Below are 144179 nucleotides of genomic sequence, written 5' to 3'. Positions count from 1 at the left end.
TGGCAGGGGGGCGCCTACCGTCCTGGGCAGGAAGGAATGGGGCCCGTTTTGGGTCTGATCTGTATAGCAGACCGCTTACCAGTCCAAAGCGGAAGGTGTGTTAGACACAGCTGCATGGAGAACTCTCTCTGAGGACCAGGCCACCCTCAGTGGAGCACTGAGGAAGCACCAGGTGTGACCAGGAATCAGGTCTCTGCCCTAGTCTAGATGGAGTAAGTTAATTGAGGCTCGGTTGTGTAAGTGGCTTTGCCTGTTACCTCCAGCTGGTCGGCCGTGGGGCCTTGAACTTGGACACTGCCTGCTCTCTCCAAGTCCAGGGCTGTCTTGGGGACCTCAGAGAAGTCAGTCAATCTCTGCTACTCCTCGCTTCCTGGGTTCTCAAGACAAGGCCTGTTGGGCCCTTTGAGGACTCACAGGAGGCCCTGCTCAGAGCTTGGTGAGGTCTGCGCCCCCCATGCCTTTTAGGGGGCTGCCCTCAGCTCCCCCCACCTCCAGCCTGCAGCCTCTGGGCCTGCCACTCTCTTCCTCTATTTACAGACGCTAATCATTTCCCATGCAATTGAACAACTTAAGCTGTGAAAATTTGATAAGACAATTTAATTGTTGGCTTTTATGTATCTGCTCAATATAGCTGGGTTTCTTGGGAAGGGGAGCTGGCAGTGTGAGCAGAGCCATTTAATTAGAGAACTAAAACAATGGAGCTAGATTAGGGAGCCCCAGCAGCTGCCGACCCTGGACAGATTTCTCTGCTCCCCCCCCCCCTTATAAATGGGGCCCTTTTTGTAAACTTTACCAGTACTGTCCTCTGGGTGGTAACAAAATAAAGATGCAGGTCACAGACACTTGGTGTGCGGTAGGGTAGTTGGCTTTGCATGGGGCAGCTCTGAACTCTTATGAGGGAGCTTGTTTTTCAGGGGAGAAGTGTGTGGGTTTGACGAGAAGACATAATTCGGCTTGTGTGGCCACGGCTAAGGCAGTTTTACCAGCCTCCTCGTTGGTGGGGAAGGCTGGGGGCTGGTGCTGAGGAGAGTATGTGCGAGTCTTTGTGAGTTACTCATAGCTGTTCAGTGGACTTCTGTCTTTTCCTGTGTCTACATGAGTATTTTTATCGCCATTTGCACAGTGCCACATCATGGGGGATTGGTGCTGATTTTAGACCATGCACCGTCATTTTATTGAATCAAATCCTTGTGATAACTTTGTGAGGGAGGGGTAGGAATCTTTATTCTTATTGCAGATGCAGATCCTAAGACTCAGAGAGGTTAGGCAACTTGTCTGAGGCAACACAGCTAGAGAGAAGGATCAGGATTCAAATATTGGGTTGGCCAAAATGTTTGTTCGGGTTTTTCTGTGAGATGTTACGGAAAAACCTGAACGAACCTTTTGGCCAACCCAATAGGTTGTAGTGGACACTGTCAGGGCTCTGCACGTTCCTGTTTCTGACTCTCCTAGGAGGTCTTCCCTTGGTCTACGGGCAGTCCCACTGCCTCCTGGGCATCCTGCAGCCAATGAGAATCCATTGCTGGAGTATAAAAGGCCAGGTCCCTGCCGGGAGGCAGGACAGACCCCAGGTGTAATTTATGCTCCAGAGTCCCCCATGGGATCAGGCGGAAGCTGGGAGCTGGCCTTGAATCACACCCTTGCTTGACTTCTTCCCTTTCTCATCAAGTCCTCCTCTCCCCTGTTTCTTTTCCTTCTTCCTTAATAAATCTCTTGCACACAAATTCTCCTCTCCAGGTCTGCTTCTGGGCCACCTGACCTAAGTCACGGATGTGTGTTTGACCCCTGCCTGCCCTTCCTGGAGGCCCTGCAGCCTCGTCCCTTGTTCCATGTGGTCAGCATATCCCCTAACTGGACTGTGAGTGTGGGAAACATCCAGCTTGGAATTTCTGCGTGGACCCTATTCCCAGTGACATAGAAGATGAGCCAGAAGGATCTCCTTGGGGTGAAATTCCTTAGCCTCACTAATGCACAGATTCCTCATCTGTAAAGTGGGAGTAATTAATAGTGTTGACAGTAAAGGAGTCATGAGGCGTGAATGAGTTTGCATGTGGAAAACACTTGGCATTGAGGCCATCCTGAGTGCTCAGCACGTGTTAGTAATTATTATTGGAACTCAAGCCTCTGTCATCCTAGTTGGGGTTCAGAACTAGTTCTCCCTAGTGCTGGGAGTTCTTGTAGGGAAGGAACCAAGCCAAGTGTTCAACATATTCTAAGCACTTACTAAAATTTTTTTTGGGGGAGGGTAGGGAATTTTTAAAAGGCTGTGGTTGGATAGATAATTTGCCTGCCACTGTCAGGAAAAGTGTTTTATAATTTTGCTGTGATGTGTCATGTTAACTGTTCCGTTCTCTCTCAATCTCCTTTCACTTGTGGGACAAGTTTGCCAAGCATTTCACCAGCACCTTGAGGGGAAGAGAGAGGAAGGCAGGAGATGGGCCAAGTGTGGTGAACAGGAGGAGCCGCCGTTGCTACGGCATTCCCCAGATGCCTGAATTTAGGGCCTGGTTAACTTAAAATATTTCCCAGCTTCTGAAGAAGAGGAACTCTTACAAGGGCTAATTTGAGGCTCAGAAAACTTGAATATGTCTAAATCTCACATGGTCGGGTATGGAGTGCTGGTGGTTGTCAGGTCTGTGGGGAGAGCATTTTAACATTCGGGAGCGGATGGTGGTACCCGCTGCCAGGCTCCCTGGTCCCATACTCCCTCTTTGCGGCTGCCTGGATTCGGGAACTTGCATTCTCTTTTCTTCCCCTTGTGAGGGCTTAGACGATTTTCCCTTTTGAAGGCATAGAAATAGATGGCTTTGGATTCAGAACACAGCCTCTGTTGCCTTCTTCCTCCCCGAGATGCCTGCAGAAATCAAAGTGGGGCCTTTGCGATGCCATTCCCCTGGCGTCCTCTTGATGTGTTAATGGGTCACACTCGCCGCACTGCCTTCCCTGCTCCCAGGGACGCTATTAGATGGGCAGATAGCTCTCCCTTTCCCCTCAGATCAGGTGGCACAGGGCCAGGTGGGGAGCAGTTGGTTTTCCTGTCATGAACCACGCTGTGCTAACTTTTGATCTTTGACGGGGAGTTTCCTGCAAAGATGCAGACAGAGTGGAGGCTCTAATCCTGGCTGCCCTGCTTAGCACAGTGAGACCTGTGGCAGGAGGGGCATTTTGTTACCATTGGATGGTGTATTCATTGTCTATGGCTTTGTAGCAGCTTAAAACAACACCCATTTATTAGCTCATGGTTCTGTAGCTCAGAAGTCTGGCACGATGTGGCTGGTTCTCTGCTTAGGATCTCACAAGGCTGATTCCAAGGGGATGGCTTGGCTGAACCATATTCTGGGAGCTCTGGGGAGGAATCTGCTTCCAAGCACATTCAGGGTATTGGCAGAATTTGGTTCCTTGTGGGTGGAGGACTGGGGTCCCGTTTCCTTGCTGGCCATCACTTGGGGTTTCTCTGAGCAATTTAGGGCTGTAGGCATTCCTTCTCATGTGGTCGCCTCCAACATCAAACCAGCAAAGGCACATCAAATCCCCCTCATGCTTTGACACTCTCTGACTTCCTCTGCTGATGCCAGCCAGAGAAAACTCTCTGCTTTTAAATGCTCAGTTGTTTGGGTCAGGCCCACCTGGATAACCTCTGTTTTTTAAGGTCAGTTGACGTGGGGATTTAATTGCATCTGCAAAGTCCCTCACAGAAATATACCTAGGTTAGTGTTTGATTGAATAACTAGAGGATGGGAATCTTGGGGGACAGGGGGAGATTCTGCTTATGACTGTGATGTGGTTATGGTCAGAGACCCAGGATAGCCTTGAATAGCCTCCTCTATCCCTGTAAATTCCCCAAGGGAGGGAGGAATTCTCCCAGGGAAGCTTGAAAAATGGGAACAAAGCTACCAGCTTCTTATTCTCAGCAGGGCCTCTGTGGTAGCCCCCAGGAAGACCTCTGGGGAACCAGGCAAGGGGGCGAATTTTGAGATCATAGGCTAAGGAATCTCTCCCAAGCTCCTTAGCAACCTGTTCCTGCTTTCTTTCTTCCATGTCTTCTCAACAGTACATACAGAGAAAATTGTGGCTACTTCTTGTAAAACTTAATATTGCAAGATGTCAGTATTTTATATTTCTGATATTTATTTACTGAAACAAATAATTGGTGACTTCTGATCCCAAGTGGCATCTTGCAAGCAGTTCTCACTCAGCATCCTCCAAGGTCCTTCAAAAATGCATCTGAAGTAACAGAGTGAGCAAAATGGTACACCTCCATCAGAAACCAAGACTGGCAGCCCACTAGCTCAGGCATCTGGGGGCAGTTTCCACAAAGGGCAGAGTGAAGATTGTTGTTGGAGACCAAGTATTCCATTCTAATCAGAATGAATTGATCAGCTTAATGGAAAGAAGGTAGGCCTGGGATCTCTCCCTCTCTACAGCATTCTTGAGGCATAGGGCCAGCGTCCCATCTAACCTGAGACCTGGACGTCTATCTCCCTAAACAGTAGTTCTGTATTTGAGGCCTCAGAGCACATTTCTACTTGCTTCCCTCTCTCAGCCATGACCCCAGCACTTCCCCGGGCACTGTCTGGGGCCTGATGGAGGGACTCGCTGTCCAGGCAAGTGTGGCCCAGGATCAAAGGTCACAGTGCAGTGGATGGTGGAGGAGCCAGACAGAACCCTGGAGTAGTGCCTTTTGGGAACTGTAGTTTTTAATGAGCTCCTTCATTTCAGGGAACTAGGCAGTCAGGGTCCAAGGTATTTTCCCAGCTCTTCCATGTCAGCCTAGGTAGTACACTTAGTATGGGATGAATTCTTATACAAACACAACAGTCAACATGTATGGCCTTCCTGCTGTTCAAGTGAGGTGACTTTCTATTCTGGTTCAGAATTAGAGTATTCTGAAAAAGGAAGAACAACAAGGGGATCCTTATCTTCTGGTTATTGAAATGCATTATGAAACTAGTAATTAAAATAGTTTGTCACTGTTGTAAGAATCAACTGACAGATCAATGGAATAGAATAGATGGTCCTATGTAAACTAGAACTTGGTATAGATTAAAAAGGCTTCAGAAAGAAAATAATAAGGGCAAATGGTTCAACAAATTATATTGAGAAAATTGGCCATTTGCAAGGAATATCAAGTTAGATAGATCTTCATCTTTTACCAAACCCTCAGTTATTAAAAAAATTCAACCCTCTCCCATTCAATATACTCTATACAATTAAAAAAGCTGACAACAAGCTAGGTAAACTTCAGCAAATGTTTGGCAGACAAAGGGTCAGAATCTCTACCAGACAAAGAGGTCTTGCACAACAGGGGGAAAACTAGCAAAGGACATGAACCCATGGGTGAAGTCAAAGAAGCCATCTTTAAGAAATAATCAGGAGAACAAATACCTATTTACAAGTGTGTTCACTGCAGTACCGCTTAGAACGAAACATTGCAAAAAAATCCCTGAAATGTTTAACAATTGAAGAGTGGTTGAATAAATGATAGTATATTTATGTGATGTAATTTTGGGCAGTCATTATAATTGTGCTTGAGAGAATATCTACTATCATGGCACCAAATGTGAAGTTTCATTTTTAAACAATGGAAAACTCAGTATGCATATGGGAATGCCCCCGTCCCCACGTGCCTGCTGCACACACAAGAGCCCGTTAACAATGGATCTCTGTGTGTGATGCATTTATATGGGATTTTTATTTGCTTCTGTATTTTCTTTTATATTTTATGTTTCTGTTTTCCAAAATTTCTATAATGAGCTTTTTGCAAGCAAGTTATATGTTATTTTAATATATCAATACCTGTTAAGTTGGTGCATGAAAAAACTGAACACACTGTGGGAACAAGTAGATATAGGTCGTGCTTATTAGTAGAAAATCATAATATTGTAAAGGTGTAACTTCTCTTTAATCTATTTATTAATAGATTAATCTATAAACCCAATGAATCCCAATTAAGACACTAAGAGGATTTCACTTTCAAAATTTGTCAAAAGGATTCAAAAGTCACCTGGGGGAAAATGTGCAAAAATAGGACAATTCTGTAAAAAATAGTAATAAAAGGAGGGATGGTACCAACAGATCTCAAAATGTATCATGAAGCTGTTGTACAATAATCAATATGTTTGGTTTCAGGAAACAAATGAACAGAAGGGACCACCCTCTCCCCCATCCCCATATATACTAAATACCCAAGGGAATTTTAGTCTATGTTAAAAAGCACTTCCACTTAAATCTAGGGGAGGGAAGTATGGATTATTTAATAAATGGGACAACTGACCAGTCATTTGGAGAAAAAAAATTATAAAGCTAGGTTTCCAGTTCCTTGTTTCTTTCACTAGATGGATCAGAGGGTGATTTTTTTCTAAACACCTAAGTCGGATGCCACTCCCTGGTTTGGAGCCCCGCAGTGGCTGCCCGTTACCTTTAGAAGAGCGCCCCCATGATGTACGGCGGAGGCCCCTCCCACCTCTGTGAGCGATGCCCCACCTCCCTAGCCCTGCTCTCTGCTCTGAGGATGCGCGGCTCTCTCCTCTCTGTTCTCCGGACTCAGCGAGCTCCTTCGGGCGCCGAAGCTGCACCTGCCGCTATCCCGCGTGCACGCTCCTCCTCGGATCGTTCCATGGCTTCCTTCTTCTCACGAGACCCGGCCACCTCCATCCTCTTTCATATTCTCCTGCATTATTTTCTCCATAGCTCTTGGCATCCTCTAAAATTATTTCTTCCTCCAGTCGCAATTTGTGGTTGGTCTGTCATCCCTGTACTGGGATTCGAGCCCTTGGAGGGCAGCTGTGTTGCCTCGTCTTGTTCACCCCAGTAACCCAGTGCATATAAACAATACCTGTAACAGAATAAATCTGAGTCTCAATGAATGATTTTAAGCCTGAAAACGAAAGGAGAGATAAGTACCTTTCCAAGCTGCCCAGAAAAAGTGAAAAGCTATAAAGGAAGGGAATGAGAAATCTTACTAGACATTAATTAATGCATTAAATAAATAGGTGGCGAGGACCCACATTGTTTCAGGCACTGATGAAGGCGCTGGGGATGCAATGGTGAACAAGACCCCATAAGGCCCTGTCCTCATGGAGCTTATATTCTGGAGAGGAAAGCAGAAGGAAGCAAACAAATAAGTATCTATATGTTGTGATAAATGCAACCAGAGAGGCAAACAAGGAGCTGAGGTAGAAAATAGCAGAGGAAGGCATGCCTTTAATTGGGGGGATCATGTAAGTCTGCATGAGAGGGGACATTTAAGCTGTGACCTTGAAGAATGGGAGGAGGAAAGAACATTCCAGAAGGAGAGAAAGCAAGGTATAAAGAACCGACATGGGAAGGAGCGCAAATATGCTTGGAATGAGGAGGACGGTGTAGTGAGGCTGGAGATACAGGCAGCGTCTATACCAGGAGGGGCCTCCTAGGTCAAGGCAGAACTGTGGAATTTATTCTAAGAATAATGGAGAAGAACAGGAGGGTTCTAAGCAAAGAAGCAACGTGATCTGTCTTCAGTTTTAAAATGATCACAGTTGTGGCAAGTGTGGAAGTGGGAGGATCAGTTAGAAGGTTATTTTATACATTAAAAAAAATCCATGGCAAGAACATGATAAAGAAATAAAAGTAACAATATATCAGGAAAGAAACAGTTTATGCCTTTTCACCCAAGGCTGCTCTTCTGAATTATAAGAGGGTTATATAAAGTGATATGAAAACTAAAAGTTTAAAAAGGGCAAGGGCTCTATAAACAGGCAGTTAATACGGGAACTCCCACCTCATCTCTCTCTCTCTCTGACACACACACACACACACACACAAACACATACACACACACTTCTTCTAGAGAAAACAACACTGCACAGTAATTGCCAATCAACATATGAAAAGACATTCACTGTTAGTCATGATAAAAGAGAATACAGATCAAAATAGTAACAAGATGCCATTTTTCACTTCTCAGACTGGCAAATATTAGGAAGTTTTGTCTTTTCCAGGGTTGACTAGAGATTCAGAAAAGGGACATTTCCACATACAGTTAAAATGGGAGAAAGGTGTGTGGGGGGTTGCTAGTGTGACCTCTCTGAACTACAGTTTAACTACAGCTTTCAAGACTTTAAATGCGCATGGTGTCTGGCCAGCAATTTCAGGTCTAAGAACATATGCTCAGGTGTGTGCTCTGATCCTGGCCATGCTCTTAATGCGTGTATGGCGTGCTCATGGCACCTCTATTGTAATAGGAAAAAAATCCCCAACTAGACCACAAGTGACCATCAACAGGGGTCTGGTTAAATGATTTCTGGTTTATCCATTAATGGCACGCTCTTTCCTGCTTAAAAAAAGCAGCCCAAGGTGTATTGTTACATGAACACCTGTCCAAGGTGTATTGTTACATGAACACCTGTCCAAGGTGTATTGTTACATGAAAAAAAAAAAAAAAAAAGCAATGTGCGGAACAATGGAAAGCACACACACACATGCATAGTGTTATATGCAGAAATCATTTTCTGGAAGGGTCTATCAGAAACATATCAACAGGGGTTGCTATGAGGGGAACTTTTACTTTTCATTTTAAACTCTCTGTGGTGTTTGAATTTTTCAAATATACTTTATGAAGTATAACAAAAATTTGTTAAACGTTCTTAAGTTGAACAAAAATACCTTAAAAACAGGAATCAAGTTAGCTGTCATCATTCCAGGTACAACAAACAATAATAACCCCTAATCAGGAATAGTAAAGATTATGACCAACCCCTTGCATTTGCAGGACTATGTACCATTTCACCTAATGTCTTCTGACATGACCTCATTTAGTTCCCGGGACGGTCACAGTGATTCCCATGTAACTGATCAGACATGGAGGCTGTTGGGGAGCTCAGAGTCCACGTCAGGGTCTCTGATTCCCTGCGCAGGGCTTTTCTCTCTTGCACTCTGATGATAGTGATGGAGAGCATCTGTTGCAAAGGCAAGTGCTTTGTTTCCCAACACATGCCAATTTGGGCAACGTTATGGGTTAGGAATCTATCTCAGTTGATCCTACAGTTTGCATTGCGACCTTGGGCGAGTTGCTTCCCCTCTGTGCACGAGCTCTAATGCATCTCCACGCTGTAGATACCTTTGATTTATGCTGAATGTCTTGCTGAGGTAATTGAATTTTCAAGGTGGTGTGTCATAACTCATTCCTAAAAGTTTGAAACACAAGTTAATGGGCAACATTTAAAGAATTGGGGTCCTCAGCAACTCTGTAAATCCCATTCTGCAAAGCGCATTTGTCATCCCCTTGGAATGACTGTTTGGGGGAGATGTGCAGGCGCTGGCCTGGCTTGCTCTCTTTCCAGCTCAGACTGTGTACTTCCATGTGGGAGGCCACTTCCTTCCCTCCAAAAGCCACGTGGCCCTCCTCTGGCCTCCAGCACCAGCTCTAGCACTGCTCTGACTCCATCTCTTTATATGTGTTGGTATTAATCCATCTTCTCAGGGCAGTATTCCTCACCATGTAGCCTTTGAGCCCAGTGCAGAATCTGGAACATCGTGTATACTAGAGAAGTGCCTGTGAAACAGATCAATGAATACCCAACCTTGGCTAATTGGCTTGGCTTGTCCTGCTGTTTAAGACTTTGTGTCTTTGAGTTGTAGATTTTGTAGTTGAAGACTTCTAGAATCTTAGCATAGGACTTCGTAATTCAGGGAAATGATAGAGTCTTAGAAATTGAGTGGAGGCAGTATGTGGGCTACATACACGAGCTACAGAGACAGACACCCTGGGTTTGAATCCCGACTGGATCCCAGTTCTCCTGGTCAGGGCAGTATGCGCTGTCAGGGCCCCCCGTCATGGCCCACCAAGACTGTTCAGTGCGTTCCCATCCCACTGGCAGTATCTGCATCGCCACGCCTAAGGGATTCCCCCTAGAACTTCGAAAGCTCTTCTGTGGTGGAGGGTAGGGTGGAAGTGCCATGTAATTAACACTTCCCTTCCCCTGCCCAGCAGTTCTCAACACTTGGAATTAACATTATGTTGAACCACATGAAATTGCCATTTCTGTAGGTCAAACATGATCGGATAATGGCAATTTTGTTGGTTCAGTCTAATATAAGTACTGCAGCTCCCTTATCCCTTGGGTGGGATTGTTGGTAGAAGCAGCAGGCTTACTCCACAGAGCTTCCCCATTGGATTGATCCAGTCACCACCGTGTAGCTGGCTTAATAGCGCACTGTTTATTGCCTGGGTGCCTTTCTTGTGTTACTTCCCCACTTCCCTACTGATATTTCCTAGGATCACCTCTCAAATCAGCTACGTGCTTTTCAGTTTTGTCTCAGGGTCTGCTTTTGGGCAACACCGACCCAGCCGACTCAGGGCTTCCCTTTTGGAGGATGGCTTCGTTGTTGAGATCAAATGAGATAATGCACGTGAAGCACAGAGCACACAGCAAGTGTGAATCAGTAGCAGCTGTTACGCCTTCCACGTCTAACGTGTTCCTTTGAGAGGCATGGTAACTGAAGGCCGGCGAGGAGAGGGGGCTTTTTCAGTGCCACTTCATGGGTTAGCATGGGTTCCTCACCTTTGGCTGAGCCCAGGGTAGGTGATGCCAAAGGCAGACAGACCACCGGCTGGCTCCCTTCTCGCTTTCCTCAAGCTGTTGCACGATAAGATGTGATGGGGTCACTAGTCAGGCCTCCCCTTTGTTCACACGTGCAGGGATTCATCCAGGTGCTCACGTGCTTGTGCACAAATCTTGACTGTCCAATGGGGGCGTTGGCACATGGGAGGGTGGGGCTGCCCAGAGTAGACAAGAGAGAGGACAGGGCAGGGAGTCAGGAGTAAGGTCCCCAATGCCATATTTGCTGCCAAGACTCTACCCTGGCTGCGCTGCTTTGTCCAAATGGCAGGATTCTTGGGGGGAAGGCTTGCCAAAATGTCAGCTCCAAACAGACTGGGGGATAAGACGGGTGAGCATTTTGGAGCGACTTCTCATTCAGCCAAAAGTTGGACTGGCGTCTATAATGGAAAAACATCTCATTGCTGGACCACTCCGTGGCTCTGATGTAGATGTGAAGTTCTCCTGAAGATACATACTTCTCTCTCTCCCCTCCTATCCAGGTCTGGTTTAGGTGGGCCAGGTGGGAAAAGGGACATGATGACAGATGGTGACCTCCTGAGAAACTCCTTGTAAAGGAGTCTGCCTTGCTGTGCTGGACACAATTCTGGATTTGGATTTTGGCCCTGGCTGTGTCCCTAAGTCAGTGGCAAAGCCCTAACATGTTAAGCCAGTTTCCTCCTCTGTCAGGTGGGAATTCTAATGTGTCCCTGAGACAATCCTGCAACTATCTTTCAGGAAAGATGGCTCAGGCTGGTAGGAACCAAATTCATCCTGTCAACCCATCTCCCACCTCTTCCTTATTGCTGGGCAAGGGCCAGAGCCATAATTCAAGTTCTAGGGGATATTACAAGCTATCGAGTGTGTGATCTGCACCAGGGCTATTGTCTAAGAGGCAACATTTCCCAAAGTTTGTTCTAGAGAGCAACATTTTTTGTGAACCATATTCCTCACTAAAAGGCGTCTGTGGTGATTAGGTTAGCATGCCAGTTACAAAAGAAATGTTAACTCACTTTTAGGTCAGTTGAATTAAAACCAACATCAATTTATTAAGCATTTATCATGTCAAAGCCCAGCTTGAGGCACATGGATGCAGAAGGGAATGATACATGAGCCTGGCCAGAAGGGGCTCAGCATCATCTGGAGAGACAGACTGGTGAGCTCATTAGCACCATAAATGTGCTAAGGGTTAGAGCAAAGGTGTATACAGGGCATGGGGCTAGCACGGGGAAGAAGTGATTCAGTCTGGATGGGAGTGGTCAGAAGGTCTCACCCATGTCTGTTTTTTTTAAGGTTGGGTAAATTTGCCTGGTGGCCAGATGACTCACACGACTTTCCCCAAAAGCACAATACCATATATAAGGCACAGAGGCTTGAAGCAGCAGGGGGTGTTTGGGGAGCTGTATGACTTTTGACAAGTTTAAATGGATAGTTCCTGAGAGAAGGGACATATCACCTGATACGGCTCCACAGCCACGTCCTCTCTGTATATTATTATGAAAAATAGAAACTGAGTGTGTGGCTCTGTTGACCCTTTGGAAACACCATAATCAAACGTAGACAGCTACTCAGATTGTCTGAGTCACCAAGGAAAGGATGCTACAGAAATGTGGCAGCTAGGAGACAGCCAGGCTGATAGAGGTGACAGGCATGGGAGATGCTGACAGAGACGGGAACTCTCCACTTCAGTGCTGTGATGCTGGCAGGGCTGGATTCACAAAGTATACCCTCTGGAGCAGTGCCTCGCAAGCTTGACTGTGCATACATATCATCTGGGGATCTTGCTGAGGCCTGAGGTTCTGCATTTCTAACAAGCTCCCAGGTACTGTCCATGGTGCGGGTCCTCAGACCTCACTTTAACAAATCCCTAGAGAAGGTGTTGGCAAACTATGGCCTGCTACTTACTTTTGTGAGTAAAGTTTTGTTGGAGCACAGCCATGCCCATCTGTTTATATATTGTCTGTGGCACATTTACACTATGAGGGCAGAGTTGTGTAGTTGTGACAGAGACCATATGACCTGAACAGCCTAAAAAAATCACTATCTGGCCCTTTACAGAAAAGTTCGCTTACTTCTGCTCTAGAGTGATGGTTCTTGCACTTGGCCATACAGTAGAAATACCTGGGGAAGCTTTAAACGTCTCAATGCCCAGGATGCACCAAAACCAATTAAATCATAATCTCTGGAGGTTGGCTTCAGGCATCAGTATTTTTTAAATCCTCAGGTGATTCTGACATGCAACCAAGATTAAGAAGCAGTGCTAGAGAGGCTGCCATGGTTCTGATTCATATTATGCCTGCAATTAAAAAACACACCACTAGGAGGCAGTGGCACTAGTTAGGGTATGCACAAGAGGCAGAACTATTAGGAATGGCTATCTGGATAACTCCAACTGGCTCTGGCCACCAAGATCTAGTATAATTAGAACTTGCAGTAAAACTGAGAAGTCACTCATAGGTGATCATCTAATATCAGCCACCTGTCTTACTCAGCTAAGGCAAGCCTGTGGATCTGTGGGCCTCAGAACTTGGCACAAGATTAACGGCTTGAGACTTTAACAAATGACTCTAATGGAAATTGCTTTTTGCCTGGACCTTATCTTTTCCAGTCTTGGCTGTTCTCATCTGAATTTTGCCCTGGGCTCTTTGTCAGGATTTCCATTCCATGGGTGGTATATCCTGTGACTTAAATTAAACCAATCATAAGTATAACTAGAATCTGCTTGGCTCTCAATAGCTTATAAAGGACTTTCACATCTATTATTTCATTTGGATCTTCACAAAACCCTGTGTGTGGAGTTTATTTCCAATTTACAGGTAAGGACACTGAGGTTCATAGAATGGAAGTGACATTTTATAGAACTAGTGAGTGGTGGAGGTGGGACTCTTACTCAGATCTGTCCATGAACCAGTGATGGCAAGGGTGAATGTCCTCCCAACTGGAGAAAATGCTCATTTTGGCCAACGTTACAACGTTGTCCCCCACCCCCACACCTCTCCCCCCAGCTGCTGCAGCAGTGTCTCTCCTGCCTCACTTCCTGTGTCTCTCTTCCAACTCCTTTCAAACGAATAAAAGATTTTACAGCTTCTTTATAAATACTCTGCAGGTTTCAATCCAGCCTTTTTGTAGATTCAAACAAAATCCCTGAAGGGGTTTGGTTCCCTCTTCTTCTTCCTTTCTGTTCAATACGTTTAAACCATTTTAAATCTAATGCATCAGAACTGTTTTTGAACGCAGGTACCCAGTAATTGACTCACAGATGTGAGTTTGACCACTGGCACTTGTGCTGACACTTGAGACCACCGTAGGTCATGGGGAAGACAAATAACCTCCAACTTGAATTCAATTTCATTTCCTCTGCCCCAGTGAAACTTTTTCACCTGTCAGCCTCATGGTCCTTGAGAACAAAGAACCAGCTTCCCTGACTCTGACCTGGGTGGGCTGTAGTGTTTGGAACATACTGAGAGATGGATGTTGGGCCCCTTTGGACTGGCCTTTTGCCCTGGGACACGGTTGTTGGTTCGATTCCAGCATCCAAATTGGTTTTCTGTCTTAAAATCCTTACCTTTCACTTTGGTGAATGAAGTGTCCAAACCACAAAGGTGAAAGGAGGGGAGAAGTCTAAATGCTTGTTGTTGAATTTGTGCTTCATCTTCTACCTCATTCTATCAGGGAATCAATTTCTGATGTGCTCCTCTGAACAGAGAAAATGCTTAACTAAGCAATCCATGATTAAATGTCCAATGGGGAATGTCAGTTTTGGAATGGACAATAAATATAAGTGAAGAATACTCGATGATTATCAACCTTTGGAGATTTACTACACTCAAGTGGGCTGGTCAACTGGGATGATGGAGGTTCTGACAAATAACCTGGATATCCTGGGACAGAACTAATTTTGTCACTTTAGTCTTTAATAGAGTTGGTTCATTAAGTGTACTACAATGAAATTTGATTTCATTTTTATATGTTTTGTCTTTAGAGACTAATGTACTTCAAATCATAAGGAAACAAAATATTTGTTAGAGGTGGTTTGGGGAAATATGGGTAATTACAGAGGTCTAATGGGATGTGCTGAAGCTAAGATCAGTCAATGGCCACATTAAATCAGAGGGTTTGGTAACAAATCATGGACACCAAACTTGAACTAGTTTAAGCAAAAAATAGTATTTACTAGAAGGCTTTTAGAACAGCTCATAGAATTAAAGGACAAAATGAGAAATCAGGCTATGGAAAACCAGGGCAAGTCCATACAGAGAAATAGGTCTTCAGATGCCACGAAGACTGTCCCTCTATGTCTCATCTCTGTCTTCAGCTTTACTCTCTCCTTATAAATTCCTTCCATACCTGCAGGGTCACCTGCAGCTTCCAGACTCACATCTCAAAAGTTCGCCAGTGAGAGGAAAAATGATATTCTCTCCAGTATCAGTTAATGCTCTTTGAGGAAAAGAGTCTGCTTGGTCAGACTAGGGGTCACATGTCCAAGCTCTGGGCCAATCACTGTGGCTGAGAGGTAGGGCTGGGAAGATAACAGCTCCTACTCAGAACAGAAGGCAGGGCTGTAGGGAGGAGAGTGGCTCCTAGAAGTGTGGATGACACAGGCTTGGCCTTGGGGGCAGTCATTGAGAAGCAGCCGCTCTAATTTCTCTCTGTACATTTATGACTTAGGAAGAGAACACAGAAAACTATAAGGACCATTTATGGAGATATATATATGTGGCAGGTCTTTAGATAGATTATCCCACTTAGGTCAAGCCACTGAGATAGGTATAGTTGATATGCTCATTTTACTTACGAGAAGCAAAGGTCCAGAGAGGTTAAATAACTTGCCCAGAGTGACGCCACTGATAAGAGGAAGAGCTAGAGTCGGATGCACACTGGGTGTGACCTCAAAGCCAGTGTTCTTTGAGGCTAGGTAACCATTAGGCTATGTTGCCCCCTCAGGCTCCACATTGCAAGCTTTCCAAAACACAAGTTTGCTCATGGTATTCCCTTGGTTAAACGGTCATGTACCACCTTTGCTTACAGGGTGAAGTTCAAACTCTTAGTCCTGGCTGACAGAGCCCTTCCACCCTCTCTCCTGGTCCTTTTCCCTGAGAAAACCAACATCGAATTAACCAACAGTAATTGAATCCTTGAGGCTGGGTCCTGCCTCTCATCTATGGGATGTACGGCTCACCATCCCGTACCACCCACTGCAGAGAGTCACTGAAGCTCACTGTCTTCTACCTCCTACACACCGCAAGGCATCAAGTCTGGGGCAAAATAACCCCCGAACTGTTCAAAGTTTCCAATCCCCTGGTTAGTGTCAAAGGGAGAAAGCTATAATTGGTGCATAGCATTTAAATTCCAAAAATATCCTTAAAAATCTTTTTATCATTATGAGTTAAAAAAATCAATAGAGCAAAACTCCCTTTCGTTCTCTTCCTTTCCCTCCCTGCCTCACCATGCCCTTCCTTTCCCATTAACCCGCCCCCATCAACCGGGTGTTCAAGTTTGTTCTTATTTTAAGAGAACCTCTATTGAGCTTGGGTGGTTTCTTATTCCAGAGGGCATGGGAGCCTGCCTGTTATGGACCTGCCTTGTTCAAAAGGCCCAAGTACATTCCAAAGTTGTCACAGCAAAGTCCTAGAAAATGGCATGTCTCCCGAGCGGCTTCTTGTGGATGAGTTACCCTCCATCAGTCTCTCATAAGTCTGGGATTTATTTGCTCCCTAAAGTGAGATTGTTGGCCAGGCTGCTCAGAGGGTCTGTATGTGATTGATGGGCATGAGTTACCCTGGTCATCACAGAACAGGATGAGACCCACCCACGAGCCGAATCAAGGGACAGGCCGGGGAGGGGAGTGGGGCTGCCTGGGAGGCCTGGAGAAGAGAGGGCATCTGTGGGTCCGACGGGGAGAGGGGAGGTGAGTCTGAGGGATGAGTCAGAGCAGCACATCTGGAAGGAGACGTGACGAGGCAGCTGTCAAGATCTCCCCAAGGTGGCTCATCTCCTGGTCCCAGAAAGAGCACTGGACTGGGCGTCAGCAGGCCTGAGTTTCCTTCTTTTTTTTTTTTTAAATTTATTTATGGCTGTGTTGCATCCTCCTTTCTGTGCGAGGGCTTTCCCTAGTTGCGGCAAGTGGGGGCCACTCTTCATCGCAGTGCGCAGGCCTCTCACTATTGCGGCCTCTCCCGTTGCGGAGCACAAGCTCCAGATGCGCAGGCTCAGCAATTGTGGCTCATGGGCTTAGTCGCTCCGCAGCATGTGGGATACTCCCAGACCAGGGCTCGAACCTGTGTCCCCTGCATTGGCAGGCAGACTCTCAACCACTGCACCACCAGGGAAGCCCCTGAGTTTCCTTCTTGACTCTGTCATTGACTCAATGTGAAGCACAGGCAAGTCACATCCACTCAGTGCCTTGCAGTTTCCTCATCTATCAGATATGAGGATTGATCGACCTCAGTACTTCCTAAATTTTAAGTACTCTGCTGTGGCCATCATCCAAAATGCAAAGGCAGACACATGAACAGTAATGGCAGCCCTGTGTGATTTCTGCTTTAATGCTCAATGACCATCTGGAGCTAAGTTCAATTCCTGTCCCATAGGAACACTGGGAGTTTTATAATTTCTTTATGATTCCCCCACTGCTGACCTCCTCAAAGGGGGGACCTGCACCGAAGAGATGCTCCATAGAGATTTCTGAATGAAGGAATGAAGAAGGCAGGCAGTGCTAACGTTAGAACAGTTCCTTCTTAATGAGGAATGTGGTGTGTTGTCAAGAGGGCAGGCTTCGACTCACACAGGTCTGGGTTCGTATCATGGCTCCACCAGTAGCTGATGAGCCACAGTTTGTAAAACAGCAGACAGCATTTTCTTCTTTCCAGGGCTATCGTGAGGGCTTGTGACAATGCTTGAAGCATCCGGCACATGATGGGTGTGTAGTGGTTGGAGGAAGAGGTTGGGAGGAGCCAGGTGAGTCATGGGCTTGATATCAGATGGATCGTGAGCCACCCCAGGAAGACTAGACTCTGCTTCAACCCCCTGGGCATCGAAAAGCTTGATATTGTGACATTTGTCATTACTTTAGGTTTGTGGAACTTGTAACAGAGTTTATTTCTTTTCCACCTGCAATTCAGTGTGTGTGTGTGTGTGTGTGTGTGTGTGTGTGTGAAAGGAAAGAATCTTCCTGTGGTTGCAACCAACTCAGAAAAACACATGTTTGATAGTATCCCATCCAATTGAAGTTTCCTAGTTAAAAACATGGATATTAACCACCATGTTGGGTAAGACCTTGGTGGAGTCACTTACCGGCTCTCACTTTCCATTCCTGTGTTTATTGTATGATACCGATGACACTCTTGAGCCTGATTCTTTGCCTCAGGGTCTGCTTCTGCTTCATTTGGACTCAAACTAAGGCCCTTCGGGAAGAGGACAAGACACATTCTGGCCAGCTTGGCCTTCTCTGATGAATGGAGGGAGGCACTGGGGAGCCGTGTGAATGACTTTTCATTTTCCATGATGAGTGACAAACATCATCAGATGAGGTAATAAGAAAGGGAAACTACTTCCAGTAATCGATGCTGTTGGGTTAAAGATTGATGACTTTGAATATGAGTCCTAAGCCCGAGGGGCCTGAGGAAGATGGGGCAGCCTCTGGATTTGCTCCGTCCCTTGTTTGGTGCAATCCAGAGGTTTTGCTCCTCCTCAGTGGGGTAAACAGAACCTGCCTTGTTCATCTTTCAAGGGCAAGAACTATATCTTCCGCTTCTTTTTTATCCCCTTATTGGAAAATCACGTCTTTTTACGTTTGTAATTGTTCTTAAGATTCTGGAGAGAAAAATGGCCTGATTCTTTTAAGAACAAAGCAAACCCTTCAGTGAGGAACATTTCCTCACTGGTTGGACAAGTACACTGGGAAATCAGAAGGTGTGTGATTAAGAATCTTTTGTCTTCAGTTTGTGACTTTGGGAGGAAGGGAAGCAGAAAGCTTCTGGGACTCAGGGAAGGGGTTTAACACTTTTCTTGAGGTTCCCGGGGAGTGAGTGCTGAGAGATCTTCTGTAGGTAATCAGCGCTGATTCCATCATGGAATCGGAATGAGAATTCTTCTGCTCCGCATGCCACCGGGAAGCTGCCCGTGAGCCCTGTTCATCCCCTCCAGCCGCACTGCGCTCACCCGGGCTTCCCCGCCTCCTGCCTCTTACCCTCCCAGCCACACCTGACACTGATGCCGGGCTGCCCTCTCATCTCCCCATTCCTCCTCCCGCCTGGGCCAAGTTCAACTCCAAACCTGGGCACAAGGCCCTTCATGACCTTTTCCAGCCTTCCCGCCATGGCACTTCTTGTCTGTCCAGCCACCCTGCCATTGTTCATGCTGTTCTCTGTGCCTGGAATGCCCTTCCTCACTTTGCCTCCTTGGCTAAGTCCTACTTACTCAGCACGCCAAAATTCAAATGTTTTTCGGACACAGCCGGGTGTAAATTATTAACTCACTTCTCTGTGCTTGGACAGGCTCTTGATACACCTCTCTTACTCCCTGTCACTCTGCATAATGATTTGTTTAATTGCCCAGCTCTGCTGTTGGGCTGTGGCTCGCTGCAGGAGTCACTATGTCAGACTCATTCTGATTCTCCAAAGGGGGCGCAGTGCCTGGCCCATGACGGACACCTAGTGTAGGTTTGTGAAAAATAATTGGATGTCCTTGAACTTTACTTTTTCATGTTCACATGTTCCTTCTTTTCACCTAAGCCTTAAACACCTAGAGAGTAGGTGTGATTTATTTCAGATTCTTTTTTTTTTTTAAGCAAGAAACTGTTTTATTAAAGATGCTTTTCTGGCTGCAGAGTTACAATGATAAAAAGACATGGTCTCCTGCCCTCAAGTTGCTCAGAGTGTGTGCTTGATAGGGGTGGGGTGAGGGGAGGTAAACACATGAATAAATAATAAAAATGAGACTGATACTCTATAGACAGACATTAGATTCTTTTTCTCATCATTATTGCTCTCCCATGGCCCCTTTGCCAGCCTGGGCAGGTTCTTGTGCATGATAAGTGGCCATTGGATAAGAGAAGGGATGACATTCACTCTTGTAGCTTTGGAGCTCAGCTCGGAGTCTTCTATCTCACACGGAGATGCTGTCAGAGAATATTTTTATCATCCTGTCACATTTAGAAAGCTGGGTGCTTGATCCTGGTCGTTTCTAAGTCAAAAGTGAAATAGTCTCCAGATCCCTGTGCTCAGAGAAAATCCCTGGCAGAGCCTCCTGCTTCAGGAGATGTGACATGTGCTTCTGCAGCACATCTCACATACCGTGGGGTGACGAAAGGTAATTTAACACCTGTCCAGGCCTCCATAGAGGCTCTCCAAGCGGGCTAATGGGATGTCAGTCACCACGCTAAGAGGGGCTGGAGCCCACCAGTATTACAGAGTCTAAGCTCCTCCAGCAACGGGCCCTGCTCCCTCCTTGGTTTCTATTCACAGGGCAGCCCTGGCTGGTCTGCACTCCGAAGCCAGATTCCTTTGGTAATAACACACCTCCTCTGTGGTTCCCTGTGGGCTGCACGGTGTAGGGCAGTGCTCGAGGGCATGGCAGTGGGCAGCTGCTTCCTGGGTCTGTCCACAGTGAGCACTGGATCCGAGATGCAATTGTCAGCATGGTCTCCCAGGTCTAGGCGTCTATCGTGCAAGGGTACCCGAGATTGTGTAGAGCTTGCAAAATGACTCACTGAGAAAGACAACCCAAAATATGAAGTATGGTGGATTTACCCAACAGTACTGCAACGGCTATTCTATTTTCAAGCAAAGTAATATGCAGTTTGGTATAATGTTAACCTCTTATCTCTTTCCTTCTGGGAACTGGGAAGAGTCCCCTGAGTCAGACCAGACAAAGCTTTCAGTGTTTCAGCACTGGGGATGGAGGCCTGGAAATACAGTACAGTGAAGTTGTATCTTATGCTTCGTTAACTAATGCAAATTCAATGAGAGAGAGAAAGAAAAATAGAAAGATCCAGATAGAGATAGAGACAGAGGGAGGGAGAGGGAGAGAGGCAGAGAGGGGAAGAGAGAGAGAGAGAGAGAGAGAGAGGGAGAGAGAGAGAGCGAGTGATTAGCAGTTTGCCTGGTCTGGTGGTTATACCTGCCATTCTCAATGAGCCCATTTCCAGACAGGAGTGGGACATGACCATGAAGCTAGTCTGCCCTTGGTCTCGGTACCCGTGAGCCTCTTCCAGGTTGAGCCCCTGGTTGTGATCTCACTGTCTACAGAGGTGTGCTTCTTACATCCAGCCATCTTTATTACCTGCTGCCCATTACTGAATCCATTATACATAGAAGCATCTTTTACTGGGCAGGGCTGTATGTACCAAATGAGGCAAACTGTAGTTTATGGACAATTTAAGGGTTTCTCAGGGGACGATTTTAACAGAAGAGACTTATGTGCTGAACTTTAGACCCCAATTTCTGGGTCAGATGTGACTCCACTAAAAGGATACCACTAATGATGAGTACAACGTAAACAATCATCATAACCATTCTTCACTGTACTTACTCAGTCCGGCCAACAGGATAGGTACTTTCCATGGACTATCTTCATTTTATCTTCACAACAATTCTGTGCATCAGATATGATGGTATTTTGATGTAACTTTTTTAATTGAGGCATACATTTCACAGAGTATATTTTGGTGACTTTTTCACATGTATACACTCATGTTACCACCACCCTGATTAAGATAGAGCATTCCCATCCCACAGCAAGTTCTCCCATGCCCCATGTCCCCCGTCGAAATGATCATTGTTCTAAGACTATAGTTTCTTTCTTGCAAAATAATGTTTTTGACATTCATATTAGTTATATACATATATATGTGTGCATGTTTATATATACATTTATGGAGTTACATCGTGATAAACCCATCGTAAGTTGAAAATATTGTAAGTTGAAAAGGCATTGAATACACCTAACCTACAAACATCATAGCCTAGCCTAGCCTACCTTAAATGTACTCAGAACACTTATATAAACCTACAGTTGGGCAAAATCATCTAACACAAAGCCTATTTTATAATAAAGTTTTGAATAGCTCATGTAATTTATTGAATGTGGTACTTAAAGTGAAAAACAGAATGGCTGCCTGGGTACAGAATGGTTATACGTGTATGGGTTATCTACCCTTGTGATCGCGTGGCTGAGGGGGGGTTTTAAGCTCGCTGCCGCTGCCCAGCATCTTGAGAGAGTATCGTACCACATATATCTAGCCCGAGAAGAGAGCAAAATTCAAAATTCCAAGTACGGTTTCCACTGATTGCATGTTGCTTTTGCATTGTTGTAAAGTTGAAAAACCTTAAGTGGAACCATCTAAGTTGGGGACCATCTGTATATAGACATGGTGGTCTGGAAGTCAAGGTAAGTTACATAAGGTCACACAGCTGGCAAGTGGTACAGCGTGGTTTTGAGCCGAGCTCCATGCTGCTCCAAAGGCTTTTAGCCACTGCCTCTGTGTGGGGAGGGTCATGGCAGCTCCAGTTTTCTAGTCCCAGGAGAGAAGCCTACACAGGAGCAGGTGAACATATACAGACTGAATACAAGCACGTAGACTACAGGATGCAGTAAATGCACTCGTACCGCCAAGTGCCCCTTCCCGGCCAGTTGTCTGCAAATGGATTAAACCTTGGAAATTTAGGCATTTTCCAGCATAGAAGGCTAGGCTATCACTAAAGCCAGAGTCTCCATCCTTTTATTCTGAGTCTTTTGATTCCTGAATTTAACAGAAGAGGTGTTACTTTGATGTTCCAATCGTGCCTTTGATCAAAAGCTTGCTAGCTCCCTAGTGTCTCTTAGAACAAGACAGTAGTTCTATTGTGCTGGCGTGTGTTGTAACATTTTGGACAGCAGAAATGACATTTACATGAAACAGCCATCCTTGGAATGCATGAGAAAAGACACTTTCAACAGCTCCTCGAAGAAAAGTCTCCAGCGTTGACTTTAAATCAAACAGAAGTAATAGCGTGTCATCCTGCTTCCCCTTCTCTACCTGGTGTTAATTACAATCCTGATAACAGGACTCAGTCAACATCCAGATGAGGAAGACAAAAACACGGCTTAAAAATGTTCAGATGAAAGTACAGTTAAGCAGAATTAAAACAAACACCCCCTCCTCCCCACATACACAGTCTTCATTCTTATTTGGCTTTTACTGGATGAGGTGATTAATAAACAGGTAATTGCTAAGGCTCCCCTGCTCCCCACCCCCCTGGAGTTTCCCTTTGAAAAAATTGAACAGTTACTTTGTGCAATGTTATCAAAGTTTATTAAATTGTTCGCATCAACTTTGTCCAGTTACCAAATTTAGCTGATTTGCATATTGCACAGCAGAGTGGTGAAGGTGTTCCCATAGTGGAACCTCATTACTTTTGAGCAGAGAGAGGTTGTAAATTAAAGCTGGTTCAAATCCTTTCCTCTTACAGATTAGGAAACTGAGGCTCGGAGAGGTGAACTGACCTGGCTAAGGTTCACACAAGCTAAAGATAGGGCAGGCTGTGCCCCCTGCTTCCCAGAACCCGCATCTGTCTGCAGGACTCTAAATGGGCAAACCCCGTGTTGTCCCCATAGAGGCCAGAGCACGCTTCCACATTCCTGCATGTCTCAATTAGTTCCAATTTAGACATTACATCAAGCATGCACTTAAAATGCAAATCCATCCTGACAGGACCAGAAATAATAAAGGCGGATTATTCTAGTGCAATTCAATAGCTCTAGGATCTTGGAATTTTGAAGCGACAGGCTAAATGGTCCTAAATGAAACGTTGTTCTTTCTTGGAGGGTGAAAAACTAACTTCCAACACTTTGCATCTCTATCCCTGTCTCAGAATCCTCTTCCTAGACCTCTTTTTTTTTTTTTGTAACAAAGACAGTAATTAGCTCCTAAGAAATTTTTTTTTTTTTAAACCCCACATTTGTTTATTTATTTATTTATTTATGGCTGTGTTGGGTCTTCGTTTCTCTGCGCAGGCTTTCTCCAGTTGTGGCAAGCGGGGGCCACTCTTCATCGCGGTGCACGGGCCTCTCACTGTCGCGGCCTCGTGTTGCGGAGCACAGGCTCCAGACGCGCAGGCTCAGCAGTTGTGGCTCACGGGCCTAGTTGCTCCGTGGCATGTGGGATCTTCCCGGACCAGGGCTCGAACCCGTGTCCCCTGCATTAGCAGGCAGATTCTCATCCACTGCGCCACCAGGGAAGCCCTCCTAAGAAATTTTGAAGAGAAAATAATTTAAAATTAATACAGAAGATGGAAAAAAGGGGGAGGAGTCAAGATGGCGGTGTGGGAAGATGCGGAGTTAGCGTCTCCCCACAACTAGGGCGCCTTCCAGCTGCTGGTGGGGAACTCTAACCCCCAAGGAGAGGGGAGGAACCCCAGAGTGAACCGGTAGGACGTAGGGGGATGGAGGGGGGGAGGAGAAGTGGAGGCCAGACAAGACTGGCGCCCCTGAGGCAGGGAGATCAGGAGAGGCAGGTGGGAGGGGCTCTCCGGGAAGAGTGGGAGAGGAGCGGAGGGCGATCGCCTGGCCCACTGGGGCTGGGGAGCCTGCTGAGCTCCCAGGCTGATCCCCTGCCCTCCAAAGCCCCATCCAGGCTGCATGGGTCCTTGGGGGCATAGGAGGGAGGCCGGGGAGATCAGGAGAAGCAGGCGGGAGGAGGCCTCTGGGAGGACCGGGAGAGGAGCAGAGGGCGATTGCCCTGCCCACGTGGACACGGGGAGTCCGCTGAGCTCCCAGGCTGGTCCCCTGCCCTCCAAGGGTCCCCCTTCCCCCACCCCCCATGCACATTGGTCCTGGGGGCATAGGAGGGAGGCCCAGGAGATCAGGAGAGGCAGGTGAGAGGGGCCCTCCCAGACCCCAGGAAGAGCGGGAGAGGAGAGGAGGGCGTTTACCCCGCCAACTCGAGCCCAGGAAGCCTGCTGGGCTCCCAGGTGAGGTCCCCTGCCCTCTGAGACCAGGGGTGGAGGGCACACCTGGGCCCCTTCTGTTCCTTGAGCCTAAGCCCCACCCCTCACAGCCCCCAGGGCCTTTTCCAACCCTGTGGGTACTGAGCATTGGTCCTGCCCACTGCCCAAACCTCACCCTTGCTTAGGCCCCACCCTCCACAGCCAAGGCCCCCCCCGCCCCGCCCTTTTTTTTTTTTCTTTTTCTTTTTCCTCCTCCTCTTTTTTAATATTGTGGTACTGATGTATCTTCCAGTTGTTGATTCATCTATATTTTTATTTTTACTTTCTTTCTAACATATCTGTTAGTTTCCTAGTCTAATTTCATTTTTTACTTCGTTATTGTTCTCTCTCTTTTTTTTTTCCGTTGCCCCACGCAGCTTGTGGGATCTTGATTCGCAAGCCCAGGGTCAGGCAGAAGCTCCTGCAGTGGAAGCTCCAAGTCCGAACCACTGGACTAACAGAGAACCTCAGACCCCAGGGACTCTTCATCGGAGTGAGGTCTCACAGAGTTCCTCATCTCAGCACCAAGACCCAGCTCTACCCAATAGCCTACAAACTCCAGTGTTGGAAGCCTCAGGCCAAACAACCAGTAAAACAGGAATGCAATCCCAATCATTAAAAAAAAAAAAGAGAAGGCAAAAAAATATGTCACAGATAAAGGAGCAAGGTAAAAAGCCTACAAGATCAAATAAATGAAGAGGAAATAGGCAATTTACCTGAAAAAGAATTCAGAGTAATGATACTAAAGATGATCCAGAATCTTGGAAATAGAGTGGAAGCACGGATTGAGAAAATACAAAAAATCTTTAACAAAGATCTAGAAGAACTAAAGAACAAACAGAGATGAACAACACAAAAACTGAAATGAAAAATATACTAGAAGGAATCAATAACAGAATAACTGAGGCAGAAGAACGAATAAGTGAGCTGGAAGACAAAATGGTGGAAATAACTGCTGAAGAGCAGAATAAAGAAAAAAGAATGAAAAGAATTGAAGACAATCTCAGAGACCTCTGGGACAACATTATATGCACCAACATTCGAAATATAGGGGTCCCAGAAGAAGAAGAGAAAAAGAAAGAGTCTGAGAAAATATTTGAAGAGATTATAGGGGAAAACTTCCCTAACATGGGAAAGGAAATAGTCACCCAAGTCCAGGAAGCACAGAGTCCATACAGGATAAACCCTAGGAAATACACACCAAGACACATATTAAGCAAACTAACAAAAATTAAATTCAAAGAAAAAACATTAAAAGCAGCAAGGGAAAAACAAAAAATAACATACAAAGGAATCCTCATAAGGTTATCAGCTGATTTTTCAGTGGAAATTCTGCAGGCCAGAAGGGAGTCACAGGATATACTTAAAGTGATGAAGGAGAAAAACCTACAACCAAGATTACTCTACCCAGCAAGGAGCTCATTCAGATTCAATAGAGAAGTCAAAAGCTTTTCAGACAAGGAAAAGCTAAGAGAATTCAGCACCACCAAACCAGCTTTACAACAAATGCTAAAGAAACTTCTCTGAGCAGGAGACACAAGAGAAGAAAAAGACCCACAAAAACAAACCCAAAACAATTAAGAAAATGGTAATAGGAACATACATATTGATAATAACCTTGAATGTAAAGGGATTAAATGCCCCAACCAAAAGACACAGACTGGCTGAATGGATACAAATACAAGACCCATATATATGCTGTCTACAAGAGACCCATTTCAGACCTAGGGACACATACAGACTGAAAGTGAAGGGATGGGAAAAGATATTCCATGCAAATGGAAATCAAAAGAAAGCTGGAGTTTTCTTTTGATCATAAGAAAGTTCATAGCAATTCAATCTCACCTCAAGAAACAAGAAAAATCTCAAATAAACAGTCTAACCCTACACTTAAAACAACTAGAGAAAGAAGAACAAAGAAAACCCAAAGTCAGCAGAAGGAAAGAAATCATAAAGATCAGAGCAGAAGTAAATGAAATAGAAATGAAGAAAACAATAGCAAAGATCAATAAAACTAAAAGCTGGTTCTTTGAGAAGATAAACAAAATTGATAAACCCTTAGCCAGACTCATCAAGAAAAAAAGGGAGAGGATGCAAATCAATAAAATTGGAAATAAAAAAGGAGAAATCACAACTGACACTGCAGAAATACAAAGGATTATAAGAGACTATTAAAAACAACTCTATGCCAATAAAATGGACAACCACGAAGAAATGGACAAATTCTTGGAAAGGTACAATTTTCCAAGATTGAACCAGGAAGAATTAGAAAATATAAACAGACCTATCACAAGTAATGAAATTGAAACCATAATTAAAAATCTTCCAGCAAACAAAAGTCCAGGATCAGATGGCTTCACAGGTGCATTTTCTTAAACATTTAGAGAAGAGCTAACACCGATCCTTCTCAAACTCTTCCAAAAAATTGCAGAGGGAGAAACACTCCCAAATTCATTCTACGAAGCCACCATCACCCTGATACCGAAACCAGAAAAAGATCTCACAAAAAAAGAAAATTATAGACCAATATCACTGATGAACATAGATGCAAAAATCCTGAACAAAATACTAGCAAACAGAATCCAACAGCACATTAAAAGGATCATACACCGTGATCAAGTGGGATTTATCCCAGGGATGCAAGGATTCTTCAGTATACGCAAATCAGTCAATGTGATACACCACATTAACTAAGGAATAAAAACCATATGATCACTGCAATAGATGCAGAAAAAGCTTTTGACAAAATTCAACACCTATTTATGATAAAAACTCTCCAGAAAATTGGCATAGAGGGAACCTCCCTCAACATAATAAAGGCCATATATGACAAACCCACAGCAAGCGTCATACTCAATGGTGAAAAACTGAAAGCATTTCCACTAGTATCAGGAACAAGACAAGGATGTCCACTCTTGCCACTCTTATTCAACATAGTTTTGGAAGTCCTAGCCATGGCAATCAGAGAAGAAAAAGAAATAAAAGGAATACAAATTGGAAAAGAAGAAGTAAAACTGTCACTATTTGCCAATGACATGATACTATACATAGAAAATCCTAAAGATGCCACGAGAAGACTACTAGAACTAATCAATGAATTTGGTAAGGTTGCAGGATACAAAATTAATGCACAGAAATCTCTGGCATTCCTATACACCAACAACAAAAAATCAGAAAGAGAAATTAAGGAAACACTCCCATTTAACATTGCAACAAAAAGAAGAAAATACTTCAGAATAAACCTCCCTAAGGAGGCGAAAGACTTGTACTCAGAAAACTATAAAACACTGATGAAAGAAATCAAAGATGACGTAAACAGATGGAGAAATATACCATGTTCTTGGATTGGAAGAATCAATACTGTGAAAATGACTATACTGCCCAAGGCAATCTACAGATTCAGTGCAATCCCTATCAAAGTACCAATGGCATTCTTCACAGAATTAGAACAAAAAATCTTACAATTCATGTGGAAACACAAAAGACCCTGAATAGCCAAAGCGATCTTGAGAAAGAAAAATGGAGGTGGAGGAATCAGGCTCCCTGACTTCAAGCTCTACCACAAAGCTACAGTAATCAAGACAGTATGGTACTGGCACAAAAACAGATATATAGATCAATGGTACAGGATAGAATGACCAGAGATAAACCTACACACATATGGGCACCTAATTTACGACAAAGGAGGCAGGAACATACAATGGAGAAAAGATAGCCTCTTCAATAAGTGGTGCTTTGAAAACTGGACAGCTACATGTAAAAGAATGAAATTAGAACACTACCTGACACCATACACAAAAATAAACTCCAAATGGATTAAAGACTTAAATGTAAGACCAGACACTCTAAAACTTTTAGAGGAAAACATAGGAAAAACACTCTTTGACATAAACCACAGCAAGATCTTTTTTGACCCATCTCCTAGAGTAACAGAAATAAAAACTAAAATAAACAAATGGGACTTAAAAGCTTTTGCATAGCAAAAGAAACCATAAACAAGACAAAAAGACAACCCTCAGAATGGGAGAAAATATTTGCAAATGAAACAACAGACTAAGGATTAATCTCCAAAATATACAAACAGCTCATGGAGCTCAATATCAAAAAAACAAACAGTCAGTTAACCTACCAAGGAAGACATACAGATGGCCAAGAGGCACATGAAAAGATGCTCCACATCACTAATTATTAGAGAAATGCAAATCAAAACTACAAAGAGGTATCACCTCATGCTGGTCAGAATGGCCATTATCAAAAGAGCTAGAAACAATAAATGCTGGAAAGGGTGTGGTGAAAAGGGAACCCTCCTACACTGTTGGTGGGAATGTAAATTGATATAATCACTATGGAAAACAGTATGGAGTTTCCTTAAAAAACTAAAAATAGAACTACCATATGACCCTGCAATCCCACTACTGGGCATATACCCTGAGAAAACCATAATTCAAAAAGAGACATGCACCACAATGTTCATTGCAGCACTATTTACAATAGCCAAGACATGGAAGCAACCTAAATGTCCATCGACAGATGAATGGATAAGGAAGATGTGACACATATATACAATGGAATATTACTCAGTCATAAAAAGAAATGAAATTGAGTTATTTGTAGTGAGATGGATGGACCTAGAGTCTGTCATACAGAGTGAAGTAAGTCAGAAAGAGAAAAACAAATACCGTATGCTAACGCATATATATGGAATCTAAAAAAAACCCCAAAATGGTACTGATGAACCTAGTGGCAGGGCAGGAATAAAGAGGTAGACATAGAGAATGGACTTGATGACATGGGGTGGGAGGGCGAAGCTGGGGCGAAGTGAGAGTAGCATCGACATATATACACTACCGAATGTAAAATAGTTGGCTGGTGGGAAGCAGCAGCATAGCACAGGGAGATAAGCTTGGTGCTTTGCAATGACCTAGAGGGGTGGGATAGGGAGGATGGGAGGGAGGCTCAAGAGGGAGGGGATATGGGGACATGTGTATGCATATGGGTGATTCGCTTTGTTGTGCGACAGAAACTAACACGGTATTGTGAAACAATTATACTCCAATAAAGATGTATTAAAAAAATTAATACAAATAATCTAGATAAATTTGAGTTTTAAATCTTAGTGACCAGAAAAAATCATGGAAGTTATGTACTTTTTAAAAAACTTTTATTTTATATTGGAGTATAGCCGATTAACAATGTTGTGATAGTTTCATGTGCACAGCATAGTGACTCGGCCATACATATGCATGTATCCATTCTCCCCCAGACTCCCCTCCCATCCAGGCTGCCACATAACGTTGAGCAGAGTTCCCTGTGCTATACAGTAGGTTCTTGTTTTTTATGCTTTTAAAATATAACAGCATGCACATGTTCCTAGACCTCATTTGGACCTTGCTTTTATTTTAAAACTTTTATTATGGAAAGTTACCAACACATGTAAAAGTGAGAGGGTTGTGTAATGCAGGCCAGTCTAACAATGACCTACATATGGCTCATCCTGATCTGGCTCTGTTGTCTCCTGCTTCCCCACTCACTGGATGATTTTAAAGCAAATCATAGGCATTGTAACATTTTGTCTGTACATTCTTCATTTGGTCATTCAGTATGGACCTTGTTTCCTATTTTTTAAGGTCACTATATTTTACATCAGTGAAACGTGTGCTCTATGAAAATTTAAAATAATGAAATGTTATGTAACCATTAAAATGATATTTTTGACATGGGAAATTATCCTTCATAGTTTAAGATAATTAAAATCCCAATGGAATGAATGTTCCATCCTGTAACACATACAGAGTCAGAAAGGGTGTGTATCAGGTCACAGTTTCTTCTTCTTTTTGCTCATTTTTCCTCTGTTTTTTTCAATAAACATGCATCATTTGTGTAACAAAAAAAAAAGAGCCCAAGGGTTTAAAGTCATTCATAAAGACAGTGTGATAGATTGGAAAAGGGATGTTGAATTCTACTAGTTAGGTTGTGGGATGATGTGCCAAAGAAGACGAAATGGCCACTGACGTGTGTGTGTGTGGGTGTGTGTGTGTGTGTGTGGGTGTGTGTGTGTGTTGGGAGGACGGTGATCTCCTTAATCAAACTCGGTGGTAACAGGAGTAAAAGTGATTAAGATTTTTCAATTTAACACATGTTGTATGAAGCACCCGCTTTGGACCAGGCATTGTGCTACTTGTTGGGATTACAACTATGAAACTAGAAAGGGAACAAACACATTAGACTCTTATTACTCCAAGCATGGTCCAGTGATCAGCATCACCTGGGAGCTTGTTAGAAATTCAGATTCGCAGGCCCCACCCCAGACTTACTGAATCAGAATCTGTTTGTAATAAACTCCGTGGGGGGTGGATTCAGATGCACATTAAAAGTCTAAGAAGTGCTGGGCTAGAGCAGGGCATCCTTGACTGCTGGGACTGTGTCTCATTGGTTTCTGCCTTCAGCCTCACTCAGAGCCTGTTCAGAGGAGGGAATGGTGGAGAGAGAGGTCAGGGGTATAAACTGGCACTTGAAGTGGGTTCCTGATGGACCCATGTTGACCAGGTGAATGGATGATCGTCCTTACACACTGTTTCCACTCCTGCCCCACAGCCTTTCTGACTCACCATTGCCAAGGAAGCATCTTCAGACACCTTGGCCAGGCATTCGAGGCCCAGGACAGAATAGGCCTATTCTACTGGTCTCTTTATTCTTGAACTTCCATCCATCCTCTCAACACTGTGCTTTGTCCCCACCATCAGCAACTCAAAACATTGTTTCACATCTTCCATGTTCTTTAAAGCTCAGATGCCATGCCATCTCCTTCAGGAAGCCTTCCAGGGATACATAGCCAGCAGGATCTCTTCCTTCTCCATACTTTGGCAGGGCCTACTGTCGATGCCATTCACTGGTCCCTCATGCATGTGCTGCTGCAAATAACCTTAAGCTCCCACAGCCTCAGTCTCCTCACCTGTAAAATGGAAATCACAGTTTCTTCCTTACAGGGAGTCTTGAGGATAAGTTGAGAAGTGGATATATAGCACTTAAGATGATGTCTGTCCTAGTATATTCTAGGAACTGTTCTAAGCTTATTAATATCAGAAAAACATTGAACTTCATGATAATTCTGTGAGGTAAGTACTATTATTCTCCTTATTTTCCAGATGAGGAGACAGAGACACAGAGCGATTGATGGACTTGCCCAAGGTCACCACAGCAAGTGAAGGGGAAAACAGAGGTAAGCCCAGGTGTCTAGGTGTCTACCTAACTCGGATGTACGTACTCTGGTTTTTTGTGCATATGATAAGAACACAACATGAGATCTACTCTCTTAAAGTTTGAAGTGTACAATATGGTATTGTTAATTATGGGCACGATGTCGTATGGCAGAGCTCTAGAAGTTATTTGTCTTGCTTAACTGAATCCTTATACCTGTTGAATGGCAACTCCCCATTTCCCTCTCCCCCAGCCTCTGGAAACCACCATTCTGCTCTCTGCTTCTCTGAGTTTGACTATTTTAGATGCCTCGTATAAGTGGAATTATACAGTATTTGTCTTTCTGTGGCTGGCTTATTTCACTTAGCACAACCTCAAGTTGTGTTCATTTTGTCTCACATGGCAGGATTTCCTTATTTTTCAAGGCCAAATAATATTCCTTTGTATGCATTTAGAAATTGGAACCCTTGTGGTTGGGAATGTAAAATGGTGCAGCTGCTATGAAAAATAGTATGGAGGTTCTTCAAAAAATTAAAAAGAGAGCTACATATGATCCAGCAAGTCCACTTCTGGGTATTTGTCCCAAAGAATGGAAGTCAGGATCTCAAAGATATATCTGTGCTCCTAAGTGTTCATTACAGCATTATTTACAATAGCCAAGATGTAGAAACAATCTAAGTGTCCATCAATGGATGAATGGATGAACACACTCTTAAATGCCTGCTTTTGGTGGTTACTCAGCAACGGGGCAGCAAAGATGGTTATTTCTGTCCCTCTGTCCCTGCCTCCCATTGCCTAGCCCTGACATATAGTTGCATAAATTGATGCATGTTGGTTACATGCTTTTCCTATCAGCAAGCTCATCTTTAGCAGCTGTGGTTTGGCTGGAAAAGGCACCCTCTCCATCCCCACTGGCCGGCTCAGATGTCTTGGGACAAAGACACATCCAGGTGTTCTTGTGAGGAGTTGTGGCCTTCTTCATGGCCTTTTCCGGCAGCAGACAGATGGTCCCAATATCTCACTGCCCACCACTGCATTAGTGGTTCTTCCTGGTCCTCAGACCTGGCTAGATGATGGAAATCAGGAAAGAGTCCTGGATGTGGAGTTAGGAGACCTAGGTTAGAACTCCTTGATTTAGATGTTGCGTGCCTGTCATTTAAGCCTCTCTGAGCCTCATTACCTTATCTATAAGATGGGAGCACAATATCAGAGTCACAGGGTTGTTCTGAGAGTTCAATGGGAGCATGGAGAGAAGGACCCTTCAGACTACTGGTGTTCAAAGCGAAACCCAGTAGAAGGTGAGGACATTGAGTGCAGAATCCACAGGCAGGTTTTTTTTTTTCACACTTTTTGGCCACACCCCACGGCATGTGGAATCTTAGTGCCCTGACCAGGGATCAAACCCGTGCCCCCTGCATTGGAAGTGCAGAGTCTTAACCACTGAACCACCAGAGAAGTCCCCACAGGCAGTTATTGAAGGTAACTTTGTGTGTTCTTTCTTTTGCTTGAAATTAGATCCCAGAGTTCTAATGACTAGTCTCCATAATTAATTTAAATAACTACATACTATATCCTTGAGCTGATGTGTCTCAATTACCATTTCTATTAGAAAACAATATATTGAACATCCTTAAGTATCTTTTTTTTTGACTTGTAATTTAGGATAAATTCCTAGGAGTGTGATTATGGGGGTGAGGTGGGGGGAATGTTATGCTCGCTTTTCTGATTCTTTGAGTGTATTTTCTCATTGCTCTCTTATAAATCTTACCATAACTTCACTAGCATCGGGTTTTTACTGTATTTTTTAAAATTAAAAAAAATGCCCACCTTTGTGTTTTTTAACAAAAAACACAGAGCAGGTATCACCAAGTCAGCTGAATACCTTTCCCATACTCATAATATTGCACTTATCACATCAAATGGTAAACAATTTATTGTTCAATCTTCCTCCCAGCCCCCACCCAGATGTGAGCCACAGGAAGTCAATCTATGCTCATCTTAAACAGCTGGAACATTGTAGGTTTACAGTCATTGTTTGTTGAAATCATCTCTTCCGTCTTGCTGCACACCGTGGTCATCTTACAGTGTGTTGAAATAAAACTTAAAATTAGCTTTGCCCTGGGATGGTGAGTGTTGGATTGGAACCAAGGCTCTGTTGGACTCTGAAGTTCTAGGAAGTGGAATCTCAGGTTTATCAAAGCCTAGCTGCATTCCTAGGAGGAGGGGTGAGCGAAGCCTCCCAGCCTGATGTTTTGCAGAGGAAATTTGGGTCCATAACCCAGTAAACTGATTACAGATAAGATAGTTCCCATCAAAGGCTGATGCAGGCTGGGAGGGGTCGGCAGTACACGTACCACGTGATTTAATCAAATGCAGTCCCTGGTCTAAAGAGACAATGGCTGAAAATACAACCTGGATATTATTGCAAAGAGGGGGGCTGTTTGTAGATGAGGGTTTTTAGAAACTTATTTTAAGCTGAAAACCAGATGGAGATAAGGGCTCCGTTGATGAGGAGGCTGTGTGTGAAGAGTGCTTGTGCCGTGGTTTCTGGAGGGACGACGGAGGAGCTCCGGAGGCTGGTGGGAGGATGAGGGATGCCAGTCTGAGCTCTGTTGGATGGTACTTTGAAATAACAAAGAAGAGATGCTAGATACATTACAGGAAAAGAAAAAAAATAAAGCTAGGGAAGACTGGCTGCCAGGTACCAGGAAGCGTGAGGGGAGAGGGTGATGAGGGAAGGAGGGCACTTGTGGGGCATCTCCTGCTGGCTTGGGGAGTGGGGCACAGCCCTCCGCTTGAGACATCACCTCTGAGGTCACAGTGAGGGGGCAGAGGGGACAGGCAGCCTGCGGGAGGCCCCATCCATCTGCCTCAGCCATTCACCCTCCACCCTGGCCTTCTAAGCCCTGGACTCTTTGTATACCAGCTGGGCTTTTGCCAAAACTCTCTTCAGTGGTTGCTTCACCTCCTTCTCTCTTTCCAACCCTTCATCTTTCTAGCTGCTGCCCCGAGTGAGTGACCTTTTAAAGAAATTCATCATTTCTCCCCTGAAACACATCACATCCTTCCCCATCACTTCCATGAAGTCTCTTGGGTGTGGCATTCCAGACCTCCCACAGCTATTCCACAGGGACCTTTCTTTTTCTTATCTCAGCCAAGTCACCCCACCCCAGGTTTCCTCCCCTTCAGGCTCCTGTGAGGGTTTCCTTTTCTCGGATCTATATGCTTTTGTATAAGTGATTCTATCATCCTGGAATTCTCTCCCCCGCTTGTCTACCTAGAAAATTCCCACTCATCCTTCAAGGCCCGGTTCAAATGCCCCCTGACTTACAGACACTTCTTTGTTCCCATTTTAACACGAACAGAAATAGTTACGTTAAAGGAATGAAGATCTCACTACCCAATGGGATAAAAGGTGGAGAGCAAAAGGCATAGGAAAAAAGGACACGGACACAGAGTGCCTATTCTGTGCTTGGCAATTCACAGAGCTGGTCATATTTTGACATTTCTAAGACACTTAAGAACTCGAGGAAACTGTGGGCCCAGGTGGTGAAGTGACTCACTTGAGGTCACCCAGCTGGCATGGAGCAGAGCTGGGACTGGAATCCACATCTTCCAGACTCCAAGGCCCATGGACATTAGGGAGTGTCCTCAGCAGCCCTGAAAGTATGGTCTGGAGGCCCTGCTTATTCCCCCAGTGAGGATGGCAGTGGGGAAAGGAAGTCTAGACCTAGGCTCCAGACTTTGACACTCACCTGGTCCTTTCAACCTCAGTCTCCTCATCTGGAAAATGGGCATTTGGGCAAAATGACACTTAAGGTTTTTTCTTCCCACATCTGTAGTTGCTGTTCAAGTTGGTAAGATGAGATTAAAAATGGCCTAAACTGAGGACAGGGGCTGGAGGTCTGTCCCTAACTCTTTTAACTCCCTTCCTGTGTGACTTTCTGAACTCCTATTTGCCCATCTTACGATAGGGCACTTGGGTGAGATGTCCTCCAGGGCACCTTCTATGTCAAATATATGGTGCTTTAAGGCAAACCAGAGGCCCCAGAAATCTGTGATCTAACCCACCTGGTTTCTTCTAGTCTACATACAAGCTGAGTTGGGATGCTCAGTTATTTCCTTCCTCACAGTTAAATTCTTCAACTCTGGAAGGTAGGTGGATAGGTTAGGGTGGAAGCATATACTCTACCATGGGGATTAGAAGGCTTTGGTTTCTGTCCTGATTCTACTGCGATCTGTGTGAACATGGGTTAACTACTTTCCCTCTCTGAGCCTTCGGAGTTCCTTTTCCAGTGAAGAGGAAGTAGATAGTCTGGATGGGCTTTTTCAGCAAAACCATTATTGGATTTTGAATGGCATGTAGAGATTCTCCCATAGCACAGCCAAACACAAATAAGCCTTGTAAAGAAGAGGGACCCAGGAGGGTCTGGACTCCAGAAGTCATGTGGGATCTACCCAAACATGGTTCTGTCACAGCATCTGAGGGAGATCTTCTCCTCAGACTTAGCGAAGGCTTTGACATGATATGTTGAGGGTGCCTGAGTCCACAGGGGCATGAGAACTGGATACCAACTTGGGTACAAAGCACCCCTTCCTCCTCACCAAGGATTCAAAAGACCATAAATATGCAGCAGGGGTAGAGAGAGAAGCGATCACTCAGACAACATTCCTCATCTTTCACGTTCTGCAGATTCTCTTCCTTACGCTCAACACGGTTCTTGTCACACTCACTTTTCCCGCAAATATTTATTAAGCACCTACTCTGTATCCCGAGCACTCTTTTAGGTTGTGGGACTGCAGCAGAGAACAGAACAGACCGAGATCCCTGCCTTGTGGAGCTTACTTACTGGTGGGGGAGACAGAAGATAAACCAGTAGACGGATCTAGAAGGTGGTGGGTGGTGATAAGTGCTGTGGAGGACAGTCTGTCAGGAAAGGGCAGCAGAGGTGCCTGCAGAAGCTCTTCTGAGGGGTGGCCAGGCAGGTGAGGTGAGGAGAACGAAATGAGGGAGAGAAGTGGGCAGGTGTCTGGTAGGAACATCTGTCTGCCTCTGCTTCTGAGCAGCTGGTCTTTATGTCTCAAGTGTTCAAGAAGATTTTAGGTTTGGAGGCTGCATCTTTTGTGTCTCTCCAGTATCCTCTCTAATAGCCAAATGCAACGTGGTGGCTCTCTTGTATCTCTCTCCAGTCTGATCCCTCAGTTTCTGTTTCTTTGAGGACTGTGGTCTGCCTGAGAGATAGGTATTCTCACTTTGCCTGAGGCAGTGGCCATGTCTCGTTTGCAGTCTGGGCTGAAGCAGATTCTCCTTTGGACGCCATGACACGCTCTGAGAGACACCATTTTACTCCCCCTGGAAACGGTGTTGCAGGACTTGATGCTTGATCCCTTCATGCCCCATGTCATGAGGATTTCAAAGTGAACCTTGCAGAAGTAACTCATTAATGATCATTAAATATCTGGGGTGAGTCAGTGCCTGACAAATGGCTGGGGCGGAATGACTGAAGCAGGAGACTTCGGCACATGAACGAGGACTCTTCTCATCTGCACGCCTGGTTGCTGGGAGGGGGGACACCCCACGTCATGACAGGAATGCTCATCAGGAGAGATCGCAATCCAAGTGCCAGGTATTTGGCTCTCGTGTTTGTCAGTGATTCATGAAGTGATTATCAACATTCAAAACCACTTCATGAATCAACTAGGAGCTGGAAAAAGATTTAACCATAATGAGCTCACTTCCCTAGAAAAAAGGACCCAACCCACTGGTGGGTCAAATAGTTGCCGTGGCTTAGACTTCACGGCCTCCCTTCCTGCCACCTCCTCACTTCTGACGGGCTCATTTCAGGCCTCATTATGCTTTGTCGCTTTGCGGTCTAACCAAGAGCTGTCACATCCAGGAACCTCACAGGTGGTGGATTCAGAGTCCTTCTTTGTTCAGCTGGGAAGTGGGCATCTCTTGGGTCTGTTATGAGCTGAATTGTGTCCCCTCTCGTACACAGTCCATGAGTTGAAGTCCTAACCCTAGTACATCAGAATGTGAGTGTTTGTATGGGTTGGCCAAAAAGTGCCTTCGGTTTTTAAGTAAAAATAAAAGACACGTTTTTCATTTTCACCAAGAACTTTATTGAACAACGTATTCACCCTTTTGTTCCATTACCTTCTGCCATTTTTCAGGCAACTTCATAATTCCATCTTTCCAAAACTTTTAATCTTTTTGAGCAAAGAACTGTTCTAGGTGCCTTTTACAGTCTTCCAGGGAATTGAAATTTTTTCCATTAAGAGAATTTTGTAAAGACTGAAATAAATGGAAATCCGAAGGTGCAATATCTGGTGAATATGACAGATGAATCAGAACTTCCCAGCCAAGCTGTAACCGTTTTTGCCTGGTCATAAAAGAAACATTCAGTCTTGCCTTATCCTGATGGAAGATTATGCATTCTCTGTTGACTAATTCTGGACGCTTTTCGTCGAGTGCTGCTTTCAGTTGGTCTAATTGGGAGCAGTACTTGTTGGAATTAATCGTTTGGTTTTCTGGAAGGAGCTCATAATAGAGGACTCCTTTCCAATCCCACCATATACACAACATCACCTTCTTTGGATGAAGACCGGCCTCTGGTGTGGTTGCTGGTGGATCATTTCGCTTGCCCCACGATCTCTTCCGTTCCACATTACCATACAGTATCCACTTTTCATTGCCCGTCACAATTTGTTTTGAAAACGGAATGTTTTCGTTACATGTAAGTAGAGAATCACATGCGGAAATACAGTCAAGAAGGTTTTTTTTGCTTAACTTATGTGGAACCCAAACATCAAAGCGATTCACATAACCAAGCTGGTGCAAATGATTTTCAACTCTTGATTTGGATATTTTGAGTATGTTGGCTATCTTCCGCGTGGTGTAACGTTGATTGTTTTCAGTGAATGTCTCGATTTAATCGCTGTCAACTTCAACTGGTCTACCCGACCGTGGAGTGTCGCCCAGTGAGAAATCTCCAGCACGAAACTTCACAAACCACTTTTTACACGTTTGATCAGTCACAGCACCTTCTCCATACACTGCACAAATCTTTTTTTTGTGTTTTGATTGGTTTTTACCTTTCTTGAAATAATAAAGCATAATATGCCAAAAAAGTTGCTTTTTTTCTTCCATCTTCAATATTAAAATGGCTACACAGGGGACTTCCCTGGTGACGCAGTGATTAAGAATCCGCCCGCCAACACAGGAGACACGGTTTCAAGCCCTGGTCCAGGAAGATCCCACATGCCGCGGAGCAACTAAGCCCGTGTGCCACAACTACTGAGCCTGAGCTCTAGAGCCTGTAAGCCACAACTACTGAGCCCGTGTGCCACAACTACTGAAGCCCATGCGCCTAGAGCCTGTGCTCTGCAACAAGAGAAGCCACCGCAATGAGAAGCCCATGTGCCGCAACTAGAGAAAACCCGCGTGCAGCAACAAAGACCCAACACAGCCAAAAATAAATAAAATTAAAAAAATTTTTTTTAAAAATTGCTACACAAATTTCAACAATTTTGATAAGTCTTTTTAAAAATGCATGCTGATATGACAGCTGTCACATACAATCTAACAAAATTGTTTTGAATGAAGTTAAAGACAATTAAGTGCCACCAGAGTCATCTTATGGAAAAAACCGAAGGAATATTTTGGCCAGCCCAATAGATAAGGCCTTTAAAGAGGGGATTAAGGTAAAACATATGGGTGGGCCCTAATCCAATAGGACTGGTGTCTTCATCAGAAGAGGAGATTAGGCCACAGACACACACAGAGGAAAGACCATATGAAGAAACGGGGAGAAGATGGCCATCTTCAAGCGAAAGAGAGAGGTCTCAGAAGAATTCGACTCTACCAATACTTTGCTTTCAGATTTCTAGCCTCCAGAGGCGGCCCTAGCTTACTAATACAGGGTTCTTGAGTGCATATGTCTCTTGGGAAGCTTTGGGGCACCCAAACTTTATTGACAGGGTTACATTGGCAAGGCACCTTCTCTGGAGGCTATTTAATTCCTTCTCATAGAGGCTCATTACCTTTCTCCCCACAGCCCTGGAATTGGCTGTCCTTTGACACTGATACCTGCCAGAAGGAAGCCCATTTGGACACCTCAGGCTGCTGGGGGCTTTCTTACTACTGGACTGGTTTCCCCATTGTCTTAGCTTGGTTCTTCCTAAAAGTAGATCCTAAGACAGAGATGGGTACATGAGGTTTATCTGTGATGCGATCCCAAAATGCACTGTGAGGGAGTGGGGAGGCCAGACAGGGAAGAGAGCAACGCTAATAATTGGGTCCATTCTCACTGGGGACCCTCTGGAGAGTGTGTGGAACACACCTAGGATTGTCTCACCGAGGGGCAAGGGAACTGAGGCATTTATCCACCAGCTCTTACCCCTCATTGGTTGAGGGTCTCATTGGTAACTCCCCTGCACTCTGGCTTATTTTTTACGCGGGCCAAGCATGCTCCTGCAGCCTCAGGCAGAGAGATGCAGGGAGATGCTGCCGTGTGTAGGAATGTTGGCAGTGACCCCTAGGGTGGGCCGAGGGCCTCTGTAGCAGCACCCGAGGGCCAGTTGCACCAAGCCCTTTCCTCTCCAGACCTCCCCTTCTGTGGGCTCCAGCATGTTCTGCCCTCGCCCACCCAAATGCAAAGTACTCTCTCTGGCTGAGCTTTCACCTCCTTTCCAAGAGGCATTTGCTCCATTAATACCCAGCATCCATTTCAGAGGCGTCACTTCAGTAGAGCCACTTCTCTTCCTTCGGACTCACCACTCACCTAGATGAAAGGCAGCGTCTCGCAGAAACCACAATGAAAGGATTCCTCGGGCAGCTTTCCTTTCTGTTGAAAGGACGGCTCCATCTCCCAGATCTCTGCATCCCATTGCTTCAGAGAATCCCGGGTGAGCTGGCGGCACAGCAGCAGGGTGGAGAAGTATTTCTGGAGCAATCGCTATCATTTCTCAAATGGCCCCATTTGGAAATGGCACTTTTCTGGGTTCTTTTCTGCTGGCCCCTTTAAAGGAGATTGTACTATAAATTCAAGAAGGCTGTGCTCTCAGAATGGTTCAATAAGTGTTTTGACATAGCCTCTAGACTTCCAGGGTTGAGGGCTGGGGGAGGTGTCCCAAATGTCATTTGTGGAGGCCTGGAGAGTGTGACAGGAGGAGCATGGAGGGAACAGGGGTGGCAGGGGTGTGGTGAGGAGCTTGATGAGCCAGCCACACTTGGATGACCAGGCAGATGTTGGGTACCTTTTATGGAGCTGGAGAAGTCAGGGAGAGGGGCTGGCTCTGGGGCAAGGACGAGGAGCCCAGCTTTGACCTGCTGAGTGTTGGGTGTCAGGGAGAGGCAGGCCAGATGGATGGGGTCCAGCACAACTGCCCATCTTCCTTGTGCCCTGCCTGCCAGCCCTGCCTGAATTTCCTTTCTTTGTATTATGGCATCACCTCCTTCAGATCCTGGCATCATCTCCAACTTCTTGCCTTGCCCTGATGATTCTCTGTCTGCTTCCCAGTGAGGCTGGATGATGCTGTGGAAGGAGTATCCAATCTGGAATCAGGCGAAGCTGCACCCGAAGCTCCGCGCTATCGCTCCGGAGTTCTGGGGTCTGGAGCAGCCGTGGGCCTCCAGTTTCCTCTTCTCTCCAGGGTCTCTGCTCCGTAGTCACCTCCGCGGAAGGGCAGCCCCTGGCACCCTAGCTAACACAGGAGCCGCCCCATCATACTCTATCCCTCACCTTGCTTATTTTTCTCCAGGGCTGTTACTGGCACCTGGCATTTAAATGTTTGTGTTTACTTGTCTATTGTGTGTATGTGTCTCACCAGGTTGTAGGCCGTGTGATGACAGAAACATCTGTAAATATTGTAAAATACTGTTCACTGCTGTACCGCTCAGTGTACAAAGCTGCCTGGCACGTAGTAGGTTCCCCGTCAATTTTTATTGAATGAGTGAGTGAAATAAATAAACCTCTCAAGATTGTAGATGTGAAGAGGCCAAGTGTGTGCCCTCAAATACAGAAGACAACTTTTGGGATCAAGGATCCATCTTACCAGGAAAAAATAAGACTGATCCCCTTCTAGCTCTTGTTTGCAATAGAAAAGGCCTACACGAAGCACACACCGAGCATTCATTTGATCAGCTGGACTTACTGCACCAGCGTGTCGAAGGTAATATTTCATTGGATTTCACCCTGTATTTGAAAGCAAAACAATTCGCATTTGAAAGTCTCATTACTAGCATCTTCCCTCCAAATCCATTAACGGCGTGAGTGTTTCTGGCAACCGAGATCACCTCGGATTATAGTATGAAATGCAACTCTGGGGAAAACTGTATATTTCAGTATGTTCGTACCATTTAATTGTCAAATATTCACACGGTTATGATTCTCAAAGAAAGCATACAATGTAGGGAAATTGGTAACAAAATAAAAGCTCTGGGATGTATTGAGAGAAGGCGGCCAAAGGATTCCTCCCTGACATAGCTAATCCCAGGGACGGGAAATTAAAAACCACGCCAGAATATCAATGCCTTACACAGAGGATGGCTTGCTTTTCTTGAGTGAGATTCCAAGTCTCAGCCCGCATGGAAATCAAGGACTTCTTCACTGGACCTTCAGGTCTCCTGCAACCACCCTTTCCCCATCCCACAGACAAGAGATTCCTCTCCTCCTACCTAGACTCACTGCATCAGCTAAATGTGGCTGTTCACTAATCCCCAAATCCACATGGCCATCCCTGTCTTGGTGAACTTGGATGACATCATTAGATGACATCATTGGATGACGCCATTAGGGCTGGAGAGGTTCTGTAAGATTGAAAATGAAAAACAAAAAATGAAGGTTGGGGTTCTGTAGTCAAAAGAATTGGGAACCACAGCATATGTTATCTTCCTCTCGGGGCTTCCCAATTCACCCAGGCATGTTCAAGGCTCTGAGATGTCCCATGGTCAAGAGACTTGTTTATATTTATTTAACTTAGCATTGTCGCAAATTAGCTGGCTCTGCAGGCTTTAATTTGACCATATGAAATAGTCAAGTTCTATGGAAAACTAGGGTACAAATTGAAATCCCCTGTACCTCCCACAGATGAGGCAACAAACAACAGGGAAGCTATCAAAGTGCCTGATGACTTCGCTAGTCAGTGGCAGAGCCAGGAAAGACTGGACACCAGGGACCATGACAACCAGTTAAGGGCTCCTCTACTGCTCTCCCTTAATTCGCTTCAATTCAGTAAAATTCCACCCCATCCCATCCCATCCCATTCACTCCACGAATATTTCTTGAGCACCTGTCATGGCCAGGTACTGTCCTGGGTGCTGGAATACACAAAACACATGAAACTGGGCCATACAGAATCCAACTTTGCCCCCACAGAGTTAAGAGTCTAATTTGGAGCTTCTCATCATTTTCTTCCCATCTTCTCTCCCTCTTCTCTCCCTCCCCCTCCCCTTCCTCCTCTCAGATCATGCTTCACTCTGAACAAGATAAATGGCCCTCAGGCTCCACTTAAATTACATCACTGCCTGGGTGAGGACCTTGATTGACTCCTTTTTCTTCTCTCAGAACAGGTTTAGCCTGTGGGACCCTGAGCTCTGTGACAGCAGGGCCTGTGCTGGTCTCTCTCACTCTGCTGGGCAGAACCCCTGGCTCATAGTAGGTGCTCAGTTCATACCCGTCCCATGGCTGATGGCTGAGTGTTTGTCAGTCCTGCAAGACATCCTCGGACCTTACATTCTTAGCTTTGCCACTCGGCCTGAAACCCTGCGTCCGTGGAGGATAGTAGTCCCGATGTGCTCTCCACACGGCACCACATTCCTTCCCTTGTGATTTTCCTTGAACCTGTCCTCCAGCAACATTCAGTCCCTCCCAGGTTGATTCGAATCTATATCCAGCTCAGTTGCTCACCTCTTCTAGAAAGACTTCACTGAATTCCTTCCTTCCTTCCACTCTCCCTTCCTTTCCTATTCTTCGTCAGGCATTATGCTAGGCCCTAGGAAAAGAAATAGGGATCTTGAGTAATCCCTGTCTTTGAGGATCTCATGGTCCAGTGGAGAAGACAGACAAGTGATTAATCATAATGCAGCATAATTTTGCCATGACACAGGCACTCACAAGCTGCCAGAGGTCTACAAATGGAGAGTCAACTCGTGTGGAGTCAGGAAGGGCCTGTAGAAAAAGGGGGATGTACTAGCTGATCCTTGAAGTAAAATACGAAGTGAGACAGCAGGAAACTTGCTGGTTGGTGGAGAGGAAGGGAGTAACAGACATAAGAGCTGCAAACCAGGGATATCACATCTAAATTTCCCAGCGAAGGCTGGGGACCTAATCACCTCTACATGTTATTTGGGGTCAGACCTCAAATTGAGCCCCCAGTTTTGTGATTTCCTCTTCTTAGACAAGTTACTTAGTTTAGTTCATCATTTATGAAATCAGACTATTCTTAGCACAAGATTGACACATAGTAGGTGCTCAATAAATGTATGTTGGCCAAATGCATGAATATTTCCCTAACAGTTTTTATTGTTGAAAGTATTTAAAGTGATGAAGTTGCTTGTCATGTGTTAGTTGTTTCTCTCTCTATATTCTTCTTCCCTGAGGGATGTATATAGAGAGGCAGGACATGTCTAAGACTTGAGAGGAGCTGTTTCCTCCCAAGAAGATTCCCTAACTTCCATTAGCTCCTCTTTCTCGCCCCCAACTTCAGCTTTGAACTTTCTGTTTAAATATAGATTATAAGCTAAATGGAGCCTCCTCCACCCCTAAATTTTTCTGAGTAAAATGTATTCCATGCAGCCGCACAAGTGTTGGCAATGACCCCTTTAAAAATTTCCAGGTGATCAGATTTTACTAAATTCTGGCTTTTTCTTGCTTCATTCTCCTGACCTCTTGCCCTGCATTAAACAAAATCTTTGGGGCTTCCCTGGTGGCTCAGTGGTTAAGAATCCGCCTGCCAATGCAGGGGACACGGGTCCAGGAAGATCCCACATGTCACGGAGCAACTAAGCCCGTGCGCCACAACTACTGAGCCCGCGAGCCACAACTACTGAGCCTGCATGCCACAACTACTGAAGCTTGCACGCCTAGAGCCTGTGCTCCGAAACAAGAGAAGCCACCGCAATGAGAAGCCCGCGCACTGCAACGAAGAGTAGCCCCCGCTCACCACAACTAGAGAAAGCCCGCATACAGCAGCAAGGACCCAATGCAGCCAAAAATAAATAAATAAATACATTTATTAAAAAAAAATCTTTCTGTGTCTCGGTCCCCTGTCAGTGGCTGGCTACCCCCCCCCCACCCCACCGCCCCCCACTCTCATTTTCTCCTATAATGAGTTGTTCCAATATGCTCGGCTACCCCTGAAGTAGAACCATATTTTAGGGATTCCCTTTGTCTCGGCAGAAACTGGGAGGGCACGGGTGGCAGAGGACAATTGGCATTTTCAAGTAAATAGCTGTGCCAATCACTGCGTTTGGTGTCTCATTTTCGGTATCCCATTTAATCCTAACAGTGACCGTGGTGGTGGGAATTCAAAGTTCAGGCTTCACCCTGACCAGTTAAATCAGAAACTTAGGGTGGGGTCTAGACATTGGTATTTTTGAAAAGTGCTCCAGGCCATTCTAATATGCAGGCAAAGTTTTAAATTACTGCCTTACACCAGGCTGCCTCTCAGAAAGTGTCTTTCGGAGACTTTTAGGAGCCATCAATATAAATGATGATGAGGATGAAAGTATACTTGGAGTGAGGCCATTGGTTGTGGTCATAACTTTGTTCTCAGGCAAGAACAAGTAGGTTCTTCAGGGAATAATCTAGTCAATCAAAAATACTCTTTGAGCCTTTTGCCCAAACGTAAGGGAACCTGGAGTGCTAACAGTGGTAATACCCGGGGGACATTTCACAAAGTAACGCAGGAAGGAAGTCTAGCATGAATAGCTTTCCCATATAACAAGGGAGAGTTTTCATGTAGCACACAGCCTAAGAGTTGTGTTCAAGGTGCCAAAACCTTAAGATCTGCACGTAAGATCCACCACTGCAGAGGATCACAATTCAATCCAGGAAGATATTGTGTGCATTTTGCAGATCCCACACTAAAAGGTTTAGCAATTCCCTTTATTGAGATTAACAGACAGATCTTCTTACAGGAAGTAATCGGTCTATAGTCTATTCCTTTGTATGTGAGACATGGACAATTTTGATATTGTTTCAGATTAATTTCCCTGAGCTACATGTACCTGAGGGTTCCACTAATTCTTTGGTGGGGGGAATTGGTACTAGAAATGTACAGCAGTGATGTTGGCTATTAGTTGTAGTTTGTCTGATGCATATTTGTTAACATAAATCAGATACTAAACTCTTTTAATGCTTTCCATATTGTGGATTCAGTCATTTCCTGTCATTATGTTATTAGTAAAGGAATCCCTCCAGGTTTGTAAAGATGGATAAGCTTAGCTGAATATGTGTCCAAGTTCTCTAACCCTCAATGGGAAAACTAGGCAAGCAGTGCCATTTCACAGAATATAGGAGAAATATATTCTTTTGGGGAGAGCACCTAAAATAAGTGTACCCCAATCTTGCACCCTTTAGGGTGGAAAAACTGGTGTGTTAAAAGTCCACAATCAAATCACAGTACAATTAACTATAGACATACAAATACAAAAGTAGAGATACAAATGGATCCCAGAAAAATGTAAAAAAAAATCCTGTATTTCTCCTTGGAATCATTTCAACTACACAATGCAATGATTAAGAGCACGGACACCGAAGCTAGGCTTTAGGGTTTAAATCCCAGCTCTGCCACTTACTACCTGTGTGACCTTGGGCAAGTCGCTTAACTTCTCTGTGCCCCATATTCCTCTTCCTTGAAATGGAGATGACAGTAGTACCTACAATCAGAAGGTTGCTGTGAGGATTAAATCTGTTAATATTTCTAACACATGTAGAACAGTGCCTGGCACATAATAAATGCTATATATGTGTTTGTTAAATATAAACAGATGAACTCCCACCAGCATTTCTCAAATTTCAATGTGCACATGAATCACATGGGGATTTTGTAGTAATGCAGACTCTGTAGGTCTGGGGTGTGGCCCAATATCCTGTATTTCTAACAAGCTCCCAGGTAACGCTGAGGCTGCTGGCTCATGGCCACGCTTTGGGTAGTGCGGGGGTCTACGTGCTTCAACTTGATGGGGGAGGGAAGGATTCAGGTGTGACTCACTCGCTCTATTTAACTTGCTCTCCAACAGCTGTGGGTGGTTGAAGGTGAACTCTTGGAGTCCACCTCTTGCATAGTTGCTACAAGAGGTTAAGCCCTTTAATGCTCACGCTTGTTACTCTAGGACCCAACCACTTTTAATCACCGATGACATTCAACCATTTGGCTTCACTTTGAATAAGAGAGTGGTGAGGGGTGGAGAGTCAAATACCACTAATGGAGCATCTTAGAGACCAGCCAGTGTCTCCCCCTTGTGATATGGGCCTCTCCATGGTAAGTTTCTTGGGAGTTACTATGCAAAAATGGTCCATCTCATCTCTGATTCGAGCCACCTCAGCAACTGCTCGTTTTGTGATCCTGCTTTGATAATTTCCAGGCCCATGGAAGAAGACATGGGGGAGAGATGAGACCACCCCTCACACCACTGAGAAAAATGTGTTCAACTCCCTACAATCAAACTAACATTCTGGTTATTGTTTTTTGAATGCATCTTCTACAGTTAGCTTAATTTGCCATCCACCAATTAAGTTGATGTAAGTTTATTTCATTGCCTCTTGATACACTGCCATATTTAAAGCATCTGAAAATGGTTTCAGGAAAACTAGAGCCCAAAGCATAGAAAAGGCCCGATTTGTTGAGCTAAAGAACTCAGGGTGAATCAGAGAACGATCTGTGCTGTGGTCGTGTTTATTGCGTCCTATTACAGCTGCCAGCTCAGCATTCAGGGGCTCTCCTGTCTATCCTTGGCCACCTGGGCCTCAGGTGGGTGACTGTGCCTACTTGGTAGGTGGTAAAGACAGACTGTGGACTTATGACTTGGCTGACCAACTGTACATGTTTAAGAAAGTGTTGCAAACTTACTAGAAAATTAACATATTTTTCAAAGTAAGCATGCCTAAAAAAAGGGAAGGAGAAATTACTTAAAGCAATCATAGATAACATTGAAAAATGAATCATTAGCAAAAACCAAATTTTTACAGAAAACAAATATTTCACCATGATATGGTACCTTTCATTGATGCCCACCCATTATTAATCACTGCTTAACTGCACCCTCATATTTTCTCAGGCTCTTGTATATGCTTTTTTTCCCCCGTATCTTCTTCTTTAAAAAATGTTAGCTCCTTACTTGTTTAATTGACATATAATTAATAGGCAGTGAAATGCACAGATCTTAAGATTACAGTTTAATGAGTTTTTGCAAATGCATGTTGCCACGCAACCCACATCTCTGTCAAGACACAGAACATTTCCATCGCCCCCAAAACATTCTACCTGCTCCTTCCAGACCATCCTTCCCCCACCCACTTCCTCCTGACTCTCAGGAAAACATTGCTCTGATTTCTTTCAACAGATTAATTTTGCCTGTTCTAGAACTCCATATAAATCAGATTGTGCAGGATGTATTCTTTTGTAGCTGGCTTTTTTCAGCATCATGTCTTTGAGGCTCATTTGTGTTGTTGCATGTATCAGTAATTCATTCCTCTTTATTGCTGGGTAACTTCTGTTGTATGATTATAACTCCGTTTTTTATCCCCTCACCTGTTGAAGGACATTTGGGTCATTTCTAGTTTTTGGCTATTATGAACAAAGCTGATATGGATATTCTTATTCAGCTCTTATTGTGCACATTGTCATTTCTCTTGAGTAAATACAGGCAGACTTCATTTTATTGCACTCAGCTCTATTGTGCTTCGCAGGCACTGGGTTTTTTACCAATAGAAGGTTTGTGGCAGCCCTGCAGCAAGCAAGTCTGTTTGCGCCATTTTCCCAATAGCATCTGCTCACTTCATGTCTCTGTGTCACATTTTCGAAATTATTGCAACATTTTAAGCTTTTTCATTATTATTATATTTGCTATTGCACTCTGTGATCAGTGATCTTTGATGTTACTGTTGCAAAAAGATTATGCCTCACTGAAGGCTCAGATGATGATTAGCATTTTTTAGCAGTGAAGTATTTTAAAACTAAGGTATGTACCTTGTTTTTTTAGACATAGTGGTATTGCATACTTAATAGACCACAGTATAGTATAAACGTAACTTTTTTTTGGCTACTGCAAAAAACTTTATTGTTTACGTTTGGTCCACCGCTTGGGAGAGGGCTCCAGGGTGGTTGAAAAGCTGCCTAGTGGCTGCAGAGAAAGACTTCAGGCAGAAGCCTTCACCAGGGGGATGCCAGAGGGGCTCCTCAAAGGCTGCTGGGCTCTGGAGGCTCCTGGTCGTGCTCGAGGGTGAGCCTTTGGGAAGAGATACTGGCGCAGCCCAGCCTAGGGACCAGGCAGCCCGCGGAGGTTGGTCATGTGGTCACTCATCTTCTTGATGAGTTTCACCTGCTCATCCAGGAAGCGGCTCTCCCGGAAGTCGCGGAGCTGGGGGTCTGCGCGGGCAGAACCCAGGGCACGCAGATCCAAAAGGGCCTGGTTCAGGTTCTTCTCCAGGACCATGGCGGCTTCCATAGCGTCCTGGGTTTTACCCCACTCATCCTGGGATGGCTTTTGCAGTCCTGGAAGAGGGCACGGCTGCTGCGCTGGTTTTGCATCTTCAAGAGACGCTCAGAAAAAAAAAAAAGAGACGCTCAGAGCACTCCAGCTTCTCCTCGGCCAGTTCGCGGACAAAGTGGCCCACGCTTCCAGAGCCGCACTGTCGCGTTCGAAATAGAAGCCCAGAGAGAGGTAGGTGCGGGAGGCCGCAGATGCACATAGACCAGGATGGCAGCCTCCGCCTGGGTGAAATAATTCTGATGAATCTGGGAGCTCATGGTTGACGGGCAATTAGGAGCTAAGCTCAAAAAATGGTGTTGGCTGGTCCCGGAGGCTGAGAATAGCTGTAGAGGTTGGTTCTGAAGGTGACTACTGGAAAAAAGGTTGGAGGGTGGTCGGAAGTTGGAGGAGGAGGGTGTCCCTGGGTCTCTTCTGTCCAAACATTGTTGAAGCAAGAGACAGATCCGTGGACCACTGAGTGCACTGCCTTACCTGCGCCGGGAAACCAAAAATTTGTATGACTTGCTCTACTGAGATACGGGCTTTATGGTGGTGGTCTGGAACTGGACCCGCAATATCACTGAGGTACGCCTGTAGGTAGAAGTGGAATTTCTGGGTCCTAGGGCAGGTGAATGCTTAACTTTATGGGGAACTGCTAGACGGATTTCCGAAGTGGCCATTTTGCCTTCCTGATGTTATTGTACCAGAGTCCTGTAGCTCCACATCCTTACCGGAATTTGATGTTGCCAGTTTTTAAATGTCAGCCATTATAGTGTGTGCATAATTGTATATCATCTTTGTTTTAATTTGCATTTCCTTGATGACTGATGCTGTTGAGCCTTTTCTCCATGTGCTTATCGGACACTCATGTGTATTTTTATAACAGATTTTTTTTTTTTTGACCACGTGACATGTGGGATCAAACCCGTGCCCCCTGCATTGGGAGCACGGAGTCTTAACCACTAGACCACCAGGGAAGTCCCTCATGTGTATTCTTTAGTGAATTGCCTGTTCTAGACTTTTTACTCATTTCAAAAATTGGGTTGTCTTTTTATGATTGAGGTTTGAGAAGTTCTTTGTATATTTTAGATCCAGAGGCTTGTCAGATACATGTTTTGTGAATATATTTGTGAATTTTCACCTGATCTGTGCCTAGCGTAATAATGTCTTTTCATAAATTTTTAAAATTTTGAGAAAATCTAGTGTATCAGATTTTCCCCTTATGATGAATGCTTTTTCATTCCTGTCTGAGAAATCCATGTCTACTTCAAAGTTGCAAAGATATTCTCATTTGGTTTCTTTTGGCAGTTTTATTGTTCTAAGCTTTTATACTGATACGTATGATCCATGTTGAATTAACTTTTGTGTATGGTGTAAGGCAAGAGTTACAGTTAATTTTTACCCCTTATAGATTTGCCCCAAGCGGTTTGTTGCAGTATTGTTTATTGAAAAAAACCTGTGTTTTCCCTCATTGAATTGCTTAGGTTCCTTGACCCCAAATCAGTTGGTTATATAAGCATGGATCTTTCTGGACACTGTTCCACTGATTTCTGTGTCTTCCATTACCAACACCACAGTGTCTTGATTACCATGGCTTCATAATAAGTCTTGAAATCTGTGAGTGTAAGTCCTTATCTTACTCTTTTTCAAGATTGTTTAGCTTTTCTACGTTCTCAAGATGTTTTTAAAATCATCCAATTCTAAAAATAAAAGTTAAGATTTTGTAAAATTAAGGTTTAAATACATTGAAATGCACAGGTCTTACAAACATATATACCCATGTAAGCCACACTTTTATCAATACATTTCGATAACCCCAGAAAGCTCCATTGTGGCCTCTTTTCATTCTGAGTTCTCAGAAATCCTACTGTCCTGATTTCTATCATGTTTTGCCTTTTCTAGAACTTCTTGGAAAGGAAATCAAGCAATGTGTATGTTTGTGTGAAGACTTCTCTCTCAGCATAATACTTTTGCTTTGTCTATCAGTGGTTTGTTCATTTTTATTGCTGAGTATTATTCCACTGAATGAATACAACACAATTTGTTCATTCTTTCACCTCTTGATGAACACCTGGGCTGCTACCAGTTTTTGCCTATTGTGAATAAAGCTGCTATGATTAAGTTTTTTTTTTTTTTAAAGTACAAGCATATTTACTTATTTATTTATTTATTTTTATTTATGGCTGTGTTGGGTCTTCGTTTCTGTGCGAGGGCTTTCTCTATTTGCGGCAAGTGGGGGCCACTCTTCATCGCCGTGCACGGGCCTCTCATTATCGCGGCCTCTCTTGTTGCGGAGCACAGGCTCCAGACGCGCAGGCTCAGTAATTGTGGCTCACGGGCCTAGTTGCTCCGCGGCATGTGGGATCTTCCCAGACCAGGGCTCGAACCCGTGTCCCCTGCATTGGCAGGCAGATTCTCAACCACTGCGCCACCAGGGAAGCCCTATGATTAAGTTTTGTAAAAGACTTTTTGTGGATAGGTGTTTTCATTTTTCTAGGTAAATACCTTAGAATGAAATTGCTGGCTGTGGACTAAATATATGTTTAATACTTTAAGAAACTGCCATATTTATTGCGTGGGTTGTTTTTTATTGTAGAAGATACAGAGATAGAGATAGATAACATATATCTCTATATACCCTTTGTCAGATTTTATGAATATTTTCAGTTTACAGCCTGCTTAATCATTTAAAAATGTGTTTTTGATAAGCAAAAATCTTTTTTAAAATAGCATTTTGATAAAGTTCAACTTCTCAGTTTTCTAATGGTTACTGAATTCTGTATCCTATCTACAAAAGTTTATCTAGCCCAAGTTCACAAAAATATGTTCCTCCTTTTCCTCTAGACATCTTATAGTTTTTGCTTTTATGTTTAGGTCTATGTATCCTGTGACACTGATAAATTCACTTAGTTCTATAAGTTTTTGTTTTGGATTCCTTAGGATTTTCTATGTACACTGCTGTGTAGTCTGCAAATAAAAGTAGCTTCACTTTAAATTCCTTTTATATGCCTTTCATTTCTTTTTCTTACTATACTGCCTAGAACCTCTATGCAACACTGTACTAGAATTGGTGAGAGTGGACATTCCAGCCTTTTTCCTGATCTAAGTGAGAAAGCATTTAATATAATGTTAATTGTAAGCTTCTCATAGATAATATTAGGTTTAAGTAGATTTCCTCTGTTTCTAGTTTGAGAGGTTTTTTTCTTCTCTAAATTGTCAAAAGATTTTTCAGCACCTGTTGAGATTATTATACCTCTCCCCCACCCACCTTATTCTATTAATGTGACAAATTATATTAGTTGGTATTTGAATGTTAACCAACCTTGCATTCCTGTGATAAATCTCACTTGGTCACGTTGTGTTGTATTTTGTAATATTTTGTGCGGTTTGATTTGCTAATATTGTGTTAAGGATTTTTCATAAAATGTTCATGAGGCATTTTAGCCTGCAGTTTTTTTTTCTTGGATGTTTTTATCTGGTTGTGACATTAGGTTTATGCTAGTCTCTTACAGTGAGGCTGAAATTGTGTTCCCCTCCTCCAGGTTTATAAAGTGGTTGTTTAGGATTGGCATTATATCTTCCTTAAATGTCTGATAAAACCACCAGGACAGCCATCTAGATCTGGAGTTTTCTTTGTGGGAAGATATTTAATTACAAATTCACTTTCTTTAATAGATATATGGTGATTTAGATTTTCTGCTTCTTGAGTCAATATTGGTAATTTGTGTGTTCCAAGGAATTTATCCAGTTAGCCTGAGTTTTCAAATTATGAGAATGAAGTTAATAATGTTTTGTCATTATCATTTTAATGTATGTGGAATCTGTAGAGATATGTTCTCTTTCATTCCTGGTATTTTTTTTGTGTTCACTCTATTTCCAGTCTAGCTGGCGTTTTATCAATTTTTTAAATTTCTCAAAGAACCCCCACTTGTTGCCATTTTTCCTGACCGTTTTGATTTTTTCCTTTTCTTCATTTGCCCTTCTTTATTTATTTTTTCTTCTGCCTCTTTGAGTTTTTTCCTCATTTCTCTTTTTAGGTTGCCGCTTGGTACTGTTTTTTTTCTCTTCTCCTATCTTTAGACCTGTAAGTTTACTTCTCGCCCTGTGTTCGCTGCCCCACAATTTTGGTACATTGTGTTTTTTTTTTTCTAGTTTATATTGTCTCTAATCCCTTTACAATTTCACCTTTGATTATGGGTTCTTTAGTGTTAATGCTTAATTTCCCATTGTGGATTTTCCTGGAATCTTGTTATTTTTCTAACTCAACTTCATTTTGTCCGAAAACACCTGTAGGCTTTGAATTGTTTTAGTTTGAGACTTGTTTTTGGCCCACAATAGGGTCTATTTTGGTGAATATTCCATGTGCGCTTGGCTAGATTGAATTGAGAGTTGATTGTAGTGTTGTTCACATTTTGTATAGTCTTGATTTTTTTTTTTCTTCTTGCTATAGACTGAATGTTTGTGTCCCCCCAAATTCATATGTTGAAATTATCTCAGTACGATGGTCTTAGGAGGTGGGGCCTTTGATAGGTAATTAGCTCATGAGGATGGAGCCCTCATGAATGAGATTAGTGCCCTTATAAAAGAGACCTCAGAGACTCCCTTGCCCCTGCCACCATGTGAAGACATGGCAAGAAGACAGATGACGATGAACCAGGAAATGAGTCCTCACCAGACACCAAATCCGTTGGTGCCTTCATCTTGAACTTCCCAGCCTCTAGAACTGTAAGAAATTTCTGTTGTTTATAAGTCACCCAGTTTATGGTATTCTGTTCTAGCAGCCCAAATGGGCTAAGGTACTTTGTCTATCCAGAACTAAGTACAGTTGACAGGTTTGAACTACCACTGGTACACAGATATTTTTCAATAGTATAATAATAAATACTACAGTACTACATGGTACATGGTTGACTGAATCCACGGATGCAGAGGAACCTAGGAAATGGAGGGCCAACTATAAGTTATCCTTGGATTAACCCCCATGTTGTTCAAGGGTCAACTGCATTGAAGTCTGCAACTCTAATTGTAAATTTATCATTTCTCCCATTCTGTCAATTTTTGCTTCAGTTACAGACAATTATGATTGTTATATCTTCTTCATGAATTGACATATTTGCCCTTATTAAATGTTTCTCTTTATATCTGGTAATACTTACCTTGAAATCTATATTATCTAATATTAGTATAGTTATTCCAGCTTTTAATCAGTGTGTCTTCATCTTTTGACTTCTAACCTGTTTGAACACTTCTATACATGATATAGTTAGTGCCTGATATTTAAAAAAAATCCAATCTAATGAGTGTTGTCTTTTAGCTGGAGTGTTTAGTTCTTTTACATTTAATTAAATTATGTGTTTGGGTTTATATTTATCATATTTTTAATTTTCTTGCTTCCTTGTGGGTTAATTGAACATATTCTAGTAATTATATCTCCTTGATTGGCTTAGTAGCTATAACTCTGTGTCCTGTATTTTTAGTGGTTACTCTGGGTTTTACAATATACACCCTTAACTTATAACAGTATACTTTTAATATTTTACTACCTCACATTTAATGTAAGAACCATACAGCAGTATAATGCTATTTTCTCATTATTTTGTGCTATTGTAGTCTCACATTTTACTTCTACACCTTATAAACCCAAAATACATTGTTACTATTTTGATTTAAATAATCTTTTTAAAAAATCAAGAAATGAGAGGAAAAATATTTAATATTTTCTATTTGTGGTGCTCTTCATTTCTTTGTGTAAATATAAATTTCCATTTGGTATCATTTTCCTTCTTCCTGAATAACTCCCTTCCACATTTCTCATAGTATATAGATTTTCTAGCTATGGATTTTTCCAGTTTTTTCTATTTTATAATTTTTTATTTTACCGTAATTTTTAAGGGTATTTTGCTCTGGATATAGAATTTTCATTGACAATGTTTTTATTTCAGCCCCTTAAAGACATTGTTCTATTTTCTCTGTTGCATTATTTCTGGTGAAAAGTCAGTGGAAACTATTATTTTTTCTCCTGTATGTTATGTGTCTCTTCTATGGCTGCTTTTAAGAATTTTATCTTTGGTTTATCACAATTTGATTATCATAAGTCTTAGTGTTTTTTTTTTCTTTGCTTATAATTCTTGGGGGTTGACCTTCTTCAATCTATGAGTTAATTTTTGTCATCATATTTGGAAAATTTCCAGCTGCTAGTTCTTCAAATATTTTCTCTACCCCAATCTCTCTCCTCTCCTTTGGGACTCTAACTTCAAGTGTATTACACTACTTTATATGGTCTCCAGGTTGAGACTCTGTTCTCTTATTTAGCCTTTTCATCTCTTTGTACTTCATTTCAGATACTTTGTATTGCTTCATGTATAAGTTTACTGATCTCTGCTTCTGCAGGGTTATGATCTGCTACTTACTTCATTCAGTGGATTTAAACAATTTCAGATACTGTATTTTTCAGTTTTAGAATTTGCATTTTTTTAAAAAAAATAATGTTTTATTTTTTAGAGCAGTTTTAGGTTTATAGAAAAATTATGCAGAAAATACAGAGTTCTCATATACTACCCCCCACCCCCAAGTACAAAGTTTCCTCTATTAACACCTTGCATTAGTGTAACATTGTTACAATTGATAAATCAGTATTGACACATTATTATTAACTAAGTTCACAGTTTACATTAGGGTTCATTCTTTGTGTTGCCAGGTCCTATAGGTTTTGATGAATGCAGAATGGCATGCATCTACCATTATGGTATCATACAGAATAGTTTCACCACCCTAAAATCCCTTGTGCCCCACCTATTATCCCTTCCTTCAGATCTTCCTCCAAACCCCTGCCAACCACTGTCTCCATAGTTTTACCTCTTCCAGAATGTAATATAGTTGGAATCATAATATGTAGCCTTTTCAGACTAGTTTCTTTCACTTAGCAATGTGCATTTAACATTTCTCCATGTTATTTTGTGGCTTGATAGCTGATTTTATTCTTACTGCTGAATGATATTCCATTGTATGCTGTTTGGTTATTCGTCCATCTATTGAAGGACATCTTGGTTGCTTCCAGGCTTTGGCAATTATGAATAAAGCTTCTATAAACATTCATGTACAGGTTTTGGTTTAGACATAAGTTTTCAACTCACTTGGGTAAATACCAAAGAAAATGATAGCTGGATCATATGGAAAGCCTATGTTTAGCTTTGTAAAAAAGCCACCCAACTGTTTTCCAAAGTGGCCGTACTATTCTGCATTCCCACCAGCAACAAGTGAGAGTTCCTGCTGCTCCACATCCTCATCAGCATTTCTTATTGTCAGTGTTTTGGATTTTAGTCATCCTAATAGGTGTGTAGTGTGGTTTTTTTGTTTGTTTGTTTTAAATAGCTTTCATTACTCAACTGAGATTTTGTATTTGTTCTTATATTCTGGTTTTCTTTAAGTCCTTGAATTTAAGAGCTACTTAAAAATTTTTTCCCTGCTAATTCTATCCTCTCTGTCTTTTTTGACTTTGTTTCTGTTGACTGATTTTTCTTCTGTGCGTCTCATTTTCTGCTTCTTTGCATGTCTAGATTTTTTTTTATTGTATGCTCTACTTTAGGGATGCTAAGTTCTTGGATGTCTGGATTTTGACGTCTGTTTCACAGTGGTATGTTTTTCCAGCAGAAAGTGAATTGACTTGAGGAGCTCTTAACTCACTCAAGGCTTTAAAAAAAAGCCTTAGGTGGGTCTAGGGCTAGACTGACCATATTTCTAAAGTGTGGCCCTTTTAGTCTGTCTACTGAATGCCCATGGAGTTGAACAAAGTCTCTCCACCCTCACTGGTTGGAACTCTTGGTCCTGTGTGACTTTGGGGGGCGGTCAGCTCAGAGTTTTTCAGAAGTTCTTTTCTCCGGTTAGTAGTTCATTACTTGGCCTCCTGGGGTCTTGCCCTGTGCATTCAGAGCTTAGTATTTGGCCAAAGACTCAAGAGGACTCTTATGCAAGTTTTTGGAGTTTCTCTCCTTCTATAACTTCTGTCCAGTACCTGACCTAAAACTTCCAGCGATCTCAGTCACCTTCAACTCTTTGTCGTCTCACCCCAGTGAGGTATCATGTTCTCCTTCAATTCCCTCTCCCGGTCCCATGCCTCTACCCTGTGCCCTAATGCATCACCCAGGCAGAAGATAGTCGGGGCCACCATGGGCCTCACCTCACTTGTTTCCCTTCCCTCAAGCCTAGCAGTCATGTACTGCCTGTCACCCACATCTGAAATCAGTTATTTAATGTGTCCTATCCAGTTTTCTAGTTATTTACAATAGAAGCAAAATCTGGTGTCAGTTATCCCTTCATGGCTAGAAAGCAAACATCCCACTCATTCTTTATGTGTAGGATTTAATATTCTTTCCATGACTTCTGTGTTTCACAGCATCAATCTTATCTGGCATCTGAGGCGCTTGCTTTTTTCCCTTTCTAGAAGACAAGTCTAATAGTATCTTGGTACTTACTAATGCTTTAGTTTGAACATGTAAACTAGCATTTGTTAAGTAGCATTAACTAGCACATACCCAGGGCTCTCTGGGATTTTTATCCCACAGTGTGGAGTAGGCATTACCATTATCCCACTGTTCCAGGTGAGGGAAGGGAGGCTGAGATTGAAGAGATTTGCCTAACACCTCTCAGCTGGTACATGATCATTTTCTGACTCTAAAGCTCTGTACTCGTAGATTTTACTCTAGTTTCTACTGTACTGGTATGTTTTCAAACCGACTTCTCAGATCCTCAGGGCTCTAAGAGTTGGAGGGAGGTTGAGTGGATAGAGACATGTCCCATCCCCACTCCACTTCACCTCCCCACTTGCTGTTTGCCCTACAGCACATAAACTTTTAACTGTTTAATTTATTAGAGTCCCCTGCAAAATATCTTAAAAATTTTTTTATATTTATTTTTTAATTGAAATATAGTAGATTTACAGTGTTGTGCGAATCTCTGCTGTACAGCAGAGTGACTCAGTTATACACGGATATTCTTTTTTTTTGTATTCTTTTCTATTATGGTTTATCACAGGATATTGAATATAGTTCCCTGTGCTATATAGCAGGACCTTGTTGTTTATCCATCCTGTATATAACAGTTTACCTCTCCATGCAAAATATCTTAAAAGAATTTCAGCAGCAAATCAAACAAACACATCTGTGGGAAACTATTGTGCCACACTGGGTATTAACTTGCCCTTTAAAAAAAGTGGTTTCCTCTATGATGAGGAAGAAACTGCTAAGGAAGTGAGTAAAAGAAAATCCCCTTTGTAGCTTTCTGCTTCCCTTTGTGTAATGTTACAGGGAGTGTATGGGTTCTTCAGTTTGAATCCTGGCTCTGCTGCACGCAGAGCTGTAAGATTGTCCTTAGTTTATTCAAGCATCCATGGCCTCAGCTACACAGTCTGCACAGTTAGGAAAAGAATACTTTCCTCAGTGTGTTGTTTGTTTTCAATAAACAGATCTGAAAAGCCCGGCCCTGCGTGGTTGGCAGGCTCTAAGGCGGCCCCCAGTTATCGCTACCTTCTGCTGTTTGTGCCCTTCTGTGATCCCCTCTTCTTGAATAGGGGCCAGACTTAGTGATCTGCTTCTAATGAAAAGAATATGGCAAAGGTGATGGGATGTCATTTCCAAGGTTAGGTGACAAAAAATTGTGCCCTCCATCTCGGGAACCCCATTGTGCTCTCTCCCTCACTGGCTCTGATGGAGGCCACCTGCCGTGTTATGAGCTGTCCTATGAAGAGGGCCATGTGGCAAGAAACTGATGTCTCTAGCAGACAGCCGGTGAGTACCAGAGGCCTGCCAGCAGCCATGGCAGTGAACTTGGAACCAGCTCTTTCCCCAGTGGAACCTTATAATGATGGCAGCCTCTGCTGATACCTGGATTGCAGACTGTGGTGGGCCCTGAGCCGGAGGCACCCAGCAAAGCCACGCCTGGCCTTCAGAAACTGTGAAAAATAAATGTGATTAAGCTGCTAAATTTCAGGATGATTTGTCATTAGCGATAGGTAACAAATACAGTGTCTGGCACAAAGCTGATGCTCTGTTAATAATCCTTTACTCTCTCCCTGGCTTTCTTCCTCTTGTATCCCAGGGGAATGGTGACCTTTGTGGTGGCCTGACTCTGCTCATCTGCAGTGATGGCGCTCACACTGGACTCTGACCTAATTAGAAGCAGAATTCCCCAAAGCAAGCTCTCGCTATTCTCCCTTGTTTTTTTTGATTAATATTTCATTTGGGTGTGGTGAGAGGTGAAATTTACATCCTAATTGTTTCCAGAGCCAAGAGTTCTAATGCACAGAGTTCTGATGCACTGCAAACACTTGGAGTTACAGACAGAAATCGTGGTTCATGTTTGTAGCATCCCTTTTACAAACACTCCAGCTGTACTAGGGCTTTAAAACAATAAAATACAATGCGGCTCCACCACGGGAAGGTGATCCCGCATCACTTCCTGTGGAAGCACGTTAGGAGTATGTGTTCTTCGTGAGGTTTTTTACCCCCCTTTTCCTTCTCTCTTACGTTCCCTGGCTGACTATAAAATTAAGTCCCTTCCCATGGGATGGCTTTGAAGTTTTATCTCTTCTCAGATATAGGGTCTCAGCTTTCAGGCCCCCACCACCCACCCTTTTCCAAGTTCCGAATCGACAGATTGCAAACTGAGATGCCTGAAGTCTTCAGAGTATTGTTCATTTGATAAAATGTCCATCCTTTGGCGATGCAGACACTTGTGGAATTCCTGGCGTCTCGCCTGCCAGAATGAATTTCATTCGATCGCCCTGAGAATTGAAGAAAGCCAGAGTCTTAGATCTAAAGCAAGATGACTGAGGATGGTGTCCCCTACATTTTTTTTAACCTTAAAGATTCTGAGATGTATTTTTTTTTCCATGTGAAATCTCAAACTGGGGGAGAAAGATCTCCTCTAGGTATTTTTGCTGGCCCCTAGCATCTGTTCCAGATGGTTGAGGAACAATTTTACTCTTTTTTTAAAAAAGATTCTTTTTATAACACAATCAAGGTTCAAGAATCTGCTACATGCTGGTGGGGAATTGCTTGAAGGATATGGTCCCTTCATCCTTTCCTAAGTCAGCACTTAGAACCCTGCAGAGGCCAGCAGGCTGGTAAGTGTTCCAGGCAGGCTTGTGCAAGGCAGTAGGGAGAGGGGCAGGTTTCTAAAATGCTTCATGTTGTCTGTCCATCTGTATCATCGTGTATGTATACAGACACCTATTTGTATGTACTAGGACTCTGAAATCTGAGGCTGCAAGCCACACCTAGCCCAGTGACCCCTCTCTAGTATCTCATACCCAATGTCATTAGATCTCTGAAAGCTACGCATCTGGATAGGGACATTTACACTCTGCCATCCCCCTGGTTTGAATGCTTTTACTGCATCTTTGGTTAGATGGCAGCTACCATACCACCATCCGCCTCATGGGGGCAGCACCACTGCCTCTCTTGTTCATCAATGAACCCCTGATTCTTAGAGCAGTGCCTGGCTCAGAGTAGGCACTCAACAGATATCTGTTAAATGTGGACTAAATCTTGCTGAACGTGTTGAGTAAAGAAGGAAGGGCCTGGTGAGAATTTTCAGAGGATTTACTCTAAAATGTTGCGGACCATCATGTTCATTCCATACCACGGTGTCCTGTTAAGAAGGACTCGTGGGCGAAGGAACTTTCTTGTTTTAGGAAGGGGAATACTTGTGCCTCTCAGGAAAAAAAAAAAAAAATCACGCCGCTTCAGTTGTGTGGACATAGATTTCCTCTTCGGGCTGGCTGCTAGGAAACTCAAACTGTATGCTTGATTGACCTCTTGCAACAGCACGAGACTTTATGGAATGCTTTGTTTTATCAGGGCCGGTCCTGTAGTTCCTCTGCAAGCACACATTTCTCATTGACCCCTAATATTTTGTGATTGTGCTATATGTGTCTTCATAAATAGTCTTCAGTTCTGGGGAGTGAATGCATAAAAATAATGCCATGGAAAGGGAGTAGGAATTAAAGGAACATTGCCAGGGCAGCATGGTGTGGTGCAGGAAACAGAGGGGTTCCCTGGAAAAGGAGGGGAAAAATAGTGGAGGAGAAATGTGTGGTTTAGAGGATGAAAAACAGGGCTGGGCTCCCCTCCCAGGCCTTCAGGACGTGCCAGGGGCTGGTCTGTGAGGGCTGTTGGACTTTGACAAAAGGGCAGGCATCTGGCTAGCATCTCTGGGTGAACCTGTGGCCCAGAATCCTCTCAAAGTGGGGAAGGAGGCCAACCGTGAGTGCTGGCTGCTTGGAGTCAGGTTTATATCTCTACTTTGGCTCTATCAGTGGCCACTTGCCTCCTCTGAGCCTCGGTTTCCTATCTGTAAAATGGGGGTAATAACAGTGCATCCTGCTAGGGTTCTCTTCCAGGTTCAATGAGGCAATAAACAGAAGTATCTGAAAACATATCCAGTGCTCCTTTGTTAGTCATTGTCAGTACTGCATTGAGCCCACCATGGATTCGTCTCATCTGTAGCCGTCTCACGGCCAGGGTGGAGCGGCCCGGGGAAGAGAGAGGGGGATACAGTCTCAATTTCTGTACATTTATTAGTAGGCCTTTTTTAGAAACTTTTTTTTTTTTTTTACCCAAACATAACCAACCCTCCTCGGGTTGTCCCTGCATTCAGTCAGCACCTTCTGTCTGTAGGCAAATCTCACAGAACTTGGCATCAGTAAAAATCACAAATACATTCTCAAAGTTTTGAAAAATAATGCTGAGTTGTTTTAACTGAAGCCCTCTTCTCAGCAGGGGTCAAAGGAGTACATTTATGCACATTCCACAGTGAAACTCTAAAAATCCATCTTAACATCTCATTTTCCAGTTTCTCTCCACGGCAGCTGCCAAATCACCCCACCCCTATTTCCCTCTCGCTCTCAACAGTCTTTCTTTGTTCTTCCCTTTCAGGCTGTGTTCCTTCAGGTTCCTCCTCTCTCCTGGGCTCTTCTGATTTCTGTAGACCTTTAATTTAGAGAAAGGATCATCAGACTTTTCTGTAAAGGGCCAGATAGCAAATATTTTAGGCTTTCTGGGCTACAGGTTCTTTGTCACAGTGGCTCAGCTCTGCCCTTGTAACTCAAAGGCAGCCAGAGATAAGGAAATGAATGGGCATAGTTGTGTTTGAATAAAACTTTATTTAAAAAAACAGGAAGTGAAGTAGGTTTGGTCCACGGGCTGTGATTTTGGACTCCTGATTGCAAGCAATTTAGGAATTTTTTTTATCTTCACCAATTGATCTTTCTTTCTTTCTTTCACAACACTCAGCAAAATTGAAGATTCTGTTATGAATGTATCTGTCTTTGGGGGACCAGGAAGGTGGTGGGTGTTGTAAATAACCATTAATATTTTGTCCATTTCCTGTTGATTAAACCGGTCAAAATGATTCTTTGCCTATAAGGTCAAACAGGTCAAAATGATTCTTTGCACACCCTGCCTATAAGACACATGTGTTTGGTATCACTGAGCGCCGAAGTTAGTGTGACAGGTTTCCCAGGTTTCTAGGTGAAGGGTGTGTGTGTGTGTGTGTGATGTTTAGGACCAGAGTTCTCTTGGCCAACGATGGGAAAAATTACGGTCCTATTTTTTGGCCTCTTTCACTTTTTCATTTGATTCTGGGAAGAGCCTCACATCAAACTGTGTAATGGAAAAAGTACTGGATCAGAGCCAGAGGGTCTGATTGCTATTTTGGTTGTGTTATTACTTTTGTGTTGGACCTTGGCAAGTCCATTCACTCCCTGGTTTAGTTCTGTCAGGTATTAAACTAGAATCTTTGATCACCAGATCTTTCAGCAATTGACTCTTACTCAGATGAAATCTTACCTGGAGTTCGGATGTACATGGAATGAAGTGGGGCGGGGGCATCAGAGCCCTGTTCAGAGCCCCTTTGGCCCATCACTCAGTCACATCCCCACCTGAGGGGAACCCAGGAGCATCTCCTGGAACCCAGGGGCTCTAGGCAGCATAGACTAAAGATCACTAAACTATGGTTCTTTGGCTTCTGTCTGAACTTCTGCCATCACCCAGTGTTCCACACATCTCACAAATTGTTTATGCTCCTTCAAAATGGCAGAGACTTATAAATTTGTTCTGATATACTCACCGTCTCTTTTCCTGGTTGGCTTTTTACTCTTTACAATTTCTATGCCTAACTCCTGCACTCCTTTACTTATCCTTTATGGCCCAACTCCAGAAACCCACTTCTAAGGTTCACCTAACTAATTCTTATAGAAAACTTTTGGAAGAGCCACTAATTCTTGAAGAATCTCAGGTCGCAGCTTTCAGATATCCTTGTTTAAATGGACCTTTCCTCCCTACACCTAAGAACTTAGGAGGATACAAATTCCGACCAGAAAAAGTTGGCGTGGTTCCCACAGGGCCATCTTTGAAGGAAGCATCATCCCCAGTTCTGGAACATGCCTGGCACTGTTGAATCACAGAATTCGCCTTTGAGAGGTGGCCACAGTGTTATTTAGCTCATTTTATTTAGATTTCCTCTCCTCTGTTGACTTTTTTCCCCGTCATCAAAAAGTAAGGATGTTTGGGGCAAGAAAATAGAATTCTGGCTGTCGAGTGGAAGGGAGTTTGGGGATTGAATGACTTGCAGGTTGAAAAGGCTTCCTGTGAGACATCAGTGGGGAGAATGTTAGAAAGTCAGACTTGCCAGCGTTGGACGTGAATAGCCTACATCCTTGCCCCGGAAGAGCTGCATCTGCAGGATTCTGTGTCAACAGGCTCTTTTTCCGTCTGGATGGGTGACAGGGTTTGTAGTCCCAGCTCTGTCCACATCCCACTGCTCTGCTGTCCACCTGGGCCCTTCTGACCTCAGAGGAGGCTGGGATGGAGCTGTGACTGGGCCAAACCTGACATAAATGGAAATAGGGATTCAAAGACAGAAAAGAAAATGATTTGGAAAGGAAACCCAAAGAAACTACAATTGGCCGCAGGTGGCTAAATCTCCATGAGCCTCCCACTGTGCTGTTGTTCTGTAGCCAACTTGGATTATCCAAAGACAATGTTTAAAAGCCATTTTAACTAAATTAGCCATCATGTAAAACCTTTACTCAGAATGTATGTTTATCTGCACTTTCCTCTGAACAATTTCTGTTGAGGAATCACATGAAAAATCGAGGTCAAAAAAGACTGGTAAAGAGGGAAGATGTTTTGAGCAATGCATACAACATTCGACATTAGCTCTTTGTGACTGAATGATTTTCAGTTGTTCCCTCTAACTAGGGTGACTGTCTTGGTTTGCCCAAGACAGTCCTGGTTTTTATCTGTGGTCATGGCATCATGATTAGTAACATCCCCCTTGACTCTTAAAAGTGTTTTGATCTGGACAATAAATTAAGTGGTCCCTCTGTTTACATATGTGGGGAAAGGTCCAGTCTCCGGGAAGGTGTAGGAGGTGATGTTGTAACCAGATCCTTTTCATATGCAATGGTCCAAAACTTAGACCTCAAGGTCTTGAACTATGAAACATCTCCTCATTGATAGATGCATTTATCACAATTTACACGTCTTGCTCTCGCATACTAGAATCTTAAATTCCTTATTACAGTGTGAGGCATATTGTAGACCAAAAATTTTTCATTTTTAAGAATCACACCTGGGGACTTCCCTGGTGGCACAGTGGTTAAGAATCTGCCTGCCAATGCAGGGGACATGGGTTCGAGCCCTGGTCCGGGAAGATCCCACATGCCATAGAGCAACAAAGCCCGTGCGCCACAACTACTGAGCCCGCGAGCCACGACTACTGAAGCCCGCGCGCCTAGAGCCGGCGCTCTGCAGCAAGAGAGGCCCCCGCAATGAGAAGCCCGTGCACCGCAACGAAGAGTAGCCCCCGCTCGCCGCAACCAGAGAAAGCCCGTGCACAGCAACGAAGACCCAACGCAGCCAAAAAAAAAAAAGAAAGAATCACACCTGGGTTGATATGTTTGTTGACGAGTTGGTGGTCTATTTGCCATTCTTTGCCGCACTGGGGATGGTTGTAGGGTGTGTCTGTAACTCTGGTTGTGCCTCTACGTCACATCTCCGGGAGGCTGAAGGAACCTTCCCAAGTTGGGAAGAGGGTGTGTCCACTGCCTTCAAGATCATTCCTGTGCTCAGACTTTATGCTTGTATTAGTACCAATCGCTTGCTGCTATATATATAATGAACAGAAAGTGCCATGGCTATTTCGGTTCTACCTTTCTTCTCACAGACTGAGCCAATTTTGACCCATGGATTTGACTATTTGATGGTTATGTGACCATGATTGAATGACTTAAACTTTCTGAGCTTATTTCCCCATCTGTAAAGGATCTAACAGTGCCTGTCTCCTCTTCTTAGAGTGCTAAGGTGAGCCTCAGGTCAAGTGATGTCTGGAGGAGGTGTGCTTTCCATACAGATGAAAGGCAGTTTTGTCATCCTGCTGGTGTATGGAGAGTAGTAATTAGCCAATTCCTGGCAGCTTAACCATGGTTTAAAACAGGCCCTTATTCTAACATTACCTCCCTTCCTTTTGGTCAGAGTACTATGATTTCCTTTTAGAGGATTACGTTTCTTGTCTTGTGAGCTTTAGTTTCTTCATCTATAAAATGGGGACAGTTATAGCATCTAAGACCCACACATGGCCACTTGGAGTTTTTCCTGTCCTAGAACTTTATGCCTCCATCAGTTTTTATGTGAAAGGAAAAACTCATTCTGCTCCTGAGTGACGGAAGTAGGACAAGCCAGCCAGGTCCCCTCTGGCCTGTGAAGTTCAAATTAATTAATTCATGCATTGAGCAAATGTTTATTGACATCTTTGTGTCAGACAATGTATGCCAAGTCTTTTTTTTAAAAAATTAATTAATTAATTAATTTTTGGCTGCATTGGGTCTTTGTTGCTGCGCGCGGGCTTCCTCTAGTTTCGGCGAGCAGGAGCTACTCTTCGTTGCAGTTCGCGGGCTTCTCATTGCCGTGGCTTCTCTTGTTGTGGAGCATGGGCTCTAGGCGCACGCGCTTCAGTAGTTGTGGCATGCGGGCTCAGTAGTTGTGGCTCGTGGGCTCTAGAGCGCAGGCTCAGTTGTTGTGGTGCACAGGCTTAGCTGCTCCACTGCATGTGGGATTTTCCCGGACCAGGGATCGAACCCATGTCCCCTGCATTGGCAGGCGGATTCTTAACCACTGCGCCACCAGGGAAGCCCCGCCAAGTCTTTTATATATTTTTTCTCATTTAATCCTCAGCACATATTATGCATTGGGTCTTGCTGCTTGCTTTGCAAATGAAGAAATGGAGCTCATGGAATTTAAGCAACTTGCCCAAGATTACATAGCAAGCATGTTTTGAGGCTGAGATTTGAACTTGGATCTGTCCAACTCCATAGCCTATATTTTCTTTGCTGTGGCACTTGGCCTCCTTGCTTGGAGAAGAACAGTTGAAAGCATATTTTATCTAAGATGCTACGGAGTGATTGTCCCTTCTGTTCTTTCATCCGAGTGCCTGCAGCAGTAATGAAGGGTTCTGTGGGTATGAAGGATATGGTGGGTGGGGGCATCTATTGGTCTTATCTGTCTAGCGTACCTTCCTTCCCCTTCTTCTTCCTCCTCCTCCTCCTCATGATAATGATGATGATGGCGGACTCCTTCCTTCGGGAGGTACACCCCATTGGCCCATTCCATGTAACTCTTGTGGGGTTGTCCGTTACAGGACCGGCTCCTTTGACCACAGGAGCTTATGGCTGATCCAAGCCTAGCCAATCAGAATACTCTTCCCCTGGCCACAAAGGCTTGGTCCAAGGAGTGGGCACATGACCCAAACCAACCATTAAGTTTCTCCCCTAGGTCTTATATATACTGGAGAAGGAAGAGATTTTCTTTTCTGCCTCTGGGATGTTAAACAAAGATCCTGGATGCAGCCGGCCGCCCTTCCAGGCAGGTGGAGTCATGGGAAGCCAGAGAGAATGGAATTGACCTGCGGAAGGAAGCTAAGGAGTGAGATAGCCTGGAAATACACTAACAAATCACCTCCCATCCCCACTTTTCTTGTTTTTTTTTGAGTTTTACCTGTTATTTATAAGTGACTAATACAAGATGCTTCCTAGCATATGTTTGCAGAAACCCGGGATCTGGAAAGTGATTTCCTTTACCTGTGAGTGACAGGCAGGGGAGCCGGCAGTGGTGGCAAAACTGGACCATGTTTATGGTCATGTGTTGTGTGTTGTGTGTGTGTGTGTTTTCCCCAAGGATAAGTCATTTACTCATTTGTTTGTTCCCTTTGGTTTGATCCACTCACATAGCCCGTGTGTACCTGCCGTGGTCCGGGGACCTTGCAGGTGCTGGAGGTCTGACGGCGGCCAGCAGCCCTGCTCCCAGCCCTCATGGGACTCGCGGTCCGGAGCCCTCGCTTCCCCGGAGCCTCCACGGCCCTCCTCTCAGCAGGCTGTGTTGGCTGTTTAGAATCTACTACTTGGGGAGCTAAATTATTTACAAATTCTTTTTACTGGAGCATCCGAAGGCTTAAAGCCAGATTCTGTTTCTGAGGCTGGGGTCAGAGCTCCTTTCAGAGATACTTCCCTTGTCTTATTTCTCTCTCTCCTTTACTCCCAGGATATCACGGATTCAGAACAGGTCTCTTGCCAGAATCCTTCCTAGGGGAATGTTTGAACTCTTCTGGATATGTTTCTCCCTGTTCCCTTGAATTTAAACTCACTTGTGGGCCCTGATGGGCCTTGAGGAAGAAGGTTATGCCTACTTATGAGAACAGAGGGGCACAGAGGGTCTTGGTGCTGTGCAGAATCTGGTGATTGTGTCTGCTCACCTCTGTTCTGCTGCCAGGCCCCCATCCCCACTGGGCCTCCTCCTGCCCTCTCCCTATCCCTCCCCCCCCCCCCCCCCCCCCGCAAGCTCTTCCTGCTCCACATTTCCTTTCCACCTGGTTGTCATGGCACCAGGTTGAGCTTCTCTGTAGGATCTTTCCTAAATGAATGTGTTCCTTTGGGTGCTGTCCAGCTCCAGGACATCCTGGCCCCCAAGCGCCTGGGAATGTGCTTCAGGGAGAGGACCAGAAATAGAGAATAGAAGATCTGGGGCCAGGGACACTGGGTAGGGGTGGTTAGAATATTAATTCAAGGGAAAGATCAACAGAATTGAACTGGGGAAGTGGTAGAGGGAGGGGAAGGGTGGGCAAAAGGATTTGGAAACTTAAGGGGGTACAACAGAGAGGGAAGATGGTGTGCATAGAATCACATAACTGGATGGTGCTGGAGAGCTGGGCTTGGAGGCTGGGTCCTCCTGACTCTGGCCAGTGCTTATTTGACGGTTTATTCAGTTGTCTCCCAGGCACAGACCTCATCTCAACTGCTGCTTCCCCACGGAAGATGCCTCCAACTCACCAGCTTAGAACAGGTTCCATGTGATACAGTCTCACAATGTCACATGACCTTCGCCAGACGCAATCACCCCTGAGTGCTTGAGTGATAACTTGCCCACTGCCTGCCTTCTTCCTGGGAGTCATGCTGGTCTTGTTCATCACAGGAGCCCCAGTAAAACGTCTGGGACACATCAGGCTCTCAAAAAATGTTTGTGGAATGACTAAAGGAATAAATGCTCGAGCTGTAGATTTCTGATTTTCTTTACAAGCTTTTGGGCTGAGATATTCATCTACCTCCATCAGGACTTCCTGGCAAAGAGGGAGATTGACTGTATAATCATTGCAATTCACATACATTTTATCTCAAGCCAGTTTTATTTTACTCCACACAAAAATACAAATAAAAAATATTTATGTGAACTTCCAGGAAGGTACATGGGAAATGAAGAAGCCAGTTAAAGACAAGGTGAGGGATACTGTATTGGCCATCAGAAGGCAATTTAATCAGCTTCAGTTCTCCGAGGGACGGGGGAGGCAGGGACCTGGAATCTCAGAGGAAAGACTCCCGGCTCCGTGCTCCACCCCCCTTCCCCCTGCAGCTCCCGCATCACATGGCTGCCTCAGTTTCCACCATGAAAAGTTACTGATATTTTGAGTCTTTGGATTCCAATTAAATTTCAAGACTTGCTTTGAAGGGGTTGTATTCTGAACTGTTGGGAGAGCCTGAGATCGGGGGACATGGGAACAGATGGGAAGTGAGGGAAGGCAGTTATAAGAAGGCAGGGCCCCAGAATGGGGTAAGGAGAAGGCAGCATCAGGGAGAGAGAAAGAGAGAGACAGAGGGCAGAGTTGTGTTCTAAACACAGGCACTGGCCTCTTCTTGAGAATCTTCTCCCATTAATTGAAGGAGCCTGGGGCTGGGAGATAGCAGACTTACTTATCCATAAATTATGCTTGACCGAGAGTGCCTGTTATATTCCAGGCACTGTGCTGGGCAAAGGCGTTACAGTAGAGAAGCAACACATAGTCCCTCTTTTCATGGCCTCAGTCGATAAATGTGCAGAGACAGGAGTCAGCGAAGGTCATGGGGGTTCTTTACGTTGAATAACCAGGAAAGAGCTCTTTGGAGAGGTGCAGCTTAAGCTGAGAGTTGAAAGATAAGCTATGCAGAGAAGGAAAAAGCACTTCTGACAGAAGGGACTGCAAGTGCAAAGGTCCTGGGGCAGAAATGACCTTTGTGGGCTCGAGGGGCTGGAAGGTAGTAGTGTGGGTGGAGCAGAGTGAGTAGGGGTTATTGGCACCCGGTGAGGGTGGGCAGGTGAGTGGGAGACAGTCATGCTGGGTGAGTAGGCATGCATGGTAGAAGGTTGGGCAGTTGGGATGTTGAGGAGTTTTGAACAGAGAAGTGATAGGACCTGAATCCAATTTTACAGACATCACCCTGGCTGCTCTGGTAGGGGGGGTATGATGGGGAGAAGGGAGGATGTGGGGGAATTGCGAGGAGGCTGTCAAGGAAGAGACCATTTAGAATTGGATAAAGGTGAAGGCAGTGGAGAAATAAAGGGACCAATTTGGGAACTTCTGGGTTTTACCTCTGGTCCTATTATTGGCTGACCCTGCAGTCTGGTTCTCAGTTTCCCCATCTATTAAATGAGAGCTACTCTCGAATGCTCTCCTAGCTCTGGGTATCTTGGAGGGTCTGTTCACTCTGGCCCTGGGAGCTTTTCCAAGGTCTATGTCTGTCTGCTTTTTCTCTCAAGGCTGCAAAACCCTCACTGGAAAGAATTTCGATTTATGGCTTAAAGATAAATTGTCTAACTTTCTAAAGTCTGTTCATATTTTAAGCGCGTGACTATCTTGTGTCCTTGTTTCTTGGTGGGAGGTGGTGGGTGAGGGTGTTATATACATTATTAATAAAATACGAGTACATTAAAAACATTTATCTTCATGTAACTTATGTGGGAAACATGATCATCGGCGGAGCTTTTTGGCAAGCAGTTGGAAATGCACGTTTGCCTCAAACCTTTGAAAGCCCTTGATCAGGCTGGGGTCTTTGTTTCCAACAAAGCCCTTGACCCCTCGTGATTTCAGTTCTGTTTACTCCTGGCAAGCATTTCTGGTTCAAAGGGGGAATCTTTAAAAGCTGGATTGGGAAAGTCTATAAAATCTTAACGCATCTTTGACATCAAATAGCTCTTTCAAAGCAGTGATTTGATGAAGTAAATAGGAGCGCGGCAGCACAAGCCATATGGAACGCATTTTCCATAACTGCTCCGCGCTTGAATAACAAAGGAGAAAAGTTCTTGGCACGGGGAGTTTGGGATTTTAATGACCCTTAAATATTTGGCTTAGTTGCCAGATGTGTTTTACCAGGCTGAAAACCCCAAGGATAGGCCCTGCCTTTCTCTCTGGCAACACGTAAGCTAACATGATGTTGCTTTTCATGAGAAGATGTTTGTGCCTCACTGCAGAAAGCTTAATTCACCATGATTTCCGTAATTATCCACCCCCTCCCCCAAACTGGCATCACTCCCAACAGGCCTCTGAGCGTCGTTTCTGATTTGAGACGCCGAGCCATTTGACGATGCCACAGAAGCCATCTTAATTATTCGAAGCCGGGATCAAAGGGTGGAAACATTGTTCAGAGTGAGTGTGGTGGATGGGACTGGGGTGAGGCAGGGGGCTTTGTCATCCTGGCATGAGCGGCTCTGCCCTAAGTGGCCGTGGAGCTGCACAAGTCACTTGATGTTTTAAGCTAAAATGGGACAGCGTCACCTTGGAGCTGTTACTGTCAAGTTCCGGTCCTGATTATGAATGAATCAACCTGTGCTAAAAGCACAGACACACACGTTTGCTGCCTCTCAGTTGGCATCTTGAAAGTCCTGGTTTCTATGGGCGACCGCTTATTTCTTGGAACGTCTGTGTGTGGGTATGCAAAGTGGTTCTTATTTCAAGACAACCTCAAAACTAGTTTATCCAACTTTTGTGCACTGATCAGTGGATAGTGGATCCCTAACAACCTTCCCCAAGGGAGACGTACATTTACAACTTCAAATGGAAGGGCCTTCAAAGAGATCGAGCCAGGCGTCCCCATTTCACAGATGAGGAAACTGAGGCTCAGGGGTGGAAGTGACTTGCCCAAGGCCATGTGGCTTGTCAGTGTCAGAACCAACATCAGAATCTCCCTAATTCGTCAGCAGTTTGGCCCTCAAGTGACTTCTGTTTAAAAAAATAAAAGGTATGCTCATGGGACTTCCCTGGTGGTCCAGTGGTAACGAATCTGCCTTGCAATGCAGGGGACGTGGGTTTGATCCCTGGTCAGGGAACTAAGATCCCACATGCTGCGGGGCAACTAAGCCCATGTGCCACAACTACACACGTGCCCTGGAGCCTGTGCGCCACTAGAGAAGAGAAAAAGCCCGCATGCCACAACTAGAGAGAAGCCACATACCAAAATGAAGATCCCCCATGCCTCAACCAAAAAAAAAAAAAAAAAAAAAAATCCCGCAGCCAAAAATAAATAAAATAAATTAATAATAAATAAATCTTTAAAAAAGCAGTGTATGCTCACAAAGATGATGATTCCCTGACACAGAAGATATTTAAGACGTACCCTTCAGGAGGGGAGGGGCAGATGAAAGGGAGCAAACCACACGCCATGCTCTGAGCTACAGGCTTCCCTTGTGCAGTGTTGCTTAGTCTTCCATTTAAAAAAATACAAAGCATGTTAGGGAAGAAGAAACTGAGTTAGAAACATTAAGTGACTTTGTGATGTCCCAGAGCCAGGTGTAGGCAAAGTGGCTGCGGAGCCTTTGCCCCTCCCGGGATGGGAATGTCGGGCCCTGCACGTAGCCACACTGGGTCTGGAGGCCTGGAGCTGGACAGCTGGGACTCTGTCTCTCTGCTGGATCCGGTGGTTGGATCACTGCCCTTCCAACTTCTTATCACCCTGGAGGAGACTCTGCACGCTCCTCTCAGCCTGGCAGGAGCCCTAAGAATGAATCCACTTTTCCATCCTTGCCAATAGATGGATATGGACAAAAACTCACATCCCCTGTAAAACTGGGAGAAGGTTCAGAGAGGCCCAGACCAAAGTCGTAGCAGATACTGGAGTATACTTTCTCCTTTTAAAAAATTAAGTGCCATTCTGCTCAAACAAACAAACAGACACACCATACACTGAATCAAAGTTCCTCTGCCTTATGGTGCACAGACCTGTGGGCGGGCTGGTGATGGTCGCCAGAAGGGATGGATGTGCTGCTGCCTTGTTTCCACCGCTCCCTCCATACTGTCCTCTGCTTGCTTTTCTTCACCCTCCCTGCCCCTCACCTGGCCGACTTCTGTAGGAGTTTCCTCCTGGCTGACTGCTGACCCCGCCTCCACTCCGTCGGTTATGCACATCGGGATGTGCAGTGGAGAGCGTGACATTCCATCAAAGACCAGACATCGTTAAGGGGAAAAGAGATCCAACCAGGGGGGTTGCGGTGTGTCGAGGCTGAGAACCAGGGAATGAGATGAGAGAGAAGGGCCAGGAGTGCCCGGGATGGGCCCGGTCTCTAGCCAACCCCAGGGGAGGCACCTATGTTCCTGCCCTGCATCCTCATCTCTGGGAGGTGGCAGAGGGTCCTGCACCCTGAGAAAGGAGACCACTCAGCCCTGAGTTTGGATTGTGCCGATTCCCGAACATAGTTTCCGGGTTTCTGTTTTCGGTGCAGAGGCTATGAGCAGCTAGGTCTTTCCAGCAGCCCAGACATAGAGTGGGCGAGGGAGGCGGTTCGTGGGGTGCCTGCTGGGCCCGCTGCCTGGCAGCGCCACCTCTGGGGCCGTGGAGCAGTGAGGATGGCGTGGATGAGCGAGAGCTGGGTTGAAACCAGGCAGCTTTGTGCTGTTTCAAGCATGCTAATTAAATGTGGGGATTATATACCCCAGATCTTCACAGCAAGTAGATTTATCATACCTCATTACCAGATTTTATACACTCCGCTTGGCCAAGACTGGTGTTCTGTATTATGAAAGAATGCTGGATTTTATGGTCCTAAACCTTCAGATATTAAGAGAGAAACATTCAGAAATGACAGTGGTGAGAAGGGAGGTGGCACTTGTCAGCCCCTGGTGAGATGCTGAAGCCGGACAGGGTTTACATGGGCCACATGCTCTCTGGATGCAGCACAGGCAGGAGGGTTCAGTGTAAGTTCAGGGGGAACCGGGCCAAGCTTTTGTCCTGTGAGCGCCTGTGGGTTCATGCTCCACTTCTCAGGCTCTCCCCTCTGATTTTCACAGGACCCACTCCTGATGGGTGTGAGGGGTGTGTGCAAGGGTAAGGGGCGTGTGTGTGGGTTTGAGGGTGTGTGGGTGTGTGAGGGGTGTGTGTAGGCATGAGGGTGTGTGTGTAGGGGTGAGGGAGTCCATGTAAAACTTAAACATAATTTTAATTTTTATCACAGGAACAGATGTCAGATCTACTAGGCTCTTAATAAAAAACAGCAGACCCCCAACCAGTTCCTTCTCACCTGCTTCTTGTTCCCTGGAGGCAACGGTTTTCAACTCTTAGGCTGTTTCTTTTTATATTCACCTTTACATTTCTAAAGACCACACCTGTGCTGTTATTTTTTTTATTTTTATTTTTTTGACATCTTTATTGGAGTATAATTGCTTTACAATGGTGTGTTAGTTTCTGCTTTATAACAAAGTGAATCAGTTATACATATGCATATGTTCCCATATCTCTTCCCTCTTGCGTCTCCCTCCCTCGCACCCTCCCTATCCCGCCCCTCTAGGTGGTCACAAAGCACCGAGCTGATCTCCCTGTGCTATGCGGCTGCTTCCCACTAGCTATCTCTTTTATGTTTGGTAGTGTATATATGTCCATGCCACTCTCTCACTTTGTCACAGCTTACCTCCCACCATCTCCCACACGCATATTCCGCCCCCCACCAATTCTCCTAATATATTTATCATCCATTTTGGTTCAATAAACAGTGTTTCTATGACCATGTAAATATTATTCACAGTTGAGTCATGTACTGTCTCTTGATTATATTTTCTTTCTTCTGCAACTACGTATTTTGTCCAGAGCTGCAAGAATGGCTTTGTTTGTGCATTTGCGGGGTTTCCATGCATCCCAGGCTGGCCGTGCCCGTCAGTGAGGTGAGCCCGCCACGTGGTCTCTGGTCTCTGGAGCCTGCTGCCCTGCAGCTCCGTCAGGCGTAGCTGCTCTCCAGATTTGCTGCACCCGTCTCGTCCGGGGACTTCCTCCCCTCAGCCTGGGCGATCCCTCCCGTCTCCTGTGCCCCATCTTCTGCTTCTTGGGTTCCACCCTCCTCCTCTGTTTTGATTACTTCCTCACTGGACAGGTGGCTTCCTCTCAAAGTACATGGACGATACATTTTGTAAGACCATGCAGGTCTCGGGAAGACCTGTTTTCCTACCTGAACACTGGATTGATCATTAGCTGGGTGTGGTGTTCTAGGCTGCAAATATCTATTTTTGCTCACAGCTTTGAATTGTCTCCTAGGTTCCAACATTGCTGTTGGTGACACTTTAATTACTGATCTTCTGTCTGTGAACTGCTTTTTCTTTCTGGAAACTTTCAGTATTTTCTTTCTCACCCTGGTGGTGTGATATTTCACAACAATGTGCCTTTGTATTGATCTCTTTGCTATCACTGAGCTCGGCTCTCAATGGACCCTTTCAATATGGAAATGCATGTCCTTTGGGACATTCTTTTATTCCTTTGGTAATTTCCTCTGTTTTTCTTTCTTTTTACTTTCTAGAACATTTAGCAATCAAATACTGTTTCCCTGCATTGATTCTCTAACTTTGTTTTTTTTTTTTTTAATTTTCCTCTTCCATTTGCCGTTTTTGGTTCTATTTTACAAGTTTTATTTATTTTTGTTAATATTTTTTAACAGAGTACAATTGCTGTTTTATGGATACAATATTTTCTTATCTCTCCAAGAGTATGAAAATTATGATTGTTTTTCCTTCTTGTATCTCTTAGTTCATTTGTTTATTGTTTGTGGGTGGAGACTTCCCTCAAATGCTTGGTGATTCTTTTTTCTTTTCTTAATATTTATTTATTTATTTGGTTGCGCCGGGTCTTAGCTGCGGCAGTCAGGATCTTTTTCGTTGTGGTGTGCGTGTGGGATCTAGTTCCCTGCTCAGGGGTCGAACCCGGGCCACGTGCATTGGGAGCCACGGAGTCTTAACCACTGGACCGCCGGGGAAGCCCCTGCTTGGCGATCCTTGGCTGTCCACACGTGGCTGAGGGAATGTCAGATTGCTGGTCAGGAAGTTAAGTGTGGCGGGGCGGGGCTTATCAGCTGGGGCTTTGCTGTCCAGACATGGAGCCGTGATCTGGAAATTGCTTTGCTTTCCCCCCTGTGCCCCCTCGTCCCCTAGCCCCAGGAGCCCCAATATCAGTGTCTGTAGCCCTCTTCCCTTGGGCTCGGGGAGGAATTTTCTCCTATCTGGGGGGTCAGGCTGGGCTGTGGGGTCCTGGTCTCCCTGCTCCGGATGTCAGCTTCTTCTCAATCCTCCTGTTTTCAGTATGTGCCTCTCCACATCCCTAAGTTGTCCCTGTCAACTGAGTCCTGAACCCCTCTGGCCTACTGTTCCCAGAGGGCAGCACTACCAGAGTCTTCTGCTGGATGGTGGAGAGGGTAGCCACCTGACTGTGTGGGGAGAGGGGCTGGGGCCACGGGAGCCCCTCGTACACATTTTCAGCGAATCATCCTATTTCTATTCTCATCTGCACGCTCCGTCTTCAGAGTTTCCCTGTGACTCCTACTCTCGAGACTTAAGGGTTCTGTGGTCTCGTCAAATGTACCTAATGGGCTTTCTCAAATTCTCGTGATCTCCCCTGTCTCCCAGGCCCTTGGCCACTTGCTGGGCCACAGTTAAGGTGGCAGTGACCTCTACCCCCTTGGTCCTGGGCATTTGGCTGCCAGAGGCTGACCAGCTGTGTGTCCTACCTTTTCCTATTACTTCACCACCTAAATGGGGTTCTGGTACCCCCTGCCGGCTCCAAGAGAGACCCAGCCAGGAGAAAGAAATGGGTTTCAGCACACACAAAATTATACCAGCTTCCTCCTGACTTCATCTGCCTGGTTGTCTGAGAACAAAATAAATGAATCCGCTGCAGAATGTCAGGTGGATGGGACCTCGAGGACGCCCACTGATGTGCGCAGACTCGTCCCTGGGTCCATCCTTCCTCCAGATTTGTGAAAAGCCCTCCCGTTGTCATTCTTTCATCTGACATCATCATGGACATTGGAGGCTTAAGGGTGATTTCTTTTTTTTTTGCAAGAAATCGTAAGAAAACTTGGAGGAGCCAGAGAGAAAATGTTCTGGGCATCATTCTTGTTTTTGAGATTCAAAAACCACCTGGTACAGAAGTGCAGCTGGCAGCTGGGAGCACATGTAGTTTCCCTGAACTGCATTTTCATGTCTCACTGTGATGTCAAGACCGAAGGGAGTGCTGGCCTCTCCTCGTGGGCGCCTCCTCCTCCTTTCCCACTAGGTGTGCTGAAGGGCAAAGACTTTATCTTGCTTATCTCATAGCCCCAGCACCCAGAAGGATTCTCGGGATGGGTTAGGTGTCAAGAATACCTGTGGAATTGGAGACTGGAAGCCCCTCAGACATTTCCTTAGGGACTTAGGTACCTTGGGGCACCGACCTTAGAAGCAGGTAGCCTGGAGGGTCTATGAGAACAGACATGGCCACACATCTGAAATAGGCCATCCGGCTGTGAACAGGCCTTGGCTGACAGGAGCAGAGATTCTGTGGTATCCTTCTCAAAGATGGTGCAGCATTTCAGGAATGAATGAAAACTTAACTTCAGATATTCCTTCCAGCCCAGGAAAAATTCTTCCTTCGTAACCGTGCACCCTTTTTCCTCACTTTGGCTGCGCTGTGTGGCATGCGGGATCTTAATTCCCTGACCAGGGATCGAACCCATGCCCCCGGCAGTGGAAGCCCGGAGCCCTAACCACTGGACCGCAAGGGAAGTCCCAACCTCGCATCTTTGGGAGCGTCTATTTGCCTTCGCAAGATCCACTTGGTATGCCGCCCCTTCTGGCTGTGCTGTCAGTCTTGGGAATAGCATCTTCATCTCCTCCCAGAGCTGAGTCTGTGTCTTCCATGCAGAAACCAGACACACGTCAGTCCTAAGAGAGTTGGCCCGGCCATTTAACGCAGACCATTTCTTAGCTTCAGAAACAAATACGTTAAGTATGTAAGTTGTGAAATGTAATAATAAGACAAACATCTGTGAATCGAAAACTTGATTTAAAAAAATATTATGAGACCAACAACGTTGAAGCTCGGCCTCCCTCTCACAAACATAATCACTTTTCTGCATCTTGTACATGTCATTCACCTGCCTTTCTTCAGACTGTTACCGTAATGTATATAGCCCTAAACAATATATTACTTATTGTTTGGTTTAATTCTATAAAAATTCTATCATGCTGTTAAGTATTCTTATGCAACTTGCTTTTTCTCTCTTACCAGAAAGAAGAATTTGTGAATTTCATTCATGACGATCTGTGTACCAGGCCTGTGTTAATTTTCACTGTTGTATTCTAGCCCATTGTGGGACCATACCACAGTTTATTTCTCCATTTTCCTTTTAATGAATGTTTGTGGTGTTTCTCGTCTCTTCTAGGGAAAAAAAGTGCTATAAACATTCTTGAAACCATATCTGGGTACCATGTGGTATATACCTAAAAATAAAATTACCAGGCCGTATTGTAAAACTCAAACTAAACTGTAGTAGCTGATGCCAAATTGCTCTCCAAAGTATTTGAGTCAAATCTTATACACTTCTGGAGGAGTATAAAGTCTCATCAATGTACATCTTCCCTGGCACTTGGTATTTGTCAGATTCTTTAATTGGGTGTGAAAATACATTCCATCTTGTTTTCAACTTAAATTTTCTTGATTGCATAATGAGGTATCTTTTCAAAAGTTTATTAGCTATTCTAGTTTCCTTATTTGAGAATACCCATTCTAGTCTTTTCCAAAGTTTTAAGTTGGATTGTGTGTCTCTTCCTCGTTGATTTTTTTTAGGAGTTAAATATATACTCTGGATTCGAATTATTTGGCCTTGTATATATGTGGCATATGTCTTTCCCTGTTTGAGCCATCTTCTCTCTTTCAGATGTCTCTTGAGGAAGAGAAGTTTTTAATTTTAGTGTAGTTTAAGCGATCAGACTATTCGTTTTTTCTTGAATGGTTTATTTTCCCTGTGGATAATCAATTCCATTGTCCCAGCATCAATTGATTAATCCTACCATCTCCCATTTGCCTGAGAAATTAGCTTTATAAAAAAAGTATAATATGTGCTTATATAATGGATCTATTTTTTTGCTTTCTAGTTTGCTCCATTAGTCAATTTGTCTACCCCCCGCACCAATATTGCCTTATCCATTTAATAATTCTTGATGGGGCTTACCTGGTGGTGCAGTGGTTGAGAATCCCCCTGCTGATGCAGGGGACACGGGTTCAAGCCCTGGTCCGAGAAGATCCCACATGCCATGGAACTCCTAAGCCCGTGCGCCACAACTACTGAGCCTGCACCCTAGAGCCCACGTGCCACAACTACTGAGTCCACGTGCCAGAACTACTGAAGACCGTGTGCCTAGAGCCCGTGCTCTGCAACAAGAGAAACCACCACAATGAGAAGCCCGCGCACCACAACGAAGAGGAGCCCCTGCTTGCCGCAACTAGAGAAAGCCCGTGTGCAGCAACAAAGACCCAACGCAGCCAAAAATAAATAAATAAATAAATAAATAAAAATAAGAGATAAAAGAAAACTTGTGAACATTTAAAAAATAATAATAATTCTTGATGACTGGTGGGGCAAGTTCCACTCCCTTCGGCTTCTGTGGTGCCTTGACTATTTTTGTTCCTCTGTGCATATTTAAGGACTCATTAAAAATATGCATAATAGGGGCTTCCCTGGTGGCGCAGTGGTTAAGAATCCGCCTGCCAATTCAGGGGACAAGGGTTCGAGCCCTGGTCTGGGAAGATCCCACATGCCGCGGAGCAACTAAGCCCCTGCTCCACAACTACTGAGCCTGCACTCTAGAGCCCGCGAGCCACAACTACTGAGCCTGCAAGCCACAACTACGGAAGCCTGTGCACCTAGAGCCCGTGCTCCGCAACAAGAAGCCACTGCAGTGAGAAGCCTGCGCACCGCAACGAAGGGTAGCACCCACTCGCCGCAACTAGAGAAGGCCTGTGCACAGCAATGAAGACCCAACGCAGCCAAAAATAATAAACAGATAAAATAAATAAATTTATAAAAAATAAATAAATTTTAAAAAAAGTCTAAAAAAAATATGCATAATACCATTATGACATCTAAAACAGAATGTTCTCACATACCCTGTTAACAAAGCAAATTTCCCAAACTGTTTCATGTTTTTGAAAACTGTTTGTTTCAATCAAGTTCAGGAAAAGTCCATCCCAAGAGTTTATCATGGTCTGGATTTTGCTGTTACATTACCTTAGTGTCGTTCAACATGTTCCTCTGTTGCATGTATTTCTTGTAACTAGACAAGAGACTTGATCAGATTCAAGTTCATTTTTGGGTGGGGGAGAGGCAAGATTACTTCACAGGTGGTAGTATGTATGCATTTCCATCAGGAGATGCATAGTATTTAGCTATCTCTCTTTTGTGCTAATAGAAGCCATTGATCATCATGGCTTAGACCCATTAATTCACTAGGGATTACAGAAAGGCAGCATTCTAATTCTATCATTCTTTCCTACTTATTAGCTGGAATTATTTTATAAAGATAAATTTCCTCTAACTGTTCATTATCTTGAGGTACATTTTATGAAAGAAAATAGGACAAGTTGGACCACACCAGAATCATCTATCCACACTGAGCAGTCAGGTGATTCTTTTCTTTTCTTTTCTTTACCAATTTTGAAAATGACTTCCTCCAAAGGTAACAAATACATTTTAAAAGGTATCATTATAAATTCCTGGGTTAAATCTTTGTGCTTTAATCCATTGTAATTATTATCCTCACTGATGTCCAGTTGCCCCACCTATGGCCACTGGGAGCTGCTTCAAGTTAGATTCTGCAATTTCTTTACCTAACCCAGTAGTTTTGTTTACTTTTCTGAAATCTGAAATTACAAACTATTCCAGGTTCATCTTGGACATTTTCAACCCCAGACCTGGAATTAGCCATTTGTCTGAGATGTTCTGGTTCCTGTTAGTGCAAAATGCTATTCAGAAAAAGTAGAGTCTGGGCATTAGGAGGCTTTATTGCTAGTAACTTAGTCATTGTTTCTGGACTGTTAGGGTCGATAGAGTTAGGGAATTTGCACTTATATAACATACATACATACAGACAGACATATGTACATGGAAGATAAAACATGGGTTCTCAAGTTGGTGATTACATGGTCTTTATTTAATTTCATCAATCTTACTTCTGCAAGGTTTCCTCTCTATGGCATTAATATCATTTTGAGTTCTCACCAAGAGTGTGGAAGTACTTTTTTCCTCATTTATTTTTTGGAAAACTTTTGGTATCTCCATGTAGTTTTAATTTACATTTGTCTTCTTTTGAGCAAGTTGAAAATTCTGTGTTTTGGGGGGGGTGTGTGTGTGCATATTCATTTATTTATAAATCTACTTGTCAAGTTCCACAAAAAACCCTGTTGGAAATCTTTATTAGAATTGCATAGAATCTACAGGCCAATTCTTCTCAACTTGATATTTTTATGATATTGAAGTTTTCTGCCCATGAACTCGGTCTATTTCTTTACGTATTTAGGTCTTCTTCAATGTCTTTCAATAAATCTTTTTAATCTCTTCCACAAAGGTCTTGAGCATCTTTTCTTAGACTCTCCTAGGTCCTTTATGCATTTTGTCGCTATTGTAAATGATATTGTATAAAACTTTATGTGTACTTGGTGCTAGAATAAATATAATGATTTTTGTCTATTGCTCTTAGGTCCAGTGATTTTGCTAGTTTTCTGTTTTAATAATTGTAGATTCTTTCAGGTTTTCCATGAAGATCATCGTCTAGGAATAGTGATGGTTTTGTTTTTCTATTCCAGTCCTTCTATATTTCTTTTTTGTGTCTTATCTGCTGCTGAATTCCTTCAGGACGATATTGGATCACACCAGAATCTTAGGTTATCTGCGCTGAGTACTGTCAGGTGTCCCCATCTGGCTGGGGAGCAAAACTTATAAAAAAAGCTTTACTCTTCTCCACTTGCCCATACCCCATCTCTAGGTTTGACTTCTGTGCAGCGAGATGTTAGCTGAAGTTTTGCCAGCTGACTTGCAGCAGTGAAGCCTCCCATAGCTTTGCTTCGTCAGCCTGGATGGCCAGAGGGAAATGTGGTTTCTTAGACCTCACGTCATTATGAGCAGGATGGGCTGGACTGAGACCCCAGGGAGTCAGGAAGAGCCTGGGATAGGGGTCCCTGAGCGAGAGTTGTAACATGTGGGTGTGGTGATCCTGAGGAGCAGGGAGTCTTATGTCCTGAAGGTCCTGAGGGTCAGATGTGAGAAGCCATTCCACTGGCATCAAGACACAGGAGGAAGTAGACCATAAGGCAAAGCGTAAGTATTGGGAGACCAGTAGGCCCTAGACCACAGTGAGGAGTAGGAACAAGTGCCCAGATCCAGGCTGTGTTACTTCATCAACCTTAGGTCTTGCATGTACCCGTGGGTCAGTGTGGTTACACTCAAGTTCAGCGCCATGAGGGCTAAATGCGATTATACATGCAAAGCCCCAGCTCAAATCCTGGCATGCAGTAGGGGTTTAATCAACAGCAGTTCTTGGCAGGTGGAGCGTCTCTGTAGACATTCAGTGCTGTATCTGACAAGAGCTGCTGTAGGTTGAGCCCCTGTTGCATGCCAGGACACCAGCTAGGGTCTTTGCTGTCTATTAGCTGTGGGCTCTCCTGCCAACTGGGTCATCCCCCCATGTGCCACGGCCCCAAAGTGTTCACCACAAGCCCATCACAGCACCCATTCTAGCCAGCCATCCTCTGGGGCATACTCTTGTTTCCTTGGTCTGCGGATTCTCACCGTTGCACCCTGCCTTTGACACTTGGCTTGTTAACATGTTCTAGAGTCCTTTTCCAGTTTCTGGGCAGTACTCAGGCTGCAAGCTCCATCGGCAGACTAGTCTCTGGCCCCCACAGAGCTTGGGGGAATCTGTGTATCCATGACAAGTAGTTTCAGTCACAGGCTTATTTGGTATAGGCTGGTTTTTATTTCAGTCACCCAGAGAATAAATGAACAATGCAAATTCCTAGGACTCAATTCATCCAGGCCACAACAGAATCACGGCGGCTCTAGATTGGAGTCTGCCATTTGCTATATGACCTTAGGCAAGTCTCCTTCGGTCGTGACCCTCAGCTTTCTCCGTTCAACTGTTCAGGAATCTCTGACCAGAGACTGGATGTCCCCTCCATAGTTTCCCTCCTCTGACCATGCTCCCGACTCCAGGCAGTATGTTTCTGCCATAAAACTCAGCTGGGGAGGGGTTGGAAGATTCACTACTCTCATACCTTTCACTGTTATCATGACTAATCTCCTTTTACACATTTTATCCTTCATTTTATGACAGCTATTAAAGACTGTTTGGAGCTCTCTCGGTTCCTTTAGGAATATTTATGCATTTTATAGGACTCTCATGAAGGAGAGGCGCCCTTATTAGGAGCAGGCAGGGAGATTCTGTATTAAGGGGCATTAGGTGGCCTCGCCCAGAGGATCATGATAGGCTCCTTGTCCAACTCGATAGTTTATGCACCTGTTTGAACCAGTTTTCCTTGGGGGAGATTAAGGGATCTTTGAGAATTTCAGACAGTGCGGAGAGACTGCAGTCTCGCTGAGATCTTGCTGCTGTTTGCAGTATCATCTGCAGTGGTGGGAAGGGTGGGAGGAAAGGAGGCTGCACTCGCTGTTCTGACTTTAAAGCTCCTCCACCCATGCCTTACTTCGTTTGCCCTCGAAGGATCTGGCACCTGGCCAGCAGCCTGGATTTACTCTGGCCATGTCCTCAGTGGCTTTAGTCCCGACCCCGTGTTTCACCGCTCTGCCTTCCTAGCACATCCCATATTTCATGGGACCTGAGGCAGGCTCTGTTTTTTTTTTTTTTTTTTCTTCTTCTTTAGAGCATTTTAGGTTCATAGCAAAACCATGTGGAAAGTAGAGAGATTTCCCATATACCCCTTCCTTGACACGTGGGTAACCTCCCCCATTATCAACATCCCCCTCCAGACTTGGTCCATTTGTTACAATTGATGAACCTACATCGACACATTGTTATCCCCCAAGTCCACGGTTTCCATTACGGTTCACTCTTGGTGTTGTATATTCTGTGGATTTTGACAAATGTATAATGACGTGTATCCACCATTTTGGTATCATACAGAATAGTTTTACTGCCCTAAATATCCTTATCCTTCCCTTCCCACCCAACCCCTTACAACCACTGATGTCTTTAGTGACTCCATAGTTTTGATTTTTCCAGAATGTCATATAGTTGGAATCATAGGGTCTCTAGTCTTTTCAGATTGGCTTCTTTTACTTGGCAAAAGGCATTTAAGGTTCCTTGGCAGTATGCATTTCTGTGGCTTGATAGCTCATTTCTTTTCCGCACTGAATAATATTTCATTGTCGATGTACCACAGTGTGTCAATGCATTCACCTACTGTAGGATGTCTTGGTTGCATCCAAGTTTTTGGCAATCATGAATCAAGCTGCTGTAAACACCCATGTGCAGGTTTTTGTGTGGACGTAAGTTAGGGGAGCAGAGGCAGGTTGAGGGGCATACCATAAATTCTCTAGTCTAGTCCTTGCTTTTCAAAGTGTGGTCCCAGACCACCCAAACCAGAGACTAGGGATGGTTAGACAGGTGGATTCCCAGCTCTTCCACAGACTGAATGAATCAGACCTTCAGGAAGTGGTCCCAGGACTTGACATGTGTCACTCCTTACTTCCATTCCCCCAAAGCTGATTCTGATTCTCACTGAGTTTTGAGAACCGCTGACCCATGTGCTGGGTCTGTTGCTCGCCAGTCCCTGGACCTGGAAAAGGAACTGTCTCTGGGCCCCAGAATTCGCTTCCAGCCTGAGGGGTCCCCTTGGACTGGGGTCCTTCTGCCCTGGCCCCCAGCAAGCCTCCCTCCTCCCACACTCCTATTTCCCACTCGAGCCTGCTGTCTTCCTCTATTTCTCTGCGCCTTTTTCTCCATCTCATTTTAATGGATTCCGAAGTGTTAAGGCACTTAGTGAGCGTGAATTTGTGTCTCTCTGAAATCAGTCTCTTTCTGCAAGCTTGCTTCCCCCTTCTTTCAAGTCAGCTAAATCTCGCCTCCCCCAAATTAAATGGCTCCGGGCGGAACCAGCCTTGAGTTGATTACCTAACGCCGTAGCAGCTCCAATGCCGCTGATCTGGCCTGACCTAATTTGACCCAGAAATGCTGTCCCAACATAAGCACCGTCCTTATCGTGCTTTACCCTGTTTATTATCCAGGGTACAGCAGGGAGGAGAAGGATGCTTGGGCGGGATGGGGGAACCTGCCCAAATGGGAGTGGGAATGTACCAGGGGAGGGGACGGTCCTGGCCTCTGAAGTTTGGGGTGACCTCCGAAGAAGATAAGCAGATGCTTTCCTTCCTCAGTGATGATCTGAAGCTCCTTGTCCTCAACGTGGGCCCGGAAACCTGGGGTCCCTGCATTGTGAGAAGCTAGGAGGTGTCCTGGAAACAGATGGGTGTCTTTGGGTGACCATGTGACTCTGAACCTGTTTCCTCGTCTACGGAACAGTGACTATCCTGTTAGGTCCCTGACCAGATGATGGATACGTTATCATTATCATTAGGCTCTGATGGACAGGTATTAACCTGCTCATTTTCCGGGTGCAGAAGCTGATACTCATCTGAGGTCACATGTCTGTCCTGCACGGTAAGTGGGAGAGCAGGATTCGAGCCCAGCACCACCCACTGAAGTCCTCAGTCCTGCCCTTCCCACCAGGCCCGCCTGTGCAGTGCGGCCCTCGGAGCCCAGGAGGCAGGGGTCCTGGTGGGCTTGGGCCTCCCCTCCCGACTTCCCCCTTTCCCTTAGGGGTGGGCGTGGCTTCCTCTTGAGCTTCTGCTCACTCCTCATGGTTGGCAGCCTTCTTTCCTTGGGTCACAGGGGGAGGGGTTCAGACGGTGAAGGGCCCCACCACACCCGTGTGGAGGCCTGCAGGCTGCTGGGCTGAGAGCAGAGGCCGAGCAGTGAGCATTAGTCATCACGGGGGTGCAGATCAAAGGGCGAGGTTCACGTGTGCCTTATAACAATGTCTTGAGTGGTTTTGGCTCCCGGGGGCTGGGTTTCAATCTAGCTCCCGTGCCATCTTTCACCTTGGTTCCCTCGACTGTCAGATGGGAGAGAATTATCCCGCGTCTGCACCCTCTCTGGTCTGATGGGATTGTTGTGAAGATTGGACAGGTTATGGACGTGAGTGTACTTAGCATACTCCTTGGCACCCAGTAGGTGCTCAGAAATGTTTTTTATATTTGTACCTATGGAGACAAATAATACAATAAAAATCTGTTAAAAAACCAAACCAAAACAAAACCTTTAAAATGTCTGAGAGCAATGTATTGGTTGGCGAATGTAAGCGGGACAGATTTTCTGCCTGCCAAGGGCACGCCTTCAGCTCTGCAGCCCAAGGGACCGGACGTGATTCCGCATCATAAGAATACCTGTCTTAGATAAAAAATATACAGAGGGTGATGAGGGGCTGCGCTGATTACATACACACGAGACAGTTCAGCCTCTGTTGGTGAGATCAGCAATTCTTTCTCCTGGTTTCACATCACACCGGGGTGTCTCCAATTATCTCAAGAAGGGTCAGGAACCACTCAAGATGTTATTAATTTTAATCCATTCTAATTAAATATATAAAAGGGCCACGTACCACTTTGTGGAAGGAGAAAAGGGAGGAAACAATATCTTAAAATCAAATGTGTAATTCTCGGGTACTAGTAGCCGACGTCTCAAGGGCTGAGAATCATGGGTTAATTTTTCTTCCCTTTCTTTCTCCTCATCGTTCTCCCTTCATGTGCCCTGCTGGGTGCTCTGACTGATGCAGGCACAGAATGGTTCTATCTAGAGAGCCTGCAGGGCCAGAGGACAAGTGAGGCTGTTGGGGTGGGGGGCGTGGGGAGGGTGTGCGTGGGTCCAGAGCCCTGGGTTCTTGTCCTGATTCTGCCTCTCAGTGTTGTGTGACTGGCTGAATCTGCTTTGGCTGAATCTCTAATGAGGCTCATCACCCTGTTCTTTCTGCTCAAGGTGAGCTTCAAGGCAACAGTGAACCGGCCAGGCCAGTGCAGGACGTCTGCATGCATTCCTCGGCCATGTTTATTAAGCACCGTCTTGTGCCAGGCACTGGGCAACACAACCATGGGAGAACAGCCGTGAGCAAAAGGGGGGGCGGCTTCCTGCTCTCGAGCAGCTTGTAGCAGAAAGTGGGGAATTGGGATCTGGGTACCACGTGGAAGATGTGGCCCACAGGGAGAGAGCAACTGCTGCTGTCTTTGAACCGGGACATTCCTGGGCCTTCAGATGCCGCTTCTGGGGACGGCGAGGGTCTGGTCCGTGTCCACCGTGAGGACCGATGGGGGAGGGACTGTCCCCAGGCTTTCGCCTGTCCCTGCAGCAGTTCCGGAGGAGGTTTTGTGCTCAGCCTGTCTCTCTCTCTATGCTGTGGGGCAGGTTAGAGACAGAGGAGGGGTCCCAGCTCAGCATGATGGGGGGAGGATGGACGAAACCTGCCAATTGTCCCAGCTCTGAGTAAGGAGAAGGGTGTGCTGGGAGGGGGGTGTGGTCAGTCACGTGGTGAGGGCCAGGCTGCTGGGGAGAGGATTTGCCCTTGACACTGAGAGGTTTCCCCGTGACATCACATCTTTTGAGGCCTCCCTGCAAGCTGTCTGGCTGTCCTCCCCCAGTGAGCCTCTTATTTAGGAATTCGAGAGGCTCTGAAGACACTGCGCGAGCAGAGCTAGGGGCTGTAGGAAGCTGAGTCCAGCAGCTGCCCAGGGGAGGCCCAGGAGCAGGCCTGTCTGCACTTGTTTTCGCTCTGAAGCACCCTGTCCCTCTGGCCCCATGGCACGTGCCACTCTTCCCCTACGTCTCTGCCCCTGGCCAATGATGGTTCCCCCTTCAGGTCTCATCTCAGATTTCCTTTCCTCCAGGAAGCCCCCCGATCTCCCTGAACTGGGCATGTGCTGTCCCCACGGGGATTCACAGTCCCCCACCTGCGTCCTTCAGGTCGAGATTCTCAAGCCCCTATCGAAACAGCCTGTTTTCACGTCTGTGGCTGCATTACACCGTGTGCTGCGTATCCCCCGGCTCCAAGCACGGTGCTTGGCACCCAGGCGGTGTTCAGCAAATGCTTCTGGAATGAATGATGTTGAGGTTATTGGTGCAGAGCCAACACCAGGGCTTGGGAGGACCAGTGCCACCTCAGCAGGAAGTAGACATCACTGCCTGCTGTCGGGGCCCTGGGATTAGGCGTCCCTGGCCTGCATCACAGATGCTCTTGAGGGTTCTGGGTTTGCCCCTTCTGCTCTCTGTTGCCCAGGCTGTTCGCTCCCGGGGCTGAAGCTGCAGCTACATTCCCAGTTCTTTAAAGGTCTTGGGTGATTTTTCAAACGTTTTATCTCCAACATGCTTTGCATACTGCCACACATTTAAAACCCACACATAATTTAAGGGACATTTAATCAATAGAGTCTTGATTCATTTTTCCCTTAAATCATCAGTATTATTGTTGTGAAGAGCCCACTTGAAGTTCAGGAAGGCTCTTAAGCATTTTTAATAACCATTTTCTTCCCTTGTGTCCTATTTTTTAAATAACTATCTTTTTGAAAGACACCTTTTCCATTGGTTGAACAAGCTCAAAATACCAGATTCCCAAGTGCTGAAATTGTGTATGATACGCAGTTCTGTAAGGAAATGGACTCCTCCAGAATACTTTCATATAAATATATATACATTTTTAACCAGAGCAGGTTTTGCTGGCGTTTGTCTGAGGGTTATCGGAGAAAGGCTCTCAGCTCCCAGTTGTGACTTGAGACTGGGGCTCGGGCAAGGGGGTCTGGTCTCCTCCAGGAACGCCTCCCGTCTCACACTTGGCGGTATCACATCTTTGAAGCACCAGATGCATACACGGCAGGCAGTTATCTCCATTTCCCTGGATCTGATTCGATTCTCTGTCCCTGCTGTGGTTTGCCAATTACATCATACTTTTACAGAGTGCTTAGTGCATACCAGGTGTCATGCTAAAACCTTCATCTGCATCCTCTCGTGAAGTTATTATCCCATTTTACAGACGAGAGCATTGAGGCAGAGGGCTTCTGTATGAGTTTCCTGTGGCCTCTGTGACAAATGACCTCAAACTTGGTGGGTTAAAACAATGGAAATCTAATCTCTTGCAGTTCTGGAAGCCTGAAGTCTGAAATCAAGGTGTCAGTGGAGCTGTACTTTGGAGAGGATTCCATCCTTGCCTCTTCAAGCTTCTAGTGGCTCTGGCATTCCTTAGCTTGTGGCCGCATCACTGTATGTGGTCACATTGCCTCCTCCTCTTCATGGGTGGTGTCTGTTCCTCTCTGTGTCTGTCTCCTATAAGGACACATGCTGTTGGATTTAGGGCCCTATGGATAATCCAAGATAAATTCCTCTTAGGATCCTTACCCTAAGCCAACTTTCTTCATATAAGGTATAATAGTCACAGGTTCTGGGAGTTAAGACATGGACATATCTTTTGGGGGCCACCATTCGACCCACTACCACTTGTAAAGTGCACAACCAGCACCTGAACCCAGGCAGTGTGACTTCAGAGGTGGGGCTTCTCAGCGCTGCCCTGGGCTCCCTGCCCCATGGCTAATGTGCTAGGACATCAGTGATAGAAACTGCAAAAGTTGCCAGGCTCAGTCAGCTTGGTTGGGGTCTTAATTGGTCTTTCCCCCTGAGGGTACTATCCTGTCTTAGTCCGTCTGGTTTGCTGTAACAAAATACCACTGGCTGGGTGACTCTTAAACAACAGACATTTATTGCTCACACTTCTGGAGGCTGGAAAGTTCCAAGATCAAGGTGCCAACGTGGTCATCCTCTGCTGAAGGTCCTTTACTGGTTCACAGCCAGCACCTTTGTGCTGTGTCCTCCTTATATGGCGGAAGGGGCTAAGGATCTCTCTGGAGCCTCTGTGATGAGGGCAGTAATCCCATTCATGAGGGTTCCACCCTCATGACCTGAGAACCTCTCAAAGGCCCCACCTCCTAATGCTATCATCTTGGGGGGTTAGGATTTCAACATATGAATTTGGGGAGGTATATAAAAATTCAGATTACAGCATATCCTTTCTGTCTTTTTTTTTTTTTTTTCAATCTTGACAAAAATATTTAGGTCTTTTCACTTCAGCACATAAACTCCCAAGTTTATGTGGCTGGTGTTCTGTACTGTGGACCGTGGCTTTACATTGTGGACAGTTATGTGTCTGTCACTCCACCCTGACACAGTGATGGGTGCTGACTGGGATGTGTGGTGGTTATGTTACATTAATAGATATTAATATGTATTAATATATCTATTATTAGATTAATCCATATGAAAGTATCATATTTTGGGGCAACAAACGTCAAATATCAGCAATTTCATCTGGCTCAATCTCATATTTATTTAAAATATATCACCCATCAGCATTCTCATCTCATCCCCCATCTTGTCTTCCTCCTTTTGCTTCCTCCAGAGGCCAACTGAATATTCCAGTCTCCCGCATGTGCCTTTGATTTCAGCAGTGGCTCGTCTGACGCATCTCCATTCTTTAGTTTTTCAGGCACATCTTGGGCAGGTTTGGTGCTTTGTCATGCACCAAATCCCATCCTAATTTCGACTGTCTCCAAAGAAGCCACAAAGCAGCCAGCCCATCTTGAAGTCATCAGCTTGTACTAAAGGTTCAGGAGCATCTGTTTGAAACCAACATGTTATTTTCCTGCCTTGCGCACTGTGCCCACTAACACGAAGTACTTACGGGTAGTGTCAGGTTGGGTCCAAGTCTAAAAATATTCCCTTCCCTTCAGCATCTGGTCTTTTCTGAAGAGTGCCCTGACTCACAACCAGAACTTCACCACACTCTAAACATTTACACATTTAATGCATCCTGAAATATTAACCTATATTATGCTCAAGCAGCAGTGTAAATGTTTCCTTTCCTGGCAAGGACTGTGTTATTGGAAATCATTTATTGAGATTTATGTCTTAACAGTGCTGAAGGGCTGTTTGCATTGTTAAGGTTCCCAAAAGCCAAGGTGGAAATTCTGGGGTGGTGTTTACATGAAGATTTGGAGTCGCTAGGAATGGCCCTCCCAGGACTGAGGTGTGAATCAATCTGTTAACATTTCTCAAGTGTGTACTATTTGTGTGGCTACAAGATAATGCACTGGGTGTGTGACCTTGGGCAAATTGATCTGCTTCTCTGAACCGTGATTTCCTAGAGTCCCATCTTATGATGGGGTGATAATAATGGCACATGCTTTGTAGAGTAGCTAGAAGGGCCTGTGGATTTGGCCCAGAACCAAACCTACCTCCTAATTCCAAATATAGAAGAGCATTTTGTAGGAAGCAAGTTCTCTGTTGCTGAAAGTGTCTCGGCAGAGATTGAGAAATCGATCAGCAGGGCTTTTGCGGAGGGAATCCCACTACTGCATGAAAGAAGGGGACTTATTTGCCCATCTAGTCCCAGGAGTCTAGGATTTTGTGCCATCTTGATCTGGGAAGAAGGTAAAAATGTATATCCTGGAAGGTGAGAGGCAGGAGAGATTATCAGAGACCTCAGAATCTGGTAGTCAGCACAGAGTTAACAACTTGGTCAGAGTTTAGTTGCTATATAAGCGTTCAATAATACGTACGTACTGCGTACTTGCTGTGATGCCAACATAGTACAAGGTCCTAGGGACACATAGACGGATGTGCCTGAGCATCTGTCCTAAAGGAATGGTGCCTCAAAATGTCTAATGCCATCACGAAGGATTTGGGGGAAAACAGTGCAGAGAAGAGAAAGAGAGAGAGCTAACGTTTGTCAAAGACCTACTATGTACCAAGCATGGTATATATTATCTCCCTAAAACTTTGTGAGTGAGATACTGTTATCTCCATTTTACAGGTGCAGAAATGAAGTCTCAAGGAGACTGTGATTTAGTCAATGTCTCTGTATCACTCAGGATGAGCTAGGTTATGCTGTAGCAACAAACAGCCCCTGAATCTTTGTGACTGAAAACAGAGGTTTATTTCTTGCTCACTCTGTGTGTCCACCACGGGACAGCGATGCGTTCTGCTCCGTGCTCTTTTGCTCATTTAGGAACCCAGGCTGACGGAGCAGCCACCGTATGGAACCTCGTTTGCCATGCCAGAGGGAAAAGGAAGAGTAGTGAGGCAAGCCTTGGCCCTCAAAGGTCTCATTTCAGTGGCTTTAGCAAGTCGCATGGCCACACCCAACATCCAGGAGGCGGGAAGATCAATCCTACCACCCACCTGAAAGGAGGGTGCCAGGATGCTGGCGCATAGCCCTATTGACTACCAGTCTCTCAGCAAGTGGCAGAGCCAGAAGTCAAGTCCATGCTGTGTCCGCTTTATCATGTGGTTCTAGTGTCTGGTGACTCTCTGACTTCTGCAGTTAGAAATGGTCCCACCTTGGTGACAGTGACACTGCACTGTGACCAGGCTCCCCTCCACCACTGTAGCCCGAAGCACCCTTGGTCCCACTTAACGTCCAGGCTCTTCATGAGGGATTTGCCCACTGCTGCCATAAGCAGCATGAGAGGCTTGGGAAAGGCTTCAGACAGCCTCCTCCCACCTCGGCTCCAGGAATAGGGAGGCCCTCGTGGCGTGCACAGACCAGATACCAGTAAGAGCCTCATCAGCAACATGGAGCCAGAGAAGCTGGCCGTGATCTGAGGAGAACAAGAGGATGTGAGGGGTGTACAAAAACCCTACAGGCTGAAGAGAGAGACAGTCTTGCAAGTAGCTGTAGGGTCAGCTCAGGCTGCCATAACAGGACCCACCGACCGGGTAGCTTAAACAATAGAATTTTATTTTCTGACAGTTCTGGAGGCTGGATGTTCAACATCAAGGTGCCCACAGGGTTGATGCCCGACGAGGCCGCTCTTCCTGACTTGCAGATGGCCGCCTTCTCGCTGTGTCCTCGCTTGGCCTGTGTGTACACATGGAGAGAGAGACAGAGGCAGAGAGACAGCCAGCTCTGGTGTCCTACAGGATAGGGCCTCGGCCTCATGACCTCAGTTAACCTTAAATACCACCTGAAAGGCCCCATCTCCAAGGGCAGTCTCATTGGGGGTCAGGGCTTCATTATGTGAATTCGGGGGGTGGAGGCAAATTCAGTCTACAGCAGTGAGAGAGAAAAAAGTCCACATTTGGGTGATGGAGGAGGCAGGGAAAGTGGGTCTGAGGCCCCAGTTTGAGCAGTTATTCTTTCTGTCACCTTGAGGGCTCCGCTGCTCCGCCTACATATATAAGGTGTGCTGAGTTCCTCGCGTGGGGCAGGGAGAAACACACAGTCCTTCCCGGCGCCCCTCTGAGCCGCTGTTTCTCAGTTGGCAGAATGGAGGGGGCCATTCTCACCTCGCAGAATTTGCTCTGACAGTTAGGAGTGAAGGTTTCGTGAACATCTTAAGGAGCTGGAGTTGCCTCGGGGCGGCCGTCCTCGCTCCTCCCCTACCTGGTGTCGGCACAGAGCTCGGGACATAGTCAGGCGGCAGATACGGGTGGGCTGATCAGTGGGGCCAGGAGGCAACAGGAGGATGAACCATGTGCGAGTTGAGCTGGAGGCCCTCCGCCCATCCTGAGCCAGAACACTTCAGCCTCTGCCTGCGGGGGGAGAAGTGTGATGAGAGCAAACAGCCAGCGTGGGGCTGAGGAAAGACAGTGAGCTTTGGGGTGGATCCATGGGTTCAAAACCCAGCCCTCCAACATTTTCTGGATGCGCAATGTGGGACCAGTTAGTAGTGCCAAGCTGTGACCCAGTGACTCAGTCTCCCTAAGGTGGGAGTGCCATCCCTTCCTTGGTGGAGATGAGGACCAGGGTCCAAAATGTTTAATGTGTGGATGGGTCTCAATTCACGGTAGCTAGTGCTGTTGAGATATGGATCTGCCACAGGGGCCAATGGACGTTCAGAGCATTCGAGAATTAATAACTCCCGCCCCTTTCACCACTTCTCTCTGGGTCGGGGCTGTAACCCAGTGGCCCCCTGATGATGGGAGAGTAGCTGTCCCTGCCACAGTCCCTCCCTAAGTCACACACTTCACCTGAGTCCCCCCATCAATGACCCTCCCCTGGGCATTCCCTCCTGGGCTGGTTCTTAAGCTGCGGATGATGGAGAATCACAGTCCTTTATCCTCAACCACACTCTTGATGGGAGGGTGTTTAAATTTGACCGATGGCTTAATATTTTGTCCTCAAGAGGAGGCAGCCTCTCTGAAGGCCCCTCCAGCTATGCATCATTGTAATGGCCCCTCTCGGAAGCTCCTGGAAGTCATCTGGAGAAAAACAGCCCCTTCTTCCAACCTTGGACTTCTCCGCCCATGCCATTGGTTTCTGACAAGCCCTCCTGATTTCTGCTTTCCTCCCGGCCCTGCCCGAGGTGCCCGGGGCTCCCCAAGGCCCTGGTAATGCTCTGATGGCTGCTCAGTTACTCCATCATCCTCTCTTGGTTACTCTTCCTCCCTCATCATTATTCTCGCAGGACCACGGCTGTGGGTGCATGAACTCCTCTGGGCTGAGGCCCAGAGACGCTGCTGGATTTATGGATGTGCTTAATGGCGTTCACCGTCAGATTCCCCTGGGCAGCATCAGGATGTCCTCGGCCATCTGGGGGTTCCGGCTGGCCTTTTAGTTGTATTCAAACTAAGTTTTATCGAGCACCCACTGCCGGCTGTAGCTGCTCCGGGCGGTGGGTCTGCGCTTTATGACTTACCAAATCTACTCTTCATCATATGCATAATAAGCATCCCCCATTCATTTAGTCCACATGTGGATGGGGTATCTACTCTATAGCATGAACTACACAAGGGCTGTGTACTTCCTAGTGTTAATAAAATATAAACGGTCCCTGCCTCGCACAGGCTTATGTGGAAAAAGAAACAAGACACATTATCTCATTCGGCGAATGAGAAAGGAAGGTGTTTTGGGACCCCAGAAGGGGAGACGTTGGGTCCAGCAGGACAAGAGTTGGGAGGGTGAGGAGGGGAAAAGTTGGGCTTCCTAGAGTAGGTATTTCCCAGGCTGTGTCTTGAAGGTTCCATAGGACCCGGACAAGCAAACGATGGTACAGGGAGGAAGGGTGAGCAGGCAGAGGTGAAAGCATGGGCAGAGAGTGCCTTACTCTTACAAAGGTTAAGACCAGGGGCTGGCAGCTGCCGTGGTCCTCAACATAGTGTCTGCCCCAAAGTCCTCATTTTATTTATTCCCATTCTTAGAGGAAAACTAATGTTTGAAGACCCGCTTGAACCCAAAGCCTCAGCTGCTCCATCTGTAAAGTTACGGAAGTGAACTTGTTCATTTATGCTATTCTCACGAGTTTGGACCAGCTACATGATTTTGAATTCCAGGAGCTGAGCTCAGCTTTGATGTTTATTATGTGTTTTCTTCCCGAGCATGTGCTCGAGCTGATTTGGCTACTGAAGGTTGGGGTTGGTGGGACTTCTTGGCTTCAGGGGCCAGTTTGGGGGAGAGAAGAATCTTTCTCCATCCCAAGCCACCGCAGCCCCACGTGAGGCATATAAATGCTGATGGAGATGTAATTCACTTCTTGTTGGTCAGTGTTGCCGAGGAAGCCAGGATGTTGCTCTGCCAGGCTTCTCCAAAGAGAGAGGGGTGGGTGGTCTCTCTCTCTAGCCCAGGACAACCGTGCCCACCAAGGAATTGCCCTCCCTTAAAAGACCCAGTCTGTGTATTTGTAAAAATCCCTTTCCAGTCACCACCTTTTCTTTCCTCTTCTTTCTTGTTGTACAACTTTTCTCAAGTAAAGCCCGAGGCTTGAAGTGGGTTAAAGCAGAGCTTTCAAAGCCTCAGTGACTCAGGCTGCAGGAGGCTTTCAGAGACATCCCGGCAGAATCTGGTCTGGCTGACTGCCCAGGGCTTGGTCCTCTCTGAGCCCTGACCTGAGGACTGCAGGACCCTCACTGGGCTTGGGATCCATCCCCGCGCTTGGCGAGTCACTGTCTGAAGCAGGCCTATTAGCGAGAAGTGCCTCTGGTGCCGTGGCCCTGTCCGCCCACGGGGGCCCCCTCCTCAGACCTCCTCCGCATTAGCCTTGGCTGGCTCTCGGGTGGTGAGAGCAGCCGTACCTTGTGCTCTGACACTTGCCTCCTGCCGCAGGTCCCCGGATCACGGAACCCGAGCGCTGTCCTTCTTTTCCAGAGGCTTGGGCCGCTCCCCTCTCTCCAGTGCATTTTTCCACTGCGGCCTCTTGTTCTCTATTTAGCTCTGAGCACAGTCTTCCGGCGTAGTGCAGACAGACTGCAACCCACCCCATCACATCTCTGTCCTCCTTTCCCGCAGGGCCCAACAGAGTGGCAAATCAGTGACTGAAAGGGCTGATGCATTATGAGTGTCGTAGATTGATCAGTCCCAAGGCTTCACTCCCTCCTTGTGATAGGATTATACACCCACACCCCTTGCCCTAGGACTTTTTTTTTTTTTTTTGAATTCCTACTAATTTCTTTTTTTTTTTTTCACACACACACACTGTATTTTATTTTTACAAGAGATAAATAAACTGACACCAAGCATTGTAAATGGATGACCACAACAAAAGCAACAATGATTGCATTTACCAAACACGAAACACACTCATACTGTCATAATATTGACATTCAGTCCAGTAATCCTCCACTGTAACAGCTCCTTTACTTTGCAGTGAAAATTGGTTTGTATATTTTTTGCCTCTGAGTCCTTGTGGGATTTTTTTTTTATTATAATTTTTGTGACTTTCTGTTTGCCCTAGGACTTTGTAGTGTCTTTCTACAGAGAAGGTGGAGTATTTATCTCTACTCCATTGGCTCTGGGTGTGGTAATGGGCTGTTAGCCAATAAAATGCTAGTAGATGCACAAAAGCAGAGTCGTACTTGTGTAATTTTGCCCAGACTTGCATTTCTGCCATTTGCTAGGAGAAGGGACTGCCCAGATGAGTTGCTGGTCCTGGAGAGAGATGTGGAGCAGACCCGAGCTCGCCCCACACCCCACAAAGACAGAAGTAGAGCATCCCCTGAAATCTACATACCTTAGAGTAATAAATATTTTTGTACCGCTGGGGGTTGGGAGTTTTCTGTTATGCACAGCAGCTTTGCAGAAGACCATCTGACTGTCATAAAGGATCAACTTGATGCAGGGGTTGCATCATTTTCTAGTTCTATCAGATCCTATGTACGAACACAGTAGGAAAGCCCGAGTTTTCTGAATGGAGATGGAGGTAGGGAGGATGAACTCTGCTTCATCACTCACTGTGCTTGGTTGATACTCTGCTCCCGGTCTGGGTCTGGTGGAATCTACCGCTGTGTTATAGCCCAGATTCGTGTGTGGAACCTCTCAATTTTTAAATTTTTTTTAAAATTAATTAATTAATTAATTTATTTTTGGCTGTGTTGGGTCTTCGTTTCTGTGTGAGGGCTTTCTCTAGTTGCGGCAAGCGGGGGCCACTCTTCATCGCGGTGCGCGGGCCTCTCACTATCGCGGCCTCTCTTGTTGCGGAGCACAGGCTCCAGACGCACAGGCTCAGTAGCTGTGGCTCACGGGCCCAGTTGCTCCGCGGCATGTGGGATCCTCCCAGACCAGGGCTCGAACCTGTGTCCCCTGCATTGGCAGGCGGATTCTCAACCACTGCGCCACCAGGGAAGCCCTCAATTTTTAAGTATTGAATCAAATTCGTATACCACTCTGCAGGCAAAACAAAAACGCTTCTGACCAGCCCGTGGATTGCCAATTTACAGCCTCTGGTTCATCCACCCCAAAAGTACCCCTCCTCTGAACCCTTGGCATTGGCTAAAATTCTCATGGAAGGATCCAAGAATGCAGAACAGCAGTCAGCCTAATGGTATAGCCTGTTCTCTGGATGGTGTTCCTTTGGTGCTGCTGAAATAGTTCAGGTCTGCCGGGAGAAGAGCACTGGACCGAGAACCCTGAGTTGTGAGTTTGAGTCGGAATCCTTCTGCTAGCTTGACTTGCTGTGGGACATGGAGCGAGTCACTTTCTCTCTGTGGGCCTTAGTTTTCCTATCTGTGTAATGACTTTACCACTTAGAAGCTGAGAAGCTGGGAATGAATTACTTAACCTCTCAAGCGTTAGCATGCTCATCTGGGAAATGGGATCCCACTGCTCACCTGACCGAGCTGAACAAGGACCCAAGGACCGAATCCGGTATTAACAGAGGCTATGAGCGCGCTGCGCAGCACACACAGTCCACTGGCTGTTCACTGTGGCTCCTGCTGCCGCCGGTTATTAACAAGAACAATAATGAATGAAAAACATGGTCTGGGATTCTCTGCTCCCAGTCTGGGTCCGGTGGAATCTACCGCTGTGTTATAGCCCAGATTTGTGTGTGGAATCTCTCTACTAGGAGCTGGGGCAAAAGTTGGCACACAGATTTCTGGACCAGTTACCTTAATTCGAGCGGAAATGCACTCTTCTTATTTCCTCTCTGTCTAGTCCGAGCTCCTGCTACCTCCTCTCATTTCCCTGCCCAACCCCTTGATGCTCCTTGGTAGGCGTTCCCTTTACTGTTGATTTCTTTGCTGACAGCCCGTTTGCATCCCGGTCCCTCACACTCGGCCCTGAGCACCTGCCTTCCACAGATTGGCTCTCCTTGACTGCCTCCCTGCAAGGTGCGCTGCAAGGGTTTTCGTGCTGAGATGCGAGACCCTTCCCATCTGCCAGCCCGCTGCTCATGTGAGTTTCTAAACCCTGTAGCACCCAGGTCTCTTTCCCCAGGCCAGGACCAATAGTAAACAAACGGATCAGAACACTGCCCCAGACACCAGAGAGCCTAGGGGACGTGGTGAAGGTGGTGTAACATTTGATTCAAAGCCATGTCATGGATTAGCAGGTCCTCTCTGGAATCAGGGGACAGAAACTTGCTTCAGACTATCTTGAAAGAAAAAAATAATTGATTCATGTAACTTGGAAGTTCACGGGTTGAGCCCGGGCCTCTCAGACGTTGTCCCCTGTCTCTCCCCACCCCCACCCCAGTGCCTTCTTGGTGCTGCTGGACTGGTGTGCTCCCTGCCTTTAGAGGATGTGACTGGTAGTGGTAGAAGCCCAAACGGGAACAGGGCTGCCCTTCACTTCCAAGGAAGGATTCTGATTGGCTTCCCTTGGACCAATCACTGTCGCTGGGGGATGAAGAAGCAAGTTTGGCCGAGCCTGGCTGTAAGCCCATCACTGCAGCAAGTGTGTGTGAGGTGTACCGTCCCAAACATTTGCTCTAGAACCCCAAGCAAGGGGGTGGGGTGTGGCTCTCCAAAGGAGATGAGCTGGGCCGCCCACGAATACTTGGCCTGTCCTGTCCAGGATGTTGTGCAAAAGCCTCAAGTCACTTCTCTTGGTTCTTTGTAGATCTCCCATGACAACTCTGGGTGGGGGAAAGTGCCAGCAGGCTCTCTACTGTAGGAAGGTCTAGTGTACACTGTCAAGGGGAAAGGGGAACTGGTTGGATTCTCTGCACCGGTGACAGCTGGGATGCTGAAAGGATTACACGTGGGCTTGCATAAGAGCAGAATTGTCTGACATGCACGTATAGAAAGCAGAGGCTGGGTATTGTATAATATATTGGGCCCACTTGCATTTAGATGGCAGGGAAAGGGTCCCTGCTCCTACATGGGAGTTGGTCCGCCTGCAGCCCATCCTTGCGTCTGGTCTGGCTCCCCACCCCATCACCTCCCTGACTCCTCTAGTTTGGGCCTCCTCTGGGCCCATCTGGACCCAGTTCTTCTCTTTGCCCTCCCAATCCTGCCGGCTCCCTCCTTTCCACGTCCCATGGAGCTGCGGGTGCAGGTCTTACTGCGTTCCCTGCCTGCAAACCTCTGCCCGTTCTTATTACCCAACAGAATAAAGTCTCAGCACCTTTGTTATACACGATCCTTCCTAAGCTCACTTTTGTCCTCTGCTCCAGACTGAAAAAGCACAGGTGGGAGTCCAGTTGGCCTAGATTTGAGTCTTGTTGCTGCCTTCTAATACCCAAGTAATTTTGGACTTGACATTCACTCTCTCTGAGGCTCAGACTCCTGTAAAATGGAGTTGAAATCCTTCTCTTCCTCTCTTTCCTTCCCGCCTCTGCCTTCCACCAGCTCTCTCTCTCTTTTGTCCACTCTCTCTCCCCCACCTTTCTCTCTCTGTCCCTCCATCTCTCTCCCTTCTTCCCACTCCTGCTTTCTGTCACTTTCTCCCTCCCCTGCACACACACCTTGCAGTGAGCCGTGAGGACTGAGTGATGTCTCGTGCAGATAGAGCACCCAGAGCAGCACAGGTACAGAGCCTGTCCTCAGTGCCTGCCTGTTGCCTCGTGTTCTCCACTGCATGTACCCTTGTTGTATAATAAGGAATTTATCCGGCCTTTATCCTGGGTTGCTGGCATAGAGCTTCTGAAACGAATTTCTCAAGTGGTGGGAGTACCTTTGTAATTCATGAGCCCCTTAAATTAAACCTAAGTTATGCTAATGAGATGAGTTGACTCAGTATGCAGATGGGTCCCCAGAAAGACCACCTGCATGATTAGAGGGTTGGAGCTTTGAACCAGCCTGCCCTCCGGGCTGTGGCGGGGGGGGGCTGGAGACTGAGTTAGTAATCATCCCTCTGTAACGAAACGCCAATAAAAATGCTGGACACTGAAGCTCGGTGGAGCTTCCCGGTTGCTGAGCCCGTCCATGTGCCTGGAGGGTGACAATCCTGACTCCCACAGGGAGAGGACGTGGGGGCTCAGCATTTGGGTCCTTCCCATCCCAGACCTGTCTGGTGTGTTTCACTATTAGGCTGGTCCTGATCTGTATCTTTTATAATAAAACTCTAATAATGAGTAGAGCACTTTCCTGAGTTCTGTGAGCTGTTGTAGTGAATTATCAAAGGGGGACATAGGAACCTCCCCCCCAATTTGAAACCAGTTGGGCAGAAGCATGGGTGGCCTGGGGACCCCACTTGTAGCTGGTGTCTGAAGTGAGAGCAAGTCTTGTCAGGAGGCCTCCTTAACTTGTGGCGTCTGCACTAACTGGGTGGGTAGTGCCAGCATCCAATTGCAGTTCACTGGTTGACGTTGAAACAGAGCAACCTTCTACCGGGCTGTACTTCTCTGTGGGCTCTTCTCCTGTGACATCTCTTTCTGTCTGGATTGTTCTTCTGTTTCTCACTGGATCAGAAACTCCTATTCACCCTGCAAAACTCACACGAGATGCCCAGCTCTCAGAGGCTTTCTCCCTCAACTTGTTGGAATGGAAAATCCCAAATACGTGCAATTAGAGAAAATAATACAACCAACTCACACACTTATTGCCAGCTTCAGCAGGCACCCGCTTCCTGCTCTCCTTGCTTCCTCTCTTCCATCCTTACCCCTCAGCATTCCGAGGTTCTTCACGGTCTCTGCAGAGAGGTCCGAGGTGCCTGCTGAGGTCAAGGAACTGAAGACTTGTCCGAGGCCATCCTCCAGGGAGCACAGCAGACCTGGGATGTAGCTGCCTTGCATCAGTGACTTGTATGCAGAGGGAAATGAAACACACTTACATAAAAGCTGGATTGGCACGACAAGCAAATTTACAGAGAACTGCGTATCATTTGAAATAATAAGACCAACCTTGTTTGGAAGGCAGCAGATGGGAAAGAGCACACGTCTTCTCAACCAGCATTTGGGTTTATCTGAGAGCCCCATGTTAATTCAGTTCACCAAATATTTTTCCAGGAGCAGTGGTGTGGGCTGGATGGTAGCTAGGACCCGGTCATGCGTGGGGGAGCAAGGGTGGGGTGGGGAGGAAGGTGGTGCTGGGACTTTCCGACATGTTCTCTCTTCTTTAAAGATTTTTACCCCACCCTTTCTCCTCTCCTCCCTCCCCCATTCCTCCCTTTCTAAACTGCCTGCGGAGCTCTGGCATTGTGCAGAAGGCTGGGCTTGTGGTGGTGGTGATGATGGTAAAGATCACAAGAATACATATAATAACGGGCACTTACATAGGGCTTATCATGTAGCAGGCACAGTTGCCAGGGTTTTACACGCATTCCTTCAGTGAATTCGTACACCAACCCATCAGCTGATGGTCAGTTATCATCTGTTTAACAGATGGTGAAACTGAACAACAGAGAAGTTAAATCACTTGTCCAAAGTCACACAGCTCCTAGACATGCAGAAAGGAATAAGACACACGGCTGCCAGCTTGTGTGGGCTCCCACAAGGATAGTTTTTGAGCATCAAATAGAATAATACAGTATTTATGAGTTCATGGTTGATAGTAGTCCAGGAGAGACGGGGGGGGGGGAGGCGTGGCGGAGAGAGGAGAAGAGAGAAACACTTCACAGCAGAATGCCAACAATCAGCATAGAAGGAATGAGAAAGTTACCAATTTGCGACCTCCAGTGCAAGGCCCCCAAGGGATGCTGAGACCGTTGGGTGAAAGGCATTGGGGAGCAGGATATTAATATGATTCCAGAGGATCAGCCCACAGATTAACTACAAATTACAGTGGGAAAGATGGGCCTTTATGGTGAAAATAGTAGTCACCACCTTAACTGATGATCAAACCTAGTGTCTCTAAGAGAGGGAAGTCCTGACGTTACGGGCCTCCTGATGTGATACAGTGAGAAGTCGATGACATCATCTACTAATATTCTTGCCAAAAATGTTTACTCTGAATCGAATCATGACGAAGCAAGTAGAAAAATGCACAATGTGGGGCTTTCTACAAGGCTACTGGCCTGGACCTTTCAGACAAAAAAGAAAGCCATTGCCTGTGAGAAACAACAGAAAGGCTATAGTTGTGTGTGTATGTGTGTGTATGTACGTATGTGTGTGGTTGCGAGTATTTGTGTATATATGCATGTGTGTGGATGTGTACACATGTATGTGTGAGGGTGTGTTTATGTGTGGCTGTGTATATGTGTACATGTATGTGTGTATACATGTGTATACAGGTATGTATAGATGTATGTGTGTGGGTGTGTATATATATACATCCGTGTGTGTATGTGGTGTGTATGGATGTGTTGCATGTCTGTCTCTCTGTGCCTTTTTTTTTTCCCATACTTAAAATATTTAATTGATTCTGAAGCTAAGAGAAAACATCTATACATTATAAAGTGTTAAGTCAAATGATTCTCAGTCACTTAGATAAAATCTCATGGGAATCAAGTGATGAGATTAATTCCAACTGATGGAAAGTTGAGACTTTGGGATCAAAGCAACAACTGAGTCGGGTTAACTCCTTCTTACTTCTTTGACTCCACAACTTCGCATGCCCACTATGCGCCAGGTCCGTGTTCACGTGGAAAGAGCAGTGAATGGGACTTTACGAGCTGGTAGAGAAGGATGGTGCTGAAGAAGCAGTCTGGGGCAGTAGAGGAAGCGCGGGGAACCGAGGGGAGCAGCAAGCACGTCTAGTGTCGGGAGAGACCCCTCTGCTGACCCTGGTGGACGGGCAGAGGCAAGGAGGGGAAGGGCAGGCTCTCAGGTGGGGCACAGGCGCGAGAGGAGCAGCTAGGATGACGGGAGCGCACAGGGAGCGTGCCAGCCAGGGAGCCGGGAGGGAAAGGTGCAGTGTCCAGGCTTGATTCTGGGCTCAAGGGGCAGCCTGAGAGGATGTGGAGCAGGAGAAGGGCAGCATCCACTGGAGCTGGACCGCTCAGCAGCGGCTGTGCAGGATGAACCAGGTCGAGAGGGCGAAAAGCAGAGACCGGCTTCCAATTTACTGTACCCGCGAGCCAACGGGGAAGGGGTAAGGAGGGCCTGCGTTAACACGGCGGCATTGGGAAGAGAGAAGAGGAGGTGAGTGAGGGCCGGCTGAAACAGTAAATCCAGCTAAACTTGGCAATTCATAAATAACTTGAATATACAGAAACAAGCTTGGTGGGGTGGGGTACTGCAAGCCCAGGGCTGGGACGCCAGGAGGCTGAGGAAACGGGGGGCGGCACTCACATAGCAGACGGCGGCCAGCTCCTGCCGCATGCAGGCCTTTTCTACCAGACCCTGGGCCTTGGCCGGGCTGACGCCACGGTCCTAAACTGTAAACTTGGTCCCCATCAGGTTGGACCTGAGTTTGCCAATATAACTTTCCCCTTCACAAGATAAATCTGTTGTATCAGTGGAGATAAGGTAGTAGGATGTTTTGCTCTTTTTCCGCTTTCTACCTTCCGATTTTCATCCTTTTCCAAGTGCACATAGTAGGTGGGGAAAAGCCCCTGATCCATTCCTTTTTTATCCCGAGTTATCCGACACTTCGCTGTGACACCTCGAGGGGCAGGACTGTATGCGAAGCCCTCTAAATTCTCTGTTTCTCCCAGCTGGTTATCAGTGTCCTGGGCTGCAGTTCCAGAAGCTCCTGTATCTGTGGTTGGCTTCTGGCTGGATGCAGAACTGGGTCTCTCTGCCTCTGAATACGACCAATGAGATCTTAGTTTTTTCCCTTGTCCTTCCTCCCCATCACTCTCCTCCTCATCAAAGTTCAAACTCCCTGAGATACCATGTTTCTGGAGAATCTCCTGAAGATCTGGCTTGGAAGCGGGGTCCCAAGTGCTATCTCCATCAGCACTTCCTTCAGTATCCTCCTCCCTGGCAGAAGATCCTACTGAGAGAACGTGAAGTCTGGTTTCCACGTCTTGAGCATCTGGCTTCAGGAGGGCAGCGGGACCGTCACTGCCATGCAGGATGACACCGCTGGGCGGGGCGTGAGGTTCCACCAGCGGAGCGTGCCCCTCGCTTCCCCTCGGCTTTGACCCACGTGGCCGGGCTTCCGGGTTCGGCTGCGCCACGAGTGGCTCCGGGCGCTTCTTCCTCTGCTTCTTCTCCAGCAGCGCTGTCTGATTATCCAGTTTCAGCTGCCGGAGCTTCATGCTCTCATCCTCAAAGGCACTGTCCCCGCGGGGCCCTGGGCGGTAGCGCGACACCTCCATCCCGCTGCCCCGAGAGCAGCGACCTTGTCCACACCCGCGCTGGGGGCCAGCCTTGCCTGGCCTGGTCAGTGCCTTTTAAACTTCAGCATGCATGCAAACCACCTGGCGACCTTGTTAAAAGGCAGATTTTGATTCAGAAGGTGGGGGGGTTGGGCTGAGCCTCTGCATTTCTAACAGTACCTGAGGTGATGCGATGCTGTTGGTCTGATAACTGCAGTTTGAAGTAATGGGAGTCTAGATTAAACGAGGTCAGAGAGCATCCCCACCTAACACGACGCGTGAACCTTTGTTGGTTTTAGACTCAAAGAAAGAAACAAAACGGTTTACAAAGGACACTCTAGCTTCCCCAAAGGAACAATTGGGGAAATTTGAATACGTGTTACATATTAGATAAAATTATAAACTGATTGTCAATTTTTCTTATATGATTGTATAGGAGAATGTCCTTTTTCTTAGGAGATATAGGCTGAAATACTTTCAAATGGTTTACACACCACACACTTGCACACACACACATATAAAGAAAATGTGTAAAATAATCATTAGTGATCAAATGAAGGGAATTCATTGTCCTTTAATTTTTCTGTAGGATTGAACATTTTCAAAAAAAAAGAGACTTGGGGAAAATGAGGCTGGAAATAAGAAATGACCCTGTGGGTTGCCGTGAGGTCGGAGCAGGTGTGTCTTGAGCTCAGATGGTGAACCTGGGGGCGGGTGGTCTCAGAATGCAGCTCCTGCCTCCCCACTTTATCTCACAAGCTAAGGGGGGGCCCATGAAGGACTCCAGAAATTCCTGGTGCCGAGCCTTTTGGGGACCCCCTATTACGTAAATGGGTTTGCTTCTCAGCTACCTGCAGGCTTAGGCGTCCGTCGCCTGGGGTCTAAGTCTGTTACTTCTTCACTTGTTTTCTTGCTTCCAGTGTTGCGTCGCTTTTGTCTCCTTGCTCATTTTCTTCATGTGTGTTGGTTTATTTTGTTCTATTTTTTAATTAAAAAGACCTTTATTTTTAGAGCAGTTTTAGGTTCATAACAAACCTAGGAGGAAAGCACAGAGCTTCACCCTCACCCCCGTCCACAGCTGCCTCCATCATCAGTACCCCCCACCTGCTACAACTGATGCACCTCCATCGGGACATCATCACCTTCAGTCCATAGTTTATATCAGGGTGCATTCTTGGTGTTGTGCTTTTATTTTACTGTCAAAATCCTTTCACTGGGATTTTGGAAGGGAGAAAAAGTAAATATTGGTGTAAAACTCACCTTCTTTCCCAGAAATCGCCTCCTTTTTTCCATGAAAGTTTTCTTCTCTGTCCCTGGCCCTGTTGTAGCCTCACTTGTGCAGGAAAGTCTTGCCTTTGCCGGGCATTTGGAGGCTCAGGGAGGCTGAGGCAGTACCTGGGCTCCCTCTGGATCCCAGGAACGGGGCAAGGGCTGCCCGCAGTGCAGAGTGAGGGCACCACCTCCCACATTCTGTGCTCACAATGCAGCCTCCTCCCTCCGGCTTGGGCCCTGGTTCCCTTGTCCCACTGGTATGGATTGGACATTTGTGAGTTACGTTTCTGTGTTGAAATTAATTGGCATGTGCCCAGAGGGGAAAACAAAACACCAGTGAGGAGTGCAAGCTCCGTGGCTGGCTCCCACTTTGGCAGGGAAACACCAGTTTTTCTGTGGACGCTGCAAAGTCTTTCCTCCTTTGAAGTGGGCTTTCTGCTCCATGAAATATTTAATGAAGACGTGTTGCAGATAAGGCTTGAGACACCTCTGAATCTATCGGCTTCCCTTCTAAAGCGTGCTGCCCCCGGTTCTGTAACAAAGAGCCAGATGTGCTGGGAGCACCGGCTGGTGCTTTGGAGGCCCCGGAGAGGCGGGTTCTCTCCTCTCGGTCAGGTCGGCGCTGACCTTTCCAGAACCCACCGCCCAGCGCTGCATTGACCCGGCTCTCAGGCATCCACGTCATCTCTGCAGAAGCGGCCTCCAGCCTCATGATCTCTAGGATGAAACATTCCTTCCTGCTGTCTGCCCTCGATTTGCCCCACTTTGGACTCGAGAGCCTTTGTTCTTTCACCCTTAGTGGGCAGAACAGAGACGTTCCCTGTCTTTGTGATCCTTCCGTTTACAGTTTTACCCAATCCCATGTAAGTGCTTCTCACTCAGCTGGTTCTGAAATACATAAAGCCTCCCCTCCCTTTTGTCCTGTAAGCCACTTCATGTTGTTCCTTAACTACTTCCTCTTCAAAGGGGCGTGATTCCCTATCTCCTCAAGCCCCTTCCCCATCCAGCCTTGTAGCTCACATAAAGAACCCGCTTTCTCAAACAGAAATTCAGCCACCTCACTTCCTAGCCTACAACCAGTCCTTCACTGGTTCTACCATGACGATCAGACTAAATTTTACCTTCACTCTTGCTAGGTGTTCAGGAAACACTGGTTCACTGTGTGAATCCATGTCACGTCCACTGCCTGCCTCTTGGGGCTTGAAGCCCATGACTCCCTGACTCAGACTGCACATTTGAAAATGCCAGTTTTTTTTTTTTTTTAATATTTATTTATTTATTTATTTATGGCTGCGTTGGGTCTTCGTTGCTGCGTGCATTTTTTCTCTAGTTGCTGTGAGCAGGGGCTACTCTTCCTTGCGGTGCACAGGCTTCTCATTGCGGTGGCTTCTCTTGTTGCAGAGTGTGGGCTCTAGGCACACGGGCTCAGTAGTTGTGGCACGCGGGCTCAGTAGTTGTGGTTCACGGGCTCTAGAGCGCAGGCTCAGTAGTTGTGGCACACAGGCTTAGTTACTCCAAGGCATGTGGGATCTTCCCGGACCAGGGCTTGAACCCGTGTCCCCTGCACTGGCAGGCAGTTTCTTAACCACTGCGCCACCAGGGAAGTCCTGAAAATGCTGGTTTTATTCCCCACTTTCTCACACTGTTTCACCCGTCTGTTCACTCATCCGGTATGGACTGGGTGTCTGCTGTGTGCCAAGTGCTTTCCTAGATCAGTGCTATCCAATCGAAAGACAATGTGAGCCACACATGTAATTTAGATGTTCTGGTAGCTACATTAAAAGAGGTAAAAAGAAAAAGATGAAGTTAATTTTGATAATTTATTTTATTTAACCTCCTATGTCTAAAATATTATCAATTTTAACGTGTAATCAATACAAAAATATTAATAACGATGTTTTAATTCTTTTTATCATACTAAGTCTTTGAAATCTGGTGTATATGTTACACATACAGCGCATTTCAATTAGGACCGGTCACATTTCCAGTGTTCAGTGTGGCTTGTGGCCACCGTATTAGCGCGGCTCTGGGTGATAAGATACAGCTGAGTACAGGGCATCAGACTCCCCACCTTCAGTGTGAAATAGATACCTAATAAGAACCTGCTGTCTAAAAAATAAAATAATTAAATTAGAAAAACAAAGAATCCCCACCTTTATGGAGTTTACATTCAAGTTAAAGAGACAATAAACAAGAAAACAGCATGGACTGTAGTTTCAGGCGGGCGTGCTTTCTCTGTCACTCGTCCATCTCTCGCTAAGCCAGCAGCCCCTTGAGTGCTGCCTCTCTCTGAGGTAGTGGTTAAGACCATGGGATAAAGCAGCGGTCCCCAACTTTTTTGGCACCAGGGACCGGTTTCGTGGAAGACAGTTTTTCCACGGGTGCGGGGGGCGGGGGAGGGTTCAGGCTGTAATGCCAGCGATGGCGAGCAGCACATGAAGCTTTGTGCGCTCGCCTGCCGCTCACCACCTGCTGTGTGGCCCAGTTCCTAACAGGCCGTGGACCTGTGCCGGTCTGAGGCCTGGGGGTTGGGGACCCCTGGGATAAAGGATTGAATCTCGTGTGCCCCTTGTTCTCTGTGATAGGCAGAATAATAACCCCCAGTGATGTCCGCATCCTAATCTCTGGGACCTGTGGATATGTCACCTTAAGTGACAAAAGAAGCTTTGCAGATGTGGTTAAGGTTAAGGAGCTTCGGATGGGGAAGGTGATCCTGAATTATCCAGGGGAGCCGATCTCATCACAGGAGTACTTCAAAGCAAAGTACTTCTGGCTGCAGAGAACCCGAGAGATGACATCATGAGAAGGATGCGGTCTGTGGTGCTAGCTTTTGTGATGGAGGAAGGTGGTCATGAGCCGAGGACTGCAGTGGCCTCTAGAAGCTGGCAAAGGCAAGGAAACAGGTTTCCCCTTAGAGCTGCCAGAAAGGAATGCAGCCTGCTGGCACCTTCATGTTAGCCTGTTGAGACCCACGTTGGACTTCTGACCTAGAGAATTGTGGAATTATAAATGTGTGATGTTTTAAGCCACTCAATTTGGGACAATTCGTTAGGGCAGTGACAGAAAACTAACACACTGGCTTTCGGATTAAGTGATGAATAATTCACTGTTCTGAGATTCGGAAATTAGTTATATCTACCTCGTGGGAGTTTCCAGTGGATGAAAATGAGCTAACGGCTATAAAGCACTCAGTACAGTGTCTAGGCCATCGTAAATGCGCCCTTCCTGTCAGCTAACACTACATGGACTGCTGCAGCTTCTCAGTGGGGCTGGCCTGGAGCAGGGACTCTGTCTGTGCTGGTTGAATGAACACTGAGTGACTGGCCTTCTATCACTGTCTTCCAAGACACAGTCGTCGGCTTCTTAGAGATTGTCTGCTCCGTGATTCTGCAGAGTGTGGAACCCGAGGGGATTTGCATGGCACACAGTCGAACGTGTTTCATTTGAGTCGTTATGCATTTTAATATGTATTGGAAAAATACGGCTGGCACATCGAATCCGTTATTCACAGATAAAGGACAGCAAAGTGAACCCGTTTTTAAAAAAGTGTTGTGTGAACGCTGGCTCCCATGGTGAGGGCAGTAGGTGAGTGGCTGAAAGCCTGATCTAGTCAGCTGTCTCATTCTAGAGATGGTGAGACGGAGGCTGAGGGAAGGGGGGTGGCGTGTGGGCTGCGTTGTGGCTGTGAAGCGGCCTCATCTCTCCACTCCCTGCTCCTGCTCATATCCTGCGCTGTTTTGAGTTGGGACCAGCCCTTTAAATTCCTTAGAAGCCAGTAGTCACTCTTCAGGCATGGAAAGGTTTTCAAGTGAATCTCCCTCATGTTATGGAACTAAGGGACATCCTTGGCTCAGTCTGATCCCCCCTTTACTTATCCCATCTCCAGCCAAGGACTAGGAAATGTACACACAGGACCTTCATATTAGTCCAAACTCTTTTTGGTTGTTCCAGGCTAAACTATGACTAGAGCCAGCTTGGGCAGAGGGATATTTATTGGCTCATGGGCAAGGTAAGGTTGAACAAGCAAACCACAGGAAGAATGAAGATGCAGCTGGGCTTTGGGCACTTCCCACGGCAGGGGCTCTGCCATCTCTCTGTTCCTCTTTCATTTCCACTTTCCCCTGTGAATGTCTGCCCGCTGCTCCTGGCCTTCATGTCTCAGCCTCACTTCTGCCGCTGCCAGATATCAGAGAGGGTCTGGCTTTGTTTTCTGGTTCCAATGTGAAGAATCCCAGAGACAAAGTCTATGATTGGTTGGGCTTGGGCTGAACGTCCAATCCTTGACCAATCAGATTGATTGGGCTTGAGTTCAGTGTCCAACCCTGGACCAATCAGATTGGTTGAACTTAGGTTGAATGTCTAACCCAGGACCAATCAACTGTGTTCCGTGGAGATGTTGAGGGGGCAAGGCCAAGGAAGAACATGGCTGCTTTCTCTCAAGCCACAGGATGCTGTTCTGCAAAGGTGGTGGTGTGATGTAGTGGTCAGACCTAGCCAGAGGCAACCTCTGGTCCAGCTTATGGACCTGCAAAGCTTGCTTGCATAGCTCAAACCTCTGCTTCTGCACTTACTAGTCTTTTTACCTCAGGAATATTTCCAATTTCTCTAAGCCTCAGTTCCCACATCTATAAAAGTGGAAATTTTGATACTTACTTTGTAAGATGTTATGAGGATTGTGGGAAATAACAGGTGAAAATATCTAGTACACAGTAGGGGATCAAGAAATTTTTGCTTCCTTCTTTCCCAAGTGGCCAATTTTTCTTCTGGATTTTTGCTTAGGAAGCAGGTTTCTCAGCTCATGATTGAATCCCTTATTATTTCCTCCTGTTGATTGGAAAGAAGCAAAACTAGTTCCCTCCTATAATTTCTTCTTCTAATACTGGTTTTAAAACATACTGGGTTAATGATAATTGGAGAACACCTAGGACATCAAAAAAAAATATATGTAGGTCACATTAACAGTGACTGCTGGAGTTCCTGAAATAAACATGATGGGAACTGTCTAGAGAAATGGAAATGAACATTATGTAAAATGCTAAAACGAATGGGGAGGAGATGGGGAAAGGAGGAATCTGCATCTGCTGGGAAAGTGCCTCAGGAGGTCGGCATCTGACCATGGGTCACAAGCTCATACATGGCCCAGAGTGGACTTCTACCTTCAAAAGGGTCTCAGGTCTGCTCTCCAGCAGGGTGTCTGGGTGATGGCCTTTGACACATCACAGACTTCTGAGGACTGGCCCAGGGGGATGATAAGGACATAAAGAAAGCCATCTCTCCAGGAGATGAGGAGAGCCTCATCTCTAGGTCATATAGGCCCTCTACCTGCTGGAGAAACCAATCAGATCTTGTATTTAGAGTAGGCTTGGAAAAAGGTAAAGGATTATGGCTTTGGGGTGGTAAGGCAGAGAAGAGGTCGTGAAGGAGCAGGGCAGGAAGGGAAGCACTAAAGCGAGACCCCACGCCTTCACCCAGCCGCCCATTCCTTTGTCCCTCCATCTGTCAGCCATCCATCATCTGTCCACTTGTCCATCTGCCTTGCTACATACATAATTCACTACTTCTTCTGTTGGTCTAAGGTGGGGACAAGGTTAATGAGTCAATGCTGGAGAAATGGAAATGAGTTAGACAAGGCCTTTCCTACTTCACCAAGTTCACAATCATGTATTTTGCACAATGCACAGTGAGGAAAGGACTGTACGTATAGAAATAAGAAAATAAGGGAGAATATTTAGAATACAGAGCACATACTAGAAAACCTGATCCATCAACTCAATTACCCTTGCTGGTTTTTCTTCTCCTTGAGATTTGTTCTACGAAGAGCATCCTCATTCCTCTGAGGAAATTTGCCAGATCAGCTTGAATTGGGGTGTTCAGAACAATTATTCTCCTTGAAGTACTGCTTCCCTACTTCCTTACCCTTCAGAAGCTATTGCATCCTGACCTGCTAGAAAAGGCTAAGGCCAAGGCCCAGCCAGGCTGTTTCTGACTCAGTGTTTGTGAGAGTTGATGTGGGTGCGTGGAAAGAACGCCTGCCTGGGAGTTTGGAGCCTGGGCATCTAGTCTCTTCGATCAAGTCCCTTTCCTGGCCGGGCTATATAATCCTCAGTTTTGCCCAGCTCTGACATTCCAAGGCCCTCAGGTTCTTCCACCTGGCATCTCTGCGTGCCTTGGCCTGGGTGTTGATACTGATGGGACATCAGTATCCTTCCTGCTCCCTCCAGGAGAGGGAATTTCGCAGGGCAGACGAGTCGGCAAATGTTTGAATGAGTTACTTTATGCCATTTCCTTAAAAAAAAAAGTCCCTTTGTTGTCCAGATAAAAGACCAACAATGCCCAGGATACTTCGAGGATACCAAATCTAGCTGAGAACAGAAGGAAAAGCTTTATATGGCCCTTTAGAAACGTCTAAGTGCCCCTAGAGTATGCCAAGGGCTGCATGAAGCCCTGGACCCCACTGACAAGCTAAGACCCAGTCCTGCCCTTGAGGCACACACATTCTCCTGGGGAGCTGGGCAGGGGTGCAAATACCGATGCTATGAAAAAGGCTCCATGCACATGCATCCGGGTGCAGAAAGCTTTCCAGCTGAGGCGGTGTGAAGCCAGAGTCTTGAGGCATGAGCGGTAACAAGATGCAGACAGAGAAATCAGGAAAAGAGAACTCTGCATGAGGGAAGATGTGAAGCTGTGTAACTGAGTGATGGTTTTAATTGCAGGTAGCTAGGTGCTGCTGGCATTTGGGGTTCAAATGAGGAGTAACATCCATAAAGGCCTTGAACATTAAGCTAAGGAGCTTCAGTTTTATCCTAAACACAAAGAGATTTTGAGGGGTTTAAAGCCCAGAATGAGATGGTATCTTAGTTTGGGTTCCCCTGACAGCAGAGCCTATGATGAGCACTTGGGTGCATGTGGTCTATTTGGAGGGTGATCCCAGGAAACAGAAGGGGTGAGAAAAATGATACAGGGAAGGAAGAACAGTGGAAACTGTGTCTTGTTGAGCTGGTACCAACTATGGGCAAGGCAGATCTCCATCTTGCTGGGGATCCTTTAATGAAGCGTGTAGAACGTGCCCCAGAATTGTCCCACTGAAGATAGGAAGCAGGGGGCATTTATCCGCTGACTCCCATCCGTCATTAATTGAAGGTTACTCTCAGAGGCAATGATTCCTTGCACGTACAGCTGTTTGCCTGTAACTAATGCCCATCTGCACTGTGAGCCCTGCCCTCACTGCCTCTCTCAGAGCACTTTTCACATGTGGACGTGGAGAGTAAATTACCATAGATGTCAAAGGACCGTGCCTGACCTTCTTCTCTCTGCCCGGCTTCTCCCTTGTGTGATGGTCATTTTTACAGTCAGATGACTTTTAATCAGTCACGGGTTCAGCTGACTCTGTGACTCCAGACAAAGCCCAGAGGTAGAAAAACAGAACAACATCACAGCGTGCACTTGAGGTGGGACGCTGCATGTGCGCGTGGCACCTTCCATCGTGGCTGCCCTTGACTCGGGTGAGCTTCGGGGATATGGCGCATCTTCTACACACATGGTTAGATTTGCCTTTTAGAACATCACTTTGCTCTTTGTAAGGAGTATGGATTGGAGGGGACAAGACTGGCAGCAGCAGACGTATCTTACGGGAGAAATTCTCCAGTAATTATCTCAAGCCCAGTCAAAGCCGTGTGATTTGAATGTTCTCAGTGGCAAGTTTGGTGCTTCTCTAAGAAAAATCCAGGGAAACGGTGGGAGCGGCTGTCTCCAAGAGGGAGACACTGAGGGTGAGAAGTTCACGTTAGCTGGGTCTATATTAAAGGATATTTTTCTCTCAACTCGTTGGGTCTTGAGAGTTACCCTTGGAGGTGTTCAACAGCAAGATAAGTGGGGTCAGATACCAAGGAGGCAATTGAAGTTTTGACCATTCTCCTTTTCCAGAACCTCTGGAAGGCAAGTAAATATTTATGGACTCAGAGCAACACGTAGTTATAGAGTTGGAACCTCTGTCTTATTGCAGTGGTTCAATTCAGGCATTCACCTTGTTGGGGAGAAATTAAAGATTAAATCAGAGCTTTCAAATATCCTGTGGGATATATTGCTATAAATGTGGAGCATCCATATCAGATGCCTTTGGTCCAGAGAAAGGTTACATTCATTTTTTTTTTCTTGTGGAGATATAACATTTAAACCCTACAGAGCTTGTCCTCTGCATTTCCAGTGTCTACCATGTAATTGGGGGTAATTCTTCTCTTTCTTTTACCTTTTCTACCTGCAGTTTGGAGGAAATAGCTCTTCATTGCTTTGAAAAGCATCTTTCCCTAGACTCTAGGGCAAATAAATCCCTTGCCACTCCCTGGTCATAAAAATGCTGGGAAACGCAGGACAGAGCCGGGTCTGCAGAGCAATTACTAAATGTCATGCTTTTCACTGGAAGCGCTTGGGCCATGGCTGTGGAGTTGGCCTTTGTAGGAACTGGATGGAGTCTGGTCTTATTTCTTGCAACTAGGTTGTAGAGATGTCTGCAATTACAGGTCAGTTCTCTGAGCCATTGTTGGCATGTAAATAATGCCCGTCTGTCCTTCAAGCCCTGCCCTCACCACCTCTATCAGAGCACTGCACACATGTTGACATGCAGAGTAGGGGACCATAGATGCCAAAAGACCATGCCTGACCTCTTCCCTCTGCCTGACCTCTTCCTTGTGTGGTGGTTGGTTTTAGAATTAGATAAGTTTTAGTCAGTGTTTTCTCCACAGACAGCCAGTTTAATCTTCCTAGGGCAACAATTCTAGCACATTTGTCTGTGTTCATGGAATAGAGCAATCAAGGAAGGCTTCCTCTCAATGATATTTTCATGGGATTTTGTAATTTGCATGTAGTATGTGCTCAGTAAACATTTGTTGGATGAACAAAGGAATGAATCAATGGGATGTAGCAAGATGCTAGGCACCGGAAGAGAAGGCGCTGAAATATCAATGGTGATTAGGACCGGGGACATAATTTGCAGGGCCCCGTGCAAAATGAAAACACACGGTCCCTTGTTCAAAAGTGAAGAAATTCAAGATGGCAAACATGAGACCATTAAACCAAGCACAGAACCCTTGTATGTGCGAAGCCCTTTGTGACTGCACAGGTTGACTGTCTGTGCACCTGGCTTTGATGGTGACTGTCTTTGAGGACTGGGATCATGGAGTGAGCATATTCCATATTTGGAACATTTTCTATAGTAAACGTGAATACTTTTTAATAATCGGAAAAAAGTTATTCTAAAAACCTATAGAATAATAAGAGCAGCTGTATGTAGTCTGGCCCATGAGTCAGGAGATCTAGATTCTAACCTTGATTCCCTTGCTACTTAACCTTTGATGAACCTTGTCTACTCTGTTTTTGATTTCCTCCCTGGGATGGCAAGGAAGAGGTCTCAGGCCTCCTCCTGCCTGGTGATTCTTGGATGCTAAGATTATCACCAAGAAAACATACCCTGAGAGTTTCTTGGACACAAAGGTTAGAAAACCATGGAAGGGTAGGTCTGCCAACATTTCCTCTGAATTGCCCTTGGAAACATTCCTGGCCAGGCTATCAGGAGCATAACCCTCTTTGTGAAAATATCTTCCCGCCAGAAGCTGCTGGTCTCCAGGGGGAGGGATGCTTTGTGTGGTCCGAAGTCGGCAAAGTGGAAGAGGACAGAGGAACCACCCGCTGCCTGTCATTCTCACCCAACACGTTGGCCCGGGGCGGGGACGGGCGGCAAGGGGGCGATCTGTGGCACGCAGTCCCCTGTTTTCTTACAGCAACTGCATGAAGACTACAAATATTTGAGCTGATTGTACTCGCTTACATGCAGCAATGAATCATCTGGTGATGAGAGGCCTGAAATATGCCAGGATGAAATTAACATCAATTGAAACAGAAAATGGATTCTAGCTCCCACCACAATGAGCTTTAGAAGAAGGGCCGGGGAGCCCGAAGCTGACTGCTGCTATTCTTAGTGGCAAAAATGCCTACGCCACCGGTGTTGCTTTTTCTATTTTTATTTTCTTAAAAAGCTTCTTTTCAGCCCCTCCTGTGGGGGCAACTTCTAATCAGACTTTGTCTGCCTGAGGTTCCTTCTTGACGTTTTCCATCTCTGGGGGAAAAAATATATGAAAAAGGAAACTAGCACAAACCTTTAGAGTCTAAAGGAGAAGAAAAATGAGGAATTGCATCCCCCCCACCAAAAGAAACCTCAAAATGCAGCAACATTTGAGGTTCAGTCTTCCCCTAAATGCTAGAAGACTTCAGGTGTTTAACAATGAATGTTTTCAGGGGGCAACACAATGTCGAAGCATTAACCAGTGTTACCTGCCCTTCATTTCCTTTCCACCTCACTCCTCTGCCTGTCATTCATTTCTTTACTGGCTTTTGAATGTCGAAAACCAGGCCCTGCAGGAAGCAGAAGGAACCCACGCCTAGAAATAGATTTGGGAGGATTCGTGGTGAGTCCAAGCAAGGCTTCCTATTGTAGAATCAGAAGAGGATGCCTTAGGTTGACGAGAGCAGACCTGGGAGGGGTGGGAGGTGCAATATGAATGTAGTTGCTGATGGGTCTCTGAGACAAGTCTTGAGGTTTATGAGACCCTCCTCAACCCTGGAGATGCCCAGCAGGGGGGCCCAGCTCCCTGCGTCCTTCCACTGCTGATGGCTGGCCACCAAGGCCCACTCTGGAGAGTCCTGCCCACGTGTCCCAGCCACCCAGTGGAGCACGTTGGGTGACCAGAGCCAGATCAGAGTCAGCCCAGATTCTCTGGGCAGGGATATAAGTTTCTGGAGTTAGAGAGACCCAGGGGGCTCCGGTCAGCTTAGCACTTAACTTATCTGAACTTCAACCTACTCAGATTTGAAATGGGGTTCGTGCAGCGTACTCAGCAGAGAGGGGATGGCGTTAAATTATAAAGCAGATAAAGCTCCTATCTCTGTGCTCAGCATGTGGTTGCATGTGGTTGCTGGTGGAGGGCGGTCCACCGTGTAATGCTCCATGAGCGTCCTTCTCCCTGGCTCTGGCCTGAGGGTTGGGCCGGTGCCTCAGTCTCGCCCCTGCCTCACTGTGACTCCATCCAAGCTTCTTCAGGACCCAGCATCGCTTGAGACCGAATCCACTTAAGAAGTAAAGAGGTCCAGAGCCAGGAGCTTTTGGAGACCATAGCAACATTTTTTTGTTCCTCTCAAAATGAGAAATATGTTCTGGAAATATGAAAACCCAACCTCTAAAAGGAGGGCAGTGCCACAGCAAGTGCTGTGTCGACCAGCCTGGTGTTTAGGGGATGAACCGTGTGGGTTGGAGCCTATATCTGACACCTAAGATTTAACAGCTGTGGCACGTCACTCACCTTCACCTCTCTGTGACTCGGTTTCCTCATCAGTAACTGAGGATGATGATGGTGACCTCACAAGGTTGTGAGGATTTCCTGAGTGGACTCATGGAAAGTGCCTAGGAGGATGCCAGGCACTCAGCAGGAGTGTTCAGGAAGTGCTAGCTGCTACTATTGTTCTGGTATGTCACCTGGCTGGCCCTCCTTTTGTCTTGGTTTGGCTTGCCCGTCTAATTAGGCTCTCTGTGGGGGGCAAGGGTCGGGTCTTCTCTCTGGCATCTCTAAGGAAGAGGGCTTTCCATGAGGACTCCTGGGCCTGGAGGGCCATTTGGAGCTGAGCCTGCTCTGGGGACCGGGGGCCACGGTGGCTGCCCTGGCTTCTCCTCCCCGCTGTGCCTTTGACTTTTCATCCTGTCCTCTGCCTTTGCCTCTCCTGCTTGCTCAGAACTTGGCTTCCCCGGGTCTGTCCATGACCTCTTACTTCATCTTTGAGAGCTCCTTGAGATGGACTTCAGAAGCAGATCCTGAAATGAAAATTCGAGTACCAGTGCTTATTTGGAAGGTGATTCCAGGAAATAGCAGAAAGGGGGTGAGGCTGTGAGGAAGGAATGAGCAAGGCAGCCCATAAAGGATGTGTTATCAAGCAGGTTATTACCTTGAGCAACTGGAGCCTAATCCCTTTGGGGAGCCTGGGCCATCAGTGTGGAGTATGTGTCTCCAAGGCAGTCTACACAAGGAGCCAGAGAGCCAGGGTATTTATATATCACATCTCACTAGTCATTTTCGGGGCAGCTCTGGGGGCATTAAACTTCAGCACTTCCAACTTCCTCTGCGTGTTGGCCAAGCACGCTCGTGCAGGGGGAGTTACAGGAGTTTGTCAGAAGCAGCTTTCAGCATATAGAGGTGAGGACCTAGAGGGCATGGGCCGGCGGCATCCAGGAAACCTGCTCTACCCCGTCACTGCTAACTGACAGCTCCTCTCTCTGTTTTGCAATTCCAGATATGGGGTGGGGGGGGGAGAGAAAGAGTGAGGAGGAAGTAGGGAACAAAAGAGGGAGGGAGGGAAGTGAAAGGGAGGGAAAGAGGAGAGAAGGAGGGAGAGAGAATAAGAATGGGAATGGATATAAGAACCTGAGAGAGCCGTGCCATCTCTGCTCCATCCTCGATCTGGTCAGCTATGGACAGGAAGAAGGGATTGTATCCTCCACCTGGGGCTGTGAGAGCGGAATGTTCATCCAAATGGACAATGGGTTATTCCTTTTAGACATCTTTCTTTGTATAATTTCTTCCTATAATTTCCCATGGGCTAGGGTGACAGAAGTGGGCTTGTTCTGACAGCTTGCGGAGAAGGGAGGTGAAATCCAATGGTCTCTGTCCCGTTCTACTTTTCCCAGCATCCGCATCAGCAAGCTACACTGAATTCCTTCCCGTTTGACAGCTGAGGCGATGAAAAGTCACATACACCCAGATGAAGCCCTGGGATAGTGGCCAGCCCAGAGCAGTTGTTTCACCTTAAAACAAGCCTCATCTTGGCTGTGTCATCACCATGAGAGAAGTCACACATGGCTGTGATGTTTTCTCTCTCCTTTGCAAGGAAATGGAAGAGGAAGTAACAGCTTCTACCCCTGACACTTTTCTTGCTCTGGGGTAAGTCACAGCTAGGAATGGCAAAATATCTTAGCCAAACTCTACCAGAAGAAAAATGAATCAATTTAAAGAAAAATGAATCAATTTAAAAAAATAAATTTATTTATTTTATATATTTATTTATTTATTTTGGCTGTGTTGGGTCTTCGTTGCTGCACGCAGGCTTTCTCTAGTTGTGGTGAGCGGGGGCTACTCTTTGTTGCAGTGTGCGGGCTTCTTATTGCAGTGGCTTCTCTTGTTGCGGAGCACAGGCTCTAGGCACGTGGGCTCAGTAGTTGTGGCACGCGGGCTCAGTAGTTGTGGCTTGCGGGCTCTAGAGCGCAGGCTCAGTAGTTGTGGCGCAAGGGCTTAGTTGCTCCACAGCATGTGGGATCTTCCCGGACCAGGGATCGAACTCGTGTCCCCTGCATTGGCAGGTAGATTCTTAACCATTGTGCCACCAGGGAAGTCCCTGAATCAAGATTTGATATTCTGGAAGCAGAATCATTTTGCAGGATGCTTGGGAAGGACTCTCCTAGAACAATGATATACAAACTTAAATGAGCACACAGGTGACCTGGTGATCTTGCAAAGATGCAGATTCTGATTCAGTGGGTCTTCGATGGAGCCAGAGAACCTGAAATTTCTAACAAGCTCCAAGGCGGTACCCAAGCTGCCAGTCTAAGGACTTTGAGTAGCAAGGGCATGACCTTTAGATTTAGACTTAACTGGATTCAAATCCCAGCTCTGCTGCTTCCTTGCTGGGGGAGGTTGAGCAAGTTATTTCGCTTCTCTGAGCTTCAGTTCTTTGACATTGAGAATGTGGAACAGAATTCTTACCCCTCAGGTAAGAGGATGTTGTGAGGATGTGATGGGACCATGTGTGCCAGTGACCACACATGCATCGTTCTACACTCTATTCCATTGCAATTCAGTAACGTGACATTATTTCCCTTCTTCCTCTGGTCATCTCTCCACTCTAGGAGGTGGTATCTGCCAATTTCAATCAACATCAGGGAGGGCCTCGGACTGAAGACCAGCCTGGGGCAGATGCAGGATTGTGGAGGGGTGCTGTGAAGGGTGGGCATTTCACTGCTGGCTAGAACACCAGTGTGGCTGTCTTTAAGAAACAGGAAAGTGAATTGAGATAGCAGGTGGGGTCAGGAATTCAGCCCATCCTGGGGAACCTGGTTGGGATCTGGTCACCCCACCCTTGCCCTGCTCATGGAGCATCCTCTGGAAACCATTTCCTGACTCTCAACTCACTTCTGATTCTGCCCTGGTCCTGTACTCCCACTCCTACCAACGTGCTCAGTTTACAAGCACTCCTGGTCTTGAGCTGCAAGGGCTACCTCTCCCCAGGTAATCTTAACCCAAGGAAAGACCTTCTTTCTGTTGGTCCCCTCATTTCCAGGGCAATGAGCAACTCCCTCTCTGAGTCTCAGCTTCCCCATCTGTACAATGCTGAGTCTACTTCAAGCAAGATCTACATACTTACTAGCTCTTTCTCCATCAATGGGCTCAACTACAGCAGTCCCAACATGGTTTTTTCTTTTTCTCCTAAACTCCATTCATCAATCTTCCTTGTTCTTCATCACTGACCGTTTACTCCAAATCCTGCCTCATTTCCAGGCCCTGTAGACGGAGGGCTGCCATATTCACATAAAATGGTGCACCCTGGAGTTGTGCAGTGTACAGCCTGCACAGATGTACATTGGAGCCTTGCATGGACCTATTGCCTTTGACACGGTATCCCATACTCTAGGTTCCAAACTCATCCCAGACCCACTCCCAGATCCTAAAACCCCAGTGTGGACCAAGTGCCTGGCTCTCCCTCAACCTAGGGAGTTGAGCTCCAGAGTAGAGTTGGAGAGGATGGGTGCAAAAAAGGTAGGGTGCAAGGTGTGTGTGCATGAAGCCAAATGACAAAACCAGCACTCAGTACTGTAGGACTTTCTTGGGCCCTACACCTCAGGCTTAACGTCATGACTCAGTATTTTAGTGAATATTAGGATGTGACGTTCTTCAGAAAACTGTCTTGCTCAGCCTAGAAATACCACCTTGACTCAATTAATTTTGGTCACTAGATAACACGCTCTAGTTGTTTAATAAGCGTTGGTCTATTTTGTATCCATAGCAGGAAATATCAGTTAGGCCTCCATCAGCCACAGCACCTAATGCCAGTCCCCCTTGAGGGAGTTTACTTGAATAGCTTTGTTTCAGTGTCACTGTTCATGTTTCAGTGTCATTGTTCTTGCCAGCGAGAGGTCTACGAGATCACGCATTTCATTTCATGCTGGAGTTACATAAAGGAGAGTTGATAAATAAACCATATTTAGTGGAAGAAATAGAAATGTGCAATGCTTTTCTGACCGAAGGAATATCTATGGACACGTGAGCAAGGGGAAGAAGTGTTGTGGTCTGTGGATGTAAGACTGAAGCACATGCATTCAGTGGTTCCCTGCTGTCTAGAATCAGAACAGCAAATCTATAGCAAGGGTGCTATGGCGCCCTGGAGCTGGCTTGTGCCAGTTTGTGATAGCCAACTGGGTACATTTCTTCCCAACTCTGCTTTCAGTGATGTCATGTTGAGGGCTTGAAATTAGCCATGGGGAGAGCATTTTTACCATGGAAATTGGCCAGTGACACACATCAGGGCTTTCCTTCTTTTTAGAGAGCAGTTGTTAAATATTTACTAGCACACCACTACAAATGGATTGCCATTCCACCCCACCCCCATCCATGGCAGACCTCACTAATGGATTCTAACACATTTTCCCCCTCTTGAGCTACAGATGAGGCTCAGAATCCTTTCCAGTACATTTTCTAGTTAGCAATTACCAATGAGTTGGTGTCAGGTCATGGAGTAAAAGCTCACTCAATAAAGTCTCCTTACCTTGGTCCGGCATGTCTTGAAAAGGACCTCTAAATGGTGTAGAACAGTAGACCTCAAACGTTTAGATTTTATAAACCTTTAAAACGTCCAAAAATATTTTTGGAGCATGTTAGAATAACCAACTTATTATTTGGCTGAGAAAGGACAAACAAAGCAAAGTAATAACAACAAAATATCTTCCACCTTCTACCATCATCATTTCATTAAAGGACATTTTAACACCACCCTGTAGATATCAAGTATATAATCTCAGAATAAAGACAGTTCCATTAAAGTGAATAATTACCTCTTCATTTTCCTCATTTTCCGCCTTCCAATGTAAACTTTCTCTTGGATCAGGCTAAAGTCCATGGACGCATGTTTGGGAACAAGCTTTCAGAGTTCTGGGGCCTGAAGCCAACGATTGGAAGCAAAGCTGCAGGAATAAATGAATAATATAGTGCACGTGAAAATACCATTTTCAGTGGGGAAAAGGGTTTTACTAAATTTGACAATCTTACGTTTTTGTAGCCACTTTTATTCATTACTGCCCATTTCTCACTAGCTAGATGAGCTCAGAGAGTACTGCCCCCGTGTTAGTAGAAATTTAGAATATAACTAAATCCTAATATTTTTTATAGTTTGCTTGGTGAGACCTGGAGCAGTGACATGGTCTGTTTATATCACTGGATTCTTTATAATATTGGGAATGAAGTCAGTGTATTCAAGAAAGGGGATGACTCAAAAGTCTACAACGAATAAATGCTGGAGAGGGTGTGGAGAAAAGGGAACACTGTTGGTGAGAATGTAAATTGGTGCAGGTACTATGGAAAACAGTATGGAGGTTCCTTAAAAAACTAAAAATAGAGTTGCCATATGATCCTTCAATCCCACTCCTGGGCATATATCTGGAAAATATGAAAACTCTAATTCAAAAAGATATTGTACATGCACCCCAGTGTTCATAGCAGCACTATTTACAATAGGCAAGACATGGAAACAACCTAAATGTCCACTGACAGATGAATGGATAAAGAAGATGTGATATATATATATATATAATGGAATATTACTCAGCCATGAAAAAGAATGAAATATTGCCATTTGCAGCAACATGGATGGGCCTAGAAATTATCATACTAAGTGAAGTAAGTCAGACAGAGAAAGACAAATATTATATGCTATCACTTATATGTGGGATCTAAAAAAATAGTACAAATGAACTTATTTGCAAAACAGAAACAGACTCACAGACATAGAAAACAAATTTATGGTTACCAAAAGGGAAAGGGGGGAGGGATAAATTGGGAGTATGGAATTAACAGGTGCACACTACCATAAAGAAAATAGATGAACAACAAGGTTTTACTGTATAGCACAGGGAACTATATTCAGTATCTTGTAATAAACTGTAATGGAAAAGAATCTGAAAAAGAATAAATACATATGTATATATGTGAATCACTTTGCTGTACACGTGAAACTAACACAATATTGTAAATCAACTCTACTTCAATTAAAAAAAAAAGAAATGAGATAACTAAATATTCACTTGTATATTCAACTAACATTTCAAACGCACATGACAAGCATCTTTCTGCAGCAACCTCATTCTCCCCACTGCCCCCCAGCCCTGACCAGTGTCCTTTCCTCCAGTCTGGCTCCTGCCACGTGGCAGCTCAGTATATCAAACTAAGAGGCAAGTCTGCTCAGGTCACTCCCCTGCTGAAAGTCCCAGTAGCTCCATCTTGTCTTCAGGGGGAATCCCAAACTCCACACATGACATACAAGCCCCTTCATGACTGGGTCATCACTCACTCCTCCAGTCCCAATCCTCCTTGCTCTCCGACAAGCACCTTGCCCTGTGGATGTAGCCAGTTTACTTTTCCTTCCCAACACTCGTTCTCTCTCTCATCTCTTTTCCTTGGTGAGGCTACTCTCTTCACCTGGATTACCCACATCTTTGACCGGCTCACTCCTATTCTCTCTTTAAGGTTCAAATCAGAGATAGTTTTCTTTAGAAAAGTCTTCGGAGCTTTTCCTGGGTCTGTACCCCCATCATAGCACACATCTTGCTATGCCCTAATTGTCTATCTGTGTGTCTCTCCCACTCATCTCAGAGTTCCTTGAGTAGACATCATTGAATAACCAGCATCTGTTGGTTATCAAATCACTATCAAAGAACTGAAGCTCAGACAAGTGAAATAACTTGCTCGACTTCCCCCAGCAAGGAGGCAGCAGAGCTGGGATTTGAATCCAGTTAAGTCTAAATCTGAAGGTCATGCCCTTGCTACTCGAAGTCCTTGGGCTGGCAGCATGGACACTGCTTTGGAGTGTGTTAGAACTTGCAGATTCCCTGGCTCCACCAAAAACTGGGTCAATCAAAGTCTGCATGTTTGCAAGATCACCAGGTGACTTGTGTGCTCATTTAAGTTTGAATATCGTTGTTCTAGGAGAGTCATTCTCAGGCATCCTTCAAAATGATTGTTTCCAGAGTATTAAATCTCAATTCATTTGTCTTCTCATAGAGTTTGGCTTACATATTCTGTCATTTCTAGTCATATAGTGGGTGCTCAAACATTTGTGGAACGAATCAGCAGGTGTACACCAAGCAGAGAAAGACTAGTCTGGAGAAAGGGAATAATGTGTGTAAAAATAGGCCAATGTGGAGGAGGATGTTATGTGTGCGAAGATGAAAACAGCCAGTGCGTCTGGGCAAGAAGGCACATGAGGCCGAGTCTGGACAGGTAAGACTGGAAAGGTGGCCTGGAGTCAGTTCCTGAAGGACCCGGAATGCTATGTCTGGGGGCTTGGACTTCTTCCTGAGCAGCAGAGGCATTTTGGAGCAAGGAGGTGAGAAATACGGGCTTGCCTGTTATAAAGAACATTCTGGTAGCTGACACAGAACATAGAAGAGTGGGGTGGGGCCGCTGGAGTCTGGTAGACCAGTTACCCTGCTGTTGCCGTGGTGCATGAAATGGCGATGATGATCTAATCCAAAGTAAGGTATTGGCAGCGAGAGCGGAGGGTGGGGGACATTTGAATCTACAGCTCTGTGCATGGAGTACAAGTATATTCCTGGAAGCAGCTTTGAGACAGCAAGACCAGATGTTCCTTTGCAGGATATGGCAGAGGCGGCTGTCAGGTGGGCTCTGCTGGGAGGCATGAGATATGAATTGGTACCACTCGGAAACATCATTCGAGGAGTCCAACTGTGCAGGTTAACGTGTAGCTAATTTTATTGGGAACAAACAGCAATGTTTAAGTGGTGGGTATGCTCGGGGTTTGCAGATTTGGTAACTCTCTGGATGTTTCCCTTTGCCTTGGTGCCCATTAGGAAAATGCAAGTCTTATAAAAGCGATGCTGTTGCTCGGAACATTTTTCATTAGAGTCAATTTGTTTCCACATTGACTGTAAATTATATTGCATTTTGTTTGAAAGAACTTTCTGAATTAAAATAGGGAGCCGAGTATGCAATACTCAGCGTGAAACAGAAGTTCAGTTACCTGCAGTTACGAGCACGTTCTCCTCCACGTGTGCAAAAATGGCATCTCGTATGCGAAGGATTTTAGGGCTGGAAGCTGCTTTACAGATTACTCAGTTCGGCATTCCCAAAATAGAGATGAAAGCACAGAGAGGGAAAGAAAATTGCCTGAGGTCACATAGCAAGTTGATGGCAAAGCTGGAACTGGTTTAGGTATCCTGATGTAGCTTTTTGATGAGATTAAAGAAAAAAACAAATAAGTTTCTGAATTTTCATTTCACAGGATATTCAGTAGTTCTTTCTCTACAGACTAACATTAGAAATAACTTTACATCAAACAGATTTCAGAACAGATCTAGAGAGAAAATATGTCTGACGATGTCAAGTCCCAGTTCATGGCACTGAAAATTCTAGAAAGAGCAGCAGGGCTACCGTGTGCTGTATTTTTCAATGTTGTTCAAATGAGCAGCCTACCACAGTCCTGCTTTTTCATCAAATCTGATTTCATGAAGACTGTTTTGTTAGGCTTTGGATTACCTGGCACAGGTGAGCATTTGGATGAACACCTAAGGCCAAACCTGATGCTTCAGTCTTTCTCACCCACCATAGACACTCCATTGTCAAGTCCTGCTGATTTCAGCTCCTAGGCATCTCTGGGATATATCTTCTCTGCTGCATCTCCCCTGATCCAGGCCCAAGTTCATCACCCTCACTGGGACCATTGTTAATAGCCACCTAGTCAATCCACTTCCCTCCCTTCCTGGCAAAACCTACAGTCCAGTCCCCAGACAGCAGACAGATTTAATTTTTTAAAACGCAAACCTAATCACATTGACCTATTACCCCAGCCAACATCCTCCCTGTGGCCTGGGCCTGCTGTCGTCTGGCCCACCCCAGTGTCTGTCATCCTCGCTCTCCGGTCTCCATCCCATTGTCTGTTCCAGCTCACAGCTTTCCCTTCTGTTCTTCCTATTTGCCAGGTTCCTTCCTGCTACAGAGCTTTTGCAGATACTGGCTGCAATGCCCCAGCCCTCCAACCTCCCTTTGGATATTTAATGCCAACTCATTCTTCAAACCTCAAAAATTATTTTCTTCCTCATGTAAATCCTTTACTGATCCTCAGATAAGATCAGTTTCGCATATTATTCCCTGGCACAGTACCCTGGGTTCATTCTGTCAGTAGATGAGGTTGGGGGAATATTTCACTCAGAGCATCAGTGGTGGGGTGGATGGTGGGGAATCTAGAAGGGTCAAGGTCTTAACTTAAACCTGATGGTTTTAGTGTCTGAGATTCAGGTCACTGAGTACCCAGTACTCTCTACCCCTGGGCAGAACCTTTTCAGATCCCTATGCTGGCTTTTCAAGATGTTCCTGTTACATTCCCAGCAGAGCTGGCGTTTGCTGCCTCCAAGTCTGGGAGGGTTAGAGATTTGATCCCAACAGCTAGAGTAGGAAGTGGGGAAGGAGGAGGACGAAGTGGACAATCCCTGATTTCATTCGTCTTTCTGTGATTTCACCAATCCTCAATGCAGAAAAGAAAGCGGCATCCCGGAGTCCTTGTAATTTGCTCTCCCCGCTTTGACCTCTGAAAACCCCGAAGCCGAGCCGCTCCCCACTGCCACCACATCCTCTGCACATCACCACACATCAGCAGCACTTGCTCGCCCCTGCTTTCCGGGGAAGGCTGACAAGGACGCGTCATAACTCAGGGTCTTCCTTCTGCAGTGGCCAGCGGTCCCTGCTGGGAGCTCTGAACGTCTTAGCAGTTGAAAGAGTGAAATGAAATGGTGTAAATGAATGTGCCATTGCAAATGCCCCACTCCTTCAATTTATGATTTGGGATCACATTTCACTCAATTCTGCCGAGTCACAGAGTAATTTGTGATAACACATTCTGGCGATAATTTAGCAGACCCCAAATGATATCTGAACGGAGCTGCAGAAACCCCGGCTCTGAAGCATCCCCACAGGGGACTCTGTTCAATACAACAACTGTTTATTTACTGATTACCCTTTGGGAAGGTAGACCCGACCTCACCTCTGCTCTGTCCCTCACAGATTGGCCTGCTGGACCCTCCTTAATCCCATTTCTCCATTGCCTCAGGCCCCCAAGTTCTGCCCTGCTTCCCTCTGACGTCATCAGAGTAATGGTGACAGGGGTTAGCATTTATCGAGAGCTTAGACAGAGCAGGTAGTGTGTTTATATTATATGCTTCATCTCATTTAATACAACAACCCTGCAATAGGTAGCTGCTATTACTTTTACTTTCTAGAAGAGGAAACTGAAGTTCTGAGAGGTTAATTGGCTTCCTGGAGGTTAGCTCTGGTGCTGGAGCTGGGATTTAACCCCACGTGTGTCAGAATTCCTGAGGTTACAGGAAGAGTGGTTGAGATAAGGCGTATAGAAAGCATGCCCTACGGAGAAGGGGTTTTCTGATGAAGTGAAGGGGCCCCTTTCATGGGTGGTGAACAAGGCTGTACCACCTTGTGCCAGAGGTGCCAGGGAGTTGGGTGCCACAGAAGCTAGGATTCCTTCTAACCCTTAAATTCTATGATTCTCTTACATGCTGAGGTTCTATTCTCAAGGTCTCAAAGTATCTAGATGCAATTGTACCATCATGTGGAAATTGATTTTTTGCGTCTTATACATCGTCTCCATCATGATGAGATTACAGTACTACTCTAGCTGCTGATGTTGTTACTGGGCACTGTTAATTGAGTTTGTGATGGGAGCTGAGGGAATGGGATGATGGATTTTAAATCTACAGGGATTTCCTTAAGAATTCTACTAGCCATGAGTGTGTTCCCAAGTTTGAGCTCCATTTTCTCTCTTTTTTTTTTAGCATAACAGTTTGAACATCAGCTGAACATCAGAAATTGATGAAACTAGTTTAGATCCTGACTCTGCCACTTACCCGCTGCATGAACTTGGACAAGTCATTTCATTTCTTTGAGCCTGTCTCCTTACCTATAAAATGAAGTTTGCAATGCTTATCCCATGGGTTGCTGTGCGGTTAAAATGCTATAATGCAGGTAGAGCATTTAGCATAGTGCCTGGCACATAGTTCAATCCCTATGAGATGGTACCTATTGTCATTATTACGCTCTACTTAGTGTCAGTTACTGTGCAACACTCTTTGTATCACTATTCTTGGAGCTCACAGTGACATAAATATTGTCTTCACTTAAAGACATGATCCACAGGCTCAGAGAGGTGAAGTCACTAACCCAGGGTCACTCAGCTCAAAGAGTGGCCTTTAATCTCCGTTTCCTCAGGTTCAGCTCTCTTGCTGTGCTCTACAGAGTGTGCCTTCCAGGGTAACGCTGCCCACTGGAGGCTGGTGATCTCCCACACATGCCACACCCCGAGGAGATGCCCACCAAATGCTTTTTGACTAAATGGACAGGGCCCAGGACCTTGTCATCTCCATCTTTCTTTTCTCTGTAGCAGATCGTTCCTTCCTCTTCTCTGGGCCCCAGTCTCCCTACATGTAACACAGGAGGGTTTGGACCAAATTCTATAATCCCTTTCTTGTTGTTAACTGGTTCTTGAATAGCACTAAGCATGTAGTAGGTGCCCTATGACTTTTCATAGTAAGGCTGGGACTAGAGCGAGGCAAGTAAGGCACCTAGGTCATAAAATTTAAGGAGGCACAGACTCTGAGAGAGTGCGTGACTACTTAAATCTTATGCCCTTAGCCTCTCTCCTCTCACTGCAGTCTCACTTCTGCTTCATAAGGTGGGTGAAAGTATTAATGACTCAGTGGCCCAAACAAAATTTTTTCCTCTTTTTAAATACCAGTGATACGTACGGTGATATTTTTAATAAGAATTGGCTGGTACTTTGAATAGCTCTGCTCAAAAAGACATTCTTGAAAAAGGCTATTATTATCTAGTTATACATTTTAGGCTTCTGGGGAAAACAGCAAGGGTATGGGGTTATAAGAAATAGAAGGGATGTAAAGGGAAAAGATGAAATTACTGTAACAACCATTAGACTAGCCAAGGAGATAATTTCCAATGATACAGTCATTATTTGTACAAGTATCCCCCCCCCTGAAAAAGCAGACCAACAGAATTTTCACAGTTACTTCTTTGGTTTAATTGTCTATTTGTTTCGAAATGAAAGCTAATTAAAAGATTATTTTCATATGCTTTAATCACACTACAGCTAACTGTTGGAAAATTTGCAATTAACTGATGCAACAGTTGACATAAGAATGCATTTTTAAAAAATAACATCACTATTTGACTACATAGAGTGAAGCAATTAGTCCTTCGTTAGTTCTGAGTTATTTCAAGTGCTTTGAAATACTTGTGTGTTTAATGTTTAATCATCAAGGAAATATATCTGGCAATGCTTCTAGCCCCAGCGTCATGAATTAAATATCATCCCTTGGGAGTGGGGAGAGTTCAGGAAGAAAAATGGCAGCCTCCCCAGGCCCGGTGATGGGTAAATGCCTTCTTTGTCTGGGCACTGGCACAGTGAAGGCTCTTAATGTGTCATTGCTTCTCCCATGCTCCTCACTTCCCAAGCAGGCTGCAGTTGGTTGCCTTGGAGGGGAGCTGACTGAGTCCAGAGCCCCCTACCAGAGAGGGGGTGTTAGACGGGATGTCAGTAGCCACAGGGGAAGGTGAGGGAGGGGCTACAGGTTGGCAGGTTGAATGAGGTATCTAGAGTGTGGTGACCAGCACTCTGGGTAGAAGGATGTCACTGGAGCCTTAGGTGGTGGCAGGGGGATGGATGGGGACGTTTCAAACAACAACAGAGCTTGGTAAGGGGGTGCTACCCGGCAAGAAAGCTTCAGAGGTGTATAGACATCAAGAGGCTCATTGGCAGGCAATGACTGTGGCTTTGGTGTGTAGGTTAGAATCAAAGGGATCTGTCCAAATTGGCAGTGAGAGAGTCCTTCCCAGGAATATCCTTATGGCTATCAGACACAACACACATTGGAGCCATAGGTCACACTTCCCCTGGATCAGTAGAAAATACAACAAAAGTCTGAAAGTTTTCATCTCTTGGAGACATGGCCATAGACAATAAATAAGCATTCATAGCTAGGCTTCATGCTGAGTTCTATACGTACATTTTCATATTTAATTCTTATAGTAGCCCAGTGAAGTAGGCATGTATATGATCCCTACTGTATAAGTAGGGAAACTGAGGCACAGAGAGATTAAGTGACATATTAGACTGGAGCTATTCCTTATGCCTCTCTTATTAGCTTGTAGGGGAAATAAAATATGATATTCCCTATTTACAGAGCACAGTGTGGCTTATACAGGTTAGAACACCTGCCCAAGGACACACACACTTGTAAGTAGGTGAACCAGTGTTTCAAGTCAAGTCTTTGTGACCCCAAATTCACTCAGGGCTCAGCATGGGGGGATGTGGTTCTGCTAATGTGTCATGGGCGTGCAAAGACAAAGAACAGCTCTGTTGGTGCACCGTGCTATCCCAGGAGGCCCACTCTGTGTCATCAATCAGGATAGCAGAATGGAAGCAAATGTAGCTTCCATGGGTCCTCAGGTTATGCCCTCTCTTCTCAGCAAAACTAATAAGGATTCTTCAGTGTAGGAATTAAAAATATCAGAAGCCCGAGACTGGGCCAATGACAGTAAAACAAATTTCAGGCTTCACACCTGCAGATATATTTCCAGATTGGAGATGATCTTAGGGAGTGCAGGGGAGGGGGAGCTGAGAGTGACCACGGCCATCCCCGTTTCTAAAACTTGTGTTGACAGTGAGCAATAGAATGACGCTTCGGGGCTCTGTCTGCCTGTCTTTTGTGGCATGAACAGAGGACGGAACTCCTCTCTGCCAGGCCCTCTCTGCCATCTACAAGTCTGTCCTGTAAAGTGGGGTCCCCCTGTCCATAGGGAGGGTGGAGGGTAGTGGGAGAGACTAACAGAGAAGCCTGGAAGTTCAGTGTTGTGAGTGACCACAGAGCTGTGACTCAGCCTGAAGAAACCGGGTTTGGGGGCAGCTGGCCACACTGGGAGCCAGAGGAGTGGGAACACATTCCTGGTCTTGAATGTCCATGGGGAAAACAGGGAGGGGACATTATAGGCTTAGGAACCATGTGTGCCAAAGCCTGGGATGGGCAAGGGCTGGGTGGATGTGGGGACTGGACGATGCTTTGGCTTAATGGGGTGTAGGAAGCAGGCACTGGGCTGGCGAATTAGGATCGAGAGGGCCTTGGAGTTCCATCCATCTGAGGGAGCCTGGACGTCCTCCTATAGCCAGCAGGCTGGGGGCCAACAGAGATTTGTCATCGGGGAATGGGGAAACCCGTGTATTTCACAGGAGATCGGAATTAGAACGTGTGTGAGGTGGTGGTGAAAGCCCAACCAAATGAACTGGGTTGCTTCCTTTTGTTCGGAGGGCCACTTATTTTTATTTATTTCTGTGTTTATGCTCTCCCTCTGTTTCCACAAAGGAGGGAGGGTGCGCACATTCTGCAGTATCTCACAAAACTAAAGGCAATCCAAAATGATAAAATAAGTAACTGAGGGAGTGGGGCAGAGATTAGAGTCTCAAAGAGCAGTTTCGGAAGCGGGCTTCAGAGCTGGCACTGAGGTTCCCAGAGGCCAAGGCAGAGCCAGGGTCCATCGTGCTCACATGACACAGTCAAACCGCATCAACTCTTCCTGATACAGGAGAGGAAATGGTCTCATGGATTCGCCAAAAGGAGTCTTTCAAGAGACATTTCAGGAATTTCAAAAAGCTGTTCTTTTTAAATTTTTTAATTAATTAAATAAATAAATTATTTGTTTTTAATTTAAGTGATACTTGATATACAGCATTATATTAGTTTCAGGTGTACAACATAGTGAATCGATATTTTTTTTTTTGCTTTCACTGAATTTATTTTTAAAATTGAAGTGTAGTTGATTTACAATATTGTGTTAGTTTCAGGTGTATGGTGAAGTGATTCAGTTACTATATATATATATATATATCTTTTTTTCAGATTATTTTCCATTATAGGTTATTACAAGACATTGAATATAGTCCCTCTGTTATACAGTAAATCCTTGTTGCTTGTCTATTTTACGTACAGTAGTTTGTATCTGTTAATCCCATACTCCTAATTTATCCTTGCCCTCTCTCCCATTCCCCTTTGGTAACCATAAGTTTAGTTTCTATGTCTGAGTCTATTTCTGTTTTGCATAGAGATTCATTTGTATTATTTCTTAGGTGAGTCGATATTTTTGTACATTATGAAATAATCGCCACAGTCCCCATCTGTCACCATACAAAGTTGTTGCAATATTATTGACTCCATTCCCTATGTGTGCATTACATCCCCGTGACTGATTTATTTGATAGCTGAAGTTTGTACCTCATAATCCCCTTCACTGATTTTGCCCCTCGCCACACACCCCTTTCCCTCTGGCAACCACCAGCTTGTTCTCTGTATCTATGAGTCGTTTGTTTTGTTCTTTTAGGTTCCACATAGGGTTGAAATCATATGGTATTTGTCTTTCTTTGACTTATTTTACTTAGCATAATACCCTCAAGGTCCATCTGTGTTGTTGCAAATGGTGAGATTTCATGGGCTCCCACAAGATGGGCTGATGGGATTCCACTGAAACTCAGTTTAGCGCCAGAAAGTCTAAGGGCAGCAGAGCAAAGGAACATGACCCAAGCTTGCAGATCTCTCTCCATCTGGCTTGATCGCAGCCTGAAATCTAGGCTAATGTGATGGCTTTTATTCTTTTAAGGCATCAGCATCCATTTTTAAAAAGGCAATTGATTTCCTATATGCAACCTCAGGATCCCGTGTGTAACAGGGAAGACCTGCGTTCTCTGGATTGGAGAAGAGGCAGGGGATTGGCTTCTAGGGAGCCTCAGGGACACGCCCAGGAATTCCAGGCCTCTGGGGAAGATAATCTGGAAAACTGGTGATCTAAAGGAGTGGCAGACAGCATGCCCTTCAGGTGATACTCTGTAAATATTATTCCTCACGGATGGGGTTTGACGAGTACTGGAGGGTAACGTGCTCCGGCGGAGGCCGATGCTCCGTGCTGCTGATTGCAGGCGATTTCACAAACACTGACAAGCAGTCAAGGGCTGAAAGCTCCAGGCTCACTTAGCCTCCAGTCCCAGGTCTCAGAGGATCTGGCCTTAGAGAATTCAAGGTCCTGAGTGTGGGCTCCGGGGCCATATCACCCCCACCTTGGCCCCGACGGGAAGCAGGGTCACACTGACAAAGTCTCTCAAGACCGGCTTGCTCTAGATCTTTTAATTGTTTCTTGACATGCCTTTTAAGCTGTCACGCTGAAATGTGATTCCCATCTCTGTTTATCTAATGTCACCGGGGGAGGCACTTGGAGAATTGTTATGACTACACATCAACTTGCAAACACTCTCTCTCCCCTCAGCTGGTTCTCTCCACCTTCTGAAATGTCTCTGGAGCTGCTGAGCAACTGGCAAGGTCTTTGGCAGCAACAAAAATAAAGGACCGATCTTGGGGAAAGGAAGATCCTCCATGGTGCTTGCTGGACCTGGAGGTTCCATCACACTTACCAGGCACCTACTCCGTGCGCAGCACCGAGATGGTTGGGGGCGGTGACCATGGGAAGGAAGGGGCTCATATGTTCTTAGGGGCTCATGATCAGGGGGTGAGGCCAGCACACCCACACGTATACTTTTCTGATGTGAAAGAGAGCCCAGAGAGGGTGATGCATGGGAAAACACTGTGCTGGGGAGATCCGCTCTCTCCTTCTCCCCCCTGCTGTCTGCCCCAGGAGCTGTACTGCATGACTGACATCAATGGGGTCTTCCGCATGCTGCTTCCAACTGGGTGCAGCCAATGGGGAGCTCTGAAAAGTGTTAGGTGGGAGGTCAGAGAGTGCCTTCATCGCTGTCACCATTATCAATAACCATTGCTAACTAGCGGGTGCAAACCAGCCCCAAATGCCTTGGACTCATAGTTACAAAGCAATGCTGTTTTTCAGTACATTTCGTGCCTTGACTGAGGGTCAGTATTGTCCAGGTGTTTTTGCAAAATAGCTCAGGCCAGTTCTGTGTTTCTGGAATTAACTTTCACAGCCAAGAGTGAGGTCAGAGTATTTATCCCCTAACTGCTCCCTGCCAGGTCTCCTCTGGGCTTGGCTGGGTCCATGACTGAAGATCATTGCTTCTCCCAAGGAAGCTGATTGTCTTCTATTCTCTCTCCTTGGTTTCTGGTAACTGCTCCCGTCCCTCAGCCTTTTGGTCGTAGGTGTGATAAAGTTCTGCTGCTCTGAAGCCTCAGGTTATTGCTTAGTGCTTTTAGTCCCCTCTCGCCTTACCTTTGTACACAGCCCCTTCAAAAATAAGCCCCCTGGAATCACCCTGTTTTCAGTACACAATCTCTTTCCTATTGGAACCTGGACTGATTCAAGGAGGGATGGATTAATTCCAAAAACAGAAAAAAGTAGCTCTCAAGAATTGGGTCTTAAAGGAAAGTGGGCTATGAATAGGGGAAGAGTAGGGTCACTGCTCAGTAGTGTGTCAGCATTTGTCCCTGGAGCTTAATCTACGGAGTCCCACTTAACTTTCCCAGTAGCCTCCTAGGCAGGAGTGCCCTGGACGAGCGACAGCCAGGCTTGGGGAGGTCATCTGAGAGCACGCGCTCGTGCCTGGCTGAGATAGGACTCTAATTCTGCTCAGCCCACCTCCAAGGTCTCTGAACCCTCCATTACCCCATGTTGCCTCCCATCAAAGACCTGAGTCAAAGCCCAAACAACAGGTGTGGGCTGGATGGGGCAGGAAGACCTGACAAACAAAGGGAGATGCTTTAGAGACCCCTTGGGAAGATAAGAGGTGACCTTGGCAAGTTCTGTATCTTGGAAGCCCAGGTCATAATAGTTGAGAGGTAGTACAGCAATGTGGGGCTCCAGTAAAGTTTCTGAGTTAAGAAGTCATTCAACGTTTCTTAGCCTCAAGTTCCTCAGTTATCAACGAGGGATAATGATAGCCTCTGCTTCAGAGGGTTGTGGTAAGAATGAACTAAGATGAAGCACATGCAGCATCGGACACAGTCTCGGACCCGTAGTTGGCATCTGACAAATATTGGTTATTATTGTTGTTGACGAGTGAGAAGTAGCAGGTGTTGTTGGTGAGGCCGCTGAGAGGAGAGAGAACGGCAGTATGATTTTATGACATGGAGAGTCTTGGACTGGAGTGTCACCAAGTGCCAGAGCTGGAAGGAAATGTAATTGATCCTCTTGTCTGAACCTCCCCATTCTCAAATGCGTAAACAGTGGCCAGCACGGAGAGAAAGGCCTATTCCAGGTCACCCAGGTTTTGATGGAAGGACCAGGACTTAAACTTGAATCTTCTGCTTTCCTGTCTTAGGCTCCTTTCTCCAGAACCTCCCATGGAAGTTCCTCCATTGATTTCCTTACTTCAAGGATGGTGATGACTCTCAAACTTGTTAATATCATTGTAAGGAATATTTGAGGAAATAATGTCTATAACTCCGGCCAAATTCATTCTCGGAAGAGAAGACAATTGTTGATTTGGCACTGGTTTATTAACATACCCAGAGTCATGTAGCTCATAGGAGGCGGAAGGGGGAAGGCAGGATTAATTAAGACTCTGCCTCTTCTGACCTCCGAGTTTATAGTCTCTCCTCTCTCTCACACTCCTTCAGCCATTTCTTTACTGAAATTAAGAGCTGTGGCTTCAAATAGAGCCACTTGCTTCACACACTCTTCCTTCCTTGCTCCAGGAAACCCTGTCTTTGTGGCTTACTCATATAGCGTTGGTTGTTAAAAAATGCCAAGGGACAAGGAAACAGAGCCTGAAATGTTTCATCTGGAAAAACAAAGGCAAACACAGACAAACAAGGGGACAATTAGTTTTTGTTTGGGCTGAAGCCAGCAGGGTATTTGTCACGTAAGTGGAAGTCTGTAGAATTTAATAGGATTATTGTAGGGCGAGGAAGTCCATTTGGAGAGGGGGAAAAAGCACTGGAGCAAAACATGCCTGTACACATTTTTATAAATATTTAAACAAAAATCCAACCTAGGAACAACCCATCTGATACTTGAAATAACATCGCCACCACCAATGGTGATGTAATGTTAATGAACAACCATTAACTCTGAACTAAGCCTTATTTTAAGCGCTCTACATTGGTGATCTCATTTAATCCTTGCAGGGCTACAAGACACATGTTGTTATTTCTGCTTTGGTAGTTAAAGATACCAGGGCCAAGAGGGGCTCAATAACCTTTGCAAAGCTACCAAAGTAGTAAGTGGTGGAGGTGAAATTTGAGCTCCATTCCAAGTCTCCTTCCTCATTTCTTTTCTTTTTTTTTTTTTTTTTTAACTTTTAATTTCTTCCTCATTTCTGCCTCCTCTGAAATGCCCTGGGAGCACAGGTAGGGTCCATAAACCCAGCTGATATATAAGGAGTAATGTTGCCAGTGTGGACATCTGAGCAGGGCAAAGGTTTGTAAGCAAAGTCTGTGGATTAATCCAGGTCCAAAATCAAACATATCCATAAGACAAGACAGGTAAGAATGTGGGATATGCTGGCCCAGTAAGTCTAATGGAAATAGGTTTACTGTTGCCTTAAAAGTTGGAGTTAATGCCTTCTGAAGCCTGTCTTCCCTCCTCTAACATCTGCAGGAGCATATTTTCTGATTCTTTTCTCTGCCTCAGATGCCCAGCAAGATTTGGCCCTTGATATGGATTTGCTGATCTACTGACCAACTGATTGATTGATTAATTGATATATTTGCAGTTGTATGGTTTGGGGCTTCCAGCTGTAGCTGGGAATTGATTTTAATCTTCACAGGTTAAAAACAAAAGCTATCAAATCCCTACAGGAGATGGTGAATGAGACACAATCTTATTAAAGAGAAACTGATAATTTATCATCTCCCAACAGCTCCAGGCCCAATTTTTTGTGCATGTGTTCTTGCCAGGATCTCAGTGTCTCGTTCAATATCTAATTTATTTGGAGTTGTGTTGAGGGAGGAGTATCTTCTGCATTGGAGCATTGTCTCCAGTTTTCAGAGTAGTTAAACAGCAAAAGGAGAGGACCTGGTGGCCATAAAGGGTTTAGCCCATGGAAGGGGACACAGACCTGTTTTCTCTGAACCTTGCACCGTGACAGTTTTCTCCCAAACCTAACTTCTTAAGGTCCTAATTTTTTTTTTTTCTGATTAAATATCGTTTGTTTTTATGTTGTCACCTTGATTTTAGAATTTTTCTCTCCCCCTTGCTAAGTACTAAAATATTGTTTAGCAGTATTTTGATGTTTGATGCATTTCACAAGCTAATTAACCTTTCTAACAGCACACATCAATTAGACCCTCTGGCCAGTGAAAACAGTCACCTCAACTGGTTTGGTCAGGAGGTGGCCTCCTTCAGCATCCATCACAGGAGAGCTGGGTCTTCAGGACAGAGGCTACTGGGCATACAGCTGGGCGCACGGGATTGGCTGGGCCCATCCTACTCCTTATCACTGGGTCACAGTGATTGGTTCTGTGCGAATGATTGGTTCTGTGGGGTCATGGGATTCAAGCGAGGCCTATCAGAATCATCCTTGGGTATGGGATTCAAGCGAGGCCCATCAGAATCATCCTTGGGTATGGGATTCAAGCGAGGCCCATCAGAATCATCCTTGGGTATGGGATTCAAGCGTGGCCCATCAGAATCATCCTTGGGTGTGGCAGGTGGGCTCTGAGAGAGGTTTTATTTCTAGCAGATTTGCTAACCTGGGAGGGTATGAGTAAGGCTGCTGCCGTCCTCCTTTCCAGTTACAAGGGCAGAGTGTGCTTAGGAGCTAAGAAGGAGAAGGCAGAATTCCTAGATGGAAAGAGAGCTGTGATTGCAACGAGATTCCTTAGCTCTGCATTTATGAGGCTCAGTGAATTCTTTCTGCACTCCAAGCTAGTTTAAGTTGTGCTTCTGCCACAGACAGTCAAGAAGCTGAACCAGCATAGGTGGGTTTATTTCCTCCATTTTACAAAGAGCTAAACTGAGGCTTGGAGAGGCTATGAGACTCACACAAGTGGTAATTGGCAGAGCAGGTCGGCCTGTCTCAGAAGCTGCTGGAGTAACTGTGACCCAGTATCATAACACTGCCCTAGATACGCCTTGCTGGAAAAACGCCTGGTTTTATCATCAAGGCTCATAGCCAGTTCCAAATAATCAGTCACCCCAGCGTGAATAGGACACCTTCCTCTGCTTTTCCATTATTCCCTTGACTTACTTCATAATCATACTTCTTTACTTTCTAACGTTTTCACTAAAACTCAAATTAATGCATGCACATTGTAGAAGTTACAGAGAAGCACAAAGAAGACAATAAATTTACGCCGAACATTGCCACCTAGAAGAAATCAGTATTAAAATGGTGTGTTGTTTCCTCTCCATGAGTAAGAAACCGAAGCTTTCACTTAATTCATCTGTGCCTTAATGAATAGATAATATTGGCTCACAGTATCATTCCATGGCTTGTATAAAGTCCCATGTCCTGGACTTGAGTCCAAGCTCTGTCCTATACTAGATCTGTGATCTTGGGCAAGTCAGTTAAGCTCCTGGAGCCATTTTCTGATCTGTACTTATAAAGGGTTGTGCGAATAACATAATAGTGGTTTCTACAAAATTTTTTTCTTTCTAGTCACAAAAATCTCTCATAAAAATTTCTGTGTGGAATCCCATTATATAAAATAGATAAAGAGGGGCTCTTTTGGTGAGTGTAGAGCCATCTCCAGCCCCAAGTGACCTATGATGTGCCTTCAGTAAACTCCAGGGCACAGGGAGCTATTTTAAGGCCCTGGTCTATTATTAGATAATTTCCAAAGTGCTTTCATCAAAGAAACCCAAGGAAAAATGGCCAAGAAAACTTTACAGGGCTGGAAAAAGAGAGGGGATAGGCTAAGTGGCAAAGAAAAACTCAACACATTCTCTCCTGTGAATACTAAATTAACAAGAACTCTACCCAGAACCAGTTTTTAGAAGATGACACTGAGGAGGGTGAAATTCTCATTCTGGAGTTTCCTTGGCCATTGCTGAGTGCAGTCAAGGACTTCTTATGAGATCCCCCCGCCCCTTTCTCTAACTGCATGTCTAGAAGGGGTGGGACAAAGCCAAGGATTGAGACCAGCAATCCTATCTACACAGATGCCCAAAGACACTCCCCTTGGTGCTGGGAGTCACCCAGACATATCTGTTGAGTACTTGCTCTGTGCCAGGTGCTTTGCTAGATGCCGGGCGGGGATGCAGTGGTGGACAAAACCAGGCATAATCCTGTTCTCACCCTCTTCTCTGAGGACTTACTAGGTAGATAGGGAGTTAGACATAAACCATCCTATTGTCTAATTTTACAATCCTAAAAATTTATGTAAAATTGCAATCTGTATATATGATAGATGGGCCCAGTCTGGTAGATCAGAAGGAATATAATGACATTTAAGCTATGATCTGAAGTTAACAAGCATCCCATGCCAAGGAAGAAGGTTGTGCAAAGGTCCTGTGGCAGTTAGGGGATTAGTACCCTCCCCAGAACTGAAAGAAAGCCAGTGTGGTCTGGTGTGCAAGATGAGCCTGAGAAGGGAGACAGGGACCAGGACAAGCAAGTTTATGTGGGCCATTCCAACGATTTTGCTTTTTATCCCAGGAACCATGGAAAGCCAGAGGCTGTGACACCTGCCCATTTGAGAGATGATGGAAGATTGTCCCAGGGAAGGGCCTGTAGAGATAGAGAAAAGCAGATGCATCTGGGAATTTTTTGGATAGCAAGATAAAGAAGACTTGATAGTATATATGTTATAGTAGGATGTATTTTTTTTCTGTTGCTGCTATAACAAATTACCACAAACTTATGGCTTAAAACAACAGCAGTTTATTCTATTTCAGTCCTGGTGTCTAGAAGTAGAAATGAGTTTTTAATTAATTATTTATTTATTTATTTATTTGGCTGCGCCGGGTCTCCGTTGTGGCAGGCGGGATCTTTGCTGAGGCATGCGGGATCTCTTTAGTTGCAGCATGCGGGCTCTTTAGTTGCGGCATGCGGGCTCTCTAGTTGCGGCATGCGAGATCTAGTTCCCTGACCAGGGCTCGAACCCAGGCCCCCTGCATTGGGAGCGTGGAGTCTTAACCACTGGACCGCCAGGGAAGTCCCTAGAAGTGAGTCTTAAAGGGCTAAACATCAACGTGTTAGCAGGGCTGGATCCTCTTGGAGGTTCCGGGAGAGAATCTGTCTCTTTCCTCTTCCGCGTTCTAGCGGCCGCGGGAGAGAATCTGTCTCTTTCCTCTTCCGCGTTCTAGCGGCCGCGGGAGAGAATCTGTCTCTTTCCTCTTCCGCGTTCTAGCGGCCGCGGGAGAGAATCTGTCTCTTTCCTCTTCCGCGTTCTAGCGGCCGCGGGAGAGAATCTGTCTCTTTCCTCTTCCGCGTTCTAGCGGCCGCTGGCTCCCTTGGCTTATGGCTGCATCAGTCCAGTCTCTGCTCCCATCATCACGTGGACGTGTCCTCTTGTCATCACATCTCCCTCTGCCTCCCTCTCATAAGGACCCTTGTGATTACATTTAGGGCCCACCTTGATAATCGAGGATAATCTCTCCATCTTGGATTGAAGATACGTAAGATTGTTTAATTTAATCACATCTTCAATGTCCCTTTTGCCAATCAGGTAAGATTCACAGGTTCCAGGGATTAGGACCTGAACATCTTTGAGGACCATCATTCAGTCTATCATATAAGGCAGGGAGGAGAAGAGATCCCGGGTGTTCTAGCTTTCAAATTGGATAGATGGTGCTGAGATGGAGTTGAGGTCCAAGATGAACTCAGTTTTGGTCATAATGAGTGTGACGTGCCTTTGAGACATCCAAGAGCAGCTGCCCATCAGGAAATTTGGAAACACAGATCTGGAGTCCAGAAGAAAGGTCGGGGCTAGAGACACAAATTTGAGATAGTAAATAGTAGAATAATGCTGCAGTAGATATGCAGACAGTAGAATGTGAATAATGCTGTGGCATGGATGAGATTGTATATAAAATGAGAGACAAGAGTGCCCAAGACCAAGTGCTGAAGAGCTTTTAGAGGAGAATAATGAAGTAATGGCAATTTTCAGGGCGGATCCAGAGAGGCAAGAGGAAAACCAGTAAATTTCTGGCTCAGAAGGCAAGGAGGAAATGATTTCAAGAAGGGAGTGATCGACTCTGTCAAAAATGTCTGAAGACTCAAGTAAACTGCGGATTGAAAATGTCCACGAAACTTATCACGTGAACTTGTATGCCAGAGTGATGGGAGCGGAAGGCATATTAGGTTGGAGCAGGTTGAGGGTTGGTGGATGGGAAGAAACGGGAGAGCAAGTATAGAAGATTCTTCTGTATTCATATATATCATTCTCTCTCTAGATTACATATTCACACTCATCTTTCAGATCACACTTCAACCATTGCTTCTTCAGGAGAGGTTTTCCTGACTACTCGACCCCCACTTTTACAAGTCCTCCTAGCCCTGTTTCTTTCCTGTGTAGCACTGGTCAAAAGCTATGGAAATCTGTTTATTCATGTGATTATTTTATCTAAGTCATTCTCTCTTACTGCTCGCGTAAGCTCCTCAAAAGTAGCTTCTGGATCAGTTGTTTTTCACCCTTGTATTCCCAGAACATAGTCCAAAACTGGCATATGGTAGGTACATGATTGACTTTCCTGAATGAAAAAAAAAAAGATCAAATGAGTGCTATAGCTGTGAAACCAGAGATGGAAGCATTTTTGATTTCTAGAGGAAGCTTACTGTATTTAAAAGTGCACAGACTTTGAACTCAAAAGCCCAGAGTTTTAAATCCAGACACATCTGTTTTTCAGTCCTGTGGCTTTGGCAGAATCAGATTAGCTGATCTTTGGAGCCTCGGTTTTCACAGCAGTATAATGGGATGATGACTTTGATGTAGATAATACCATCCACCTGATTGAGTCTGATATGCATTTTGCTCCCATAGCACTTCTGCCTTGTCAAGAGCTGAATCAGACATGTAAAACAATTGACATATATGAATTGTCCAGAAGTATTACTTTGGGAAACCATAAAGGAGAACAAATAGAGAGAGGGAGTGGGTACCTGGCATACAGTAACAGCTTAACGAATCCTGCCCCTTGGTTGTGTTGGGTTGCATTTTGTCCTTAGCATGTTGTGGTTGGGCCCTTGTAGATGCATGAGGAATGATTTCCTAATTAAGGAGGTGCCTTTGTGGAAGCTTGCACCTGCTGATGTTGATGAGTGCTCACTGTGTCTGAGCAGAGAGGAGGGGGCTGGGAGGACTGTATCCCCCTGCCCAGGGGCTTAGCCTTCCCCTTTCTTGATGCCATTCCAGCTGGGCACCTGGCAAAGGAAAGCTAAGCATTCCTCCCCTGTGCCCACACCTCCAAGATCACATGCGGAGTAGGGCTGCCTGCTGGAAATCTGTAGTAATTCCGGTTTATTAATTTGTGCCCCTATAATTAAACAGTCATATTAATTAGCATTTCTGCTTGTGTGCCTTCCTTTTTCATGTTAAGAGTTGAAGCTCAGAGTAATTATTTATATGATTTCTTAATTTGTTTTGGTTCCTGTTTTCCCAAAGTGATACTTTTGCAAAATTCATACAGAGCACTTGTTTTGCATGTCTGATTGTCAGCTCTTGACAAGGCAGGATTGCTGTGGGAGCAAAATTGATCAGGTGCTGTCTGTGTTCTGGGCAGTAGGTAATTCAGAGCACCCATTCTTTCGGATGAATTTGCAAGGAAATTTGCAGTCTCCATGCACACTGCCAGTGGTTCTTGGATGTTTTAGTGTGTGTGTGTGTGTGTTATATTTTGTGCATATGGGAGAATTTAAAAATTTTCTGTGAGGCAGTTATTCATCTTGGTTTGGTATTATCACCATGAACGACCGTTTTGTTTTCCTAGTATTGGGTTAGAATAATGGATATAACCTACATGGCATGGAGGGAATCAAGGGTTTTATGGCTTGGTTTAGGGACCTCCTTTTTGCCAAATATTCCCTTTCATGGTTGATGGGAATAATTCCTTCCACAGGCATTTGTGTCTAAGCAGCTACTGTCACTCAAGGTGAGGCAGGCTCTGGTCCCTGTTTCTGAAGCATTTATTACCCACCAGGGGAGATAAAGTTGAAATAATGAATGGGTCAACACAAGATACCCCAGACACACAAGAGCAGGCAGACAGTGGAATATGGTGCCTCATCGATGATCTTCATAAGAAAGGATGCAGTTACAGGAGACCCAAAGGTAGGTGGTTGGGAGAGAAAAGAAGACAGAGGAAAGGAATTGGTGGGGGGGGGGGGAAGGGAGTGAGCGTTTCTGGTGTCCCTGGTTTGTGTTGGACACTCTGGGGGCAGATTCTCTTTCTAATTACAGCAACCCGGCAGCTTTGGCATCTAGCCCTGCCCCCAGCCCCATTTTATGGATGTGAAAGTAGAGGCTCAGGTGAGGATTGAGTGACTCCTCCAGGATCATCCGCTAGAAGGTGTCACAGGCAGGATTCAAACCTAGTCTCTCTGATCCCAGAGCCCGGCACCCTCCACTCTCCCATGCACTGGCACCCGATGCTAATTGGCATGTGCTTTGGAGAACATGAAAGAATTTACCAGCAACTCACAACTTG

At 45.5% G+C, this 144179-nt stretch overlaps 1 protein-coding gene across 1 annotated transcript; it reads right to left on the bottom strand.

Annotated features, from left to right (window-relative positions):
• Window positions 1-49220: 49220 nt before the first annotated feature.
• On the bottom strand, window positions 49221-104973 carry LOC118884619 (tubby-related protein 3-like). Its single transcript, XM_036832327.1, is given in 3 exon segments — window positions 49221-49456; window positions 103945-104211; window positions 104214-104973. Coding segments are annotated over 3 exon segments (1263 nt in total).
• Window positions 104974-144179: the final 39206 nt, after the last annotated feature.

This window comes from Balaenoptera musculus, chromosome 19, assembly GCF_009873245.2.
Source record: "Balaenoptera musculus isolate JJ_BM4_2016_0621 chromosome 19, mBalMus1.pri.v3, whole genome shotgun sequence".
In the NCBI taxonomy this organism is placed as follows: domain Eukaryota; kingdom Metazoa; phylum Chordata; class Mammalia; order Artiodactyla; family Balaenopteridae; genus Balaenoptera; species Balaenoptera musculus.
Note: the sequence above shows the minus strand (reverse complement) of the source record. Positions and strands in the feature narration are given on the sequence as shown.